The sequence below is a fragment of the Phyllopteryx taeniolatus genome, chromosome 10 (genome assembly GCF_024500385.1).
Source record: "Phyllopteryx taeniolatus isolate TA_2022b chromosome 10, UOR_Ptae_1.2, whole genome shotgun sequence".
Lineage (NCBI taxonomy): Eukaryota > Metazoa > Chordata > Actinopteri > Syngnathiformes > Syngnathidae > Phyllopteryx > Phyllopteryx taeniolatus.
Genome location: NC_084511.1, coordinates 12,420,002 through 12,538,982, shown reverse-complemented (window position 1 = coordinate 12,538,982; position 118,981 = coordinate 12,420,002). Strand labels below are relative to the sequence as shown.

General features: G+C 41.4%; 2 protein-coding genes and 1 long non-coding RNA gene across 11 annotated transcripts; 1 reads left to right on the top strand and 2 right to left on the bottom strand.

Annotated features, from left to right (window-relative positions):
• Positions 1 to 40,275: 40,275 nt before the first annotated feature.
• On the top strand, positions 40,276 to 43,168 carry LOC133484604 (uncharacterized). The gene is made up of 3 exons (XR_009790445.1): positions 40,276 to 40,429; positions 40,568 to 40,733; positions 43,038 to 43,168. It is a non-coding gene; the product is annotated as an uncharacterized LOC133484604 (long non-coding RNA).
• A 9,908-nt stretch (positions 43,169 to 53,076) lies between these two features.
• On the bottom strand, positions 53,077 to 83,391 carry LOC133484341 (CCR4-NOT transcription complex subunit 6). 5 transcript variants are annotated; one of them, XM_061786718.1, is made up of 12 exons: positions 83,373 to 83,391; positions 81,866 to 81,987; positions 73,548 to 73,734; positions 73,262 to 73,347; positions 73,077 to 73,181; positions 72,846 to 72,914; positions 67,942 to 68,099; positions 67,644 to 67,798; positions 66,362 to 66,516; positions 66,053 to 66,286; positions 63,210 to 63,412; positions 53,077 to 56,986 (listed from the first exon to the last, which is right to left on the bottom strand). In XM_061786718.1, the coding sequence occupies exons 2-12, from the start codon at positions 81,975 to 81,977 to the stop codon at positions 56,771 to 56,773; spliced, it is 1,680 nt and encodes a 559-aa protein (XP_061642702.1). In that variant the 5' UTR covers positions 81,978 to 81,987; positions 83,373 to 83,391; the 3' UTR covers positions 53,077 to 56,770. The 5 variants fall into 5 exon arrangements, with proteins under 5 accessions (XP_061642702.1, XP_061642703.1, XP_061642705.1 ...); XM_061786719.1 differs by lacking the exon at positions 83,373 to 83,391 and adding an exon at positions 83,178 to 83,311; XM_061786721.1 differs by lacking the exon at positions 83,373 to 83,391 and adding an exon at positions 83,192 to 83,256.
• Positions 83,392 to 85,632: 2,241 nt separating this feature from the next.
• simc1 (SUMO interacting motifs containing 1) lies at positions 85,633 to 103,618 on the bottom strand. 5 transcript variants are annotated; one of them, XM_061786716.1, is made up of 11 exons: positions 103,201 to 103,330; positions 100,331 to 100,453; positions 98,206 to 98,931; positions 97,117 to 97,364; positions 96,923 to 96,992; positions 95,788 to 95,948; positions 94,908 to 95,000; positions 92,322 to 92,453; positions 92,045 to 92,201; positions 91,509 to 91,593; positions 85,633 to 87,196 (listed from the first exon to the last, which is right to left on the bottom strand). In XM_061786716.1, exons 2-11 carry the CDS (start codon positions 100,379 to 100,381, stop codon positions 86,985 to 86,987), a joined length of 1,935 nt encoding a protein of 644 aa, XP_061642700.1. In that variant the 5' UTR covers positions 100,382 to 100,453; positions 103,201 to 103,330; the 3' UTR covers positions 85,633 to 86,984. The 5 variants fall into 5 exon arrangements, 3 of the variants coding, with proteins under 3 accessions (XP_061642700.1, XP_061642699.1, XP_061642701.1); XM_061786717.1 differs by lacking the exon at positions 100,331 to 100,453 and adding an exon at positions 90,872 to 90,977 and having other exon boundaries at positions 87,059 to 87,196; positions 103,201 to 103,617; XM_061786715.1 differs by lacking the exon at positions 100,331 to 100,453 and having other exon boundaries at positions 103,201 to 103,614.
• Between the last annotated feature and the right edge of the window lie 15,363 nt (positions 103,619 to 118,981).

Below are 118,981 nucleotides of genomic sequence, written 5' to 3'. Positions count from 1 at the left end.
TAAACTTCCTGTAATCTTTGCAGTCTTCTTACAGCTGGACAGGCTGAAGCCATCATGTAACTTCACAGCAACCCAGGTGGAAGGGATTTTCTATGCCGAGTATGTATGTACCTGCACCTAAACTACTACTAAACTAGGATAGTCCCTGGCCAAAATTCACAAGGGAGATTGCAGTTATGCAATTTATGCTACTTGAGTATCTTGGGATCGCTAAAGCTGTGTTCTCGCCCTCCGGACCAGAGTTTGAAAAAATATACCAACATGGGACCAAACAAATGCGCCGGCCATGAGTTTGACACATTTGGTTTAAATTATGAAACTTACATGATGACGTAAGATATCGAAGAGATGTACTCAGTTTTTCCCCCTCCTTTCTGCAGGCTGTCCAAGGAGAAATCTGGTTTTTGAGACATTATCGGTTGATTTTTGTTCATATTTCTCATCTGATGTACTGTAGGTCTTTAAGAGAAAAAAAAATCATTATCTACCACAGTTTATTAATCAAGTGGCACACACTTCGCTTACTTTTTAATATTGAATTGAATATTATTGATTTAATTATTAATTGAATTATTATTTTATGGAAAACTGGGACTAAAACTACACTAAAATCTTTTTGAATTTTCGTTGACTAAAATTGGACTAAACTACAGTATCTCATACTGAAATGACTCAAATGTGACTAAGACTAATAAGCATTTTCATCCAAAAAACTAAAATTAACACTAAAATTAACATGGCTGCCAAGAACAACACTGTTCAGAAGGTGACTAGCTGGTCTGTTTTGGATTGCAGTCCTGCTGCAGAACCCAAGTGCGCTTCAGCTTGAGGTCATGAACTGATGGCCAAACATTCTCCTTCAGGATATTCTGCTAAATAGCAGAATTCATGGTTCCATCAATTACAGCAAGTTGTCCGGGTCCTGATGGAGGAAGCAGTCCCACACCATCAAACTAACAACACATTTGACTGTTGATGTTATACAATCCCAATTCCAATGAAGTTGGAACGACGTGTTAAACATAAATAAAAACAGAATAAAATGATTTGCAAATCATGTTTGACCTATATTTAATTGAATACACTTCAAAGACAAGATATTTAATGTTCAAACTGATAAACGTTATTGTTTTTAGCAAATAATAATGAACTTAGAATTTTATGGCTGCAAAAAAAGCTGGGCCAGGGTCATGTTTACCACTGTGTTACATCACCTTTTCTTTTAACAACATTCAATAAACGTTTGGGAAGTGAGGACACTAATTGTTGAAGCTTTGTAGGTGGAATTCTTTCCCATTCTTGCTTGATGTACAGCTTCAGCTGTTCAACAGTCCGGGGTCTCCTTTGTCGTATTTTAGGCTTCATAATGCGCCACACATTTTCAATGGGAGACAGGTCTGGACTGCAGGCAGGCCAGTCTAGTACCTGCACTCTTTTACTACGAAGCCACGCTGTTGTAGCACGTGGAGAATGTGGTTTGGCATTGTCTTGCTGAAATAAGCAGAGGCGTCCGTTAAAAAGACGTCACTTGGATGGAAACATATGTTTCTCCAAAAACTGCATGTACCTTTCAGCATTAATGGTGCCTTCACAGATGTGTAAGTTACCCATGCCATTGGCACTACCACAGCCCCATACCATCACAGATGCTGGCTTTTGAACTTCGCGTCCATAACAGTCCGGATGGTTCTTTTCCTCTTTGGCCCGGAGGACACGACGTCCACAATTTCCAAAAACAATTTGAATGATTTTTTTTTAGCCCATGGATACATACGTTAAAAGTAAACATGTCAACTTGCACGCAATGGCCCCAAGCCGTGATGTGAGGCAGGTCCAAGCAAGAGTTTCAATGTTATTGGAATGTCATTTCACTGTTCTTGGAGAGAACACTTCCGCTTAACCTCACTTCACTGTTCCTCCCCTCAGGCTGCACCTAAAATGAGAAGGGTCGCCATGGTAAAACAGCCCGCACCAAATGGTTACGCGGCCCCAGGCGCCCTTGAGGCGAAGCCAATTTAATATACGTAAAGCCAGGTTTGTAATACATAGCACAAATCTCTGCCTAGTTTAGTTTGCCACCGGTAGATACGTGAAGATTTATAGCATTTCATCACAGGCAGGAACATTTAAGAATGTTTGCACTGTGCTGCATTTGAGGATTGGGGAAGCAGCAAGAGATGAGTTCATGGTATAGCTGTGAAGTCTCTCGCATTCGTGTTTTGTGTGAAATTGTCTCATTTTTTTCAGCACCTTCTCCCAGCACCTCCATTCACACATTGACCCCGTTTTCGAACTATCGTCGAAGACTACAAAACCTATAATAGATGATGTCAGGAGCAATCAGCAGACTTTGCTCTCTGGAACCCTCAGATACAAGTATGATACAGTATATTCTACAGCACAGCCATGTTTCCTTTCAATTTCACACTTTTTTTCTTTACAACAATGTATTCGGTGGACAATCAATTTTGCTAAGTTTAAGGGCAATCACTACTGTGTTTATCAACTTAGTCAAATATAAACAAGTTCTATCACAATCACCATCTGAGATCGTTTTAAAGTGCTTGTAATTGTCTTTCAGTGAGCCCTTTGGTAAAAAAAAAACTGTGGTACTCTGCATCATTAAACTTTCCGGCTCATTTTACAATAGATACATCCATGTCATGATTGACCCAAATGAGTGTAGGTGCTTTATATTCATTGTCATTTATTTCTACCTACAGTTCTAAATTTGTGTTACCTTACAAACACAACTGCACAATAGGGATTTCTACATACGGCAACCATAACAACACTTACATCTTATTTGCTATCCAATTGGTTGACCTACTATTTCAATTAAAATTCATATGAAATTGTTCAGGTAGTTTTTCTTTTTTTAAAAGTAGAATGTAACCATTTTGAGGTGTTTATTTCAGATATGAACAAAAATAGTGAGTAAATGGCATAGACCAATGATTCTTAGTGTGGTACAGTACCACTAGGGCTGTCGAAGTATCGTTCATTTATGTTTAACGTTTAAGTTCAATACATTGGCGTTCCATCTTTTAGAGCTGTTTGTTTTTAAACAGTTTTAGTTACAGTTTCTATTAAAATTTTATGGGAAATGCATTTAAATTGAATCCTTATTTTATATTTTAAGTAAAGGTTTGTTCCCCCCCCCACCCCCCAACCTAAGCCCAGTGTAAATGTTCAACGTGAACTATGTTACAGTGGCTTACAATAATATTAATTATACTTTTTAGAAATAGTCCTTTTCTTGTTTTTGACAAACACTTATATACCACTGTATTTTAATGCTGGTCACGATAGTGGTACTTACCGAGCCAAGTATGTTTGATGTGGTTTGAGAACAACTGCCATAGACTCAATGATCATTTGGATCATTTAGTATATTTTTTGGGGGGAATAAACCTCTTTCTCAAAGGGTTGCAGCTTCATAAAATGACAGAGGTCTTTATTTTTAAGTTAAAACAATTGTTGAAATTCTAATAAATAAAAATCAACATAAATGTATAAGAATGTATTATTTCTATGTAGCGTATTTGTGAGCAAACATTGGTAAATGACAACTGCTACAGTTGTACATCTGTTCTTGTATTGTACTTTACATTCTTCTTCCTTATTATTGCCATTGACTTATTGTTTATATTGGTTTAGCCATACTGGACTTAGCAGCCAGGACAGAGAGTTAAAAATGTGTTGTTGTTGTTGTTTTTTTTTTGTCATTGATTGTGACAATCAATTAAAATCAATGTTGGGCTTAAAGTCACCATGAAATATTAACCTTTAAACTTCCATATATGCATTGATTTTTAGAAACACCTTTTTCAATAAAGTTAAACATTTCTAACCATTTCTCACTCTCTCTGACCTTTTTATTGCATACTTTCCCCTCACTGCTCCCTATATCTGAAGTATTACATTTGTACTAGTTGCATTAGCTTGTCTTTTTAAATACAAGTTTTATGGTTTTGTATCCTATACTAGCCTTATTTTACTTCGCTTTTCTAATAAGTTTCTTAAGAATCTTCGAAGAAAAGTTAATGGCATTCTCATTGATGTACAGGGTGCCAGGAGTCTGCAGACGTTGAAGTTTTTTTGTTTGTTTGTTTTCATCAAAAGACTGTATCATGGTTTCCCCGAATGTAAAAGTCCAAATCAGTGGAAAGCTGTCCCATGCCAGCACATACATTTTCCTTTTCCATGTTTTTCATGTGGTATATTATGTAATGCTGAATTAAAGAGAGTCGCAGTAGGTCCGAGCCCCTCCTTTAATTAATAACGGTCTCTGTTTTTATCAAAGCCACACTTTAGTAGAGAGGAAGGAGCAAATCCGCCCTGCGTCATGCATAAAAAAATAAAAATAAAACACAGCGTGGCAAAACAGATGTTTGATGTCTGCATTAAAATTAAGTAAAATACAGGACAGAGGAGGAATAATAGCAAGTAAGTCTGGATTCCAGTCAATGCTATATCTCATGAGGAGGTGCATGCATGTGTTTCTTTGTGGTAGAAGAAGCAGATGATATGAATTTCAGTATTCTCCTCCATGGACTGACAGCACTGCACAACTAAACCACCAAGGAGAACATATACCTTATTGCACCATCCTTTGGCTGTTCTACTCTTGCATTTCTTTTAATCAAAAAAAGTGGTGATAACTTAATCAAAAAAAGTGGTGATAACAGATAACACAGGTAAATGCATTCTCCATTGAACAATTAATTACTATACATTATATACACTGTAAAATATAGAGGCAATGTGACATCAACTTTGTCTTAATCTTGTTATAACATGTTTGCAAACTTCCTCTCACGTATACGTACAGTATATTTTCATAAATTGTCCCACTCCAGTGAGAAATGCGCAAGCAAGTTGGTTTTTGCTTATTTTTTGACTATTTAAAACACATGATTGAACTGAATTACAAGTTTTTCAAGTAATATGGATTTTTTTAGGCCAATTCCGATATTTGACAGAAAAATAATTGTGGTAACCAATTAATCGGCCTATTGATGATTGATTTACAGTAAAACAGTAAATGGAGTGCACTTTATAGCACTTCATCAACAGCATTATGGCGCTCACATTAATCCATTCACTCACAGGCTGCAGAAAAAAGGTATGGGAACCCTGAGCAAGAGGACAATGCATTTCACAGTTTCTAGTGAAGGTATGCTCCATTTCCTTACACAGACGTCCATGTTTTTCATGGGGATGATATTAAACCTACAGATCAGCATTTTGTGCACATTTTATGCCTATTCTGTGGACACAAATTAGTATTTTGTGCCACAATGTAATTATTTTTCCCTTGTCACGTATGGGGCTCCTTTTACTCAGGTACCCTTAAATAAAATCCAGTACAACCAATTGGCTTCTGGAGTCACTACTGACCTAAGGCCATATTCTCCCATGTGTGGAAGAGGGAAAAGGCACGCTGTTCCATACTTTTTTTGGGGCTGCACAGATTCTCCAATCCACTTACAGTACATAAATCTGTCATCTAAGCAGCTTCATGCCAGATACACACTCTGGGTTAAATGTGGGCGTTCTATGTCAAATCTAGCCTTGCGCAGATTCTCCCGTCGTCTTAAGCACTTTTCCTTAAACGTGCTTCAAAGACTGTAGTAAGTCATGCGCCCCGGGAAGGTGCAACATCATTTTGCACTAGAGGTTTGGATGCGGATACAATGTACATCACAAAGAAGGAAAAAAAGAAGAAAAAAAAAGGTAAAACTTTTGTGACTGTGGCAGTTTAAATGCAGTTTAAATAAAATACAGTTTCATTTATTAATTTAATTAATTTAAATAAATCTTTTGAGAAGTATCCTTTATAATATGGTAAAGGAGACTTCCAGCTAACACTTTTTGTGCCACGGACCCGTTTCACTTAGACATATTTTGACAAGCCAATATTGTAAAAGAGACTTCCAGAAAATGTCAATGTATTTTTGATGTTTTCAGTTTTTATTTAGTTTCTGTCCTTCTTTACAACACTCTTAGGCAGTATACAGAATGCAAAGCTCGGCTCGCCAGCAAGGCCAATCATCCATTGACCAGTGCTTATGATTTCAAAAATCTACCGTAGAGCAAGGGTCCCCAACCACCATGTGTGGCCTGATAGAGAGACTGAACAAAAATTATTTCACTGAGTTGATCGAAGAGGCTCTGTGATGTTGCCGATTATAGCATTTGAATGTGGTACATTGACATGGCGGAGATGTGATAATGGTTACTGTATATCTATTGTCTTTTGTGCATAGAGTGCTGGCAGAGGGTGCAGCGCACAGAGAGAGAGCGGCATGACTGCTGTGTTAACTGAGGCATACAAAACAAGTCACTGGAGTCTGGAGCATGCTATTTTTGGTACAGTAACAGGTTTTTTTTTTTTTTTTTTTTTTGTCAAGTCATTCGCTTTTGGCAACGGATTTGGAAGTAAGAAGCAGACTAATTCCTCGCAGCTCATGAAAGCAATTCACCTACGATGAGCACTGTACGTCCACAATGTCACCATACCAAAGCACACTGGCGTGGTAAGTTTAGATAAAATGTGTGTGTGTGCGTGCATGTGTGCGTGTAGGCGTCCCTGAGTGTGTGTATGTGAGAGAGAGAAAAAGAGAAAGCGAGAACAGAATGTATCCCAGAAGATGAATGTTTTGCAGTTACTTGTGACCATAAAATAGGGCTAATATTGCCTTATGCACAGCCAAAACAGCAGCAAAAACATCTGCAACTTACTGCAAGGTCTTTTTTCAAGTTACAAGTGGGCTGAAATATCCAAGTCTGGGCAGTAACAAAACGACGCTGCATGTTAAAGCTGTTGTGTTTCGTAGTCTGTAATGTAAACACGAGTCGCGCGCAGCTGTCATGTCTCACTTTGATTGCCCCACAAAGCCCAATAGACGACTTTGTGTGCGGACATGTGACTTTCTTGTGTCGTGTGATTGGTGAACTTGAGTCAAACATCACTGTGGTAATCACGGTGGATTGGAGCAACGGCGCCAAAGTCTAAAAATAGATTCCGCACTAAATAATTGATACAGAATAAAAATACCATTTCTAAACATAAATACTCAAATAAAAGTAAAACGTATGCTGCATTAAAACTACTCTGACAAGTACAATTCACCCAAAATGTTATTTATGAAAATGTAATGGAGTAAATGTAACGCGTTCCTACCCACATCTGAAAACAACTATTTCTGTTCAACAAGGTGTGAAAGGAAACATTGAAATAATGATCTGTGGTAATCCAAAACAGGATATTTAAAGACAACTTAGAGCGTTGAATCATAGATTAAACAGTTTTCACAAGACAGAAAAAAATTAAATCTCAGGATTTTGGAGTCATGTTCTGCATTAGAAGTGTAGTGTGGCGTGTACGTTATGTACACTAAATAGTTCAAATAAAAGGCTTAATGTAACCTCTGTCTGGGATTCCGAGCCCTATATTTCTAAGCATGTTTTTGTGACTTTTGTTGATTCTGCATATAGACGTTAACTCTCGTGCCATTTCCGCTAGATGTGTGTCAGCATTATTGGGACTTTGGTCTAATAACAACTATGATACTGTTCTCACACAGGCCTCTGAAGTTGCCTCCACTCCATCAAGTCAGTGTGCGGTTGCCTGGCAACCAAGGGTCCGGTGTTCCAGAGCGGCACTGTTTGTTCCTGACGAATGATCTGCCAGAGACAGGGAAGATGGGCGGAGGTGAGGATGAGAGAGGGAAAGACACAAATTGGTAAATGGAAGACGCAGCCTCGAGAGGCCCTGAATCAATGCCCGAGCAAACAAGCTTTGTCTGTCTCTCTCAGATGCCATCTTTCTCTTTCTGTTGGATCGTGTCTTTTCTTCAGTCTTTTCCTGCTCTCGCTGACCTCCCTTCTCTCACAGTCTCACAGAGTCAGTCTGACTGTTTATCATGTACTTTGCCAGTTAATTATCACTTTTTTTTTCCCTTCCCAAATGTGCTTAATTTAATTTAAATAGGTCCGATTTCTAACTCACCGTGGAGGCTATTGTCTTTCGTATACAGAGGAGCTTCCAAAGTCAAAATTTTTTGGCATTGAAAGAAAAGATGGGCCTCTAAGTCAAACAAAACTTGGCTTTCAAACCATCATCGTCATGTGAGACGTCACCGAATCTCAATTGTGTGAAACAGCAACAGGGGTGTCAAACTCATTTTCGTAGGCTGCGGCGGTCCCAGCTTGAATGCTGCCCTATACGAGAAATCCCTTTGGTAACACCCCCCGCACACACACACACACACACACACATACACACACACACCTCCCTCAACAATCAATAATGAGACCTACGTTGCTGGTTAGCATGCCTGTTTAATTAATCACTCGGCAAAGCAAGAGCATATACATGGAACATTTACTTTGTACCAGCCAACAACAAGCTACCCTTAGCTCCTCCCCCAAATACAGAGATCTTTGAACTAAAGATGTCTTACGTCCTTGACATCAATAACCTTTCACTTAAACATTTACAATGAAAAGCCTTGAAGACCCCTTATAATTTCTCCACAAGTGGGAGAAAATTCCCCATACAAACAGCAAAGATTTACGTGTCATGATGCCAATAGAAAACCATTTCATGTTGGATTTTGGGGCAGACAAGTGTGTTGCTGCAACCATCCTAAAGCAACTAGCACTTTATAAAAGTGTACATTATAAAAACATTCAGTAATGAAAATTCAGTGTCAAGACTTATACAGTTCATTCCACATTTTTTTTTTGTTGGTAGAATTCAGTGGGTATTGTGCCGCTCCTTCTTGTGTGCAAACCTTGGCCACCTTGGCGCAGTATAATACAGACATGCGAATATACGGTCACAACTCCTGAGTAAGCTGCAGTAATATTAGTCGTTCTTCGCAAGATAAGATAAGAAATATATGCCTGTGAGTATTGGTATATTATGTCTACATGTATTATCACACCATTTATGTTCAAATATCTGTTGCTGAAAGGGTTATAACACTGCATCACTGATGCTTTCGATTAGCCCTTCTGTAGCCTTTTTTTTTTTTTGATAGCAAGCGTAAGGCAAAGCTATGTGTTTGTTTGAAATACAAAATGTGTAATTCTCTTTGTTTTATATTTAGTTTGACAGTAAACTTTAAGTGGGAGTGGCATTAAACAGGTTGAAGCCTTTTTCGCAATCGGCCATACCGCCGATTGTTGTGATAGTGAATTGAGTTTAATGCCACGATACAGCCCTCGTATGTCAAATTTGTGCTCACAAGTGATAGCAAAAAATCGTCTCAACGGCAGCTCGTGTATTGAAAAACTTGTAAGTCGGGTCACTTATATCACAAGGCACCACGGTATAAGATACAACAATCTTAAATAATGAATGTGTTCAATATTTACGACCAAAACTGTGTGGGGGAGTGTCAACTTCTCCTGAGTGATGACGCTGGGAATGGTGACATGGAACGGAATGTAGCCAATCAAAGAAGCACCCAAGACTGACAAATCTGACTGACTGATCCGACTGACTGAACCGACAAAGCGACCATAATGAAACCAAAAATGTCTTACCCGATGTTGTTTTTTGTGGAAGAGTGGGTTCCCCGGACATCAAGAAGTATTTTCCAAAGCAAGTAGTTTATTTGAGAATATCGTCATTTTACAAGGCGCTCCGCTTCAGCAACCTTCGGGAACACTCGGGAAACATACGTGCGTGTCTGGAAATGTTTCTTCTTCTTCGATTTTGCGAGATTATGTGTGATCACGCAAGACTTCAAGATCAGCGGCTGAACAGAATCTTTATGTGTGTGGTGTTGTATGTTGAGATTATCGGCGCACATCACACACATGACGGCCAAAACTATTGAATGCCCTATTTTTTAATCTTTATGTTTGGGTTCTGTAGCAGATAAAAAATCTTTAAAGAGTGGGAAACTCTTTGTGTGTGTACTAGGCCTAACTGACAATTCTGAAATCTTATGGTTGTGGAGAGGAAATGTGGATGTTGTTGTTTGAAAGTGTTCACTTTGCTCCTTTTGCCCATAGAATAAGTCCCTGAGCGTCACCATTACGCAAGCAGTGCAAACAGCGTGAATATGTCACACTTTGCTTGCCATCACAACTTAGAGCTCCACACCATCTTCTCCCCGTTCCCCCTTTTTTCCACCCTTTTCCCCTTCCTTAACCTTCTGTAATTTTATGCATCCTTATCCTTCTCTCTCCTCCCTCGCACTGCAGCGCTGGTGTTCATGCTGCCACTAATGACACTGTGCGATCTCCGCCGAGTGCAGAGCCAGTGTGCTCGGGTCACATATGTTATATATCATCTCCTGAACATTTCCATATGGAAGCGTGCCACTCTGCCAAGACCCGACACATGCCTCCACAGGAAAAAGCAGAGAGAAGCTACCATAGTAGGGGGAAAATTGGAGAAAATATGAGAAATATGGAGTGCAGACACAAGCAGAAAGCAAACATCTAATTAATTTTAAATCACGGAGAGAAGGGAACACATACCAGGACTTGTTTTTCTTTTCTGACTGTTGACTTAGGCAGACAAAAGTAGTCATAAACAGGAAAGCCCAAAGTGATGAAGCACCACACAGCTCCTGCATGTCTCCAGCTCCCCTACCTGCTGTTAGACGTGTTCCTCTCATTCTAGTTTGCTCTTCATTACTGTCTTGTAGACATCCAGTGCTCTTTGTGCTGCCAGCTTTTAACACATTTCAGTCACAAATATTTTGATTTCTTAGACCTGTCTTCTGGCAGGAGTTGTCATTCAGTAAGAATTTGTACCAAAGCTTATGTATTGTAATTAGCAGAAAACTAGCATGGTTTGGGGGTTATTCGAGTCTTTCTTTTTGTTAATTATGAATGTTAAGAAAATTACAGTACATGACTGACTCAAACTGCTTTGAAATGATGGCCAAAAAAGGTTTGGACTCCCCCTCCCCCCCCCCCCCCCCCCCAAAAAAAAAAAAGACATAACACAATGTCCACCTTTTTGTGGGAGGTGTTACAAGTGAAGTTGCAAGACTGTTTTTGGTTGTTGCTGTTGTATGTTGTTTTTGCAAACTGTCTTGCAGGAACATACATGCAAGATGCTGGAAAATCTTCAACAGTGTATTTTTGGAAGTCAAACGCAATTTATTCCACGAAGCTGCTTGACCTTGAACTTTCAATCTGAAAATGAAGAAAAAAAATAACTCAACCACTGTATAATACGCTGCATCTTGGGTTCTGACCAGAGCAAAGAGATCAGAGCATATCACTGGCTCCTAGTCAGCTATAGAACTTTAAAGTTGTGCTCCTGGTCTATAACTCACTGAATGGTTTAGGTCCTGAATACATTAAAGAATTGCTAATGTAATAAAAACCCAGCAAGGCTCTGAGATCTGCAGGTCAGACAGTGGAGCACAGAGTCAAAAATCCAAACCAAACATGGTGAAGCAGCATTTACCTGTTATGCTGCACACATATGGAAGAGTTGACAACAAGTGAAGTCAACCCCAAGTGTGAATGATTTTAAGTCCAGGTTTTTGATCATGCTTATGATTGAGCATTTTAGAGCATTTTCATCTTTTTATTAAAATATGTCTTTCTTGCACTGTATGTTCTTTTAGTAATTTTAGTGAGCTGTCTTTTATTTTTTTGTACTTTTGTTTTTAAATGTCTTTTGCTCTTTTTAAAAAAAAATGCTTTTCATCATGTAAAGCATATTGAGTTACCTTGTGTATGAAATGCGCTATACACTGTATATCCTAAAATGAAGTTCCCTTGCCTTGCCTAATAAAACTGAAATAAAGTAAAACGATGAAAATGGAGAAGGAACATGGTTTTAGATGCCACCCAAGCCATATGAAGGATAGTCTGGACAGTGGCAAGCTGCTACCAATATGGCGCCCACGCATGTGACTGTCCAGTCTTTTGAGTAGAACAAATACGGTTTGTGAATCACGCAGTGCAGAGTAACCACACACACACACACACACACACAGCACACACACACGCACACGCATACACCTACGCCACGGGAAGACTGACAAAATCAAAACCGGATAAGGCGGTTCCTTGAGATATGACTTTAATTCATCCCGTGAACATGCTCGTAACTCAAAACACTCGCATCTCAAATTGTCTTTCCCCATTGATATGGATGGAAATGTCATTACTGCGTTCCAGCCCCCCCTCCATCCCCCGCAGCCCCCCCCCCCCCCAAAAAAAATTAACAAACATTTCTGTAATGTTTTTTCAATAAGAAAAACATGACATATTTAAATATAAAGCTTGTAGGTCCTAAATTAAATTGAGATAGTAGCTGAAACAGATAAGACCAAACACTTTTCGGCATCAAGAGAGATTGCAATGGCAGGATGTGGAAGAGATGCAGCCTATGACATTAGATGTAAAAGTTTCAGCATATTATGAGCAGAATGACATCCTGTAATAAATCCCACTTGGTCTAAATGAATTAATGAAGAGATTACTTTCTTAAAACGTAGAGCAACAATTTGAGCAAAAATGTCATAATTATTATTTAGCAAACTGAAGGGACTGAAATGGTCCATTTGTATTTTCCCGCCTTGGTCAACAGGAAGCTGACGGCTATATTCATGCTATGAGGCATGGATTGTGCGGTAGTAATGTCAAAAATGGAGCAAAGATTTTCTGGAAACATTTATAGAAGTCTGCATTAAAAACCATCCTGACCAAGTTCCCTGTACAAGTTTAGTTTCTAACACCTCCCTGAACCATTCTCAAGCCATTCCTGGTACCACTTGTGTTCCTTATATGTCAGCTCCTGATTGCATGGACAGGATCCCTTTTTGAAAGCATGTACTGTCTTTGTTGACATATTGTTCATAGTAGACCCGTTCCTGATTGGTCGGGACGATGAGCCCCTATTGTTTTGACAGACCACTCATACATTATCTCAGCTAAATCCTGTTCCCGTCGTCGCAGACAGGCCCAATTTAAAGAACACGATCCAGTTTGGGGCACAGATGTACCCACCAATCACAAGGTTTAGAGAACAGGTACCAAGGTATTATAAACTCTCTTTCCTCAAATTGGGGTGGGCAAATTGATGTTACGATATGAAACTCTAACTTATCATTTTTCTAGTTTTGTTAACACTATCCTGACCATTCTTGAGGCTTCACATGTGGAAATTAATGCAATTCGTGAAGTAGCCCTCCAAAACCGCCTGCCACTTGATATGCAATTGGCTTCTCAGGGAGAGTGTTTGTACTCTCTTGAACGATACAGGCGTCATAGCCAGTGGCATTAAAAACCTCACTACACTCTACGATGTCATTGCCCGCGAGGAGGTGCTCGATTCGAGTTCGTTCACTGTTCACTGGACTTGGATGGCAGGCTTGCCTGTATCGCTTTGCACTTATGGTTTGTATTGCTTTGCTTGTTCTCTACTTCATGTCATGCTGCCTGTTCCCTTTGGTGAAATCTTTAGTCTCTCCCATGGTTGACACAACATTTGTCCACTATTAACAATTTCACTATTCAGTCTCTGATGAACGTTTTCCTAACCATTTTCCTCAATTCGACTGTTTGGATGACAACGACGACTTAAATGATGACCATGATTCATATTCCTCAGTCTAACTTTGTTGCATGTCTGACTTACAGCCCGCATATGAAGGATTTTCTTAAACCTGAGGTGTGAATTTGTGGATGACTGTAGGGTTGTTTTGTTAATACATATTATACTGCTATATCATTTTGATTGTTTAATGTTTTTTGATTAACCTTTCATTTTTTTATTAACTTTTAATGTTTTTGATCACTTAGTGTTTAGCAATATTTAGTTTGATTAACTTTTGTTTTGGTTACTTAGTGTTGACTTTTAGGTACTTAGGATGTAATAATGTTTAGTAATTTTCCTTTTGTATGTGATTAATAGTAGATTGTGTGATATAATCAAAAGGGGAGCTGAGTTGGAAAATGTTTCATATATACCAAATATTACTTCTATTAGTTTCTACAACCTTCACATGCTTTATTGTTCCATGTTGTGACTACTAGCTGTTTTCTGGCCATGCTGTGCGCACTAGTTGTTCCCAGCCATGTTGTGACTACTAGCTGTTTTTCGACAAAGATAAGTTGAGTGCAGCTGGACAAAGATAATTGTTTTGCTTTCCTTTTCTTCTATGTCTATGTCTCGCTCACTTCTGTATAACGGAGGTGATTGTTTGCTTGGACTTCAGTAAGGGGTGACAACTCGCGACGACTTGTACTTTTTCCTCTCTTTGCAAAGACTTTTCTTTCTTTTTTGTAATAAAAACTCACAAAGACAAGATTGCTTACTTACTTATTCTGTCAGAAAAAGATTTGCCAAAACAACCCACTTCGGAGTTTTTCAAGATACCAGTTGTCATTTTTGCCAGATTGTTTGCTTTGACCTCCAAGCATATATTGTAATTTAGATACAAGCACTGACTGAGCAGTGAAATCAACTCATTTCCCAACAAGCAGCAGTTTGCCTGTGGATAGTGAACAATTCTTCCAAAAAGAGACCTGAAGCTGTTTAATGTCTCATGTCTGATGTCTGATGTCAAACTAAACATAAAACAATGACAATTACAGGTTGTGTATTTAAAACAACCACATAACGTTGCCTTCCACTAATTTAATGCTAGCATACAATGCAAACAAATAGCATCCATACCCTTTGAAGCAATGAATAACTGAACACAAAAGGTGCATCAACACATGCAGACAGACAATATAACAAGACTCACAGTTATTTTCTTTATCCTTTGCAAAAAATGATAAATATCACTGAGGTTTGAGTCACTTATAGTAGTTGTAAAATTCTTCATGCCAATTATACTAACCCTCTGTGGTCTAGTTGAGCATACCAGAAATTGCAATTAACAAAGTGTAATTCTTTAACATTTAATTATGTTCTTACTGTGTTATGAAGGCTAAATATAGTGCTATTTTCATTCTTAGAAAACATTACAGAAATATGTAGGTTTTAGCGGGGAGACTGAACAGATTGGCAGTTCCATTCATTTCAAAGGGCAAAAATGATTTTAGATATGATTGTTTTGAGTTATGAGTGTTTTGAGTCATGAGCATGGTCACGGAAATAATTTAACTTGTATCTCAAGGCACCACTACATTTGTATGCAAAAGTCAGTTTTTCATGATTTGTTCCCCTTTAAGCCTCATACTTTCCTCTCAGCTCCTTCTGTTCTCTCTCACAAGTCACGAAAGTGCTTGGGAGTCACCCTGCAGATAGCACAAGTAGCTGCCATTAGGAGTGGCACTGACATACCGTTTCTCACAGCTACTCTAAAACTAATATAGATACACTTTGTACATTCTACCGTTTGTGAAACCAATAAAACATTTGAAGGTAAAACTAAAAAAGAGTAATACTATTCGCCTTCTGAAGAAGCCTGAGCCACCTGTAATGGAGCAGGATCAGAAAAGTCACGAGTATATCAGTACAGTGAATCCCCGCATCTTTGCAAAGCTATTTTCCTGTTATTCGCTGAAAAACATAGTCAAGGCAAAGCAGTAAATGTATCGCATCTTCTGGTATCTTGGTGCCAAGGAACTGTTAAAGTGAGTTGAGGAACTTCATTTAGACAAAACCAGTATTTTGCGGCCATCTAGTGGCATCTTCGTGCCAAGGAAATATGTTGAAGTGGGTTGTGGTGCTTTATTTAGACAGTAGTAGTTGTCAGTAGCTGCCATCTTGTCAAAGGCTTATTTTGTCTGTTGAGGCATAATTTTCCATAGCATTTTGGTTGACCACATTTGAATTGTGACGTACCACTATACATGGAAATATACACCAATCATATGTTTGCTGCATGATCTGGTGATTGCCTGCAGAGTGTAAATCAAAAGCAGAGCTAATTCTTTTTTTAGGGTTGACATATGGTATAGAGTGCTATAGGGGGCCGAACAGCCTGTTCAGCGTGTACGTGTGGAGTCATGTACTTAAGTACTCACAATCACACAAACTGTGCACACCCATTCAGAGATTAAGGATGAGACATATTGATGGACACGCCAGAGTGTACAAAGAGTACAAATGAGAGAGGAACAAAAAGAGCATGTAAAACGTGAGGGAACACAGTAAAAAAAAAAGTACACCAAAGGAGGATATCGACAGAACGTCGACTTGATACAAATAAATAAACAGGTAATGGACAGAGCAGCAACCACCCAGGAAACTGCAGAACATAACACAAACAAAAACAACAACAACAACAACAACCAAAACAAGAAGACGGGGAGTAGGGTGTGGTAGACGGGACGAGCTTGGGATTGACTAATGTTAAATATATTCTAGAAGTTATCATTTATTTGCTTAGCTTGCATTAGTATTATGGACGATTTTAGATGTCTCGCCTTCAAAAAGATGACTCAGCATCATCCGATGGAAGGGCGCCTGGACCAAGGACGTGATCAGATGTGGTCGGGGACGTGACGTGAGGTGTTGGTCCAATGTTTTGTGTCTTATTGTTTAGAACATTATGTCTGGGGAAAACCCTCCTATTTTCAAATAAATGGAGGAGCGACGGGAGAGATTGTTTAGAGCGTGTTGAGAGGCTGTGATCTGAACAATCTCCCATACGCCCTCCTCATGAGAAAAAGAAACCAGTGTCTTCATTCCTTTTGTGTCTATTTTTTATAATGTTGGGTAAGATAAATCCAACATTAAATTGGTCCTTCGAGCTAGATGTCAACACACCCGGGGATTCCAGTTGTGGAGCCGACTTCCAGTTAAGAGACCGTGGCCACGGCAAGTAAGACCCTTTACGGGACTGGTCTTCGTCCTCCTCAACTGGGATCTGAAGGTTGACGACAATCCACAGGATTGAAGATGACTGGTGAGTTAAATTTAAAAAAAAATTTTTAGGAAAAAGGACGGCGGAGTCCGACATATTCCGCGAGGACGGCGGAGTCCTGTGCGTACTTAAATTCCGTGTTTAATAAACCTTGTGTAATACTAGTCACTGGCAAGTAATGGAGGGACGGCGGAGTCCGGCAAATTCCGCGAGGACGACGGAGTCCTGTACGTACTTAAATTCCGTGTTTAATGAATAAAGAAACTAGGAAAGTTTCTTGGCGTCATAGTTAAATTCCGTATAGGATGGCGGAGTCCTCTAATGAGCTGTTGACAGACGTAGTTAAATTCCGTATAGGACGGCGGAGTCCTCTGACGAGCCAGTGTGAATGAAAACTGTTTGAATGAGAGTGTAAATGGGAAAGGGGAAACCACTAGGTTTTTCATTCCATACCAAAACAGTGGGAAAGTAAACAGTGGAGTTTTGTGGATGCAAAGGCAAGAATTCTCCACTCGAAAGAGTTGAAGTGAGAATTACCACAGAAAGTAAATTTGAATCACCGTCCTACTGAAAAGAAACAGTGTTCTAGACTACCCTAGGTAGTATTACACTGAACCAAATTCTTTCAAATGGGGAAAGGAAGTAGTAAAATAAAAAAACAGGAATACACTGCAGTGTAAAAGTTGGAGGTTCATTAAATTAAATTTAAAAGAAAAAAAAAAAAAAACAGGATCCTGATAAAATTTAATATTTAGAGACAGGGATAACCGAACACGGCTTTAATGGTTGGTTAAATACACAAAAAATAGCCGCGTTGCAGGAATCAAATTATATAAAAAATAAAAGACAAACCACCGTTAAACATGGGAAAGGCCCTGTTGTCTGCAGCCTTGCAGCTTATCACAAAAATAGAAGCTAAAAAAGAATGTGATGAGCTGCAGTAATACAGAGAGCAGCATGCGTACCAAACCCACGCACATTGTTAAATTCATTAAGACCAGACGCTACTGTGTTTACAGTAGTGGACATAAGTAATGCATTCTTTTCAGTACCAATAGAAAATAACAGTCAATTTTGGTTTGCATTCACATTTGAGAAAAAAAAAAAAACATTTACTAGATTACCGCAAGGTTACTGTGAAAGTCCAACTATTTATTCACAAGTTATGACAACACGCATGTCTTCTGGCATCTACAGATGGAGAGACATGCAAAGATTCATTGACCTTACTGCATCATCTAACAGAAGAGGGACATAAAGTTAACAAAAATAAATTGCAATGATGTAAAAGACAAGTCAAATATCTAGGCCATAATTTCAGTGTAGGAGGAAAGACAATATTAGAAGACAGGAAAGCTATAGTTTTAAAAAATCTTAAACCACAGACGAAGAAACATATAATAATCATTTTTAGGTCTGACAAATTATTGTAGAACATGGATTCCAAACTATGCAGAAATTGTTGCACCATTGTCAAAATTAATGTATGAAAACAACCTTAAAATTACATCACCTGTTTAATGGAGTACAGAGGCAGAAAAGGCCTTCTGTGACATTAAACAACATTTGGTGTCGAGTGCTGCGCTAGGCCTTCCAAATTTAATGATAAAACATTCATTCAAATGGTAGATTGTAAAAGCCATTGCATGACCTCCGTACTTACACAACAATACGGTGATAAGCTAAGACCAATAGCTTATTTTTCAACTAAATTGGACAACGTAACGTGTGCATTACCACATTGTGTCAGAGCATTTGTGGCAGCCTTGACGGCAGTAGAGAGCAGTTCACCCTTAAGGTCCCACATACAGTGTCTGCTCTCCTATTGCAAACCAATATGGCGTTTTTATCACCTGCAAGACATTTATCTTGCATTGCCATCTTGCTGTCACAACCACATTTGACTGTTGAGCGATGCACAACCTTAAATCCAGCCACACTAATACCCTTACTTAATGAAGGCACGCAGCATGATTATAGGGAATTGGCTGAACAAGCTGCTGAATTAGTAGCATTAACCGAGGCATGCAAACTAATGATAAATAAAGATGGTACAATCTATACTGATAGCCAATATGAGTATTCTACAACAAGAACGTAATTATTGGGAAAAACAAAGTGCAAAACTACAAAATGAAATTTACATTAGCACAGAAAAAAAAAAAAAAAAAAAAAAAAACTATTCAAATGGGCTGCTATATTGAGCCATGCTGTGTCACATGTCTCAACCGGAGGGATGGTGGCACAGATAGATTGACACTTTACAGCCCTAAAAAATAGCAGAAAGAAACACGTGGGTTCATTTAACACACTGTAAAAGAGTCATTTCAGCTGAGTACTCAAATAGGGAAGGTGAGCAAAAGTCTGATAACGGAGCAGGAGCAGATGTGTAGATTCTGAAAACGCTTGCTGGTCAGTGAAGAAAAAAGACACCAACCCTTTTAGTGAGAACTCAGCAGAAAGGCACACCCACGTTGGTTATGAGATTCGATAAGTTGTTACGTAGCAACTTTGGCTACTATGGTGTTGTTTTTTTTTTGTGGTACATGGGACGTCCCACCCTCAATGATAAAACCCATTTTTAGATAGAAAATCACCTACCAACTGGACCAATATGACGAACCCAATAATAAAATTTTTTGAATCATTAACTCGTATCAAAAAGAGTACAGCGGATAATCAAAATTGTGGGCATGGCCTCCAAATGCGGCAAAACGGTTTAATATTTTGTGCCCCCCAAAATCAAGCTGCTTTAATCCTAATTCCATATGCGGCTCTCACCAATGATGCTCAAGAGAATGGGCAGAATTGGGGATTTGGATATGACTGGTATGCAACTATAGGCTTTGGATGGGAACACCTTATTGGTGAAACAGGTTATGATTGGTCCAGTTGGTCAAAAAGAACAGCAAAAGAACATAGAAAGAAGTTTAACCTAAGCAAAACGGCCCATAGTTTAATATTGAAATACAAATCAAGTCACCCAATGTGTTTGATAGTGAGCTTGTGGGCCTATTCTGGTGGAAAAGATCCCCACTTCCAAGTAGTATTGTGTTATAGGAACCGTGTTAAACCAAAAATGCCATTGAAAACTTCAAAGAAAGGTGGACAAATTTTAATGGTTAACAACATAACTACTGATGATTGGTTCCTTGTTGTCACAGGAGTTTCAGGACAAAATAACAATTGGTTACCATTGATGGAACAAGCAGCAAATGTAGCGAGAAAAGATTGTGTTGTTTGCATGGGTCCCAGGCCTTTGTTGCGCATAGTTCCGGCATAATTATCACAACATTGTATTATTCCATTTGCCCACTGATTGAGGAGCATCTGCAACATTTGCACAACCATAGTCCCAGATTATCGCACTACTCGTCACTTTAAACCGCATACACTCCTTGAAGTCTCAGCGCCCTTTGCACAACGGTCATTGCACCGGACTATTGCGATATTAGTCATTCAAACTGCTGCTAGAGGACTGCATCTTTTTGCACAATTGTTTTTGTCAATGTCTTTATGTCGCCAAAGTGTTCTGTAAATTGACTGTCTGTTGTCATACTAGAGCGGCTCCAGCTACCGATGACAAATTCCTTGTGTGTTTTGGACATACTTGACAAAAAAGAGATTTATCCTGGCAGAGGCAAAATTATCCAACATAAAACATACATCGACGCCATAGGTGTTCCTCGTGGGGTTCCTAATCAATACAAATTAGCTGACCAAGTTGCAGGAGGATTTGAATACCTCATATGCTGTTGGTGTACGATTAATACAAATGTTGATGGGATCTCTTGTTGTTTTCCTTTCGGCTTGTCCCGTTAGGGGTCGCCACAGCGTGTCATCCTTTTCCATATAAGCTTATCTCCTGCATCCTTCTCTCAAACACCAACTGCCCTCATGTCTTCCCTCATGACATCCATCAACCTACTCTTTGGTCTTCCTCTAGCTCTCTTGCTTGGCAGCCCCATCCTCATCTCCCTTCTACTCACTATCTCTCCTCTGGACGTGTCCAAAACATCAAAGTCTGCTGTCTCCAAAACATCTAACATTGGCTGATGAGCTCATTTCTAATTCTATCCAACCTAGTCACTCCTAGAGCAAACCTCAACATATTCATTTCTGCGACCTCCAGCTCTGCTTCCTGTTGTCTCTTCAGTGGCACTGTCTCTAATCCATACATCATGGCTAGCCTCACCACTGTCTTGTAAACTTTGCCCTTCATCCAAGCAGAGACTTTTCTGTCACATAACACACCTGACAACTTCCTCCACGCATTCCAACCTGCTTGGACCCGTTTCTTCACTTCCTTACCACAATCACCGTTACTCTGGACTGTTGATCCCAAGTATTTGAAGTCCTCCACCCTTGCTATCTCTTCTCCCTGTAGCCTCACTCTTGACCCTCCACGGCTCTCATTCATGCACATATATTCTGTTTTACTTTGGCTAATCTTCATTCCTCTCCTTTCCAGTGCATTCCTCTATCTTTCTAATTGTTCCTCCACCTGCTCCCTGCTTTCACTGCAGATTACAATGTCAACTGCAAACATCTTGTTCCACTGGGATTCCAGTCTAACCTCATCTGTCAGCCTATCCATCACCACTGCAAACAGGAAAGGGCTCAGGGCTGATCCTTGATGCAGTCCCACCTCCACCTTAAACTCCTTTGTCACACCTACAGCACACCTCATCACTGTTCTGCTGCCCTCGTACGTCCTGTATTATTCTAACATACCTCTCTGTCACTCCAGACATCCGCATGCAGTACCACAGTTCCAGTCTGGGTACTCTGTCATACGCTTTCTCTTGATGCACAAAGACACAATGTAGCTCCTTCTGACCTCTGTAATTTTCCATCAACAACCTCAAGGCAAATAATGTATCTGTGGTACTTTCTAGGCATGAAACCATACTGTTGCTCGCAAATACTCACTTCTGTCCTGAGTCTAGCCACCACTAGTCTTTCCCATAACTTCATCGTGTGGCTCATAAATGTTATTCCTCTATAGTTACCACAGCTCTGCACAAAAGCCTAAATGGGCACCAGCACACTTTTACTCTATTCCTCAGGCATCTTCGCACCTGTTAGAATTTTGTTGAAAAAGCTGGTCAAAAACTCCACAGCCAGCTCTCCTAGATGCTTCCATACCTCCACAGGAATGTCATCAGGACCAACTGCCTTTCCATTTTTCATCCTCTTTAATGTCTTTCTAATTTCCCCGTTACTAATCATTGCCACTTCCTGGTCCACCACACTTGGCTCCTCTACTCTTCCTTCTCTCTCATTTTCCTCATTCATCAACTCCTCAAAGTATTCTTTCCATCTATCCAGCACACTGATGGCACCGGTAAACACATTTCCATCTCTATCCTTAATCGCCCTAACCTGCTGCACATCCTCTATCTTTCTGTCGGGCCAACCTAGAGAACTTTTTCTCCTTCTTTAGTGTCCAACCTGGCATACATGTCATCATATGCCTCTTGGTTGGCCTTTGCCAATTCTACCTTTGGCTTACGCCGTATCTCAATGTATTCCTTTCTCCTCTCCTCAGTCCTCTCAGTGTCGTGACGATAAGATACATCAAGTTTAAAGGTGATTTCGCCTTACAGCGTTCACTGCTTTATATATTTTATGGTTTCAAATGGGTGTAACCATAATAAAATCATATATTTTCAATCAAAATCAATCAATAGTCTTTATTGTCATGAACATGCATGCATGCACATGAAATTTGTTCTCTGCATTTTACCCATCACAGTGAACACATACACTTGTTAGTGGAACACACTGAAGCAGGGGGCAACTTTAGCACCTGGGGAGCAGTTCGAGGTATCAGTGTCTTGCTCAAGGACACCACAGCCGTGAGTCCGGGAGATGTTGGTGGATGGCCCATTCGGGGTCTTGAACCTGTTCCCCCATGTTGGCAGGCGATGAGCTTAACCATTGGGCCACGGCTAAAATATAATACATACAATATCAAGCGATATCTGGTAATTAGTTAAATGTGTTTCGGGCTCAACCCTTCTAAGGATAACTTTACCCAACTAAGTATTTAACACCAATGTCACATATTAAGCACACAAGGAGCCTTAATCAACGTCTGCAATACCAATGATGCAGAAGTGAGGTTACTGTGAATTTTTAATGGATGCTCTGTTTGAAAATTTTAACCGACCCAAATTGATTCATGATTTTTTAATCGGGCCTGCTGATGCTTCCACATTTCCTGAACAGCAGGCCAGTAGAAATCACAAGGTCCTGACTCATGACCAGTTTATTTATTTAGATTTTCATAACATGCACTTTTGGATGATGAATGCATTGCTTGTAATTGAAAGATGGTGAGTGAAGCTCTGCGAAGTCTTTCATTTGTACGTGCGAAGTAATCGAGCTCACTAAAATGAGCTAACTAAAACAAAAACACTTTTATCACCAACAATGATTATTCCTTGTGAGCTCTTGTTTTAATAATTAGTAGATGGGAGAAATGTTTCATAGTCTTCCATAAAAGAGAGCAGATGTTCCTGATCAGAGGTGGGTAGGCACATCTGCAACTTACCGCAAGCTGTTTTCTCAAGTTAGAAGTGGGCTGCAATATCCACATTTGGGCAGTCATAATTTGCATGACAAAGCTCTTTTTCAGAGTCTGTAAACAATCGCACGGCTGTTGTCCGCCCCCCCCCCCCCAAAAAAAAAAGAGTCCTTTTGATTGGCCCACAAAGGGTTTGTGTGCGGTCATGTGATTGCCTTGTGCCGTCCAATTGGTGAATTGGAGTCAAATGACACGAGTGATCACGTTGGATTGGTGCAACGTCGCCCTATGCGGAAGTTGACGATAAAGTCTAAAAATGGATCGCGCACGCAATAAAGGATAAATAAAAGTAGCGAGTGGCATGTCGATCATTGTAACGGCGTAAAAGTATCGATTCTTCTTCACATAAATACTCAAGTAAAAGTAAAAAGTATGTTGCATTCAAAAATGCAATGACAGTCTCCTTGGCGACATCTCTGTGCGGTATTTTTTTTATGTGGTAGTCGGTGTAAAAAGTTTGAGAACCACTGCTGTAACCAAACCCTAACTGAACCTGATCCCTTACCTAAAAACTAACAACCAAACCTTACATAAACCCTTAATCTGAATCTGAACACTATTTTAACCCTAATTGTATCCTAACACAAACAAGCTAACTTTACACTAATCCTACCCCCAATCTAAATCGCACAAAATCTGGCCCCAAATCCTAAACGTTACCATCAATCTACACTTCCCTGAAACCCAAGCATAAAACTTAACCTTACCCCAACACAAACTCGATCACCACACGTTAGTCCAGATCATAACCCCAACCTGAATCTAACCTTACTCCTTACCTAAACTCTGACACTATCTAAATATGAAGCTAAACCCAGATCTTATCCTGACCCACATCCCAACCTCACCCCAATTGTAACTCGAACCGAATCCCTAACCCAAACCCTAACTCCCAACCCTTACATTAACCGTTACTCAATACCCAAAGCCAAATCCTTACCCTACACCAAGACCTAACCCTGATTGAAATCCAAGTGTCCAAAAGTGACATTTGATGCCATTTTCCCCCAGCCTCCCTTACTAGAAAGGGGACCATCAACCCAATGACAAAAACAGCATACTGTCAACAAGACTGATGTATTCAGCTGTCAGGATTTACTGCTTTTCTTGTAAACAGAAAATTTGCTTGTTTAAAAGTAGTCAATGACAGGTCACCATGAGAGAACTTGAGGCTGCAGAACTTGCCTCTCTCCTTCCAGGTGAAATAAATCACGAGCCAGGAAAGTCAGTGTGCAGATATTGCCTCATGAAAGAGGTTCAGGTGTCCATCCTCTCTCCTTTCCTGCATGCCTGCTCTAAATTTATATTACGGGCATAAAGCCGTCGCCCCTCAGCTAAAGGTCATCTCAAAGACCTCGGGGGCCACGGCCCGCCCTGCACGTAATTATTAATGAACAACGTAAGCAGGCTTTGGAGTGTAGAGAAGAAGATTGCGTGTAACCATACAGGAAAATTATATATTAAATATTTTAGAGAGTATCTGAATATCCTTCATCGCAGCTCTGGAAAAAAAGCTTTTGAATACATGTTGATTTATAATGTGAAAACCATACTGAACCTACAAGAAGTTAGGCAGGGGGCAAAGGTTGTCTGGTGCCACACTTTTAACATCCTTCAACTGCAGTCATTTGCGACTGACTGACAGCTCCCCCGTGACATTAGACAACTTTGAGGAAAGTCTCTTTGTCTAATTGAACTTACATTAACAATAATTTTTGATGGATGAACTGATTAAAAAGAAATTGAACAAGATCATGAAAAGTGGAAAGTTTGTGCTTGGTATAGTATTAACAATAAAGCCATTGGACTTCCTTCACTAAATCTACTCGAAACCTAAATAACATCTAAATAATCAAAATAATATCTAATATAATCTAAATAACTGTGAAAATCCTTCCATCCGTTTTCTGTACCGCTTCTCCTCACTCGGGTCGCGGGCGTGCTGGACCCTGTCCCAGCAATCTTCGGGCGAGAGGCGGGATACACGCTCAACTGGTCGCCAGCCAATTGCAGGGCACATAGAAACAAACAACCATTCACACTCACATTCACATCTTCGGGCAATTTAGAGTCTTCAATTAACCTACCACGCATGTTATTGGGATGTGGGAGGAAACCGGAGTACCTGGAGAAAACCCACGCAGGCATGAGGAGAACATTCAAACTCCACACAGGCGAGGCCGGGATTTGAACCCCGGTCCTCAGAACTGTGAGGCAGATGTGCTAACCGTGCCGCCAACCAAATCATCAATCAGAATCATTTTTCCCCTCGTTCACTTCAAGTGCTTGTATAAGTGCTGGATGTATGTATGTGCTGTCTGTTTGTCAGCAGTTGTCAACCAGAAAATCCATCGAATCGCTCACATTAATCCAAAGCTTCAGAGTTTTTGTATCGATCAAGTACACATGCACGCTACAATTCTCATTAACAACATTTCCCGATATTCATGGTTGACAAACAACTGTCAAAAATATCAGAGGCACACATGTTGCCTCCAACCCCAATTTCATGAATTTTTATCAACTACCAATGCCTCTTTATATTATCCCTTACTATCTATTCTAATTATCTCTCTCTCTCTACCTATTCTAATTCTATTCTATTGGCTCTTCTCGTGCTCAAAACAAAGCCATGACTAATATTAAAATATTGCTTTGGGGCCTTCGTGTGGCATCTTCGTGACAAAGACATTATGTTGAAGTGAGAGCTTCATTTGTTCAAGCCGTAGCCTTGTCGAATAGAAAAAAAGTGTTTGGCCGCCATCTTGTTGCAATTGCAAACCTTTTCGGGGGCGCATCAATTACTCATGGATTTTTGCTCTTCACGGCATAGCTATCCTATCCCCTGGGAATAGCGGGGCTTCACTGGATTTGTGGTTTAAAATAGGGGTTCTCAATTTTTTTTCACCAAGTACTGCCTCAAGAAATATTTACCACCAAGTACCACCATAATGACCTACTTTAAAATACAGTACCACAGTAGTAAGTGATTTTTATTCCTAAAAAGTGCATTTAATACAACCCCGATTCCAATGAAGTTAGGACATTGTGTTAAACATAAATACAAAAAGAATACAATGATTTGCAAATCATGTTCAACCTATTTTTGATTGAATACACTACAAAGACAATATATTTAATGTTCAAACTGATCTACTTTATTGTTTTTCGCAAATAATCATTGACTTAGAATTTTATGGCTGCAACACGTTCCAAAAAAGCTGGGACAGGGTCATGTTTATCACTGTGTTTTCTTTTAACAACATTCAATAAACGTTTGGGAAGTGAGGACACTAATTGTTGAAGCTTTGTCGGTGGAATTCGTTCCCATTCTTGCTTGATGTACAGCTTCAGCTGTTCAACAGTCCGGGGTCTCCGTTGTTGTATTTTACGCTTCATAATGCGCCGCACATTTTCAATGGGAGACAGGTCTGGACTGCAGGCAGGCCAGTCTAGTACCCGCACTCTTTTACTACGAAGCCACGCTGTTGTAACACATGCAGAATGTGGTTTGGCATTGTCTTGCTGAAATAAGCAGGGGCGTCCATGAAAAAGACGTTGCTTGGATGGCAGCATATGTTTCTCCAAAACCTGTATGTACCTTTCAGCATTAATGGTGCCTTCACAGATGTGTAAGTGACCCATGCCATTGGCACTAACACAGCCCCATACCATCACAGATGCTAGCTTTTGAACTTTCCGTCCATAACAGTCCTGATGGGTCTTTTCCTCTTTGGCCCGGCGGACACGACGTACACAATTTCCAAAAACAATTTAAAATGTGAACTCGTCGTACCACAGAACACTTTTCCACTTTGCATCAGTCAATCTTAGATGAGCTCGGGCCCAGAGAAGCCGGCGGTGTTTCTGGGTGTTGTTGATAAATGGCTTTTGCTTTGCATAGTCGAGATTCAGGTTGCACTTACGGATGTAGCGCCGAACTGTATTTACTGACATTGGTTTTCTGAAGTGTCCCTGAGGCCATGTGGTGATATCCTTTACACATTGATATCAGTTTTTGATGTAGTGCCGCCTGAGGGATCGAAGGTCACGGGCATTCAATGTTGGTTTTCGGCGTTGCCGCTTACATGCAGTGATTTCTCCAGATTCTCTGAACCTTTTGATGATATTATGGACCGTAGATGATGAAATACCTAAATTCCTTGCAATTGTACGTTGAGGAACATTGTCCTTAAACTGTTCGACTATTTTCTCACGCACTTGTTCACTAAGAGGTGAACCTCGCCCCATCTTTGCTTGTGAATGACTGAGCAATTCAGGGAGGCTCCTTTTATTCCCAATTATGGCACCCACCTGTTCCCAATTAGTCTGTTCACCTGTGGGATGTTCCAAACAAGTGTTTGATGAGCACTTCTCATCTTTCTCAGTCTTATTTACCACCTGTCCCAGCTTTTTTGGAACATGTTGCAGCCATAAGATTATAAGTTAATCATTATTTTCTAAAAACAATAAAGTTTATCAGTTTGAACATTAAATATCTTGTCTTTGTAGTGTATTCAATTAAATGTAGGTTGAACATGATTTGCAAATCACATCGTCCTAATTTCAGTGGTATTGGGGTTACATCATTGTAAACGTCTGTAACATTATGCAGTTTTAACATTAACACTGATTAAATATATATATATATATATATATATATATATATATATATATATATATATATATATAAATGGTACTTAATGATTTAATTAAAATGTATTGAACAAAAGTGTACATAAAAAATAAAAAATACACCTAAATAAATGATTCAAACCAAACAATTATCCATCCATCCATTTTCTGAGCCGCTTCTCCTCACGAGGGTCGCGGGCGCGCTGGAGCCTATCCCAGCTATCATCGGGCAGGAGGCGGGGTACACCCTGAACTGGTTGCCAGCCAATCGCAGGGCACATGCAAACAAACAACCATTCACACTCACATTCACACCTACGCTCAATTTAGAGTCTCCAATTAATGCATGTTTTTGGGATGTGGGAGGAAACCGGAGTTCCCGGAGAAAATCCACGCAGGCATGGGGAGAACATGCAAACTCTACACAGGCGGGGCCGGGGATTGAACCCCGGACCTCAGAACTGTGAGGCAGACGCTCTAACCAATCACCCACCAAACAATTATTAAAGATTAAATTCAAATGTACTGCACTTAAAGTTGAAAACAACTAAACTCCTTAACAAATGTACCGTATTGGATTTAAAAAATGCAACATTTGAACATTTAATTAAGTGATTCTTTTGCATACCACTAGCGGGAGACAATCTATCACCAGTTTTACACATACTATACTACACTTTAACAATCACTGGTTCATACAATTAATTATAAGAAATTATAATGTTTTTTAGGGGACATGTCAATGACTCACCTTTTTTTCTCATAATTATATGTCCCTACCCCTGTGAAAAGCTGGTCTTTACTGTATTTGTGCATCTCGGTCTGTGGATTGTCACATGGAGGCTTGAAACAGTTCCGGGCGCAATTGCTGCCCCATGACATAACCTGCCCAGAGGACCAGTCAATGTGGGGGTTATGTAATTTCAACCATGGGTTCCATAAAATAAGGTCATGATTCATGGCGTCAAAAACATGAAGTGAGTGTTTGGGTGCGGTGAGTGATCTTGCCCATAAAACCGCCGTCTGCAGCATAGGTGTTGCGGTGGCTTTTTATTTGAAAGGTTCTAAGATGCATCCATCTAACGAGGAGGGAGTTGAGTAAGTTTGCGTCAGAACCAGAGTCAATTAATACAGTTGTATGAATTACTTGATCAGGAGAGCATAGTGTCACTTTAGTAAGAACCCGGGTAGGGTCTTCCTGAATGAAATTTAGACTCACCGCTCCCGTGCCCTTGCTACCGGCACCGGCAACCTTGACGTCACAGTTGCTCACGGAATGACCCAACTGCCCGCAGTAGAAGGACCGCCCTTCCCGGTGTTGACGTTCCTCAGGGGAGAGACGGAACCTGCCCAGTTGCATGGGTTCATCAGTGGCGACGCTAGCCAGTGGATTGAGACCGGAAACAGGGGATCTGCCTTGGTTTGGCTGGTCGCCGAGGCTCGTCCTCCAAGTGCGCGGTGACGCAGCCCTCTGCCAAACTCCATCCAGCTCGCGATCCAAAAGCCTCGTGGATTTTTACGGCGAGAGCGATGAGAGTGTCTAAGTCGGTCGGCAGGTCTAGTGGGACCAAATGATCTTTGACGGCGGGGGATAGTCCTTGAAAAAAATGCATCGAGCAGTGCCCTATTATTCCACTGACTCTCAGCTGCTAGAATGCGAAACACAATCGCGTAATCGGAAACCCTGCGCTTGCCTTGGTGTCAGGTGACAAGGGAGCGAGCTGCCTCACAATCTGGTGTGGAAAACTGAAAAATTTGCTCCATAGTCTTTACGAAAAAAGCCCACGAATGACACGCGGCGGAATTGTGGCTCCATTCAGCAGTAGCCCACGCCTCCGCACGACCAGTCAGGTGGGAAATGACAAAAGCGATTTTTGCCTGCTCAGTGGGGAAGGCAGCTTCCTGCCGCTCAAAGTGGAGTTCGCACTGAGCGATGAAAGGCTTAATATTCCCATAATCTCAAGAGAACCTCTCCGCCCGAGAGAGCTGTGGGCAGACAGGAGCGGAGGTGGCAGGTGGCTGCATGGTGACTGCTTCACATGAAAACATTGGTACCGTGGCGGTATCGGGTGTTGTGCCAACTGGTTCCTTCTTCTGAATCATTTTCATAAGAACTTCAAACTGTGAGGCCACTTGTCTAATCATTTTGTACTGATGCTCTGACAATCCCTCTAGTTGAAGCTGGAGGGCAGCAAGCTGCTCATCCTGGTTCGAGAGGCGTTGACCCTGCGCTTGAAGGGCTTTGCGCACCGGGTCTGAGTCTGCTGGGTCCATGTTATGGCCAGTTTGTTCTGTCATGAACGGAACGGAGGATAGGACCCAAAAATGCACGACTCCAAAACAAATGGACAGTTTCAAAAAATAGAGGTTTAATATACGGGCAGAGGTCGGTACACAGGCAGGCAATCCAAAAAAGGCAACAGTATCCCAAAACGTGAGACAAAAAGGCAAGGTCAATCATCGGAACAGGGTCTAGTCTTACTGTGAGTCTGTGACGTGGAAACAAGGAATGCTGGAACGCGACGACAAGGTACAACGAACTCGCGACTAGAAAAATGAGACACGAGGTTAAATGCAAGGGGTGAACGAGGCACAGGTGGTGAAGATGCTTTCAGGAGCAGGTGTGTACAGGACAGGCGGAAGACAACAACCGGAACACACACCCATGACAGAGTAGAAAGTAAAAGAACCACTGTGATTGTGTAACAAAAAAGTGCTGTTTATTGGCATTCACTGTTATTGATGCATGGAAATGTGTCGTTTTGTAAGACTACATACAACTTACTCTCCACTGGCCTTGTGAAATGGATGGTACATTCACCTGAGAGAAAATTGTATTGTATTGTATTTTAGCTGCTCAAGTCAATTTCACCATGAGTGCAACCAGCTAAAGCAACAACTGACACTGGGAACATTTGAGGTCCATTACAAAATTGGCATCACTTCCCAAGGAAGCCATTACGTGTCCGTCTGTGTGTCTGCTGCCTTCAAAGAAGTCCAAACATGTGCAAAATTTTGAACAGCTGCCATGAACGCAACTCGCACTTAAAAGATACTAGGAAAGTAGAGTTGAGTAAGTTGGGGCTTATAGTCTGTATGTCTGTCTATCTATCTCTCTCTATATATATATTTTTTTTAAGTAATGAAATGAGGAATCCAGTGAATTCTTGCACATTTGTGGTTCAGTATTCCCAAATTTGCCTATTCGTTGATTCCTCTGGAACATTTCCACTCATGTCCAATACAAAAATATTGCTTTGCCGCCATTCTTGAGGCCAAGCGAATATGTTGACTTGAGGGGAGTGGCTTCATCAAGTCAGACCATAGCCATTGTCTAATAGAAAAAGTGCTTGGCCGTCTTCTTTTGCCATCAACAAACCTTTTTAAGTGGGTACTTTTAAATTTTAAATTCGCAGCAAGGCTCGGTCCAAAGCAATTTCCCCTATCTCTTCATTATATATCACTTTAGCTAAGAAAAATTATCTGCCGATGCAACAGGCAAATTTGCCTTGGCAGGATTTCTTCAAACAAGGAAAACATAGCCCCAGTCGTGAGTCACGGCCGGTACAAAAGCCTGGGGGTAAAAAATGAGTGGGTTGTGTCAGGAAAGGCATCGGGTATAAACTGCTACTAATTCGATCGAGTCACTTGCTGTGGCAACCCCTAATGCGACAAGCTGAAAATCACAACATACTACCAATATCTTTAGAATTATAGTCCAGTGGTGCCCAGGGATATGAATGACTTGACATCCAAGTTTTTCGAGATACAAGTCATTAAGTCGGCCTATTTTTGCTTTGACATATTGAAATACGAGCACTGTATGATGGCAGTGAACTCAACTCACTTCAAAGTAAACGAATTATACATTGTGTATTTAAAACAACCACAGAGCCTTTTGTCCGCTAGCTTTATATTAACACGTAACAGGAAACAAATTGAACATAAATGTTACTGTATGTTTTCATAAAGTACAATTTTATGAGACTTATTTTTCACATTACAAACATATTACAAATTTGTTTTTCTGGGACAGAACAGATTATTGGCATTTCCATTCATTTCAATGGGAAAGATGATTTGGGATAGAGGTGATTTGAGTTCCGAGCTTGATAATGGAACGAATTAAACTTCTATCTCGAGGCACCACTGTATTTTTTACTTGAAGCTAAGCCTACTCCTAGCCACTAATAACATTTCAATAGATTTTTTAGGCAAAAGATGCTTTGAGCAAATGTAATGCTCTCAAAAACTGTCTGTTAAGAAATATCTTAGCAGACAAAGAACAAGAATAGTTTGCCTTGATTTGAGATTTTTAATGTTGGTTATTTTTTCCATGCATCCATCCATTTTCTGAGCCGCTTCTCCTCACTAGGGTCGCAGGGGTGCTGGAGCCTATCCCAGCTATCATCGGGCGGGAGGCGGGGTACACCCTGAACTGGTTGCCAGCCAATCGTAGGGCACATACAAACAAACAACCATTCACACTCACAGTCACACCTACGGGCAATTTAGAGTTGTCAATGAACCTACCATGCATGTTTTTGGGATGTGGGAGGAAACCGGAGTGCCCGGAGAAAACCCACGCAGGCACGGGGATAACATGCAAACTCCCCACAGGCGGGGCTGGGGATTGAACCCCGGTCCTCAGAACTGTGAGGCAGACGCTCTAACCAGTCGTTCACCGTGCCGCCTGGTTATTTTTTATTTTTTTGCATTGTTCTTTAACCCTCAAATGAACAGCACTGTTGGTTTATTTGCACTCCCGTGGTCCATGAGGACCGCAGGTTCTAAAAATACCCTCCAAGTGGCTCAATAAAATGCTGCCAGTCTGCATTGGTTGCTTAAGGACTAAATAATAATCAAGAAGTCTAATATTTGCAGCTGAAATCTATTCGGCAAAATGACGAAATGAAGGTAATCTGGAAGTTCTTTCCAAAATCAGTTTAATGTTTCTTGGAGAAGTGAACCAACATTCTTGGTCGAAGCTCCCTTCCTGATGGTTCGAGCGTGACTGAGCTGCTTTAGCAACATAAAAATAGCATTGAAAAGTTCATGTTTTTGTCGGCATTACAATTTACTCCATACTGAAATATCTAATGCACATCAGGCTTTCTCTCTGAATGATTAATTGATAGATCAGGAAATTGCATGGATCTAGGGGTGAAACGACTACTCGAGTTTTTTGAGTACTTTAGTACAAAAAAAATGTTCTCTGCCTCGGAGAACCTCCTGCTTAATTGTGAAGCTCAAGGGACGGACGGGCACAATGCGGTCACGTCACCTACATGAGGGAAGGAGGTCGAAGCAAAACGCACCTACTGTATTTGATTCAAGGAGCGGGAAGATGGCGCTCATGTTAGCCCTGTGGAGGGCTAGGTCTCTGTTAATTATGACTACTGTCGTATTTATGGCCAGTTTATTACGATGGTGACAAGTACAGTATGCCCGCAACTATAACGTGACTTCATTCAGGATGCTTGTCATATTAGTTAAGAGGGACAGTTTTGCTAAGTGTAGGTCAATAGTTAGGGACTGTGGCACATATGGCCAGTGTACTACCATCTGATCTGCAAGCGGCTACTTTGAGTCATGTATTGTAGGTGAAAAAAATGATTGCGAGTGATGTGTTTGGCACCCGCATGGCTTAAGAGAAGGTTGTAAAATGTGGCAAAGGTAGTCAGAGAGGACTTTAAAGTAAAATGGGTCATGTTCCCAAAGTAGATGAAGGTAATATTTGTGTTTCCTCTCGAGGTGTCTTCATTTTAGCTCAGTTACAGGGTGTACCCCGCCTCTCGCCCAGAGTCAGCTGGGATAGGCTCCAGCACGCATGCGACCCTAGTGTGCTTAAACAGTACGGAAAGTCGGATGGATGGATGGATGGATGGATGGATGAATGGATGGATGGAATAGTCTATGCTCATAAACACACAGCCATGAACCTACTATATCATGCCACATGCTAAAATGCTAGCTACTCAAGTGAAGTTCCATAACATAAAGGCTGTTTATGCCTTTTTAATAAATGCTTTATCGTTTTTATTTTGTATACTTACAAGAAATGTTGTATTTGTGTTTTATTTATTTTTATTTGTTTGAAATTGCCTCTCTGAAAATGTTTCTACACAAGAAAATAGTTTGCTGCCATGTACAAAGTGAAATTAAGAAATAAAAACCGTTCAATATCTAAACAAGGAAACCAATGGGCCATGTCTTATATTCTCTTGTGTATTGTATACTTGTGTGTGGACTCATAATTGTTCTTTAACCAAGCAAAAATATAGTTTATCCAAATATGTGATAGAATTTTTAGTAGGGAACTCGAATACTAAAATATTTGATAGCTGCAGCCCTATGTGGATCAACTACAAGAAGAGGGAAGTGGCCACAATCAAGCCGGCATCACCCGAGAGCCTTTGAATGGACAGAAGCGGCTCAACTGACCTCTTCAGTGATTCAAGCACAGAACACAGTCTGTTTGTTGTTTCTCAGACAATTTACTGTAGATTGTGAAGTTTCAATCTCATCAATACTGACGGAGCCTCCATCGCGGGGATCTCATGACAACAAAGTCATGATGTGATCTGCGCCACAGGACTTTCCCAGAATCCTCGGGGGCACACACGCCAGCTGCATCATTATCTATTCTCACCTCTCAGCTCTTTTCTTGTCTGCCATAATAGCTGCCCTTCGAAGCAAATTATTTTTGATTCCCCCCTCGACAAAGTTGGCTTAACATATTGATGTGGGGAAAAACAGCACAACAGTATGCAACTAACTATCTAAGACCTGCACTCTTAAACTCAACTGTGCATACTGCTGGACTCAAGACCACACAAACTGAGATCAAGTAAAGACTGAGGTCAGGTTAAGGCTTGCATGATAGAAATCTACTAACTGGAGGGAAAATGGAATAAATAAACAAGGTATTTGTATATGTAAATATGTAAATCCAAACTCGATTGGGGAGTTGCCAAACAACAAAATTTGGTTCAAGACAAGGCAAATGATCTTGAAGGAGTGTTTGGTTGTATTACAGAAACTGCAACATTCAGCAACCCAGGGGTGCCGCCAGAGATTTGAGGCCAGTCAAAAGATTTCACTTTGAACCCGACCACTTCAATGCGCCAAGAATGAGGGGGGTATCTTGATCACTTGCTGTGGCATAAACACAATGAGGTCTCACTATCATATTATAAAATAACAGCTGATCATATCACCATTTTGCATATCATCTCCCTTTCACTGGTGCTGAGCTCTCAGTGTCACACATGGAGAGCATCAAACTATTTGCTGATCCTCATTTTCCCAATCTGTGTAATTGTATCCACAAACAAATAATACAGTTCATAGGTGAAGTTTTGGTCCACTGTAGCAGGGGTTCTCAGACTGGGGTCTGGAAAACCCCAGGGGTCCGCACACTGTAACACCTATGGGGACCGGCAGCCAGTAAAACAAAAACATCCATCCATCCATCCATTTTCTGTACCGCTTATCCTCACTAGCGTCGCGGGTGTGCTGGAGTCCATCCCGGCTATCCTCAGGTGAGAGGCGGGGCACACCCTGAAATGGTCGCTAGCCAATCGCAGGGCACATATAAATAAACAACCATTCGCACTTATGGGCAATTTATACACATTACACAATTTATATACAAATAAGTTATGTGCAATTTTTTATTTTCAGATGATATATTGTTTAAAAAATGTGATGTGACATACGACATATTTTTACATGACATGAATAAATGTATTAAATACATTTTAAAAAAATACTCTTAATTATTTGTGTATTTTTACTTCTTATTCAATTGATATTGGAACATTTATATCAATATCGAATCAAATCGAATTGCAACCGTAAAGAATTGAAATTGAATCGCAACCTTAAGATTCAAAATGGAATCGAATGCTGAGGTTCTTAACAATGCCCAGCCCTAGTAAAAGTTAATTTGACAGGGTTTTTCAGCGCGCCACCTGCTGGATTTCGCAGGGCCCTAATAAAAAGTCACCACTCCACAAGGTGAGGCAGGCACGCACACATCCACTTAGTTGCATTGAGGACTGCTGCAGGACATAATGAGCCAAGTGGGATGAGAATAAAGCACCGCAGACTGCATAATGAAATGTAAGAAATGGAAGCAGCGACCAGCAGCTGTCATTAGCGCGCTTCTCAGATGGCTCTGCTCAATCGAGATCGATATTCCAATACACTCCCCGAGTCTCTGAGGCCCTGTTCAGCATTAAAATTATTCCTGGCTGATCTGAGGGCACACGGACAAGGGCTTCACACCTGGCATGAGAATGAATCTTTGCCTGTGTATCCTCTGACCGCTGATTGGCTCTCATTAGCCTGCTCATATACTATTTGTGTCTGCAATGTACAAATTTATTATTACAGAAGCCACACTATAGACTAGGCCAACATTCCACATGGACAAAATTGCTACTGATACACTTCAAATACATCTTTCAGAGTTTTTTCTGGGTTTTTTTTAACATTTGTGCATTCATCCATCCATCTATTTTCTATATTGCTTACCCTATTCAGGGTCACAGAAAGCTGGAGCCAGTTTACTTTAGGTGAAAGGCAGACTGCACTCTGGGCCGGACTGGTCTCCAGCCAATCACAGGGCACATTAGGAGACACACAACCTTTCACACTCACATTCACACCACCACTAAGAGGAAATTGAACCCACACTGTCTGCACGTAAGTCATGTGGCTGAACCGTTATACCATCGGTGACTTATAACAGTTGTCAAAGGTGTAATAAAATGAAATAGTAAGAAATAGTGTTTTACTAGTTGGAGGCTGGAGGGGGGTGCAGCCTCCTCCGAGTGGCCGGTTGTCGTGGCGCCTCGGTGGGGCCGGTGGAGCGCCCTGGGTCCCTCTGTGTAGGACGTGTCCCGTCCGCTGGGCTGCTCTCAATATCAGGAATTTAAGATTGTTAATGTAGGCAAGTGGTAATGATAGTGTTTAGGTAAGCAGTGAAGACCTTGCTGGCTCACCACACCACATTCACATTGACACTTGAATGACAATTGAACACACGCTGCCTGTATTGAACTCAGGTGAGCACGTTTGCCTTCCAGTTCTGAGAATCGGGGTTTAAATCTCAGCTTCAGCCTCTCTGTGTGGAGTTGGCATCTTCTCCCCTGGGCTTGAGTGTTATTGTTTTTTCTGGTTACTCTGGCTTGCTCCTACATTCCAAAAACATGCATGTTAGCTTGATGGATGACTCAAAATTGTCCATAGGTGTGATTATGAGTGTGAACAGTTGTTTGTGGAGATGTGCCCTGCGATTGACTAGCAATCAGTTCAGGGTATACAAAGTCAGTTGGGATTGGCTCCCGCTCACCCGTGACTGAAAACAGGGTAAGTGGTTAAGATTAGATGGATGTATGGATGAATGTTCTATAATTTGAAACACTTTCACATACTGTATAAACCATTTGCATTCACACAGGAATGCTATCCATAAAATTTGTGTCAGTAATTCACAGTTATTTAGGGAGAAATTGGAAATGAGCTATTACTTGGCTACCATGTTATATTAAATTTGCCAGATATTCCGCAACAACGCACTTCAGTTCCCATTTTCCCCCCAAATCCAAATGTGTATATAAACATGGAGGCCTCGTGCGGTGGGAGTCAGACACGATAAGTTGTGCGCAGCTGACAACAGATTGTTTTTCTCCTGTCAAACTCCAGTGACCCATCCAGCACACTTTCAAGCAGTGCACAGTTTTTCGAAAACGTGTCACCAACCGTTCCAAACTATGCACACAACATCCGCAGTCCACATGTGCCTTGTGTTTATCCTGATGTGGCGTGAATTATATTTCAGGCCTCGCTCAATGAGTTCTCCATATTCTTTTGTGCTGGCGGCACTCCAGAAATCTTTGTTGCTTACACGCAAAAGCAAGGTGACACAACATAGACATCAGTTTCTTTTAGAGACGCGTCAATTCAGCATAGTCAACTGCAGCTGTCTTGTCCCTGTTCACCTCATGCAGCTGCAAGCCCAAAACATGAAAAACATTCATGAGAATGTGAAGAATTTTATTGGAAAACTGTGACGGACATGCACTTGCAATTTTAGGATCCTCAATCTCAAATATTGTAAATTTAGCACTTTCCTCCGGCGCTGTACCTGCAGCTTTCAAGACAGCCATTTTTCGACCCTGACTCAAAATAACCAACCTCGACCCTTACAGTCTTTTCAATTATAGACCAGTGTCAAATCTCCAATTTATTTTAAAAATTCTTAAAAAAAATTGTAGCACAACAGCTTAATGATAACATGGCCTCTAGCAATTTACAGTATTTGAACTTCAGTCTGGATTCAGGCCAGACCGCTCTACTGAAACGGCCCTTGCAAAAGTGACCAATGATCTTTTACTAGCTATGGATTGCAAAACCTCATTAATACTATTATTACTTGACCTCAACGCTCCCTTTGATACCATTGCTCACCTATATATTACTAGATCGCCTTGAAACGCGTATTGGTATTACAGGTCCAGCACTTTCTTGGTTTAGATCGGACACACTGTGTAATTCATGGCAATGTGACCTCTGAGTTTCATAATGTCACTTGTGGAGTCCTGCAGGGATCGGTACTCAGTCCTCTTTTTTCAGTATTTATATGCTGTCGCTTGGCCATATCATACGCAAATATAAGATTAGTTTTCACACCTACACTGACGATACTCAGCTATACAGGCCATTAGAACTAACTAGCCCATGCAATTTACTCTAATAATGAGTCATGTCTTGCTGAGATGAAACAGTGGATGTCCTGTAAACCTTTGCTCTTTAACCCTGAGAAAACTGAGCTGTTGCTTATTGGCACCCACGCAACTCGAGCAGCTCCGGGTGAAAAGACCCCGGAGGTCCACAGCCATAGTCTTTTCTCGTGGAGCTGTGACATCATGGACACATCCTAGCGTCACGTCAGGGTGTGTGTGGCTATATTTGTGCGAGTGTTGTTTCTGCGCAACTAAGTGTAATATCTGTACAAGTGTATTACAGTATATGTTTGTGAGAAGAGCTGGGTGTGTATCTGCAATGGAATGTGGCAAACAAAACGTGTATGCAGTGTTGTGTAAGCGTACAGTCAGTACTTTCTATCAAGATCATAGACCACACATTTTTTATGTCTCGCCTCGACTATTGCAACGTGCTGCTTTCTGGTCTATGGTCTGGTATTAAAAGCCTGCAGTTAGTACAAAATGCTGCAGAAAGACTTTTGACGAGGACGAGAAAGTTCGACCATATTATTCCCATTCTGGCTAACTTGCATTGGCTCCCGGTCTACTTCAGATGCGATTTTAAGGACCTGTTACTTACTCATAACATATTACACGGGTTAGCACCCTCTTATCTCGCTGATTTAGTTGTACCGTATGTTCCGTCCCGAAAACCTACGCTCACTACTAAAGTGAGGCTACATTCACATTTTACTAGCAGTTTTAACACTGCAAACTACCCCTTTAAGTAGAATAGTAAAACATCCTCAAAAAAATAAATATATGTAAAGTAAAGATATGTACCTGAAAATCTACTTCAGTACAGTAACAAAGTGTTTGTACTTAGTTACTTCCCACCAAGGGTTCAGTGCAACATAAAAGGCATCCTGCTGGCAGGACATTGACATGTGGGAGTACAGACAAGAAGCTCGTAATGAATGTTGCATCACCGACGTTTAAGTTAGTATTGTGCAGGAGGCTCACACCCTCCGCAACCCTCACTGTCTGAATAAACCTCAGTGAAGCTTTCAATCAGTAGGCTGGATTAACAAGAACCTGTGAGCAGCCGCTTCAGGGAAGCTATAATGAAGTTTGATTAAAGAACATTCCTGGGGTCTCCCTCTGCATGTTAAATAGGCTACGGAGGAGAGCTCGGCCCCTGTCAGGTGAACTATTAAATGGCAAGGAATGAAATATGAAACACCGTCACGAGGTGACATCCCAAAGGGATCACTGCACTGTAAATAAACTGGGGGGTCCATGCACTTGGGATACACATGCATGCATAAAAAAGTGGACTCTTCCAAAGTGACTGGGAAAGAAAGCAGGTCAAACTCTTTGGAAATCCAGCCAATGATTGCATCAATCATCTTTATGGTGGCCACAAGATGTTTAGCAAAACTAGGCAGGACTCCACCTATAAATACAAGAGACTAAACAAGAGTTAAGGAAGTGAAAACAACACCCACCAGCCGGCTCGCAGATGAAGCTGTTCACTCCTTCTCATCGGCTGACAGCACAGGCATCAACTCCAAGTGTGACAGCAGCAACAACTCTGCAATCACAACCACAACAGTCTTTCTTCACTATAGTCTACATTACCACCCAAATAGGACACACTATGCTACAATGTACGTACACTACTATAACATAGTACTTACTGAACTATACAGTTCTGTATCAGAAGTAGGCCACTATAAAGTATTACTATTCTATACTATACTATACTATATAATCTAACCATTTTCTATACCACTTGTCCTTTTCAGGGTCTCGATGAGCTGGTGCCTATTCCAGCTGACTTTGGACAAAAGGCAGACGACATCCTGGAATGGTCGCCAGTCGGTCACAGGGCACAATTCATGACAGGCGACGATTCACACTCAAATTCACACCATCACTGAGTAGAACCCATGCTTCCCGCACCCAAGTCAGGTGAGTGTACCACTACATCGTTAGTGACTCTATACTCTACTATACTATACTATACCAGGGGTGTCATACTCCATCGCACAGGGGGCCAAAACTTGAAGCACACTATGTTGCAGCTCAAACAGGCTAAACATTTATTGAACTTGGCCTAATCTGATCAAGTGAGCAGGAAGCGGTTCAGGCGAACTGAGATTTAAGTGTCATCATTATCATCTGACTCAACTGATAGCTGTCCTTCGGTGTCATTACAGTGTAACATTAGATTTTAACAGGCACAGTTGGCTCCGCAGCATTAAGCACCAAAGCAGGTGGATGACGGAGGCCATTGTTTACTGAGGTTGGGAGAGGAACGAATAGCTTGACGGACAAGTGATCTAGCACTGTTCAGAGTCCTCATGCTTTCTTGATGTTGAGGAACGTGATCAGCGATGTTACCTTCAGTTTCTGAATACGTGTCTGTATCAGTTGATGTCAATGAAATATGTTCCATGAGGGCTGAGGCTTCCAGATTTTCACAAAACACCATCTGGCATTTGTTGCAACAGCAGTGGAAAGGTGTGTTGAACCACAACTGAGAATAATCGCATTTCAATCTCCTCTTCAGTTGATCTGGGCTGTGGAGAAGTAAAAAGTATTTGAGTTGGCACAGAATGTGGTGGAGAATGCTGAAACTGAAAGCATACCATTGTCATGAACGGAACAGAGGATAGGACCCAAAAATGCACGACTCCAAAACAAATGGACAGTTTCCAAAAAGAGAGGTTTAATAGACGGGCATAGGTCGGTACACAGGCAGGCAATCCAAAAGAGGCAACAGTATCCAAAAACATGAGGCAAAGAGACAAGGTCGATAATCGGAACAGGGTCAGGTCTTACTGTGAATCTATGACGTGGAAACAAGGAATGCTGGAACGCGACGACAAGGTACAACGAACTGGCAACGAGAGGAAATGAGACACGAGGTTATATACAAGGGGTAATTAGGGTGAACGAGGCACAGGTGATGAAGATGCTCACATGAGCAGGTGTGTGAAACAGGGGGGGAAGACAAAACCCGGAACACACACACATATGACAACCATGGTGTTATATTAGCAAGTTATCTAAAGTCCATGTTTACACATGTAGTTTACATATGTAAGTACTGTATAGCTATCAATCAATCAAACTTCATTTGTAAGTGCTTTTCATACAAAAAAAATGCAACTCAAAAGGCTTTACAAGAAATAAAAATATAAAAATAAATCAATCCCACCCACTGCTTGTCCACACAGACACACTGGATGTCCTTGATATTGACCTTTTAAGAAACCTGCATTAAAATACATTTGAAGCTCCAAAAATTACTTACCGTGGTTCATTTCTTTTAATTAGAAAACAAATGAAGTTCAGTCGCTGCACAATCCTGACCTTGAATGTGTAATAAGATATTCTTCCCAACAGCATCATTCTTCATCTTAGCAGCTTGAATCAGATGACCTGAAAATGTTTTAATAGCAAATAATATAATAAAAATAATCTAAGAAAACGTTCCTGTTTACTTCCTGGTATGCTGTTACATCAGCACTTCCAAATTTGGGCATGCTGGACCAGGGTGTCTTGCAGTCCTTTCACATTGAGCAAGTGCGGTGTGAAAAAGCCTTTAGTGTAATTTCCTATTCAATAAGAATTATTTTACTGTACTGTATACTGTACTATACTGTACAATATTATATGATCAAGTTACAACTTTCCCGTGATAACACCAAAAGGTGTAGTGCGATCCAAAGAAACTCACACAACTTGTTTGGAGTGCAGGTATACGTGCACGAGTCAAATAAATTATTTGGAAAGCAAAATAGTAATTACAACAACCAATCTTATTTTAGGCGGCACGGTGGACAACTGATTAGTGTGAGTCTGCCTCACAGTACGGAGGACCTGGGTTCAAATCGGGCCCCGTCTCTGTGGAGCTTGCATGTTCTCCCTGGCGCCTGTGTGGGTTTCCTCCAGGTACTCTAGTTTCCTCCCAAATTCCAAAAACATGCATGGTAGGTTAATTGAAAATTCTAAATTGCCCATATGTGTGAATGTGAGTGCAGATGGTTGTTTGTTTATGTGTGCACTGCGATTGGCTGGCGACCAGTTCGGGGTGTACCCCGCCTCTCGCCCAGAGTCAGCTGGGATGGGCTCCAGCGTGCCCGCGACCATAGTGAGGATAAGCGGTTTGGAAAATGAATGGATGGATGGATGGATGGATGGAAGCTTATTTCATGGTCATTTGTGTTTTGAAGCCTTTTGTTTATGTGTGTCTTTGCTGGACACTAGGGTCAAATGGCTGAACACTCTCCTGCTCTGAGAACAATTAGCCGAGCTGAATACAGAGACAGACAGCAAAAGAGAAAAAAATTCCCACAACGAGATGATGGGTCGTGACCCTGCTCAGGCCTTACATGATGAGCCACGCTCCCAGACTTTATGGCCAGGAAGGAGACAACCAGAAAGGAAGAGAGAGACTCAGAGAAACATTTCTAACATGTTATTTCACTGTATGGTTCAGCAGCTTTGGGTCTTGACGAACAACCTGTCACCTTGTTTCACTGAGGCTCCATTAGATCAGCTTGTTTTTATATGCTAACTTTGATCGCCACGTGTATGTGGAAAACCACTCTCCAAGTAGTGCATGTAATAATTTTCCATGACTAAGTGCAGCTTTGATGTAGTCCAACATAGCACGCACCCAGGCGAGTTACTGTGACTGCTCACACCTCCACTCCAAATAAATGCAGGAAACACGGAACATTGCTTTGTTTTGAGAAAAATCAGTGAACACTTTTTTTTGGTCTCACTCCTTTACACAAAATGCCGCAAATTCTTGGCTCGACTTTACAGGCAAGTTGCCCTGTTTCCTTTCTGACTATTGGTGCATAATAAACACTCTCTGGTCACACCATTAGGTGCATGTGCACAATCGAATGGGTATTCAAAGTTAGAATAGGAATTAATGGGAACAAACTGAAAATGCAACTCAATTAAAAATGAATACATTAAATGAAAGAAAAGGGTGTATTTGTGTCTACCCTGCCCGAAAGGCAGCTGGGACAGGTTCCATCTCAGCAGTGACCCTAAAGAGGACAAGCGCTATATAAAATAGATGGATGTGTAAATAAAGTTTATTTGTCTTGTTGAGTCTTGAAAAGATGAAAGGTCAAATTCAGCTTATCTCCTAACCTGTGTTCTGCAACCTGTAATTTGTTCATTTTTCTCTAAAGTGGGGCTATTTTCTTTCTTGACGTTATTTTTACCAGAAAGGCTTTGGGCATGACTCTTCATTATTGTTCTGGTTTATCTCATACCTGTGGTCACATTGCCTCTGTGATTTGTCAGTACACAGTAGCTGTGTGCTATGTTCAATACACAGCACAGACAGTGTGGATCAAAGCAGGACACATCCTTACATTGAAAGTCCTTCCATTTGCACACATTTGATTGTTTTTCAAGTTTTTCAACATGTGGCATCCTAAAATATGCTCGATGAGGCTCATACCAGATCATCACAATAAAAAGGAGAGTAATGGGAAACATGCTTTCAGTGGCTTTGGGGGGTGGGGGGGACAAGAGATGAACTACAGCCTTGTCATTGCAAGTGGCCCTGTGCACATGTTAAATGTGTCTAACGTTGCTGCACCCTGACATGCATGGGGTGACATTGGTTATTTATTTTTACATCTGGCCATGAAAACAGCTGACCACCCTGCTCTCACATGCTAAGAAGCACATGCGCAAATCATTAAATCAGAGTCTGGCCTGCCTTAAATGTCTTCCTCCTCCCACAATCACTGAGTAAAATCTGTTTGAAAAGTTTTAATGTAAAGACAACTGTGTTGTTAAGATGATCCGTGTTCACAACGAACAGCAAAACAGGTATTGGCTATTTTGAATTTGTGGACATTTTGAACATTTACACAGTTAATCTAGCACTTCCTGTAATATGCTCTTATATTGAAAGACAACTTGGACCACTTCCAGTAGCGGAAGTAGCTGAAGTAGCTGATAGGTGTTAATTAACATCACATAAAACACTCTAATAACGCATTCTGGTGCAACAAGTAAATGCAGCCCTATGGGGGGCACAAGCCAGTGCAAACTGTAGGCCGGTCCCAAGCCCGGATAAATGCAGAGGGTTGCGTCAGGAAGGTCATCCGGTTTAAAACTTTGCCAAACAACTATGAGCCTTCATCTAAAGAATTCCATACCGGATCGGTCGTGGCCCGTGTTAACAACGTCCGCCACCGGCGCCGTCAACCTGCAGGGCGCCGTTGGAAATTCAGCTACTGTGGGTCAAAGTCGAAGAAGAAGAGGTGGAAACCGGGTTCTTCGGCAGAAAGAGAAGAGGAAAGCACAGAGCCTAGAACTGAATGTGGGGGCTTTGAATGTTGGGACTATGACAGGAAAAACTCGGGAGTCGGTTGACATGATCATTAGGAGAAAGGTTGATATATTGTGTGTCCAGGAGACCAGGTGGAAAGGCAGTAAGGCTAGAAGTTTAGGGGCAGGGTTTAAATTATTTTACCATGGTCTGGATGGGAAGAGAAATGGAGTAGGGGTTATTTTAAAGGAGGAGTTAGCGAAGAATATCTTGGAGTTGAAAAGAGTATCAGATCAAGTGATGAGGCTGAAACTTGAAATTGACGGTGTTATGTATAATGTGATTAGTGGCTATGCCCCACAGGTAGGATGTGCCCTAGAGGTGAAAGACAAATTCTGGAAGGAGCTAGACGAAGTAGTTCTGAGCATCCCAGACAGAGAGAGAGTCGTGATTGGTGCAGATTGTAATGGACATGTTGGTAAAGGAAATAGGGGTGATGGGTAAGTATGACATCCAGGAAAGGAACTTGGAGGGACAGATGGTGGAAGACTTTGGAAAAAGGATGGAAATGGCTGTAGTTAACACTTGCTTCCAGAAGAGGCAGGAACATATGGTGACCTGCAGGAACGAAGGTAGAAGCACGCAGGTGGATTACATCTTGTGCAGACGATGTAATCTGAAGAACGGTACTGACTGTAAGGTAGTGGTAGGGGAGAGTGTGGCTAGACAGCATAGGATGGTGGTGTGTAAGATGACTCTGGTGGTGGGGAGGAAGATTAGGAAGACAAAGGCTGAGCAGAGAACCATGTGGTGGAAGCTGAGACAGGACGAGTGTTGTGTGGCTTTTCAGGAAGAGGTGAAACAGGCTCTCGGTGGACAGGAGGAGCTTCCAGAAGATTGGACCACTGCAGCCAAGGTGATCAGAGAGGCAGGCAGGAGAGTACTTGGTGTCTTCTGGCAGGAAAGGAGAGAAGGAGACTTGGTGGGGGAACCTCACAGTACAGGAAATCATACAAGGAAAGAGGTTAGCTAAAAAGAAGTGGGACATTGAGAGGACCAAGGAGAGGAGAAAGGAATACATTGAGATGCGACATAGGGCAAAGGTAGAGGTGGCAACGGCCAAACAAGAGGCATATGATGACATGTATGCCAGGTTGTCCACTAAAGAAGGAGAAAAGGATCTATAGAGGTTGGCCAGACAGAGAGATAGAGATGGAAAGGATGTGCAGCAGGTTAGGGTGATTAAGGCGAGAGATGGAAATGTGTTGACTGGTGCCAGTAGTGGGCTGGACACATGGAAAGAATACTTTGAGGAGTTGATACATGAGGAAAATGAGAGAGAAAGAAGAGTAGAGGAGCCAAGTGTGGTAGACCAGGAAGTGGCAATGATTAGTAAGGGGGAAGTTAGAAAGGCATTAAAGAGGATGAAAAATGGAAAGGCAGTTGGTCCTGATGACATTCCTGTGGAGGTATGGAAGCATCGAGGAGAGGTGGTTGTGGAGTTTTTGACCAGCTTGTTCAACAGATTTCTAGCAGGTGAGAAGATGCCCGAGGAATGGAGGAAAAGTGTGCTGGTGACCATTTTTAAGAACAAGGGTGATGTGCAGAGCTGTGGGAACTATAGAGGAATAAAGTTGATGAGCCACACAATGAAGTTATGGGAAAGAGTAGTGGAGGCTAGACTCAGGACAGAAGTGAGTATTTGCGAGCAACAGTATGGTTTCATCCCTAGAAAGAGTACCACACATGCATTATTTGCCTTGAGGATGTTGATGGAAAAGTACAGAGAAGGTCAGAAGGAGCTACATTGTGTCTTTGTAGATCTAGAGAAAGCCTATGACAGAGTACCCAGAGAGGAATTGTGGTACTGAATGCGGAAGTTTGGACTGGCCGAGAAGTAGGTTAGAATAATACAGGACATGTACGAGGGGGCGGCATGGTGGGCGACTGGTTAGAGTGTCTGCCTCACAGTTCTGAGGAACGGGGTTCAATCCCCGGCCGCGCCTGTGTGGAGTTTGCATGTTCTCCCCGTGCCTGCGTGGGTTTTCTCCGGGCACTCCGGTTTCCTCCCACATCCCAAAAACATGCGTGGTAGGTTAATTGACAACTCTAAATGGCCCGTAGGTGTGAATGTGAGTGTGAATGGTTGTTTGTTTGTATGTGCCCTCCAAATGGCTGGCAACCAGTTTAGGGTGTACCCCGCCTCCTGCACGATGATAGCTGTGATAGGCTCCAGCACGCCCGCGACCCTATTGTGAGGAGAAGCGGCTCAGAAAATGGATGGATGGATGGATGTACGAGGGCAGTGGAACAGTGGTGAGGTGTGCTGTAGGTGTGACAGAGGAATTTAAGGTGGAGGTGGGAATGCATCAGGGATCAGCCCTGAGCCCCTTCCTATTTGCAGTGGTGATGGATAGGCTGACAGATGAGGTTAGACTGGAATTCCCGTGGACCGTGATGTTTGCGAATGACATTGTGAGCTGCAGTGAAAGCAGGGAGCAGGTGGAAGAACATTCAGAAATATGGACGCATACACTGGAAAGCAGAGGCATGAAGATTAGCCGAAGTAAGACAGAATATATGTGCATGAATGAGATGGGTGGAGGGGGAAGAGTGAGGCTACAGGGAGAAGAGATAGCAAGAGTGGAGGACTTCAAATACTTGGGGTCACCAGTCCAGAGCAATGGTGAGTGTGGTCAGGAAGTGAAGAAACAGGTCCAAGCAGGTTGGAACGGGTGGAGGAAGGTGTCAGGTGTGTTATGTGACAGAAGAGTCTCTGCTAGGATGAAGGGCAAAGTTTTTAAAACAGTGGCGATGCCAGCCATGACGTACGGATTAGAGACAGTGGCACTGAAGAGACAACAGGAAGCAGAGGTGAAGTTGGCAGAAATGAAGATGTTGAGGTTCTCTCTAGGAGTGACCAGGTTGGATAGGATTAGAAATGAGCTCATCAGAGGGAGAGCCCAGGTTAGATATTTTGGACACAAAGTTAGAGAGAGCAGACTCGGATGGTTCGGACACATCCAGAGGAGAGAAGAATGTATATTGGTTCGAAGGATGATGAGGATGAAGCTGCCAGGCAAGAGAGCTAGAGGAAGACCAAAGAGAAGGTTGATAGATGTCGTGAGGGAAGACATGAGGGCAGTTGGTGTTAGAGAAGAGGATGCAGGAGATAAGCTTACATGGAAAAGGATGACACGCTGTGGCGACCCCTCACGGGACAAGCGGAAGGGAAAAGAAGAAGAGGTGCAAAAAGTAATGGCTATTGCAAACAAGGCACTTACAGTATACTTATGTGTAGCTACCAGGGATGAAGGTAACACGTTCCTCCAAAAATCCACCATTTTGAGTAACGAGCGAAGTGACGCGTTAGTTTTCCCGGGAAAGTATTTAGACTACAGTTACTTCTTCAATCCAACAATAGTTACTTATCAATGTCTCTGACCAAAACATTAATCTGTAGCAGGTGATTCAAATAAAGAGCAGTCCAAATATGCAGAAGCATTTGACCAAGACTGCCCTTTTTTCCAACGAATGGAAGAAAGCGATTGGGAAGTGATTGTTTATTACACAATGCACAGTGACGGTGCAGTACCATAAAAGTGCAAAGAAATGCACGATTTCACTGTCGCCACACTATTTTTGGCATGCACACGCACTCACACGCAGCTGCCTTCATGTACCACAATCGGCAGTGTATTGAGAATGGTGTGCTTGTTCACGTTGAGGTACTTACTGTACTGTGTTGGTATGTCAAGTCTGCACTAAGTTGCTGATTTAATGTGGCTTCAACTACACTAATATTTAAGTTATTGCTTCATGTTGATGACATGATTCTGTAACTTGTGTGGCGTACATTACCAAAAAATGGACACGATTAAGCTAATGCTTTTTTTGTACTGTACTGTGTAAATGATATTCATGCCACTTTTCAGCTGCTGAAAGTAACTAAAACATTACTTTTTTCTAACTTAGTCACTTTTGAAATCAAGTAATCAGTAAAGTAACTAAGTTACTTTCAAGCTCAAGTAATCAGTGAAGTAACTAAGTTACTTTTTCAAGGTAACTGTGGCAACACTGGTCGCTACTCACTTAGTCATTGACGCACATAGCCGAAAGAATGAATAATCCGGCACACACGCTACTGACTGAGTTGCAACCATTTGCTTCCAGCCAGTCACCATGATGTCACTGCGCATGCACGGGCCACGTGAATTGGTCCGCTTGAATAATAAAAATACAAATGAACCTGAAAGTAGTTATTTAGGTGCCATTTACTCCTCATGACCGAGACTTGCGTGTTTTGGTTTTTGTCTCTTTTGATTGAGTGGCATTCTGACTTGTTGACTTCCCCTCAACAGGACTCAACAGGAACATTTGATGGCCCGCTCTTTCTGTTCTAGCTGTGTCTAGTCTGATAGCTTCAATTAGAAAGACACACATGCCGGAGTTATATTTCAAATGGCTCATTTCTGGATCCCCTCAACTTTAATTCACAAGCAAGAATGCCAAAGAAGCATGTTAGCGGGAGTTGGCAGAGCATCACTCAGTGAAATGGCCCCATGCATGCACACATAGACACAAGTGGGAATTTCAGGGGGATAGTTTTTTTTTTTTTAAGGTGGTTTAGTGGGGAGTCGACGAGGATGAAAACAAGTTTGAGGCGATTGGAAGTGTGCATGTGCGAGAGGACTTCACAGGCTTTCCAATGTCTCTGCCACGTCAACACAACAGATGTCGTCTGCCAACTTTGAAGAAGAGGAAAAAGGAGGAGTGTGTCTGTCTCACAACAACATTCAACATTCAAGGTTCACACACAAACACGGACATGTTCATAGGGCTCAGGATTTCAAATATGTCCTTTAAAAACATCGGTGATCATCATTTTTTGGCGCTGTCCACGTCTAAGCTCCCAGTTGCAGCATCACCCGACAGTTCAGCCAATACAAATGAAAGACGACAGTTCACGGAACACTGGCCAAAGCGATGAAAAGTGACGTCAGGCCCAAATGCAACCCTCTTCCAGTCAGATACTAGAATGACTTTTCCTCAGTCAAATTATGTAACTCTCATTTAGGCGGCTGAAAGCTATTAAATAAACAAGGTGGTAAATGGATTTCAGAATAACATCATTAGAAAAGAACTAGGATAACCTTGCGCGTAACAATGAGAAAACCCAATTTTGGTGGACCACCGCTAAATCCAAGTGCCAGCAATCCAGCACAGCCATATGGAAAGAAAATGGCGGCTGCATTTCTGGATTTTGAAACATACCTACTCAATGGACCAAAGGGAAAGTTTTTGTTGGCCAACAAACATCACACAGGCAACTAAGTTTATGTGTTGCCTTCCCAAACACGGCCAGTTTAGAAGCTACTCGGAGGAAAAGGACCGTGACCATTTAGATCTGGTGGACTTCATTTGGATAACATTTACAAACAAAGTCATTCGCACTGCTGGTGACTTTGTCTATGGCGGAGCTAGCAAGCTAGCACAGGAGCCCTACGCCCGCACCTACTAGTATGTAAATATTTAACCATGTCATCTCAAATCACCCACCGCTTTACTATTTAAACACCGTATTACCAATACCAGCTGCTAACTTATCACCCAGAACAAAGTTTTTTCACGGTTGACGTCACGTATCGTCATCATTTCAAAATTACGTGTGTGTGTGCGCTTACTAGCTAGTTAGCTATCTCTGTAGCAAGGTGTCCAAGCGGTTAGCACGTCTGCCTCACAGTTCTGAGGTTTTTGATTTGAATTCCAGGTGCTCCACCTTCCTCCCGCATTCCAAAACCATGCATATTCATCGGGCAGGAGGCGGGGTACAACCTGAACTGGTTGCCAGCCAATCGCAGGGCACATATAAACAAACAACCATTCGCACTCACATTCACACCTACGGGCAATTTAGAGTCTTCAATTAACCTACCATGCATGTTTTTGGGATGTGGGAGGAAACCGGAGTGCCCGGAGAAAAGCCACGCAGGCACGGGGAGAACATGCAAACTCCACACAGGCGGGGTCGGGAATTGAACCCCAGACCTCAGAACTGTGAGGCAGACGCTCTAACCAGTCGTTCACCGTGCCACCACCATGCATATTAATATTCAAATAACCAAAAAGTGTGGGGGGGATTCCCAGGGTCGGTGCTGCGGGGCTGGGTGGGCTGTCTGTCTGTGGCTGTCCTTCCTGATGGCTGTTAGGCAAAAGCAATACTGAGCAAAGGGTCTGAATACTTATGACTTTGTGACGTTTCAGTTTTCCTTTTTTAATAAATCAGCAAAACTTTTAACAATGACGTTAGTTTTCTGTCAATGTGGGGTGCTGGGTGTACATTAATGAGGGAAAAAATGAACTTAAATGATTTTAACAAATGGCTGCAATATAACAAAGAGTGAAAAATTTAAGGGGGTCTGAAAACTTTCCGTGCCCACTGTATGTGAAGAAGGATCGATACTTTTACTCCGTTGCAATGATCGACATGCCGCTTGCTAGTTTTATTTATCCATTAGTGCTTGCGTGATCTATTTTTAGACTTCATCATCGACTTCCGCATTGGGCGCCGTTGCAGCCAATCCAATGTGATCACTTGTGTCATTTGACTCCAATTTACCAGTCAGGTGGCACAAAGCAGTCACATGACCACACAAAAACCCTTCCTGGTCCAATCAAAGTGACTCATTTTAGGGAAAAAAACAGCCACATGAGTATTTACTTTACAGACTCTAAAAAAACAACAGTTTTGTCATGCGGCATAGTCTTAAATTATGACTGCCCAAACGTGGATATTTCAGCCCACTTCTAACTTGAGAACCTCAAGTACATCCCATGCTCTCACCTAAACATAGTTAGGATAGGCTCCAGCACTCCCGCGACCCTTGTCAGGATAAGCAGTACGGAAAATGGATAGATGGACGGATGGATGACGTTACTAACCACATTTTTTAAACCGGTAACTCATATCTGTATCGGAATACATTTTTAAAGTAACCCTCCCAACCCTGACAATGCTTATACATGGACTTTTTTAAGAAAAAAATGTTTATGTTGTCAGCGCCAAGAATGATTCATGGCGAATCTACTGTATCTTGTGCCTGCTTAAAAACCACTAGCTGCTGGGTTTCAATTGTATTCATCTGTCTTATCTGAATTAAAATGCAGGTAAATGGTATTTTTTCAGTTGTTATCATTAGCTAATTCATCCTTTTGTTAACGCTAAGGGAACATGTTGTTTTGATAGCATAAATGCCTGAGCCAACAGCCAGCTACAGCTTATTTTTCTTTTTCTCAGTTCGAGCACTTTTCAAGTTATTAAAAGAGGGCTTTTGTAATTTTTTCTTTTACTAAAAGCAATTGAATCAGTACTTTTACCACTCTTTTTCCCCCCACACAAGTATGTGTACTTCTACCCAAGTACAGTATGTGCATACTTTTGCCACGTCTGCTAAAAGTCAAGAGTAACACAAACACTTGTATACTGTGCCATCATCCGTTTTTATAGCTTAACATAGCTGTCAAAATTAAAACTGGGTGTTAGTTCCACTCCCTTGTTCCAACTATGTGTACCAAAAAATAAACAGTATTCTCTTGTTGCCTCTCCAGCTTCTTCCAGACTTGACCTCACTTTTCAACTTTGGAATCTTATCCCCATGAATGAAGATCACATGCGAATCTTTGGCACCACCTAGTGTCTGGAAGTGCTTCTACATGGTATTCTCATATACATACGTGCTGGGGGTCTTCGGTTTACGACGGATTTTGAAGTTAGTATTCTTATCAGATTCTGTATTTTATCAGTGAAATATGGGGTTAAAACACGTGTCCATGACTTGGGGACAAATTGACCTTACAGACAACTGATAAATTTAGTAGATAAAAACTGGAACAAGAATGGAAGCTTCTGTGGTGTTTACAATGACATCAAAACAAGTACAGTCAGACATTTGTCGGAGAATGAAATGTTGGAGCACATAGGAAAACAAGGACGCCAGATGAGAACAGATATAGAATTTATTTCCAATATTCATTGCAAAGAATAAAAGGTGACACAGCTTGAAACAGATAATATAGAATTTATTCTGAACAAGAAGTAGGAAAATACATAGGTAGGTGAAAAGGAAACAAGCAGAACCTGTAGTCAAGGGGGGAGTACAAAACTAGTCCAAAGAGAATTGAGAGGACGGCTAAGTGTACAACAGAAAACATTGTTTACCATTCAGTTCCTTTTTCAAACAATATGCTGATTTGAAAAGAGCTGCCTTGATTTCTTGTCTGGGTTAATGGACATTCTACAACATTGTGCAAGTGTTTTGTCATCAGTTACTTTTTTTTCTTTGCTGGTATTTAATGAATGGTAAACAATAGTTGGTCCAGTGCATAAACACAGTGACAGATCAATAAAATGTACTCAGCTGACTAGAGAGAGACAATCCTGATCATTGAACAACTAGCACGAGGTCAGCAGGGGAAGGAGATGAGCAAATATACAGGTGAAATCAATGCATCAGCTAACTACAGTGAGCGCAGTGTTAAAGGACGAGAGAAGCTACATTAATCTCCGCATAAAACGCCTACAAAATGTGTGAGAATGTTGAGAGTATTATTGCCATTTTTCTGAAAGGGATGCAATTATGTGAAAGCCTAATTGAGTCAGTTCAAGGAAAACATTCCTTGCAGCCCGACATCTCACGTAATTTGGATGGAAAATATGATCTGTAACTACGAGAAGCTTTGGTGTGCACCGTAACAAGAAAAGATGCAGCTTGGGGAAACTAAATCACTCTAGGCATAAAGGAGCACAACGCAAAAATCACAAAGCACAACATGATCACACTGTTTTGCTCTGTGATTAGGCCCTCAGAGGGAGCAGTCTGCGTTTCACGAGGGAAGCGTATTAAATCAAATGAAATCAAGCGATGGGATATTAAAAGAAAAACAAAAAGTAAATAAAGAAATTATCACAAGAGCAGTCAGTCTGGCGACCAGCGGTACATCATAAGCTCAGCAGCCACAAGGAGGTCAGCTCTGCTGCCCTCACCTTCAGGCACTAGCACTCTCCAGCTAGTGCCAGGCAAAATATACGCAATAAAGCTGAAAAGCTACAATTCCACGAATTAAAAAAAATAGGGGCAGGGGTTGAGTCCGTAACACCAAACGATATGGCCTTCCTGATTCCAAAAACACCCCATCCTTCATTCCGGAACATTCAACTCCTCTCCACATCTACAAATGATTTGGTTTGTGGCAGGGTAAGCGCATACAATGGGAAAGTACTAAAAAGTAGCAAACAATATCGTTGTAGAATTCAATTTATACATCAACACAATATCATCTTAGAAAGGAAACATGAGATACATCTTTTATTCACACTTTACAAAAAAAGCTAGCCTTTTAATCTACTACAATACTAATGCCATTCAAGGAAAAGGAAAGGGAAAGAAGTGGACACTGTTGGTTTTCAGTTAAAAACATATAGGAGGTAAACAAACAGGACAGGAAAGACCTCTGAAGACTAACTTCATACTTCCTATTTCTTTGCTTCCCTGGCTTTAAAACAAGTGGTGAGACGTTAATGATGTGGAGGAGTCAGGCGGGGGTTAAGGTCTACTAAGTGCTCGTCTTCCTGTGGGATTAAAAGCCAGGTCGGGTGTCGTTGCTGACATTTTACGGAAGGGAGGAACCAAAGGAGAACTGGGCTGTGGGAGGGGGGGTGTCCACGGATGGCACAGTAGCTGCAGCGACGCGTGTGTGACAATGATACAAAGTGGTTGCTCAAATGGGATTTAAAATGACACACCTCGACTAAAGGTTGGAGGGCAGGGTGGGGGTGGTCATCTGGGTGAGGGGCAAATTTGGGTGGAATTCTTTAAAACTTGGAGATGATCTGGCCATGAAAGAAAAGTAGCACAGCTATGCTAATGTACAAAGATGACTAAATAAAAGACAACTCTGATCCTAAGGAGGGGGAGTCACACACATACGTGATTACTGGGGGGAGTCAAAAGAAAAGGAATACACACAACATCATTAACATTGTCACAGCTCGTAAAAAAAGGAGAACCAACTTTTCACAAGAAAACAAAAGGACAAAATCATCACAAACGTCTCAGTATTTAAAAATAAAAGCAGAAAAGGTTGTTCAGGCGTTTGTCGAATGTTTAGTAGTGCAAGACAACGACTGCTACGATGAGGCACGATGTTTGCTTGGACATGGGATTCTTACTGGGTGTCAGTCACACGCCACATTTAGGTGCGTGTATGTTGATGGGAGCTGAGCTGGTGGGGATGATGAATGGCAACGTCGACTCAGTGTCTTATGTACAATTGCCGCAAACAAACCAAATAGTGCAGAAAGCTGTAATGGCGGGGCTTAAAAAAAAACAACAAATACACTATGTGATGTTAATCTCGAAAAGGAGTGCAAAGTTGTGACAAAAACACCATGAACAACCTCTTCTTCTGCTTACGTCATTTGTACAAGCTGGTCATCAATTTCATCGCAACATGAATGGGATAAAAATTTTGCCATAGTTTACATACAATCTTCTCTCAAATGGGATCATAATTCACTCTTGGTACAAAAAACACCAGAAAACAAGTCTTCTGTGGTTCATATACAATCATGTAAAGACTGAGTCTACGTTTTTTGATTCTGTACAAACACTTGTGGGGAAAAAAAACTAACAAAAACACTGATGTCATGTGAGCATGTGTGGGACTGAAGAAGCAGGAAGATCACTACTGGCCGTCGAGACAGTGCTACAGGTTTGTGTGTGTGTGTGTGTTTGTGTGTGTGAGAGAGGGAGAGAGTATGCGTTGAGCTGGACAGTGGAAGGAATGCTGGTCGTACCACCCGTGACTTGCTTTCTTGCTTGCTGACTAGAAGCAATAAGACCAAAATCCCCAAATGCCCTTAACCTAAAATGAAGTGCAGGCTGAGAGTGCTGTATAGCGCAAGACTTAACTAACAACACCACCAAAAAAAGTCTAAAATTAGGTTGGTAGCGGTTTCTCAAAGCATCCCCCCAGGCTGTGTGAAGTGTGGGAGCTATTGCACCAGGGCAGGGGTCAGGTGTAGCACCACAGGAGGCCGTCAGCACTCCACAGGGCCCCGAGCACCACAAAACGACAGCGGGGAAAAGCTTCCGTCTCGACTCCTGACAACCAGACCTCTTTGCCGAGCGATGGAGGTGTAAAGAGTGACACGTCTGCCGTCTTTGCTGGTTTCAGGTTTATACAGGACAGACAGACAAACAGAGACCGACCGACAGACAGACAAGACACACACACATCGGCTCGGAAGCTTCTCCACTAAACGTGGCCCTCCCTCTCGCGTCGAAAAACGCGGGATGAGCTAGCATCCTGTGTAGCGTGAGAAGAAAGTAATGTGTACAAATGGGTGGGGAAAGGGAGTCCAGAAGACAAAATATGATACACAAATTGGACTGAATTGAGCAGTTAAAAAAAAAAAAAAGAAAAAAAAAAAAGAAAAAGGAAAAATATAGAATATCTATAACATCATACGAAATCCCTGTTGGCCAGACCTCACTGTATGAGTATTTTACAGGTTGTGTTTTTTTTTTTTTGTTTTTTTTTTTGCCGCTCTCCTCTGGGGGTGGCAGAGGGAAGAGCTGGTCGTGGGAGGGCAGAGAGGCCCCCTCCCCCCCAGTGGAGTGGCAGGGACTCACTACCTGCGTGCAGGCAAATGGAGACCATTGACCTGGGGGAGCACGTTGGGCAAGAGCAGCTCCAACTGGGTGAAAAGACTGAAGTGGTCAGAGGGGATGTGAGGGTGCGGACAGCCGCTGACATTGTTCTCTACCAGCCAGTGAGGATCCAGAGGGCCCAGGATGCCCAGGACGTTCAGGTGAGGCTTGGAATAGAAAATGTAGTCGATGACACCCTAAAAGGATACAAAGAAAGTGAAGAGGTGCCAACTTAGAAAAATTCGCTTCCAGAACAATCTGTCTGAATTTCCATTTTTTTTTTCCATTTATGTCAAGAACATTAGTGCAGGACAGTTTTTACAGTATAATATGTAACATAATTAAGAATTCTGCATACTGTCAATTGCATTTTATACATAGTCATTACTTATGGCTTCAATATTCGTTATTTTAATGTATTTATTGCATCAACCTTGGCGCAGTTGCAGCCTGAATCATAGTACTGTAATTTCTGGTGTATTATGCACATTTCCCCCCAAAACAAATGTGTCAATAGAGTGTATTTTACACAGTATATGGAAAAATTAAAAAAAATCTCTCCCATACTGGTACCTAGGGGTTGTGAAAAAGGTATACTCTAACTCCAATATGATTTGTAATATACAATGTTAAAAAAATAATCAGTTGAAATATAAGCAGGAGCTAGATATGAACAAATCAGAATACTGTCCAAATATCTTTTTGAACTGTGATATTTCCATGGAGGAAGTAAAAAGGGCAATCGAGAAGGCAAAATTAATTGAAGCATTAGGAAATGAAGGTATTCCGAATGAGGCCCCTAAATTTGTCAAAACTGTCCTCTTCAGTCTCTTCAAGACTTTTTGATCATAAGGTATGGTTAAAATCCATCATTAAAATAATAGTCATCAACAAATGACCCTAGAATAGTCCTCTTATTCATAGAGGACTTTGCTTCCTCAGTACAGTGTACAAACTCTATGCTTATATATTGAATAATAGGCTTATAAATGTTCTTGAAAGGGGACTTGTATTGATCATATACACTGTGCAGGGTCCCAAAGACTCAAAATGTTTGTATAGCATTTTTTGCTATGGAAAATTATTTTTGTATAAAATAGCCTGCATCAAGCATTCACGGGCGGTAGTACCCAGAAAGCAGGGAGGGTGGGCAACTGTTCAATATGGACACGCCATTTGTTTGTTTTTACAATCTAGTGTGTATTTCATCTCACAAATTCATACTCAGTTTTTCACGGAGTTAGAATATATGCCAGACAGTCTTGTTATATTGCCTTTTTATGTACATTTATCCAGTGTTTGCGTACCAGTATTCATTATTAGAGATATAAGTGCCTTAAGTTATATGCTAATTTTCGTTAGATTGTCGATGGTGTTTTTTATTCACTATGTGTTAGCTTTGAGCTGGCGATTTGGGGGACGCGGGGGGGAACTGAGAAACTAAGTCCGATGTATTTGAACATTAAATATGGGTAATTCTTTTGTTATGCGAGTTAGTGTTACAGTGAACTTAAACTGGACTGTCTTAACGACTTGTGCAACCAAACATTGTGTTTTGTTTCTAAAGACATTAAATGTTTGAAGTGCTGAAAACATGCAAAGACTGAAAACAATAGAATACAGAAAAAAAATGTGAATATCGAGGGAAAGTCCATTGATTTCAATACGTTGTTTCAAAAACTGAAACTTGTTATATTAGTTCACCAGACACAAAGTGAAATATTTCAAGCCTTTATTTGTTTCAATTTTGATGATTATGGCAGAAAGACAAAACAAACAAATCCAGTATTTCACAAATTCATAATTATTTCATGTTACCAACAAAAAGGATATTAAACAGAAATGTTGGTCTTCTGAAAAGTGTATCTAAGTAATATGGCCTCAGTACTTTGTTGGGCCTCCTTTTGCATTACAGCATCAAGGCGGCGTAGCATGGAGGTGATCAGCCTTTGACACAGTGCAGGTGTTATTGTAGCCCAAGTTGCTTTGATATTGGCCTTCAGATCGTCTGCATTTTGGCGTTTCTGTTCCCTCATCTTCCGCCTGACAATACAATAGATTTTCCAATGGGGTTCAAGTCAGGCCTTAGCCCCCAGCACAGATGCTTGTTTTTGGTTCAGGAGTGCCTTGACATGGAATTCTACAGCTGTAGCCCATGTCATGCAGATGCCTGTTTTTGGTGGTTCTTGATGCACTGACACCAGCCTCAGTCCACTCTTTATGTAGCCCCCCTGGATCTCTGAATTGCCATTGCTTGACAATCCTCTCAAGGCTTCGGTCATCCCTGTACTTGCACACCTTTTCCGGCCACATTTCCCCCTTCCTCTTAACACTCTGTTAATGTACTTTGATACAGTGAGTGCTATGTGAGCATCCAGCTTTTGCAATTTATTTTTGAGACTTTTTTTCTCCTTTATGGAGGGTGTTAATAATGGTTTTCTGCACAACCGTCAAATCAGCAGTCTCCCCTATGATTCTGAAGCCGACAAAGCCCATTTAAAGGCTGAGGAAAACCTCTGCAGGTGTTTTGCGTTAATTTGCTGACAAGATTGAGACAAAGGGAGCCTACAATGTTAAACTTTGTCATGATATTCTTATTTTGTGAAATGCTGGATTTTTTTGTCTTTCTGACATAATCATCACAATTGAAACAAAGGCTTGAAATATTTCACTTTGTGTGTAGTAAACGAATATACAAGTTTCACTTTTTGAAAACTATTATTGAAATGAATAGGACTTTCCCTCAATATTAACATTTTTTGGCACATACCTGTACCGAATTGTTGAGATATGGCTTAAAAATCTTTCACCTAAATTTTCCTATTTTTGTGGGTGGGGGTAAGAAACTACCACCATGGGGCTGGGGCGTATACCCTACTTTAAACCAAGCGCCTTATTCCATGCAGTGGCCATTTGGCAAAATTGCACTTGTTCATAAATAACTTTCCACAGTTCTAGAAGTATAGCAAGCAATTGGCAATGAAACTATGCCCATAACTCGAAAAAGATTGCTGCTTATGGTGCACCCTCCGACGGCTATAGAAGTGCATTGTCCCACTGAATGTCAAAGGCAGCGGCTACAGAAGCACGTTGTGCCGTTGAATTTCAAAGGACGGAAAATTGTCCCGACGGCGTGGCTTATGCCATATTGCCCACTCAGAGGCTGCTTCTCTGCTGCCGGTGAAAGGGTGCGTTATCTCCGTCGCTGGAAAAGAGTTGAGCGATAAGGAAGTACGTGTATTTGATTGACAGCTGAAAGGTCTGGGGAGGCAGGTTTTTTTTAGAGCTCTCAGCGACAGACCCACAGTGTCTCAATTGACCATTTTGAAGCCTGATTTCACATACTTTCTATCCATTCATTGTCCAGCTTGTTAACAAGACTTTTTTTCTGTCATGTGTCAAATTTACAAGACATCTTTTTGGTCGGTTTGGTAGGAGTTTAAGCAAGCAACATTAACTCTTACTCCTTGCTACTACATTAGCACTTTAGCAACCTGTTGATGTGATCACGTAGGCTCTGCATGCCTGGAGCGGAGCATGGAATGGACCAGAGCCAGTCCGATCTAATTTGATACTCTTTTTCTTTGTCGACATCGGACCGATTTTCAATTTCAAAGATCGTATCGCGACACCCCTAATAATAATTCAGTGGCTTAATTAATTAACGATCAGTAAATAAATAAACAATAATAATAGTAAAAATAATTTTAAAAATCAGTACGTATACTGATTGTTTTGATGCACCATCTGGAGTTTAAGCAAGGTGATGTAATTTCCCGAGCCCTGTTTGGTTTATTTTCTAATGAATTAACTCGTGCGACAAAGGAAGCTAATATAGGGATATGTTTGGATCATATTAATGTGGGTATATTATTGTATGCAGATGATATTTTAATGGCTGAATCTGAGTTTGATTAGGACACCCCGCGGAGGAAATTCATTTCGGCCGCTTGTTCTTGTTCTTTTGGTCATGACCCACAGGTCGTGACCATAGGTGAGGGTAGGAACGTAGATCGACCGGTAAATAGAGAGCTTCGACTTTCGGCTTAGCTCCTTCTTCACTACAACGGACCGATACAAAGTCTGGATCACTCCAGACGCTGCACCAATCCGTCTGTCGATCTCCCGTTCCATTCTTCCCTCACTTGTGAACAAGACCCCAAGATACCGTATTTCACGACCATAAGGCGCACATAAAAGTAAATTTTCTCCAAAAAGGACGGGGCACCTTATAATGCGGCGCGCCTTATGTGTGCACAGAGTTCCTAAATCTATAAATGTTGTTGTGTGATGAGCGCTCCGCTTGACTGACTGGGAGCATTTCCTGCTGACACACTGCTTATACAGAGGAAAAGCGGACGTGGCTGAGGACAGCATGCGGACGTAAAGGGGGAAGGGTTGCGCGTGAAGGAGGTACGCCCCCAGTAGGTATATAGGTATTGTGCAAAACAACATCAGTGTGGCTAAGGACCCTTGAAAATGGCACCTACGAAGAGACACGCTTACGAAGCACAGTTTAAACTGCAAGCTGTCAGTTATGCGGAGGATCATGGAAATCGAGCAGCCACGAGAGAATTCAAGATCAACGAATCCATGGTTCGCAAGGGGAGGAAGCAGGAAAACGAGCTTCGCCAAGTCAAGAAGACGAAGCTGAGTTTCCGCGGAAACAAGGCGAGGCGGCCCGAGTTGGAAGACCAACTCGAGCAATGGATTAATGAGCAAAGAACAGCCGGGAGAAGCGTCTCTACAGTCACCATTCGACTAAGGACAATAACGCTCGCAGAAGAAATGAAAATCGAACATTTTCAAGGAGGTCCGTCTTGGTGCTTTCGTTTTGTGAAACGGCGCCATCTAGCCATCCGGGCAAGGACTACCGTGGCGCAGCAACTTCCGGCGGATTACAAGGAAAAGCTGGCCATCTTCCACTCCTACTGCAGTAAAAAGATTGCCGACATGGACGAGGTGCCGCTCACTTTCGACATCCCGGTGAACCACACTGTAGAGAAGAAGGGGACCATCACGGTAGCGATACGCACAACGGGGCACGAGAAGTCGGCTTTTACTGTTGTGCTTGGTTGCCTTGGTAATGGACAGAAACTGCAACCTATGGTGATTTTTAAGAGGAAGATGCTGCCTAAAGAAAGGTTTCTGTTAAGGCGAATCAAAAGGGCTGGATGGATGAGGAGAAAATGAGAGTGTGGCTGAGTGAGGTGTACGTAAAGAGACCGGATGTTTTTTTTTCCACGCGTCCATAAAAGTTATGAACAGAATCGGTGACAAAGGGCAGCTTTTGCGGAGTCCAACCCTCACCGGAAACGAGTCCGACTTGCGGACCAAACTGACACTGGTCGTACAGGGACGAACACCCCGTATCAGGGGGTTTGGTACCCCATATTCCCAAAGCACTCATACAGGACTCCCGAGGGACATGGTTGAATGCCTTCTCCAAGTCCACAAAACACATGTAGACTGGTTGGGCGAACTCCCATGCACCCTCGAGGACCCTGCGGATGGTGTAGAGCTGGTCCACTGTGCATGAAAAAGCGAAGATTGTGACCAGAATGTAGGTTCAAATGAATGGAGCCAGGAGCTTCCTTTCAAATATCCACACTTTCCCTTTAATTCTCGCCAGCATCCTCTCTCTTTAACAACCTGCTTCTTCATTAGCTCTTAATCTATCTTTTTATGATCAAGTACAATATATTGTGTATACAGCATCAAACACCTATACAGGCTTGCTGTTCAGGGCATCCATGTGAACAATAGCGCAATGTGCGGGGGTGTGCAGGCAACTCTTATTTTTATGCGATGGTTTGGTCCAATTGGGTTCGACCATGTTGCACAGTGTTCGACAGGCTTTAGGGTTAATAGCATTTATATTAACACCGCCACACTTAAGTCGCATACTTCTTTTATCACCTGGAAGCAGTGGAGCGTGTTCTACCGAGATACAGCAGCTAATCATAGTACAGTGGCACGTGGCCTGGAGCCAGTCATATTGGAGCGGGGCGTGTCCTTCCAGGAAAATGCGCTGGATTCCTAATGTTGGACGTTCCCTTTCCGGGTTGTCTCAATTGTAATTTGTTTCATCTTTTGTAAAAGTGTTTCTGCTTTTGTTAATGTTTACTTAAATGTAAAGGCTTCTTTATACTTGCGCGGGCTGCGACCGCGCTAACGTCACTGCGGCTATCCCGCGCGCAGTTTGCCTTTACACTCGAGCGCAACCCACGCGTGCAGTTTTGAAGAAGTGTTTCGGTTTTTGTTAATTTCTTTTCTAAAATGTAAGAGTGTTTCGGCTTTTGTTAATTTGTTTTCTGAAACGTAAGTGTTTCACAATTTGTTATATTGTTTTGCACTTCCAGGCCACCGTAAATAAAGGATGGGGACCACTGACTTAGACACTGCAGTCAATCAAGTTACCTTGAAGTCAAATGTGTAGTTGGTGTAAGGCATCAGGCCGTTCTCGTAAGCGCTTTTCAGCTTGAAGCCGTGGGTGATCCTGCCGTTGGACGTGCTGTTCTTGCCGTTGCAGTTGAATTTGGTCAGACTGTCACTGTAGCGAAGCTCCTTGAAGTCCTTGTGGGTGCAGTCAACTCCACCCGTACTTAAGTACTCCACCACGCCTGCGTTGGGAGGCAGAAATTCTCTTAAGAACCCAGCAAAGTCAAAAGGTGTCAACATCCTTGTGAAGAGTGACGTGGGTATGATTAAGTTACATCTGATCTGATTTAACATTGGAATTATATGAGGGGTTTTGAAAGGCCCCTGGTCAAACGTCCCGTTAGATAAGTTTTGTTAATTCTGAGTGCTATTTTTAATTAAAATATATCTTCATGTGAAAACTGTCAGTAGCAAACAAGTTCTTTTTTCATTCTTTTGTTTTATATTGTGCACTGTTGCAATGTAAATATTTTTAATAATTAATACCATATTTGGAAGAGGTGACGCAACAGCCTAGAAGGAAGTCTGAAGGCTTACCCCATTGAGTGGACCACAACTCAGCAATATGTATTTGTCATTGTTGGAAAAGAAAGCCCTATCTTTGCTTATTTTAAGGAGGAGGAGGTGACGCAGCAGCAAAAAGAAAGGGAATGGGAATATCCCACACTAATTTCACGGCAGCATTTCAGAGTTTAAATTTGTTCGCGAGCTTTTCAGTTTCAGAGAGAGCGCTTCAAGGTGTATTTCAAGCAAGAGCAGGGAACTTTGAAAGGGAGTTTGAAAGCCTCCCATCACAGACGTCTCGATGTTATTTTTGCATTGGCCCAAAGCTCGGGATAATGAGACACCGAAATTATTTTGCATTCCTCCATTTCACCCTTGCCGTTTACAGTACAAGTCTACCAAATTAGCACGCAGAAATCACTCCGCCATTCCCGCTCCCATTGGAGGACCTTTTTGGAGTCACTGTGTCAACACTTCAGAACAGAAAATGTTTCCATCCGATGACCCGACGCTGAGCCTCAGACACCCTTCTACATTGACGCAATGATCGGCGTCATATCAAAACGCGCTGACATACCCTCAGCACAAACACAATGAATGGGAAAGTCGAGGGCATCAGACGCTTTGCCAAGTGCCTTAATGCTTCGTATGAACAATTGTTATGACGCCTGTCTTGACTTGTTCTACTGCACGCAGGCCTGACCACAGTCACTGTTCATACAGCGTATTTAATGCCACTTTGGAGAAATAATTGCATGAGGGGATCACATGTTTATTGTCCAGTATTTTGACGTTCAGCAGCCGTTTTTTTCAGCTGACTGAACAGATTAGTTGTGTTACCTTGCTGGGCAAACAACTGTGCTGCACTCTAACAAATGGCTTCTGTTTTTTCTTGTTGATCTTTCGGCAGCTTAATGAAGCCTTAACCAGGCCCGCCATGCTTTTCCCTCACGGATTTTTAATATACCACATACATTCGCACATCCTTTGGGAGCTGGTTGGCTTGGGTGGGGGTGACGGTTATGGGTCATTATTGCCCTGTGACCGTCTCGCCTCACCCCCACCAGTTTCCCCAATTTTAATGCACGACACCCCACCACACACGATCACAGTACAGAGATAATGGTTGCCAGTCGGGGACCTGGTAACCATAGTAATAGGGTGGGTGGTGGGTTTTCACACTTCTCTTGGCTTGACTCCTGCCCCCCTCCCCCCTTCGGTAGTCCGGCCGCGGAGAGATGGGGGTCCGCTCCCCTCACCCCGCTTTGGGCCCCACCTTCCTGTCCCGTCTCCCGTGCCCCTCCCTTTGGGACTGGTCGGGGCGCTTCGGTTGGACTGGGACCTCCCAGGGTCCTGGGGGGGGTGTCGGTGGCGTCCCCCTGGTTGGGTCCCCTGCTGGACAGGCTTATTGGTGGGTGCGGGTGGAGGGAGCCAGGCTCACCCTTCTTCAATGTGCCAGCTCAGCAACTCCGTACACCAGTAGACTAACATGCATGTGTGATATGGTGTTCATTTACTAATAAGTTCGATAGACACTAATAACAACACAGGTTATACTAACATAACACAGGTTCTTACAGGTGTTTACACACCAAAAAAAGAATCCCACCGCACCACTCGTCAGTAGCACAACCTTGCTCATTTCCCACATCCCGTCCTGCCCTTTTCGGTCCTCTCTCATCTTCTTCTCTTGGATAGTTTTTGCATGCCCCCCCCAATCATCCACAAATAAGAACACGATTTGACTGTTGTAATGTTAGTTGTGCTCAAATGTCTAGACAGTCTCACTATTGTTCTCCTGTGGTTCGCACCCCTATTCCTTTTGTCCACTCTGTCCGTCCCCTAAAGACCTTTTCTGTGCGGCTGAATTTTTAATAAATAATAATTAAAAATTAAAATAAGCAAAGGGAGTATTTCAAACTCCCCTGTTGCACAGAAAAACTGTTCCAGCACAAAGGCATACAGATCCACCATTCTGCAAGGTCATGCAGCTGAACAGGACCCCTTAAGCATGCTTTCGCCCCCTGGTGGCTGGCTGCCTAGATTGAGAAAGAGCTTCATCTGAAGCAGTGCCCCCATTTTAAATGTAAAAATCGACAACGATCAGGGTAATTTAATTGTGGCAGCCAAAATCGCGATCAAGATTAAAATTTTATTAATTGTGCAGCCCCAGTGGGTAACAATATTAATTTAGACAACTATGTCACAACAAAGCTGACCGCGTCACATCATTTTACCGTCCCTGATTTAGTTTAGATTTGCACACTGAGTCGCCCAAACCATTCATAGCACAAAAGGTGGACCTCTGTTCTACATACCAGAGTCAGGCAAAGAGTTGAGGTCAGCGCAGAGCACCAGTGGAATGCCATTGGTTTCACCAGAGACAGAGGACAACTTGAGGCTGCGCGTCGCCTTGTCCACAATGTTCTTCACTTCTGACAGGAACATCATGGTCTGAACCAGCTTAACATCAGAGTATTCCGGGTCCCAGTGCATGTGGGCGTTGGCTACCAGCAGCAGTTGCTTCTCCATGCCGTGCAGTGACTTTCCAGCTGAAAAGACAGCGAGCAGAAGTGACATACAAGTTCCAAAAACTACAGAAGTATATGGTGGTAGGATCTACTCACATGAGACTTCCATCATCTCTTTGCGGACTTCGAGCAGTACGGCAACCCCGATGTTGTCCTTCGTCATCACGCGGTTCAACATGGCCTCTGAGCCCTCTGAGTTTGCCATTGCCAGCTGGTTAAACTCCACTGTGTGTTTCTGCACTGCACTAAACCTGTAGATGAACAGATGTGTGGGACAGGGTAGGGATTAATCCAGAGTGTGTGTCATGCATCTCATTAATTTACAAGCATGCTAACACATAAAAGAAGGCTTGTGACATTCAATTAAAGTGAAAACATTCTGAAAACACCAAAGCATTAATGCAGACATACTGATGTCTAAACCTGTACGGTGGAATACGCCTTGTCTTTTTTTATTAGCTTGTATTTTTAATTGTTGCTATTATAAGCCACGTGGCGCAACGAGTACACTCTGCAACCGGAGGGTCGCCAGTTTGTATCCCCGCATGCATGTCATCGTTGTGTCCCTGGGCAAGACACTTAACCTGCATTGCCTACGAATGAATGTGGTTGGATGATAGGCACAGAATGGTAGCCACGCTTCCGCCTGTCTGTTGCTACACAAGTATCTTACCACCACCAGTGCATGGCTGAATAATGCGTGAAATTGTAACGCGTCTTTTGAGTGCCTAGAAAAGCGCCATATAAGAGTAATGCATTATTGTTATTAATGGTAACTTGACCTAAAAGTTCAATGCATTCCGTGACAAAGCTCATAACACAATTGTATATCAAAATAAATTTCCCCCCATAAAAATGAAGTACCATTAATGCATTCAAGCAGCCCAAAAAACAATTGTTTTGTAACACATTCTTGACAAAAATGGTTGTGTTTAACAAAAACAAAATGTAAAGAAATAAATTGGTTCCATATGTGTTACTACTGTATGTAATGTAGTATTTGTGACGGGTGCCTTTAAGTGATGTGCCCTAGTGAGTGACATCAAGAGGTGGAGTCAGGCTGGCCGGTCAGGGTTCAATGAGAGCGTCTGGGCGTGAGACAGCAGCTCTTGGCGGGTGTCCTCATTTTGTATTTGTGAATTTGACTGTATGTCCCAACAAACAGCTGAAAGTGCACTGGCGACTGTGGCTCTCATTGCTTACTCTTGAGTCGGGAAATTCCTATGTCTCGTTACCCGTAAGTACAGTTACTACTGTATTATCAATAGGTGAAGTTTGGAAAAAATAACCGTATTAAGACATGTACACCGCTTAACTGAAATACTTGTTTAAAAAAAATAAAAAATAAATACAAAAATAAAAACTATTGACAACATACTTTTCTGTCTTGTAGAAAATTGCACACCCATCCACATGTTTGCGGTCCGACTCTGACATGGTCCTAGCTCGTGACTTTGGACTGAAGAACCCATCATAACCCTGCTCCTTCAGCTCAGGCAAGAAATAATTGTAGTATTGCTCTGTCTCCACTTCCTATGTTTCACAAGGAGCCATGGGTCAGGGTGGACAACAGGAAGAGCAGGAGGTGAGACAAATACATTGTCAAACAAACAAACAAAAACAAAAAACGATTACAGGAAGCAGAATGACAGGAGGGACAATAATGCATGACTCACCTGCAAACTGATGATGTCCGCATTGCAGCCCATAATCTCTTGCATGATGGACTTCTTCCTGTATTCCCAGTTTAGAGCCCAAGAGGGGCAGTAGCCGTACAGCTGCCTTGTGGCGTACTTATCACACAACACGTTGTAGCACATGACAGAGAATAGTGCTGCAAAGGGGAAAGCACAGAAAACATCTTAGTCCCTCTCCGTTTTAAAACCATAATTTCTCATGTGTAATAGAATAGACCCTTGAATAAAATGCACACCCCCAAAATTGACTCCAAAAATCAGAAAAACCCTTCTTCCTATGTATAATGCGCACCCATGACTTTCTATCCATTGATATAATTGTAAGTAATAAATGTTAGTGGTGATCCTCTCCTAATTAGTTTTTCTAATTAAGTCTGATCAGTATTATGTTTAATACTAAGGTTTGCTTGTTCTTTGGTAATGTACATATTACTGTGGGCCGCCATGGTTTTTCATATTAACACTGCGGCTTTACGAAGGTATTTTCGACCGCCCGTGACCATTGGGACGTCAGCCGGCTTGCACAACGTACTGAAAGCTAGAAAGGTCATGTGCCCAGCTAACACGTTCACACTTCACAACAGTATTTTACAACGGCGCTAGGCATGCTGGGAAATCTTCTGATAGCGAGGCACCATGTTTTTACGACGACGACGACATTAATGACGTACCTAGCACCGTTGTATAGTTGTTAAAATCCTGTTTTAAATCAGTTAGTCCCCTAATCTCATAAATAGTTGTAATAGCTTGATTGTTAATTGATCTTTATGTGTGTTTGTTCGCCCTCTGCAGCTTTTGTTGTGTCTTAACTATTTTTTATTATTTTGCACCAGGAGTGGGCACAACCTCTCTCATTGTGCAAGATGGCTAACGTGCAATGGTCACGTTAGGGGAGATGGAAAATACCTCCGTAAAGCTTCAGTGGTAAAACTAAACAGTAGGATGCGCCACGGTAATAAATACTTAACTAAAAAACTAGTAAACCTTAGTATTAATACTGCAGTGGCAAAACTATACACTTGGGTGCATCACAGCCTCGATACTTGCACAATTAAGGAGTATATGAATTATAAAATTTTAAATCTGAACCTAAATATGATGTAAACTTATAAATCACAAGATTTGGCTTCTCTAAAACATCTACTCATATACCTCATTTCACGGCGAAGGAATCTTTACATATGTATCATGCGCACTATTGACTTTTGAAAATCTTTTTGGGGAAAAAAATGCACATTATACACAGGAAATTATAGTAAGTAGGAACCATGTTAATTTACCACATTCACCACCATTTCAGGAAAAATGAAAGCACTAGTGAGAATGAGTCAGTGCTGCAACTTTGTTTGAGAATGCTATCATTCAGATGAACGACCAGCCTGTTGAGTAAAATACAATTTTCGTAGTCCAAGGTTTGATCTCTTTGCTTGGTCCATTGTAAATCGACCTTCAACTTTTTCCACACAGGGCCATGTAAGTTTGCATTTTTTCCCCTCCTTTAATAATAAACATTTAAAATGTGCATTTTGCGTTTACTTGTGTTGTCTTTGACTAATATTTAAATTAGTTTGATGATGGGAACCATTTAAGTGTGACAAATGTAAAGAAAATAATAATTAAAAAAATTTTTAAAAATTCAAAACAAAAAAAATCAAAGGGGCCAAACACTTTTTGACACCACTGTATATAAGCTATTGTGTGCAACTATGACTCTGACACAGTTAATTCTACTTGATGCTACAGATGCCTAAATTTGAAAGACGCTCCACAAAGCTAATCTTTAGTAACCTTGACAACTAGTGACACACCGAAATGAAAACTCGACCGAAACCCAAAACTGAGGAACCCAAGGCCGAAAACTGAAAGAAATTACCTATCAAATTTATAAGCGATTTTCATACATAAAAATGCAACACAAAGCACTTTAATTAAAATATAAAAATAAATCAAAGCCAATTTTCTATTAAAAAACTGTGAGAGTTATTAGTAAAATTGCTTTTATGGCGATGACTGCCGAGCTGCTAATTCACTTTCAGAACAATTTGTCTGAATTTTCCTATTTTTTAAAATTATGTCAAGAACATTAATGCGGGACAGTTATTGCACTATTATTTCTTTTGATTTATTTGGATCTCCATTGGCGGCACGGTGAAAGACTGGTTAGCACATCTGCCTCATAACTCCTGTGTGGAGTTTGCATGTTGTCCCCGTGCTTGCGTGAGTCATCTCCGGGTACTCCGGTTCCTCCCACATCCTAAAAACATGCGCAGCAGGTTGATTGAAGACTCAAAATTGCCCGTAGGTGCGAATGGTTGTTTATTTATATGTGCCCTGGGACTGGCTGGCGACCAGTTCAGGGTGTACCCCGCCTCTCGCCCAGAGTCAACTGGGATAGGCTCTACCACCCCCGAGACCCTAGTGAGGATAAGCGCTACGGAAAATGGATGGCTGGATCTCCAGTAGCTTGGGCTAACGCCATCGCTATTTTTCCTGGAGTCCACATCCACCATTGCCATCTTTAAACTGGAAAACACCATGACAAAAGAACAGACAAAGTCAAGAGTCATAAACACCTCACAACACTATGTAATTGGATTTTAAAAATGCATAATGTTCTATTTCACAACATATTACTCTATAATTGTTAATAAATTATGGCTTCAATATTTGTTATTTTAATGCATTGTATCAACCTTGTATTTCCTGTATCCACGAGTGCTGCTGAAATTATGCAAATTTACCCATTGTGGGACTAATAACGGTTATATTCATTCATTCATTCATTCATCTTCCGTTCCACTTATCCTCACTAGGGTCGCGGGCGTGCTGGAGCCTATCCCAGTTGACACCCTGAACTGGTCGCCAGCCAATCGCAGGGCACATATAAACAAACAACCATTCGCACACACATTCACACCTAAGGGCAATTTAGAGTCCTCAATCAACCTACCATGCATGTTTTTGGGATGTAGGAGGAAACCGGAGTGCCCAGAGAAAACCCACGCAGGCACGGGAGAACATGCAAACTCACACAGGCGGGGCCGGGATTTGACCCCGGACCTTAGAACTGTGAGGCAGATGTGCCGTCTAAGGTTATATTATAAAGATGTATTGTATTAATGTACTTTTAAATGATAGTTTAATTTTCTCAAGTGGCATAGCAGAGGTGACTTATTAATTTGTTTCTGGTCCCTCTATAGCTGTCTAGCATTGAATATACACTGTAAAAGTACTTTCCTCTATAAACACTTACTAATTTGCCTGCTATTTTGCTCTTCAAAAATGGCTCATCTCCACTATAACGTGGTTCCAGCCAGACCGATGTGAAGTGTTTTTGACGTCATGTGATAGCTTAGCGATTAGCATGGTGTTCCTGACCTCTCGCGTCTTATCCTGCGCCCGTCGTTCATTAGTACGATAGTAGTAGTACTTGTCTAAAAGTGTAGTTTATTCGCTGTCATGGAGGCAACGATTATGACTTATGCTGCGCTGACAACCGATGTGAGGTGCACGTTTGCCTCTGAAGCTCAGCATCATATTTAGCCGTGTAACCTATAGCTCGTAGGTAGCTGGGGCGCTGCCTTAAAATAGCATGCAGCAAGCTTTCCACCCACGAACAAACAGATGGCATCGAGGTTGGGCGACAATAGGCACGCTCCGTTTGGGCTAGTAGCCGCTAGCATGATGATGGAAAAGCCACACGGTTTGCATAATTCATCGTGACATGCGAATTTGAATTATTACAGTAAAAAAAGATGTTCATCTTTGTTAGTAATGTGTTTTATGTTACCAGTAGTTTGTTTAATGCATGCGTTAATTAAAATGTATGCTTATTTCACATGTCATTATCAAACTGTTAGTGTAGGCTGAGTGAAATAAAGTGACCTCCCAGTAAATTCATCTGGATATTCAGCAATGCTCTATAGGGCATTGCTTGTTAATAGAAAATTATTCTTCACTCTGAAGTGTACACACTTTGGCACGCTGGCCATCAGTGTGTTCAACATGACATGTTATGTATTTGACATGTTATTTCGGTAGTTTTAGTTCAGTAAAAAATAAGTCATCTGAAAACTTTTGGGCTATTAAAATGTTTGGGCCGAAAATTCGGTGCATCACTATTGAGAACAAGATCTTGGGAATTCGGTATTATACATGGTTAAAAACTCTTGCATTAACCAAAGCATCATGCAAAAGATGTGAATAAAGATGTTATCTTGAATAGATTGCACAGTATATAGATTGTAAAAACATTAGTTATGATGTGACAGAGGAGGTTAGATTGGAATACCTACCAGAAAAGGTTGGTTTGGCAAAATATGTCCCCTTCAAAAGAGGGTTTCATAAAGCAGTAGAGGAAGAGACGAACAAACACATTTTGCCTAGATTAGACTACAGGATTTCAGCCCCGATATTGGCCAGATTAGCCATCGCGGGCAATTTCCCAGATCGGGCTCGACATTTTGACGTTAACAACAAAACTTCTTGTAGTGTGACATAATTCACGATCAAGGTTTTTTCCCTACGATAAGCCCTACGATGCCAAAAAGAAAAGTCTAGCATGTTTGATTTTTTGGGGATATCTTCCATGTAGTGTGACATATCAAAAGACAACACTCCCACAGCGCACCTTGACGTCGAGCAACGTCAACGTCACGTCACTTGCCCTAAATAATTTAAATGCCGCAAAGTGAACACTATTCGTGCAAATAGCAGTGTGGGCAAATAGAATAGGTCATGTCCTTTAATCAATTGTTTTCTCGTGAATTTATTCTGGAGCATTTTAGAGGTGTTTCAAGTGCTCATTCCATGTTTTTTAGAACATTTAACCAAGATGGCAGCCACTTGTCACGTTGCTAATAACATCACTAGTGTTGCCATACCTGATGCCCGTGCTCGGTCTGGTTCCTGGAGAGAAATCCACGATCGGGCTGGGGGCTGCTCTGTTGGAACTGGGGGGAGGGGGGGAAGTAAAATAATGTTACTCTTCCTGTATGATAACTGCTACATTTATGTACAATTTATCCTCACACTACAAATTGGCAATTCTGCAAGACAATTGCTGAAATATGAATGGGGTAGATGGGCTGGGGTATCCAGAAAAGGCCACTCACTGCGCTTGATAGCCCCAGCCAGATTGTCTAACAAGTAGTTGAGCAGTCTTCTCGTGCCATCGGGTTCCTGGTAGAGGCTCATAATTTCTTGTGCAAGTGGGTTTCCTGTAGTGGGAAAAGTAAACAAGAGAAAAATGACATTTCAAGGAAAGGGCAGCTGCGCCTGATTTTAATTAGCTCCTCACCTTTTAACCCCAGTGTTTGTAACTGAAACAGTTTTCCCAATTCAAACGGCAGAACCCGCAACTGGTTGTTATTTAAAAGCAGTTCCCTGTGGGAGGAGAAAGAGTAGCTGTAACGTTTTCTCCTTTTCAACAAGTATCAGATTATTTCACATGGAGGGTAAAAAGAGACTGGACTTTTAACAATTAAAAAAGAGCTAATTACTAAAAGGAGCATTGTGGCATATGTATTTCTACACAATCTGTTTAAAGGACGGACGGGACAATACAAAGACGGGAGATGACGCACCTGAGAGCCACCATGTTGCCGAGCTCTGCCGGCAGGCTCCTGATCTTGTTGGATGAAAGATCCAAGTACACCAAATTGTGAAGTTTGGCAATGTCTGGCGGGATGCGTGACAACGAGTTGTCACTGAGGTGCAGGGCAGTGAGGTGGGTGAGAGACCACAGGGCAGTGCTGAGACTTCTTACTCGACCTACAATAATATGGAAGGGAGGTTGTGTTCCCATTAGGTTTTCACAGTAGAAGAGTTAACTTTCGTGACACTTGTGCCACTTCACAGGGGCCGCTGCAGTGAAGTGTAGTCTGTGTACACGTACACTATATTGTTTAAAAAAAAAAAGGGGGGGGAATAATTTTTTAAAAACGGAACATCCACATTCAACAGTCGCCCAACCTCGCTGGTTTCCGTTGTTTGGGTACTACGGGGGAAATGCTTGGAGGCCGCTCTTATGCGCTGCTACAGTTACCGCAGCTAAATATGATGCACAGCTGCGGAGGCGAACGTTCGCTTCGCGTCATGTGGCAACGTAGAATAAGTCACTAATCTAATTGCCTCCAAGATACACTGCTGACAAGTGTCATCACGAAGGAGTAATTAACAGGAGAAAGATGTGGATGCCATGCTAACTGCTAAGGTATTGTGACATGAAGTCATGAACGTAATAAATTTTAATTGTCGTGGTAACACCAAGTCAGCGGCTCACGACGAAGCGAGCCACTGGCGGAAGGGCGTTGGCACTGTAGATACACACAGCAGGAACCCTTAAGGGAAAGTTAAGTGTTTATTACATTTGCTAGCCCGCGAGCTAAGAAGCTAAGGAGCTAAACAGCGTGCGAGGGCTCGCTCGACCGTGGCGATGTTTAAAATGTCAGAGCCTTGTTCGGAGTTGTGCGTGTTCCCAAAAATAATGGGAAACTTAACTGTGTACTAACCATAAACACAGCAGTACACGTCAATATTCAGCTAGTAGTTAACAACAGCAAACTTATTTTATTGACAGGTGAATGTCTTAACAGTCCTGCAGCTCGAGGGCGGGCCATAGTTTACATATATGGTAACTTTTGCATTCATTCAAATTTGGCAAATGCTTAAATACACCTCTGTGGTGCGTCACATTTACAAGCCATTTTTTGGGCCTCTTTAGTAGGTTAATGACTCTATACCTTTCTCCAGGTACTCCGGTTTCCTCTCACATCCTAAAAACATGCAGGGTAGGTTAATTGAAGACTCTAAATTGCCCATTGGTGTGAATGTGAGTGCGAATGGTTGTTTGTTTATGTGTGCCCTGCGATTGGCTGGTGACCAGTTCAGGGTGTGCCCCGCCTCTCGCCTGAAGATAGCTGAGATAGGCTCCAGCACGCCCGCTACCCTAGTGAGGATAAGCGGAATGGAAGATGAATGAATGTTCTTAAAAATGATGTACTTGAATTACTATACTCTAATATCAGTGGTTTAAAAAAAAAACATGGTAGTTTTGGGAAAATACATCGTCCTAAAAAAATTGCTATTGTTGCAGCCCTAAACAGAATATATTGAGAGCGAGCAAGAGCAATGCACAACACAAAAATATTGTGCAAACACCAAAAAAATAAACAAAATAAATATGTAGTTAGTACCCAAATCCAGTGGTCCCAAAACCACCGGGCCGTGAGGCATTTGTTACGGGGCAGCAGAGAAAGAATGACCAATTTATATAATTTCTGTTATATTGCAATTCACGTGTCAATGTGTTTTATTTTGAAAATTGACTGGATCTTCTCCGCTGCAACTGCTGTGCATCTCAATTGACACGTCGAGACTGTAAAGAACGATTCAGTTTCCGGTCTCAGCCGGCTCGAACGCTTGTTTCCGGTCCGAGCTGGCTGGCTAACGGCGGCAGAGCTCAAAGAACGAAATCATTTCATAAACTAATTTAGCTCATTACGTTAACTGAAAACTATTAACCTATTGCAGCTAACTGCGGGCAAGAGGCGAGGGTACACCCTGAACTGGTCACCAGCAAATTACAGGGCACAAAAAAAAACAAAAGAAACATTCACATTCACTTCACGTGCAATTGACAGTCTTCAATTAACCCACCATACCCATTTTTGGAATGCGGGAGGAAACCGCAGTACCCTGAGAAAACCCACAGGCATGGGGGAGAACATACAAACTCCACACAGGAAGGCCAGATTTGAACCCTGGACATGTGAGACAGATGTGCTATCCCAGTGGTGGGCAAACTACGCCCCGCGGGCCACATCCGGCCCATTGATCATTTCAATTCGGACCGCCAAGGATTGGTACAGAATCGGCCAAATCATACCAAAATCATGACTACATTCATTTGACCTTGTCCTGTAAAGCCAAGTGGTTCAGCAAGGTTATGCTGTAATGCCCAGTGGTTCCACCAGGTTGCCCTGTAATGCCCAGTGGTTCCACCAGGTAGCGCAGTAGGTATTGATACATTGACTTGACTTTAGCTGTTGTTTTTACTCTGCTACTGCTCTGAACCCTTCTTCAACCATGAGTGGGCCAAAGACAAGAAAAGTCGACAGTGAGTGCTGAGTGTTAAATATAGAATGGACTACGAAATATTTTTCCACTGAAGTCCGGTCAAAGGCTGTATGTCTAATTTGTTAAGAAATCATTGCGGTTTTAGAGGAATATAACATCAGCCGTCACTTTTTTAACAAGCATGCTGATTATGCTATCAGCCAATCAACGCAGGAACTGATGGCTACGGCTCAGCGGTTAAAATCAAGGTTGCAGGCTCAGAAAAACACCTTTATCTGACAAACTCCCATCCAAGATTCAGTCACACAAGACCCTGAAACAGCACCACAGGAGCTGCAGATGGAACGGATTGATCTCCAATGTGACACTGTCTTAAAAGAGAAGTTCGACTCTCAAACTGGATGAGTTTTATGCTTCATAAAGCGCTGACAAAATTTCCAAAAATCCAGAAGATGGCACAGAGGATGCTTGCTGGTGGTGTTTGGCACTACATGTTTGTGTGAACAAACTTTTAGTGTGATGAACACCAACAAAACACCCTACAGATCACAGTTGAGTGATGAACACCTCAGATGTGTTCTGAGAATTGCCACAGCAAAACTAACACCAGACTTGATAAACTGGCAAAAAGGTGATCAACAAAACAATACTGTTACCATTAAAAGTATATCGAAGTATTAACACTACAATGCCTTTTTTGTTTGTTCATTTTTGATATGTAAGCATCTGGTCCTTGCTTGGCCTGCCTGTCAAATTTTAAAAGTCAATGTGCCCCTTGAACCAAAAGGTTTGCCCACCCCTGCGCTAACCAGTCACGCAACTGGGGGGGCTCTGCACTATAGTGGCTCTGTGAAGCAAGAACCGTGATATAGCGGAGGATTACTGTATCTGTATTCCGTGCCAAGATCTTGAAAAAGTTCCAAAATAATTGCTACCAAATAATTTTATATTCAAATTACTTTTTTTCCCCCTTAATCCAACCCCCCCATGTATGCTAACATTAAGCGAACATTATACTGCTGTTACATTAATTTAAGTACAGAATTCATGATGTCAAAAAAACAATACATAACATTAAAACACAAGCCTGCCTTTTTTACACTTTGCTTTTGTCTGAACATGAATGTTCCCATTATGCCTTTTAAAATTATATAAAAGAAATGATCTGTTTCGTCAGCCACTGCCTGTTGCAGACAAACTTCACATTCACAGTAAAATATTTTGCCGATATAATGAGTCAGTCAATCTGTATTACATACAAAGCTGCGGTCTGCCAATTACACAAGACTACACCCATCATACGTAGTCCACTGCTACGAATGGAAAGGTTCATGTAGAGCTCGAAAAGTGTTGCATTTTACAATTTCTTCATATTCATTTATTTATGTATTTATTCAATTTTATTTTTGAAAATTCTAACCACCATAAATAGATTCCAGTCTTCAGGGTTGGCACCGGCTCATGAAACGTGGCCAATGTGGCTAAACAGTATAAAAATCTCCTGCCCAAACTTGTGTGTAGTTAGCCACAACATCACGTGTGTTTATGTGGCTAAACCTTTAGTCACATTTACCCAGTCCCAGGGAACCAAGCTAATAAGCTTACGATGTGGGCCCACTTAAAACTACCTTGTCATCAATCAGGAGTAGGGCTGAACGATTTGGGGAAATAAACAAATATTGCAATTGTAATTTTTCGGGAGGAAGTTTCTCTTCAGCATTAGTCACTAAACAAGAAATAAATGATTCTATAGTATGACCAAGAGAATAGTGGACACAGCCAACAAATTACTCTTTCCTGTAGGCGAGGCCTAAATGTTATGATGAATTGATGAGAAAAAAACCTTCCATCACAGTAGAATATTGACTTATTGATTTAACTTAATGTCTTGTAAAAATGTAATACTGTATAATGATGCTCTTGTCAGTGGTAGTAGCAGCGTCAGCTGAGTAAAGAGAAAGTGGAGTGACACGAGTGACGCTTTTCATCACCCAGATGTGCGTATAAAAGCAGTTCAAATGGTAAACTGTATTAAACGTTAATGTTCTCATGAAATAAAGTGTTGAGGTGATTCACTTATTTGATAATCCTCAAGAAGGATCTTGAGAACTTTATATAGATTTTTCTCAAATTAAAACTTTTTAGTGTAAGACAAGCAAAATCTTGACTCTTTGGTGGTAAATATTAGGTTAGTTTTAGCTGTTAGAGAATTTTAACAGATTTCAAAAGCAGGACAAAGTCGTCTAAATTACATAAGGGGGGCGTGACTATGGTTTGGGCCCCCAAATGACTAGCTAGCTACGCCCTGGTTCGAGCCAGTGTCGCCGCCGCTCGGCATGACAACCACAGTGGGATTAGCGAATCCTGTATTGATGAAGAAGGCAGCTAGCTAGCTGTGATAACTAATGTGAATTACAGGACACCTTGGCCATCGACACTTAAAACGTAGGACACTGTAATAAAAATGCATGCTTTAATTCGGCATCAAGCGGCATCGGGTCTCGTCTTCCTCAATGCGCCGCTCCCCTTCAGCTGGGAAAGCCCGTGAGCCTGACTGCTTCTACCCAGCAGCGGCTGGACAGCAGCTTCAAGCATTTTACAAAGCGAGGGGGAAATTAAACCATTAACACCGTTCACACACAGCAGAATGAGCGTATTCACTTTAAATTTTATTAGGAAAGGTTTTGAGTTTTGACGCAGGCAATTTTGATGCGCCAGCGTGGCGAACGTGGGCAATATTCAGTTCACCACATCCTGTTTCAATTAGCCATTGACGAGGTGGCAAACGGGCAGTGTGAACTCCAAGTCCTGTGGGAAACACTACATCCACCCATCCATTTTCCGTACCATTTCTCAAATATTTATAATAAGAAAAAGTCTCGTTTCAGCAGCAACAGGATAGGGAAATACAAAAATAAAATTGCTATTGTTCTCAACATTTTAAAAATGTGGAAATTTAGAAAAATTGTTCTGGAAGTGAATTTCTACAGGTTGGCAGCTGCAGTCATAGTCATAAATGCGATTTTATTAATAATTGGCATAATAATTCCTGTGTGTTTCGGCTTGGGGTTCCTTATTTTTGGTCAAGTGTTACGATTATGAGTGTGATGTTACTTATGGAGTTGTGTTTAAAGGCAGAAATTTTTAAAATTGTATTTCATCCATCTTTATTAGAAAAAAAAGTGTATCCAGTGTTTCGGCATTCAGGTCATTTGTTTTCTTGTTTTTTAAGCAATTTCTCCAGCTTTGGAGAATTCTCTCTCACACAAGCTGATGGGGCTTGTGTGCTTAAAAACTAGGGATGTCCCGATCCGATCACCTGTTTGAAAATCGGGGTCGATAACGTGATTTTCAGCTGATCAAGATTGGGTGAAAAAGATTGGTTTTACTCATTTCCTAACATTTTAAATGTCACAAAGTGAAAAAATAATCCAAAGGTACAAAGATCCTGCCAAAAGGAACTGTAATAGCTTTGGTTTATATTAACCAATGTAACTTTTCGGGGTATTTTTAGTCCCAGTATAACATAAGTAACTGAAAGTGACATGCAGATTCTGCGTGTTTGCGTATGCATGCGTGCGTGACACACAAACAAACACCATCTCTGGGATTTAACGAATATTCATACACAAACTCGGTAGTGACACATACAGACAGGAATATAACAATACTCACAGGCATATAATCTTCCTAATCTGTGAAAACGAGTTCATGTTTCATCATATTCTATTCTTTTTTTACTGCAAACGTCAAGCTACATGCACCACACTGCCCCAAACACGCCAAGACGCGCACAGCAGGTACAGCAGATTATTCTTCTTCCCTGACTGTCTGACATGAAATCAGACTGAAACTTTCCTGTTTTAAGTCAATTAGGATTACCTAAATTATTTGTATTTGCTAAATATATACATTTTTGTATTTCTATTTTTTAAATATTTTTTTGTTACCAATTTATTTTTGGGGCGTTCTTTTAAATATTAAAAGTTGAGTTTTGGTAGTTCCATGTATCAATCGAGACTTGGTATCAGCAGATACTTAAAATCAAAGACTTTGACTTGGTCGCAAAAAATGTGATAGGGACATCCCTACAAAAACTGCTAAGAGGTTCATATATATTTACATGTAATATTAAATCAATTTGCCCTGCAATTGGCTGGCGACCAGTTCAGAGTGTACCCCGCCTCTCGCCCAAAGATAGCTGGGATAGGCTCCAGCACGCCCGCGACCCTGGTGAGGAGAAGCGGTATGGAAAATGCATGGATTAAATCAGTAACATTTATCAACTATATCTAAACATTTTCTACACAAACCTTTCAAAACATGGCTTGTAAAGCAATTCAGTACCACCTGGTCCAACAGATGCTTCCTGAAAGCTTGATGTTAAAAAAATTAAATAGCCTAATTAATAAAGCGACCACGACGAAGTTTTAAAATGTCTGTACACCTTTGTTTATTCCAAGTGTATTTGTGAATTATTTTCCATGCCTCGACGGCTTTGTGCGAGGAGGTGCTTTTTTTTTGGATGGTTCAAACAAATGTGACATTTAACCTTTAGAAAAGAAAATTAATCATTTAAATTATACTTACTTTGAAATAGATTTTTATTTTGATGGCTCAAGTGGAAACTTAAGAGGACCAGAATGAAACAAGAAAATGAAAACAAATACCTTATTTGCCGATACTATTAGAGGGATATGAGACCAAAATGGTCCAACATGGTGTAAAACCGTTTTCCTTTTGGGGTCTGTATGACAGTGGCTTGAAGGGAAAAAATGTACTTCAAAAGATCCATGATTCTTTTGGCAGGGATGCATCTCAGAGACAGATGCACTTCATAAACAAAGAGTTTGGCACACGTCATGCAGTGACGGGTACATACAAGCAATACGGCGGCTACATCGGTCACGTGACTTTTTCAGAAGGGATGCGCGCACCAGCACGGAATTTTGGCCTATGAGGTTGGCACATGCGTCAACGCATTGGTGTTGCCGGACCAGTCACGAGCAACGAGAACTTTTCCGATCGTGTAAACATTATGCCAACGAAAAATATTGCAACACATGGCCTATTCTATGTCACAAAGAGTCGAGCTACGCTATGAAGACACACAACTATGACACAGCTCCTTTCAACTCGGCATCTCCGTGCTGTCCCAAGTTTTAACACAATGTTACTCAGGGTGGGCAAACACAACTGTTGTGCTCTCAGGGGGAGTTAAATAAAACAATGATGTGCAGTTGCTGGCTTCCCAAAAATGATCAGTTTGTTTTACATTCTTCAGTATTATATTTGTTAGCCTTCCACCAACAAAGCATAAAACCCTCTTAAATACAGGATATGAGTTCAGAATGTTTAGTACGGAAAAGCACAGCGACAACAAGCCTGCCCGGCTGCCATCTCGTTTGTTGTTCCTAATCAAGTGGCTGGCCTCACAGATAAAAAAAAAAAGTTGCTACTTGATATCACCACGAAAGGAGGAAAAAAAAAATCCTATGTTGTGTTGATGTAGTTTGCTTTGCTCAAACACATTAGTAACATGTCAACGATTATATCTTCTCTTGTAGTTTTGACCAAAGAATGAGTGGGCTCGAGTAAGCCAACACTAATAGCTATGCTAGCTACACATTAGACGATTGGTCCGTATTGTTTTAAAACAAATATGTTTTAATGATACGACTCAACCTGTTCAGCCAAATTTTCAGTGTGCCTTGAGTGAATTGTAAATAATACATTCATTTGGCATAGAGATCAACGGACCAGAAGAGGCGGGGTGGGACCAGTCATTAAAACCTGAAGTGTGTGGCATTACACCCATACCCACCACTAATTTCCAGCTCAGCCCAATATGACTTCTTCCCATTGGCTGCCTCCTCGCTGGGCATTATTGTGTACATCCGCCTGGGATCCGGCGGGTCATATTTTTCCTTGGGCATTCCTGTAACACTATATATATATAGAGTGAGAGAGAGAGAGAGAGCAAGAGAAAGAGAGAGAGAAAGCAAGAGAGATCGAGAGAGAAAGCAAGAGAGATCGAGAGAGAGAGAGAGAGAGAGAGAGAGAGAGAGAGAGAGATCAATGCCATTAGGAGTAGCTGGAAAGTGATAAAAGTTGTTTTATCTATTGGAAGACTCAATTACAACCAAAGTCAGTTTATACTAAAAGAAAAAAATTGTGTGCATAATGATCAAAATGGCTTACAGAAACTTTACTCAAAAACATGACCCACAACCCATTTGGGATACTAAGTTGGGGAAACCCTGCCCTGAAGGATAGCAGAGAGGAACGCTATTTAAAGTTGTGTGCAAATATTAAACAGAGACTCGAAAATCACATGTGCCTGGAAAATAAAATAGCGTAATGAAAATGTCATCTAACAAGCAATAGTGCATGAATGTTATATTTGATCTCACCAAGTACCACAGATCAAACTCATAGTAATAAATAACGCCAGCAATAGCATAGTTAGGAAAAGCACCTTATAACCTATGTAGTCCTAGCTAGTGTGTAGAGGATATTTTTCCTCATTGACGATAGCTGATTAGCCAAGCTTAACCTAAATAGGTATTTGTTGGCCACGAAACTATACATTTCACACAGCCAACGTTAACACGATCACGCTTCCTCGCAAACCGATGGGGAAACGGAGTCCCTAAGTGGGTTCGATAACGCCTTTATAATGTAAGCTTTGTCCCACGGAGCTTATCAAAGCCACGCAGTGTAATTTATAAAAAGATGCAACACAATTGTTTACATAACAGCCTTGCCACTGCCTAGCGAACAACACTAGGCCAAGAAACACCGCAGCAGCGAGCTACTACTAGCTAGCCAATGTAACAGAAGGCACCAAAATAATGTAATTCCTAATAAAGTCCACGGACTTATAAAAGCACCACAATACCACATCTACGATTCATTCCGAGCTATTTTAGCTATAGCGCGCGTTAGCTAGCTAGCTAGCTAGCTACAAGCTAACAGATCCAATTATTCGAAACTGACCGACTTGCCATTTTAATAAGTCTTGCTTTGGGGGGAAAAAAGACACTCATAGATTTTCTGGAATCCGACTCGACCTAAAAAGGCGACGGGACGAGTGGAAATGGAGTCGGCTGGAAGCAAAAGAGTCGCGTTTATACCTGCAAGAGCATACCAAATGGCGAGGACGACTGCGTGCTCTCTTTTGTTTTCTAGCCACTTCTCAGCCGTTTCCGCTGCTGCTGTATTATGGCGACCGTGGGGATTTTTTTCCCTCTGCTGATAACGGCGAGCGCTCCTATTGGTCCGCGTGTAACGGGGCCCAAACAGCTGTTGAATCAAAATAAAACCCTTACTGTGAGTGAACAGGAGAAAGGTGGCGACTGGTTCTTCTATCTTTAGTCATGCTTAGTATCTTTGATACACTGATATAATGTTGTATTACTGGATTAACAGGACCAGCACAGACGAATATGTGAAAGATGACTTTGATGAAACTAATAGATTTTAGAAAGCGGAGACTAGTATCTTGGGAAGCACGGTAGACTAGTGGTCGGCACAATTCTGAAATTCTGGGTTCTAATATCCGAGCTTCTTGTGTGGCGTTTACGTTCTTGTGTGGGTTTTCCGTCCTGCATACCAATCAGCCGTTCACTCGTGTTGTGGCAAAACTGTTGGTTAGGGCCACTCTTCCCATTGAATGAGGCAATCTTTGGGGGGAGAGATGTCAGGACATTGTTATATAGGCAGACGATAGGTGATGCCTAATGTTGACCAGACGCAGAGAACACACCCACCGAGGCATAAATAGAGGGACTGAACACCGAAAGTTTTGAACTGAAGAAGCATTTTGGATTCAAGGTGAAATATCTTCAACAAACAAAAACAGTCGATCTTGCCTTGATTCAACCTTTGCGGACTACCATGACCTTTAGACTGAGAATCTACACAGACATGTTAGCCCCCTTTCTACCAACAAATGAGAAACTCGTTAATTACTGACACTTGCTGGATCTAAAAAAAAATCATTGCAGGCAACTCAGCCTTTTAAGTTAGTCTTATTTTATACTGCATCTTAATCGAAGTTTAAAATATCATTACTACCTTTAAAACCTAACCCTTTATTCATCCAGGTAAGGCAATTGAGAACTAATTCTCATTTGCAATGCCAACCTGGCTGCAGCCTTTGAAGCAGAAGGAAGTTTATAATATCCATCCATCCATCCATTTTCTGAGCTGCTTATCCTCACGAGGGTCGCGGGAGTGCTGGAGCCTATCCCAGCTATCTTCGGGCAGGAGGCGGGGTACACCCTAACTGGTTGCCAGCCAATCGCAGGGCACACATAAACAAACAACCATTCACACCTACGGGCAATTTTAGAGTCTTCAATCAACCTACCACGCATGTTCTTGGGATGTGTGAGCAAACCGCAGTGCCCAGAGAAAACCCACGCAGGCACGGGGAGAACATGCAAACTCCACACAGGCAGGGCCGGGATTGAACCCCGGTCCTCAGAACTGTGAGGCAGACGTTCTAACCAGTGCCGCCTAGTATGTATGTATGTGTATATATATATAGTTTTTCACACCTGGATTTGGGGATCCTCTGCCATTCTTCCTTGCAGATCCTCTCCAGTTCAGTCAGGTTGGATGGTGAACATGGGTGGACAGCCATTTTCAGGTCTCTCCAGAGATGCTCAATTGGGTTTAAGTAAGGGCTCTGGCTGGGCCATTCAAGAACAGTCACTGAGTTGTTCTGAAGCCACTCTTTTGTTATTTTAACTATGTGCTTTGAGTCATTGTCTTGTTGGAAGGTGACCCTTCGGCCGAGTCTGAGGTCCTGAGAACTCTGGAGAAGGTTTCGTCCCTGTACTTGGTCACATTCATCTTTCCTTCGATCGCAACCAGCCGTCCTGTCCCTGCAGCTGCCCCACTGCATGATGCTGCCACCACCACGCTTCACTGTTGGGACTGTATTGGACAGGTGATGAGCAGTGCCTGGTTTTCTCCACACATACCACTTGGAATTAAGGGCAAAAAGTTATATCTTGGTCTCATCAGACCAGAGAATCTTATTTCTCACCATCTTGGAGTCCTTCAGGTGTTTTTTTTTTTTTTTTTTTAGCAAACTCCATGTAGGCTTTCATGCACTGAGCAGAGGCTTCCGTCGGGCCAATCTGCCATAAAGCCCCGACTGCTGGAGGGCTGCAGTGATGGTTGACTTTCTAGAACTTTCTCCCATCTCCCGACGGTATCTCTGGAGCTCAGCCACAGTGATCTTTGGGTTCTTCTCTCACCAAGGCTCTTCTCCCCCGATTGCTCAGTTTGGCCGGACGGGCAGCTCTAGGAAGGGTTCTGGTCGTCCCAAATGTCTACCATTTCAGGATTATGGAGGCCACTGTGCTCTTAGGAACCTTAAGTGCAGCAGATTTTTTTTGTAACCTTGGCCAGATCTGTGCCTTGCCACAATTCTGTCTCTGAGCTCTTCAGGCAGTTCCTATGACCTCATGATTCTCATTTTCTCTAACATGCACTGTGAGTTGTAAGGTCTTATATAAACAGGTGTGTTCCCCTCATCGAGCCCAATCAGTATAATCAAACACAGCTGGACTCCAATGACGGTGTAGAATCATTTTAAGGATGTTCAGAAGAAATGGACAGCTCCCGAGTTAAACATGAGTGTCACAGCAAAGGGTCTGAATACTGTGATATTCCAGTTTTTCTTTTTTAATAAATCTGCAAAACTTTCAACAATTCCGTTTTTTTTTGGTCAATATGGGGAGCTGTGTGTACATTAATGACGAAAAAAAAAAAACTTAAATGATTTTAGCAAATGGCTGCAATATAACAAAGAGTGACAATTTTAAGGGGGTTTGAATACTTTCCGTACCCACTATCTATCTATCTATCTATTTATTTATTACACACACACACACATACATATATAGCCGCAAAAAAACTCTTCCTTTCTCAGCTTCCACCACATGGTTCTCTGCTCCGCCTTTGTTTTCTTAATCTTCCTCCCCACCACCAGGGTCATTTTACACACCACCATCCGATGCTTTTTAGCCACATTCTTCCCTACCACTACCTTAAACTAGTAACCTCCTTCAGATTATATCGTCTGCACAAAATGTAATCCACTCTTGTAGGTTACCCTATGTTACTGCTTCTTCTGGAAAAAAAGTGTACACTACATATATACACTACACTCTATTGCCAAAAGTAGTTCAACAAAGTTTAGGAGTGAGTTATTGGGGATTTTTGGCCATTCTTCAAGGAGCATATTTGTGAGGTCACACACTGATGTTGGACGAGAAAGCCTGGCTCACTGTCCACTCAAAATCAACCCTAAGGTGTTCTATTGGGTTAACGGCAGGACTCTGTGCAGGCCAGTCAATTTTATCAATACCAAATTCTCTTAACCATGTCTTTATGGACCTTGCTTTGTGCACTCGTGCACAGACATGTTGGAACAGGAAAAGGTATTAAAGGTTGACTGTCCAAAATCTTTTGGTATACTGAAGCATTCGAGTTCCTTTCACTGGAGCTCAGAGGTTAATATTTTGCACATTTCCAACTTGGTGGGAATAAGTTTGGAGATGGCCCCTCCCTGTTCCAACATGACTGTGCATCAGTGCACAATTCAAGGTTCATAAATACATGGATGAGAGAGTTTGATGTGGATAAATTTAACTGGCCTGCACAATCCTGACCTCACCCCTATAGAAAATGTCATATTAAACCCCATAGTGTAAGAATGGGATGTATAATAGCACAAAAATTTCACTTGTCTAGAAAGGGTTCCAAAGAAGTACATCTTATGAATACTTCTAAAAATATTAAATATTAGATAAAAGTAATACTAAATGAATATTTTTACATTTACACAAAAGCAAAACAGTTTAGTTATAAACATTTCTTACAGACACTATAATGACATTTAATAAAATCAACTGTTTCCTCATTTAACATTCACAGACATCTAGCAGGAAGTCCTGTAAGTAAGTGAGGGACTCCTCTACGTGGGGAGGCAACGCTTGGCCAACGTCTGCCTGGGATCTTGCGAGGAAGGCCTCCACGGCTTTACAAATGGCCGCCTTTGTTAGCGTATCATCGAGCTTGTAGACCAAGGAGCTAGCTCGGCTTGTTTGCTTGCTGACTGAGGTGTACAGATATCCTAGAGATAACAGTATGGAGGTTAGAAGGATAACTTCACAGTGCACAGGATATCAAAAAGTTATTTGAATACTCTCCTGCAGAGATATAGAGTGGGCTATGGGCTGAAATATGTGCCAGCAAGAACTGAATTTGAATCATGTGTATTTGAATTTCTAAACTTGAATAATTGCATTAAAAAACTGAATTTGAAAAACATAATTTGAATTTGTATTGTTTAATTTGAAACATTGCATTTAAAAACTCAATCCGCATAGTATAATTTGAAATTGAATTTATTTGTTTGAAACTGCAGTCCAATAAACTTGAAAGTGAATGTAAGAATTTTTGATCTGCAAAGAAAATTAAAATTACATATTTTCACATTTAGTTTGATAATTTCAGATTCAGTTCGACAAATTCAATTTAAAATTAGCTGTGACAGACATCCGGGAATTGTAAGGAATAGCAATCGATCGGCGATACACAGATCTCGTGTTCGGCCAATCAGCACCTTCATTATTTATCACGTGACATAGGGACAAAGAAAAGTAATGTTTTTTTTTACCTTTGCAAAACACGTCATCAATAAAAAGTATTCTCTAGTAATGGTATGTATTTTTCATTTAATCCCAGACATTTCTCAAAAGAGAACCCCCCTCAGTAGTAGCCATTTTAGAGGATTTTGACCGATTTTTCAAGGCACACAGAATATTATGTTCTATGGCTATATAAAAATGGCACCCTGACTTCCATCTTTCAAGCAAAAAAAAAGTTTGTTTCTACCTTTTTCCGTTCTTTAGTAATTTAGAAAATAACGTAAAAGACGTAAAACTACGTCTTTGGGATTAGGTGATCAAGTTTTAAAAGATGTAAAACTACGTTTTTGGTATTAAATGGGCATGGTTATGCATCCAGCAGATGTTCTACCCCCATTCCAGTAAGCAGTGCAGAGAAAAAAGGTAATTGAAAGCTTTTTTTTCTCCATGTCCCACGACAGCAATTTCAAAATTCAAATTCAAAATATTTTTTTTAGTAATAGTTATGTTTTTAAACTGCACAGGTGGTGCTTCGAGCAGAAGCAGGGACTGGTTTCAAGGACAATGACAACTACACAAGACCGTCACCAAAGAATAACAAAACTTTGCTAGATTTTATCCATCCATCCATCCATTATCTGAGCCGCTTATCCTCACAAGAGTCGCGGGTGCGCTGCAGCCTATCCCAGCTATCATCGGGCAGGAGGCGGGGTACACCCTGAACTGGTTGCCAGCCAATCGCAGGACACATACAAACAAACAACCATCCACACTCACATTCACACCTTTGGTCAATTTAGAGTCTTCAATTAACCTACCATGCATGTTTTTGGGATGTGGGAGGAAACCGGAGAACATGCAAACTCCACACAGGCGGGGCCGGGATTGAACCCCGGTCCTCAGAACTGTGAGACAGACGCACTAACCAGATGTTCACCGTGCCGCCTGCTAGATTTTATGCGCAAGGTAATAAAAACCTGGACTATTGACCAAACGGTAGAGGAGGAGAATTTGGAGGAAGAAAGTGCTAGTGTGGGAGCCCCATTTGGTCATGATTTTTTTTTCTAATGTAAATTCTGTACAGTTATACTCCATCCATCCATTTTCTGAGCCGCTTCTCCTCACTAGGGTCGCGGGCGTGCTGGAGCCTTTCCCAGCTGTCATCGGGCAGGAGGCGGGGTACACCCTGAACTGGTTGCCAGCCAATCGCAGGGCACATAGGAACAAACAACCATTCGCACTCACAGTCATCCCTACGGGCAATTTAGAGTCTCCAATTCATGCATGTTTTTGGGATGTAGGAGGAAACCGGAGTGCCCGGAGAAAACCCACGCAGGCACGGGGAGAACATGCAAACTCCACACAGGCGGGGCCAGGGATTGAACCCGGGTCCTCAGAACTGTGAGGCTGACGCTCTAACCAGTCGGCCACCGTGCCGCCTACAGTTATACTTGTAAATAAATTCTTTTTCTGTCAAAAGTACTTCTCCAGTGTTGTTTTATGTTCAGATGTTTGAGATTTTCACTAAAAAATATATATACAACAAAGTAATTGTTCTGCTTGATCTGTCTGCTTTCACAAAAAGGCTGTTTTCTATTTTTTTTCCCCTGCAGAAACCGATTTGGCTGATGGTGGTTTTGGTCTTTACATGGTCATAGTACACAATATTCTGTTCCCTGCTCAGGAAACTAAAATAACGTAGGAGTGGCTTCAGAACAACTCTGTGACTGTTCTTGAATGGCCCAGCCAGAGCCCTGACTTAAACCCAATTGATCATCTCTGGAGAGACCTGAAAATGTCTGTCCACCAACGTTCACTATCCAACCTGACAGAACTGGAGAGGATCTGCAAGGAGGAATGGCAGAGGATCCCCAAATCCAGGTGTGAAAAACTTGTTGCATCAATCCCAAAAAGACTCATGGCTGTATTAGCTCAAAAGGGTGCTTCTACTAAATACTAAGCAAAGGGTCTGAATACTAATGGCTGTGTCTGCAAATATGCAAAAAATTAAACAAGAATTTTTTTTTTCCTGTCAATATGGGGTGCTGTGTGTACAACGAGCTGTGGGTCGTGACCGAAAGAACAAGATCCCGGATACAAGCCGCCGAAATGAGTTTCCTCCGCAGGGTGTCCGGGCTCTCCCTTAGAGATAGGGTGAGAAGCTCGGTCATCCGGGAGGATCTCAGAGTAGAGCTGCTGCTCCTCCGCATCGAGAGGAGCCAGATGAGGTGGCTGGGGCATATGATTCGGATACCTCCCAGACACCTCCCTGGTGAGGTGTTCCGGGCACATCCCACCGGGAGGAGACCTCGGGGACGACCCAGGACACGCTGGAGAGACTACATCCTTCGGCTGGCCTGGGAAAGATCTCGGGATCCCCCCGGAAGAGCTGAATGAAGTAGCTGGGGAGAGGTTAGTCTGGGAGTCCCTGCTAAAGCTACTGCCCCCGCGACCCGACCCCAGATAAGCGGTAGAAAATGGATGGATGGAGGGTTATGTCACCAAATATTAAAAGTTAATTTAATCTTGTCTGTTCCAATACTTTTGCTTACCTGAAAAGTGGGTTGCTTCAAACAAAAGGTGCTCTGTCCTGAGTTGTTTAACACATCTAGATGTAAATACCATGAAATAAAGGCTGGAATTCTGAACTTTTGTCTCATATTCATCTTTTGATCTGAAACCCACATCTTCAGTACAGAACAAAAACAAAGAAATTGACCTTGTTGCTCCAATACTTTAGGAGGGGACTTTATCGTCAACTCCCACGGCCTGGACTTCCTCTATGTGACTGAGACTTGGATTGGGGCTGAGGAGTACGGTATAGCGCCTTGTTGAACTATTGCCAAGTGCCTACTGACTGTTAGTCTTTAACCTTGGTTATCAGAAATATGTATCCCTTCAACATGCGCACAGTGGTGCAAGAAAATTGGCCGGTACGCACGTCATGAATCTGATGGTGATTTTGTGCAACCGCTCAACTTGTGCGCAGAGGAAGAACATTTCGACACATTTATTAGTGAATGAGGCCCAATAAAGGCTTCTTTATACTCGCGCGGGCGGCGACTGCACTGACGTCACTGCGGCTATACCGCACGCAGTTTGCCTTTATACTCGAGCGCAACCCACGCGCGCAGTTTTGAAGATGTACTGCAGTTCACCTCCAAGTCGGGAGTGTCGCTACGGCTGGTATTGGCTAGGACACCACAGGATGGAGTTTCCTCTGCATTTTTTTGACATTTCCGGTAGCCGTTTTTACTTTCCTTTCTGTAACAAGGAACAAAGCAACAATAATGGCGACTGTGGAACTGTCTGCGAGAACAAATGGACCTAGATCACCAGATGATACGTTTAATTATGCTGAAAAATCGATCAATAAGGCGGCGGCGTAGATGGTATGTAGAACCAAGGGGCACGCTGAGTACGTCATCACAGCACGTGACTAAAACGGACCAATCAAAAGATATGGTCTCCGCAGCATTCTACGCGCAGTAACAACTTTTGCCGTGTGGGCGTCAAGTGACGCAGAGGGGGGCCGCGCGGGCCAATTCATCGGTCACGTGATGCAATGCAGGCATTGTCGGCCTGTCGGAGACTAAAGAGGCCTTAAGTGTTTCTCTACCTAAAGAATACTTATTAACCCTTGTATGAAAATGCAATAAACCAAATTAAAGTATTAAATTACATCCACTTTACAGATACACTGTATATTCAAGGAATTCATAGGAAATAGAACTCAAAAACATCAAGCGGAAAAGTCCTTTATCGTGATAGTTCCATTTCTTCCAAACAGCTCACCTTTCATAGTTGTGTTGTAGCTGACTAGCAACATCCAGAGGTGTTGAACCAACTCCTCCCATTTCTTCCAACGTTCACCATTATCCTGGAGATCAAAATCGGTCATCGAAAATGTGTCTTCGCTGGATGTCTCAATTTACAGAACAGCTCAGTGATGTTATTTAAGCTCCCAAAAAATGAGGAAATAAAAAAAGCAATGGATTGACTTTTGACGTTTTCACGTGACGTTCCGCATATAGCTGATAGCAGTACTTTTCACTGCTTCGCCACTTTAATAAATGTGAGAAAAAGAAGTTGCGCATGCCTACGAACCAAACAGGACACATGCGGAGCGAACCGAAACAGTTGAACCGAAACGTTTGGATGGTTTTCAAAAAACGTGCTACCCCTAAACCATAGCATTATAAGTTCTAATATAATGTAAAATGTACAGACAAGGAGGTTGTCTCAGCCGATCCATGCATACTAGAAAATCTTAACCATACGTAACATTTAATGAATTTAGGATAATCCTTAGTGGCAAGTGTCGTATTCACCGTTGGGTCTGCAGCCAGTGTGCAGTTCTCCAAAAAGTGCAGCAAGCGACTGAGTGACATGGGCACAGGTGTTTTCAGTGGACACGCATAGTCCAGCAGATGTTCCAGCAGCTTCCATCTCAGCAGGTTGCTCTGCAGGCTGTTCAGCAGCAGTAGCCTGGGAGTCATTAGCGCAGAGACAGAACCGCAGTAGAAGAGGACTATTGTGTGGCAGGAGAACAGTAATGTTTTCTTATGTACTGGTTCATTGCTTTGTTTACTCCTCTCCCATACTCACCTCTGTGCTCGTAGGGGCTCGGTGCTGATGAGTGTGAAGAAGAGCTCCTGGGACAACTTTGGTGCGCTTAGCGCAGGAGTGCGATCTGCTTCTAAAGCAAGACACAATATCCGCTGGAGAATGGACACAATTCTGAAAGATTACAAAGATTAGTCTCGAGGGGTGGGTAAAAATATAAAATCACCAATACATTGCAATACTCCACCGCCCCCCCCCCCCCCCCCCCCCCCCACCACACACACACTTCAATATCGATACAACAGACTCTCTGAATCAATTCACTTTCTGGCCAGTGGGCCAGTGGGGGCGCTATACGTATGATTCGCATTGTATGGCCAGAAGCCTTACTCTACCAAACAATAACAAAATGGCGACTAAAGCAAGCAGCTGCACGGCAGCAACAGTGTGAGGTGAGCGACTTCTACTTTTAAATCTGACATTTGGGGTCATTTTGGATTCCCTGTAAATCCAGAACACGGGAAGTGGACAAGACACTCGAACCACGATATGGAATACCAAATCGATAACACGTCAGAAGTCACTGTCCCGAAGCTGTACACAGAGTTAAGACAGCTGTTTTGGAGTCAGAAGTAATCAGAAAGAGTGGCTCTTACATGTTGTGGTTGGACTTGCAGAGCAACTGACCCGTACGTACATATCTTTCACATCTCATTTCATTTCTAATGAGTGGGAATTAGTGTCAAATGTTCTTTTAATTATCTGAATATTTCTACTTCTTAATGAATCACTATTGGAGCATTTAAATCAATATAGAATCGAATTGCAACCTAAAGTACCAAAATCAAGTCAAATCGTAAGGTTCTTAACAATGCCCAGCCCTATTAGTCTTTCACATGAAAAGGGCAAAAACAATTACAGGGACTGAAATAACTATTGAATACGTCACCATTTTTCACACTAACTATATTTCCAAAGGTGCCATTGACATTAAATTTTCACCAGATGTTGGGAACAACCAAAGTAAGCCATACCTACAAATAAAGTAGAACAAATAAGATCAGAGATTTTGTGTGTAATAATGTGAAATGACACAGGGAAAAAGTATTGCACACATGACAAAAGGGAGGTGCAAAACGGCATGGAAAGCCAAGACAACACCTAAAATCTATCAATAATCAAACAGCAATCCAGCCCCTTGTCAGTGCAAATGAATATCAGCTGGTTCAGTCCTAATTGATGGCCTACAAAAAGGTCTCATTGCCAAGGTGTGAGTCAAGACAAATCTCATGATGGGTAAGAGCAGAGAGCTGACTCAAAACCATCGCAAACTAATTGTTGCAAAACATAACGATGGCATTGGTTACAGGCACATATCTAAGCTTCTGAACGTTCCAGTGAGCATAGTTGGGGCCATAATATGTAAGTGGAAAACCAATCATACCACCATAAATTTGCCTCGATCAGATGCTTCTCACAAGATTTCTGACAAAGGAGTGCAAAGAATAATCAGAAGAGTTGTCCAAGAGCCAAGGACCACCTGCAGAGAGCTTCAAAAAGACCTGGAATTAGTAGGGACTGTTGTCACAAGGAAAACAGTGAGTAATGCACTCTGCCGCCTTGGCCTGTATGCACGCTCATCCCCAAGACCCCAAGAAAAGCATGTCAAAGGTCATTTAAAGTTTGCTGAACAACATTTGGACAAGCCTGTTAAATACTGGGAAAATATAGTCTAGTCTGATGAGCGCAAAATTGAACTCTTTGAATGCCGTAATGCACACGTTTGGAGGAGAAATGGTACTGCACGTCATCCTAAAAACACCATACCAACAGTGAAGTTCGGAGGTGGAAACATGATGGTGTGGGGCTGCTTTACAGCAAATGGTACTGGTAAACTTCAACCTGGTAAACTTGGGAAAATCTTCTAAGACATTCTTGACAAAAATCTTCTGCCATCTACGACGATGATGAAAATGAAACAAGGGTGGACATATCATCAGGATAATGATTCAAAACATACTGCCAGGGAAACTCTCAATTGGTTTCAAAGGAAAAAAAATAAAGCTACTAGAATGGCCCAGCCAATCACCTGACTTGAATCCAATCGAAAATCTATGGAAAGAACTGAAACGCAACGTCCATAAAAGAAGCCCATGGAACCTTAAAGATTTGAAGACTGCTTGTGTGGAGGAATGGGCCAAAATCACACCAGAGCAATGCATGCGACTAGTTTCTCCATACAGGAGGCATCTTGAATCTGTCATTGCAAACAAAGGCTTTTGTGTTAAAAGTATTAAATAAATACCAGTTGGCATGTTCAATACGTTTTCCCTGTGTCATTTCACATTATTACATATAACTTAATTTCTGAGTTTATTTGTTCGACTTTCTTTGTATATATAGATTACTTGGTTCCCAACATCTGGTGAAATTTTCATGTCCATAGCACCTTTGGATATATATTTAGTGAGAAAAATGGTGACGTGTTAAATACTTATTTCAGCCGCTGTATTTAGGACACAAACCTTAACTAACGAGTAAAGATACACAGATTAGTATAGGTTTTATGACCTTAATACTTGTGTTTGTCCTTTTTACATGAGTGGTAACAAAATGTGTGGAGTTTACCTGATATGTTCATCTCTTTCCCTGGCAGCTGCACTACTCTCTCCACTTTCAGTCGATTTGATGATGGCAGAAAATAGCCACTTGATAACATCTCTGGAAGACCAACATTATTACTTGTCAAAATTAAGCAGAGGTGGGTAGCAGTGTTAATTTAGGTCTACATTTTGGTCTTTTCCCTAAAAAGTTATTTAGTTTTAATCATAATTTTGTCATCTAAGTTCTTTTAGTTTTAGTCAAGTTTTAGTTGCCGAAATACCATAAGATTACAGTTGACAAAAACTCCAGTAGATTTAGTCCACTAAAATAAAAACTGTGTAAAGGGTAATGTGTAAATTTTTTTCTTTTTTGCCACCTGTCCCAGCTTTTTTGGAACGTGTTGCAGCCATAAAATTCTAAGTTAATGATTATTTGCTAAAAACAATAGTTTATCAGTTTGAACATTAAATATCTTGTCTTTGTAGTGTATTTGATTCAATATAGGTCGAACATGATTTGCAAATCTTTGTATTCTGTTTTAATTTATGTTTAACACAATGTCCCAACTTCATTGGAACTGGGGCTTGTCATATCTACCTATTGATCATAGCTATGCTTGTACCACACTCTGAGAACCGCTAATCTAGTTAAACAATGACTTTCAGAAAGTTAAGTTCAAGTTTACTTATTACCCTTTACACACTTTTTATTTTAGTCGAGTAAATCTACTTCAGTTTCCGTCGACTATAATCTGATGGTATTTCGTCAACTAAAACTATACTAAAACTAGAACAATTCAGTCAAAATTATGACTAAAGCTAAATTCAAATTTTAGTCATAAGACTGATTAAAACTAAATCAAAATTTGCTGACAACATGAACACTGCCTAGGTGCCAAACTCACTGTACTTGTGGGAAGAGCTGATTGCATGACAACGTAGCTTTTGCTATGGAGTGATGGAGTTCAGACGTGGACTTTCTGTAAGAGAAGTCATCCTCCAAAGTCTGCACAATATACTCCAGGAGCATGCGCACCACCTCAGGTTGATGGTTGCTTTTCTTGTCCTGATAAAGAGAGGCCAGCGAAAGAACAAGTAAATAGAGCTTTTTGGACATCAGACTGTCAGAGCACTTTCACCTGACCTTATGTCAGCCAGCATCAAACATCAACTCTCTGTGTATGGTTTGCTTGTTGCAAGACTTTGGGAAAGGATGATGGTGGTAGGGGAAGAATATGCACTGGCAGTTACAGTGAAGCAAGACTCACATCCTAAGCAGAAAAGATTCCGGCCAAGTGTTTCAGTGCCATGATAGTTGCATAATGATCATGAATCGCTATGTAGGCCCACGGCACACCGAGCGAATGAGCGCTACCCAACTACAGACCCTCTCCTATGTCAAGGAAGAAGCGGATTGCCCCAAAGACAGGTAAGGGACTATGGAAGAATAAAGAAAAGCGTGAGGATATTTTGAGAGGCTGTTAGCAATAAACGGCGATCAATCATAACAACCATCACCTTTTTTAAATAACGCCAATCCAAAACGCACTGAACTGCAATGCTGATACCGTAAATTTTCAAAATAAAAATTTATTATAGGACTGTGTTTACATACGTGTTCTGATTAAAAGGGTATTTTTTTCTAAGAGGAAAAACCTATTTTCACATTAGATGTAAAAAATAAAACGCATTTCTATTATTTATGTGGAAGTTAGTGCAAGTTTATGGTCGTTAAAAGAAGAAAAAAAAAGTTTCAAAGCTTGTTTGGCATCAGGAGACAATGCAAATCCCAGGTTAAAAATGTCATTTTCATTTGCTTTTTCTTTAAGCAAAGCGGGAGAGATACAAATTTTATTTTAGTCAGAAAGAGAAGAACATTTTTTAAATTTTAAAATAAGGCCATATCGTCCAGTCATGATGAATGGGAAAACTTGTTTCACAAGTCGGTCGACCAGTGTCACAAAATGGACTGAGCTCAACTTCAGTATAAATTGTTCACTAGCTCGCTAGCTGTGATAAATTCCCCTGCTTGTTCAGTACCTGACTGGACATGACTGAAGTCACCATCTCCCAGCTCCATGGAACTGTGTTTTTATCAGCCAGGTGGTGTCTGCAATCAAAACATGATTTCAATCTCTGAATACGAAGATGGGAACTTCACGACATGCGGTAATTTTTGGTCATTTTCTTTGGACAACCATTAACTCGAGGTTTTTTTTTTTTAGTGCTCTCACCTTTGTGCCATCATCAGCAGATTCCAGGCCTGTACACAAAGGTGATGTTGACACAGAGGGTCCAGCAGGATGCCACTTAGCAGGTGGGACATGACATCCTTGGGAGGACAGTAGCCAGGATGGAGGAGGTCCGACAAAACATGCAAAGTGCCTTCATGGTAGTTTTCGTCCATGGTGATATAAACTAGGCTGAGCCTTTGCTGGCATTCCACCTTAGAAGTGTCACAGTTCACATTTTTCTCAGGCATCTAGAAAGAAGGCATAAAAGATAAGCCTATGTGTATTGGGTGCAGATCAAGTGAATTAAAATAGAAAAATGCAGGGTCCGACGTTAAACCTTTTTGAGTGGTGGCCGTGTCAGAACTTGTACTGTTCCCATATATTCATATAATACGTTAGGTTTTAGTGATTATTTCATATTTAGCGTCTTTCTACTGTATTATTTAAGCCCCTTTAAGAAATTATTAGTACAATTGCTTTTAGGGCAATGACAATCATCGTAAAACGAAAATGAAAAAAATAAACTAAAATTGAAAAAACATTTTCATGAATGAAATAAAGTAAAAACAAGAATATTAAAAAAAATGCAGAATCTCAAAATGTCGCTGTTTCTTGCTATGAAAGGCAGATGTGAAAGCAGACAAGGAGTTTAGTTTTACAGTAGACTCCAATAAGTTGGGGGCGTAAATAAACATCTTAAAGAACACTCATGGAAGGCAGGTTAACATTCTACACGCTGCGAAGTACGAGCTACTGTATGTGGCTAGTGGCGTTAGCTTCGGCTATCGTCTTGAGGCTAACCCGAATGCGTGCCTGTTTATCCAGTTGGGTGTGCTGGTTGCAGTTTCTCTTTACTTCATCACAACATCCTGTCTTGGACGAGATGTTTCGGTGATAAAAGAATTTCAGACCGACACTGAAAATCCAGTTTTGGGCTATTTTTGGCAGGAGAAATTTTTCAGTGACTTAAAAATTTGTACTGGCCTGAGCGGGCCAGTGTCTATACATAGTGGTGGCCTGACACGACGACGTTGTGGCCCCGGGCCACCGTTAATGTCGGACCCTGAAAATGTAACAAATGGTTCCAACCAGGGTATGTGCTAATCCATCCATTAATCTCTGGAACGTATCTGGGCACACAAAATTCCTTTCATTCTGACTGGCCCCCCTGAATTCAACTTCAGGATTCCCTTCTCCATCACTTTCCCCTTGCCACATGAAATATGTTGGACTGTCTCTATCTGCTTCATCTCCACCGGACCAAAAGTCTTCCAAGTCCTCACTTTTAGACCATAGAGAGTCAACAGGAATGCTCTGGGTCAGATGATCAGACCTGTGTGACTTTGCATCAGTCACATCTTCTGTCCCTTGCCATAAAGAGAGGACGGGCCTCGATGAAGACGCGTCATCCATTTTGTCTACATGAGTTCCCTGTAGTTGTCCAGGATACGGTAACGTCCGAGTGGCATCGTCATTTAAACCAAGAGAAGCTTTCTGTCCTGAATGTGTGCCTTCTGTTACTCCCATTTCCAGAAAGTGCAGTTTATTTGGTACATGTACTCTGTAACTAAGTTCCGGTTTGAACTGAATAGATAGCACTTCCAAAGTTGGCTTCAACTCCCCACAGTCCTCCTTTGATGATTTGTGTCTATGTAAATGACGTTCATTTGAAGTGTTGTCTTTCAATGTTCTTTTAGGTACATTTTCCTCCTCTTGTTTGGCCTTCTTCAAAGTGTTCACATTGAAGTCTGTTTGTTTTTCATGCAACTTAACTTCTGGACAGGTCTGGGTTGATTCTTTCTCCCCAAATGAAACCTAGAACAAGAGAAGTAAAAATTTTACTTGTAATTGCTGTACATGCAGAGAGAAAAAATGCCCAGCTAGAAATTATGCATGAAGAGCAGACAAAAATGTGTACTAATTGACATCAGACCACAGCTCCACTGTCCCATCTTGCATCGTGCTATTAACCCAAATTGATAGGATTCTGACACTTTAAAACTTGTGTTTTAAAACTGAAATGTACCTAAACCTTAAGTCCAGGGTAATTAATAGTGAATATTAGAGATGGACGTTGTTGATTAATTGTGTCTTGACGCAACTGAAGCAAAATGGATTTCACTCCACGTGGTTACAACTAGCAGAGCAATTGTTGATCCAGTCTCAACTACACTGAACAAAAATATAAATGCAACACTTTTGTTTTTGCTCCCATTTTTCATGAGCTGAATTCAAAACTCTGACTTTTTCTATGTACACATCAGGCCTATTTCTCTCATATATTGTTTACAAATCTAATTTGTGGGAGCACTTTTTTGCTCCATCCAACTCACACCCATCCATCCATTTTCCGCACCGCTTATCCTCACCAGTGTGCTGCTGCCTATCCCAGCTGACTCTGGGCGAGAGGCGGGGTACACCAACCATTCGCACTCACATTGACACCTACTGACAATTTAGAGTCTTCAATCAACCTACCATGGATGTTTTTGGGATATGGGAGGAAACCGGAGTACCTGGAGAAAACCCATGTAGGCACGGGGAGAAAAATGAAAACTGCACACAGGCGAGGCCAGATTTGAACCCCAGTCCTCAGAACTGTGAGGGAGATGTGCTAACCAGTCATCCACCGTGCTGCCCCATCAAACTCACAGGTGTGGCAAATCAGGATGCATTATTGATTATTGCATAGGTGTGTTAGGCAGCCCACAATAAAAGGCCACTAAAAAAAACAAAAATAATAATAATAATAATGCAACATCCCAATACAGACACCGGAAGCAGTGTGTCCAAGAGAAACACTATGAAGGAAGAAAATAAGACTGTTGGGAATAATTTAATACAGTTTCATGGAACACATATGAAAATTTAGGTGGTAAAGTCAGTATTAGGTCAGTGCTTATGATATCGTGTTGAGGCTAGCACACAGAAGCTAATTTTGAAAATGACATATTTACCTTACCAGACATGCAAACACCTAAGGCATGAAAAAGGTGACAACAACAGCAACAAAAATAATTGTAGGGGGGAACCGGGGGGGATCCCTGGGCCCACGCAGAGAATTTATTTTTATTTTACATAAATTAAGCAATCTGGAAGACTCTGAAGAGTACACTAAAGCAAAATAAACTCATTTTCTTCATGCAGAAAAACATTTATTTACACCGCTCAAGTACATTTTGATGTACAAATTTAAGGTTAAAATTGAATTTGCCTCATTTCTTTGCTTTTTTTGTTTTGGCCTCCAACCTCCAGCCAGGCCCATCTCCACCTGCACTTGATGCCAGCTTCAAGATGTGCCACATGAATAGGATCCTCCTCTTTAAGCACTCTCATTCTGGAAAAGAATGGACTAAAATCATTGTTTCACTTAATTTTTCACTATTACCAACTTCAAAGGCTAATCCCAAATGCATCCTCCAGCAAAATATTAAGAACAATATTTTTCAGTTTTTATTGTCCATTTCTGAATTTGAAGTTCATTCTGTGTTGTGACATAATCCCTAACATCGCTCCGTCGCTTAGTAAATGTAACATTAACATCCGTATACGAATTAGATAATTGTAGGCGCATTTCCTAATGAATACAAGCTGTACTAGCGGATCAGCTCTTGTCGCCGATGTTACATGTGTTTCGCGGTTCCGCTGGGACCGCAACCTGGACCATGACCCGCAGCACCTCAATGCAAAAATACTAGTGTAACAAATACGACACTGGCTGATCTGATGAGCAAAAATGTTGCTTAAACGTAAGAGTAGCAGTGGAGGATGTTCGCTCCAGTGGGTAGAGTAGCCAAACATTGTACCTAAGTGTACTGTTACTTGACAATAATGTGACTCAAGTAAAAGTAAAAAGTTGTCCTCCAAAAAATTTCTTAAGAGTAAAAAGTACACAGTGAAATAATTACTCAAGTACTGAGTAAATAGTGAGTCAATTCTGATTTTTTAACCACAGCGTGAACATCAATTAAAAAAATCTAAAATAAATTACAGAATAAAATATGAATGTGCAAATTCTGATATTGCTGTGTGTGTGCGTGTTTATGCACAGTCAAAACTACAACAAAACATCTCAAATTTACTGCATGGTGTTTTCTCAAGTTATAAGTGAGCTGTAATATCTACATTTGGGCAGACAGTGCCAGACAAATACTATAATACATGAAAGCTGTTGTTTTTGTTCGTCTGAATGTAAACGCGAGTAGCTCGCCGTTGCCTTCATGGTCATGATGACCTTCCCAAAATGGCCGCAATTTAGGCACGACGATCAGCCGGGCTGGCTTATCTAGTGTTAATACCTATGGCCCAATAGAAGACGTTGTGTGAGGTCATGTGATTTTTTTTGTGTCGTTTGATTTGTGAACTACACTTAATCGTCACCAGCGCTTAAATTGTATTGGCACAAACAGCGCCCGATCCGGAAGTCCGAAGTCTTAGTCTCGCGCACGAAATAGTTGATTAATAAGCAATAATTGATCAATAAAAGCAGCGACCGACATTTAGATCATTGTAACGGAGAAAAAGTACCGTTACTGCTAGCTGTCAGCGTTCAAGGAGTACGAAACAGCCTATGACAACAGCGACAGCAACCCCCCCACCCAGAAAAAACTCATCGGATCTATACGATTCACGTAAATAGCCTATTTTGACTTCAAAACGGTGAATTTCGCCAAAAGGCGACTGATTTGCATGTATGCCTTACAGATAGGCTCCATCTCACCTGTGGAGTACGGATAAGGGGTATATATTTTGTCTTTGCCTAAAAATGTCCACATTTCAGCCAACATGAACTCCGCTCGAAACTTTACAAACATACAAAAAGGCTATCTTGATCTGCGATTGCAAAATGTATAAAACCAGCACGTCAACCACAGCACGTGAATGCAAATTGCAGTTTGTCCGACCCAATCAGACTCACCCAATGCTTGAGAAGAAGCAGGCAGAAAAGAAATCTGCAATGTTTGCACAGCACTGAAGGTAAAAACGTGTAAATTGGAAGAACACACGTTTTAATGGAATGGAATGGAATGAATAATGGAACAGATGTCAGCATTGCTGATAAAGGTTGGTGTTAAATATAGTTAAATATAAGTTAAATATAGTAGTTAACAATCAATAAGTAAATAATCTCTGGTGAGTCTATTCTGCAGGTGTGTAAACAAAGTTATTACTGTGACGGAGTCTGTCTTAGTTTATATTATTCATTCATCTTCCGTTCCGCTTATCCTCACTAGGGTCGCAGGCGTGCTGGAGCCTATCCCAGCTATCTTCGGGCGAGAGGCGGGGTACGCCCTGAACTGGTTGCCAGCCAACAGCAGGGCACATAGAAGAAAACAACCATTCGCACTCACATTCGCACTCACATTCACACCTCCGGGCAATTTAGAGTCTTCAATTAACCTACCCTGCATGTTTTTTGGGGATGTGGGAGGAAACCTGAGTGCCCGGAGAAAACCCATGCAGGCAACATGCAAACTCCACAACGGCGGGGCCGGGATTTGAACACCGGTCCTCAGAACTGTGAGGCTGATCTGCTTACCAGTCATACACCGTGTCGCCTAGTTTATATTAGGTATTCAAAAAAAGTTTCAAATTGATATTTTAGGGCAATATATGAGTGTAAAATTTCCAGTTTTTTATTTTTGTCTATTTGACGTGCATGCGCTATTTAATAATAAATCAGAAGTTACCAGTTACTCAGTACTTGAGTAATTTATTCACTGCATACTTACGCTTACTCAGTTAATTATTTGGAGGACTAAATTCTACTTCAGTTATATTATTCTAAAGTAACATTATTATTACTTCAGTACAATTTTTGGAAACTAACAACCATCGGTATTTGTATACCATTAAAAAGTCGACGGGCCTTAATATGCCCTCTATAAGACTTTACTGCCACCTGCTGGCTTAAACCATGTAACTAGGGTAAAACAAATTAAGAAAGTGAAAGTAAAAAAAAAAGAAAAAAAAAGAAGTTTTAAATGTAGACGTCCCGTGCTGGCCAACCCTTCGCTAGCGCTCGCTGCCGGCTCCCCAAATATCTTTACTTTTCATCCTTTTGTGCTATTGTCGCCTACTCACAACAGGGTTGATAGAGGCGTCATGGACGTCAGCTCGCACCGCCGTTTTGGACTCTGTTTTGGTGACGCTGTAGGAGCGGACAAATTCCACACCCGAGTCGTCTTCATCACTGTCAGAGTCAGAGCTGATGACGATGACAGTCTTCATCCCGCTTCTTTGCGCACCCTCCAGATTTTCGGTGGGCAGTAAAAGCTACGACCTATCGACATTTACTTACCATAAAACAAAGACCGGGGCCTCTAAAAGCGTAAATAGCCATTTTAAATAAAGCATGCTACCTTACACGAGACCTACTGAGTAGTTTTTCAAATATTCATATATTTGTAGTCAAATATTGGCGTTGCACGCTTCTGCTTCTTGTTTTTGTTGTTTTTTTTTCTTTCTTCTTCTGCGGTGAAGGTAGTCAGGCAGTGGACACAGATATGAATAGGAAGATTCGACGCGCCCCTTTTGTGCCTATGGTGACGCTAAGGTAGAAGTGGCAATGTTGTCAGCGCATTTCGTATGGACGGCAAGAAAACAGGACTACATACGGCTGGGTACAATGCCGTACAATTACGACAAGGAAACTGTGAAAAAACTTTCTCTGGTCAAAATATATATATATTTTTTTTTATTCAAATGTTCGGTATAAATAGGACATGCTTCAGCGTTGACCAGAAAAAAAATTAACGTTATAAACATCAGTTAAGAAATGAAAAAGTTACGATTTATTTTCAATGTGCATATATTACCTTTCATCGGAACGACGACCCTCCCAACAGGGCGCTACGTAGGCACGTTGGTTAGCTGCTACAGCGCGCTGGGCTAATCTAGTTTTCTCTTTATATCTGTGACACGGAACAGCGATCGGCTTAAATGTACACACTGACACCTACCGTAATGGAGTGGTACAGCAGGGGTGGGCAACGGTCAATAGAACCACTTTTGATTTTTTTTCTTTTAAACCGGTAGATGGGCCAGGTCATAGATGAGGTAGGTAAATAAATAAATAATCCTTCACATTTTTAATATTATTCATTAATTTAGTTATAATGTATTAATTACTAACATAATCAAGTATACACAATTACATGTATATGTACATATATTTCACGAAATGTTTTGTATATTTGATTTCATTTCATTTTCTGTACCACTTAATATTTACAATAAATCCGTTTTCAAATGATTTCATGAGAAACAGTAGGAAAAGAGCTTAATTAATGCAACAATTACAATTCTTACAAGATAGAGGGATAATGACTCTGAGGAATTGTGACGACACTCGAATCAGCAGAGCCGTATATAAAACTATATATAAGGCTCTGGTCATCCCCGCTCTCCCCCCTGCAGGCTGTGTCGTTGGAAGACGCGACAACTGTTTACGTTTCATCAATGCCATCTTGTGTCAAATGAATCTCACCACGGTAAGCTGCATACATTTCTATATTTCATTTTTGTCGACTCAAGGAACACATTTTTACATTGAACACGTTTTCACAAACTACTTTATGGCCTAACATCGGCCAATAAAAAAACACCAAAAACCTGCGCAAAACATGTATAACCAAACATTCGTAATAATAATAATAATAATAATAATAATAATAATACAGAAAATAAAAATAAATAAAAGAAAATATCTTCAACAGAATAGAATAGGAAAGAACTCTTCTCAGGGATCTCACAATTTGCAGCGATTAGGCTACCCTGGGGATAGGGGGTGCTATAGCCCCGTCAGAAATCCTTGTAGCCCCTCTTAAACTCGTCCTGCATTTTATTTTATACTATAATAATTCTTATTAATTTATTTGAATAAAAAAAAACGTTTACAAGTAGCCATTCTGTTCCAATCCAATCCCCGCTGCGCCTGTACCACGTGTGTGTGAGGGGAGGGGCAGAAGGAGTCATCAGAATCAGAATCATCTTTATTTGCCAAGTATGTAAAAAACACATAAGGAATTTGTCTCCGGTAGAGAGAAAAATTTAAATTGACAGAGAATACTTTTGAGAGATAAAGATATAAAAAAAAAACAGTCACTGAGCAATAAAAGGTTACCAGTAATTGGTAATGCCAGTACAATTGTATTTATTTTTATTTTTTTGACAATTGTGTGAAAGGATGCAAAGTCCTTTAGCAATTAGAGCAGTTTGAATGACTAATAGAGCAATAGTCCGATGCAATGAGTATTGTGCAAAGGGTGCAGAGACTTTAAGAAATGTATGTAGTTTAAAGTGACTAGTAGTGCAATAATCGGGGACAATGTTGATTGTGAAAATGTTGCAGATACTACTTAGTCGATTGTGCAAATGGTGCAGATGCTACTCAGGCACACGAGTGGCCAGTATTGGTCAACAACAGATATGCAAATAGTGCAGCGTGGCGAGACTCCCCCAGTCCGTGGCAGCAATAGATTATTTTGTGATCAAGCAAAACACAGTTGTTCAAAAAAGAGTGCAGGTAGAAAATAAAAATGAAAACCCAGTCTCCCTGGTGGACAAAAAAGCTGGAGATCCTAAAAATGGGCCACACGCTGTTAGCTGCTCTACAGCCCCGTCAGCTGTACTGCTGACATAGACAGTTGATGAACCAAGGCGGCCTCTTCTTCGGCGTTATCCAGCCATGAAAGTTGGACATCAGAATTGCTACTTCAATCGTAAATAGTATAAGGATTACAAATGACTGGAATATTCTACAGGGTGATTGAAAATGAACTCCCTATTTTTAAGTACTTGTAATTTATTTCTGAACTATAATTCTTACATGAAATGAACATGAGAAAAAAGTGTATTGCGTGGAGTTTCATTTAAAATTCGATATGGGCGCCAGCATTAGCCAGCAGTTTCTCAAGCCGCCTGGGAACTGATTTCACAAGCAACTCTTGTGGGATGGAAGACATAACTTCTCGTATTCGCCCTTCAAGTTCTTCCAAGGTTGTTGCTTTGGTAGAATAGACTTGCTCCTTTAATCATGGAACATACACACACAAAAATGGAGAAAAATATTACAACATTAGAATAAATTCTAAGTATTTTAATATCGGGAGTTACTTTTCAATCACCCTGTTTTTTAAAGTAACTGAAGTCATAAAAATCTATTATTTTCTCAGCCCCTCAGCACTGGGAGAAAAAATCCAGGCACCATGCCTGCTTGTGGTAAAACATAAGCACAAATTATTCTTATTTACGAAACATACAGTTATTATTATTTGCATTACGTGCTAACATTTGGGACAATTTCTATATTATGATATGGTAGTAGTGTCATTATTTACATTCAGGTATAGCAGATGTTTTAATTTGAAAAATGTAAAATATGTATTAACAAATAGGAAAGGGATCAGACGTACATATGGAATAGAAACAACAATAAAGTTCAGAACATAAACAACACATTTAAATAATCTACATCTGGTTTTGTTTCCATTTCCAGAGCATATTCGCAGCTGACGGCGTCACAACGATGAAATACTACATCGCGAGTGATTATCGGTGCAGCTAAACTACTGTATATGGAAAGAGAATGTCACAGAACTCAGAAGCGACATTACTAGCGTCACGTTCAGAAGCTCCTGAATGTGACTTAGCTGTTTAATAATTCTGTGTCATCGTTCGCAAAATGCAATACATTGCAGTGTAATATAAGTCAGTTTGCTGTGAATTTGTCAGTGTAGACAAGTGCTGCACGAGCTCGTTCTAATGAGCCGTTTACCAACAATTCAAAACATGGTTAATATTTACGTTGATTAACTGATACATAGATAGATGCCGATTGTGGTCCATGTAGGCAACTGTGTGTGTACGTAAATGTGAAAGTGAATGACACGCACACACACACACACACACACACACACACACACACACACACACACACACACACAAACACCATTTCTCCCACCACAGTAATTTTGATGCGTAGAGCGAGAAAACTTGTTTTCTCACTACGTGACGTCAGCCGTGCAGTGCGTTAAAGCAGCTCACAGTCCGGACTCCAGACTTCAGTCTTCATTGTAAATATTATTTAAGATTAGTATTGTAAGTCCTTCATATCGAAGTGCACGGTCATAAATCAGTCACGGAGGGTAAGGAGTGACTCACTGAAGGATTTACTAGTCTGTACTGAGTGCACTGAGAACGGTGTGCTTGTTTACGTTTTGGTACTTACTGCACTGCGTTTGGCATGTCAAGTCTGCGCTAAGTTGCGGATTTAATGTGGCTTCAACTACACTAATATTTAAGTTACAAAATATTATTAAATTAAGTTATCTGACAACTCAACGCAACGCTGAGGAGCAAAGGATTATGGAGTTTGTCCATAATTAATACACATCTTTGGTGAGTACAATGTATTTAAACGTTTTTTTTAAAATGCTTTTGTCATGTTGTTAGAAGTTAGAACTGATGTATTGCGGTGTAGAGGTTTGTAATTTTTGGGGAGGTGATGTTGGAAGATAAAAGTTTATTTATGTTTCTTTCTTTAATAATAATGGAATACATCAGGGTTCACCAACCTGAATGAAACTGAGAGCTACTTCTTGGGTACTGATTAATGCAAATGGCTACCAGTTTGATACACGCTTCTGAAATGAAAAAAAGAAAATGCTAAAATTGCCTTTGATATACGAGGATCTTGTTTGATGTGCATCCGTGTCTGAGACGCACAAAAATGAGCAGCGACGCAACAAGTGTTATTAGCATTCCCATATAGTTTGTAGGCAGGACATGCCCTACTTCAATATTACTGGCTCGAGGACACAGGCCGCTGCACTACAATTGGCTGTTGCATCTGTAGAACACACCCTGCTGCTTCCAGATGGGAAAAGAAGTATGGGACTTAAGTGTGGCAACGTTAATATGTTTTCCACTAAGCCGAACCCACCGTAATCCTAACCTTAACCCATCCTAAACCGCTTTAAACCCCAAGCCTTGCTCTAAACCTAACCATAACAAACTTCTTTGTTTTTGTTCCGTGCAAATGTGATACATGTTTGGGATGGTCATTTCGTTACATCTGCGTAGCCTGCACTTTTATTTATCATTTACAGTATTTCATCCATCCATTTTCTGAGCCGCTTCTCCTCACTAGGGTCGCGGGCGTGCTGGAGCCTATCCCAGCTGTCATCGGGCAGGAGGCGGGGTACACCCTGAACTGGTTGCCAGCCAATCGCAGGGCACATAGAAACAAACAACCATTCGCACTCACAGTCATACCTACGGGCAGTTTAGAGTCTCCAATTAATGCATGTTTTTGGGATGTGGGAGGAAACCGGAGTGCCCGGAGAAAACCCACGCAGGCACGGGGAGAACATGCAAACTCCACACAGGCGGGGCCGGGGATTGAACCCGGGTCCTCAGAACTGTGAGGCTGACGCTCTAACCAGTCGGCCACCGTGCCGCCTTTACAGTATTTAACCAGGAAATTTTTTATTGAGATATCAAATCTCAGGAAGCAAAAAGTGTACAGTACATAACACAAGACCATTTGTTCATTCATTCATTTTCCGTACCGCTTCTCCTCACAAGGGTCGCGGGCGCGCTGGAGCCTATTTCAGCTGACTCTGGGCGAGAGTAAGGGGAACACCCTGAACTGGATACCAGCCAATCGCAGGGCACATAGAAACAAACAACCCTTCGCACTCACAGTCACACCTATTGGCAATTTAGAGTCTCCAATTAATGCATGTTTTTGGGATGTAGGAGGAAACCGGAGTGCCCGGAGAAAACTCCACACAGGCGGGGCCGGGATTTGAACCCGGGTCCTCAGAACCGGGAGGAAGATGTGCTAACCAGTCTTTCACCGTGCCGGTACAACATTTTCACAATAAATAAAAATAAAGAATAAATTATAACATCTGATTTAAAAACAGTGACAAAGCCCTAATGCTTTTGAGTACATACATTGTTTTTTGTTTTTTTAAGTCATTCAGATTTGACAAGCTTTAAGACATTTTTGGGCCTCTTTTGTGGGGTAATGACTCTATAATTTAATATAACAATAATATTTAAGTACAATTTCTGCGAACAGAGCCTGAGTCCGCGTAGTTATATTTTTTATTTATCTAAGATATTTAATTTATTGGTCTACATTACAATGGCAATTTTCAATGTTCTTTAGAATTGAAAGTTAATTGTTCTTATAAAGGATGTACTGTATGTATTATGCTCTATAATATCATTATATCAGTGGCATGAAAAGAATCATCAACGATACTATCTTTTATTGTGATAGTTTTTGGGAAAATATATCGTCCTAAAAAAATTGCTGTTGTGGCAGGCTGAAACATAATAATAATAATATATTGAGAGAGAGCAGGAGCAATGGATAACTTAAAAATATTGTACAAATTGTACAAATAAAATCTGCAATAAAGCGGGACCAAGAAGCAGCAACCTTCATATCGCGGAGGATTACTGTATCTGTACTCCGTGATGATAAGTTGCAGGGACTCATTGTTCCAGGGCTGGGACTCATTGTTTCCAGACATGTGCCTCCTGGAACTCACATAGTCTCAAGTGTAAAATGATCTATCATATGTTATTATTATATGTTATTATGAATAATTAATGATCTTCATTTATGCAATATCAATATGCAACACTTTATTTCTGTAAATCTCTGCTAGTGTTTACATTTTCTAATGATCACTTCTTCAAGATCTATAGAAAGTTACAACATCCCGTCACTGGGGAGCACTGGGGATACATTTAAACACCTGTTTCCATGCCACGCATATTTTGTGTTTTTGTAAAAAAAAATTTTATGTGATAGTGGTGATATTAGGATGTGGATATGGACATTTAAGCCCCCACTGAAGGCCCAGGTCCAAAATGCATTGCACGCCACTGATGTTCAGAGTAATAAAGCGCAAACATATTAGGCTGTAAATGACTGGCCCTCTCGAACGTGTGAATAAACAAAGGCATTCTTATATGTTGCTTTCCTTCAAATAGCCATAAGTCCTGGATACCGATGCTCCTACCTGAGTAGTCACACTCCCATACCACCGTAAATACATAAATGCATATTTAATGCAAAGTTGCCAGTGAACAGGAAACAGATGGAACGTCCTAAATAAAAATATGTGTGCAAGAGGCTACTGTGCAATCTTTTAGTGGAATATCTGCATATATGAGATCCTTTTTCAAACGGATTTGGCACTGTCAACAACAGTTCTTGGAAAGTAAAGTGTGTTTTTCCTCTTAAAGTAGAGGTTGTTTTTCTTAGAAAAATAGATGCTTCACCACAATCAGATAATTGGATGAGGAGTGCAACTGACCTCAGATGTCTGCATCCAGCTGACACTGGATGAATCATGGTCAGATCAAAGCTTGACACTCTGCAGCAATGGGAGACTGTTGTCGGCCGCTTTTGCAAAGAGGGACATAATGCTTGCGTGTATATATGGTGTATATAAGGTGGTAATGGCTGTGTGGGTGCAGCTATACATTCCAGTGAAGGATGTGCTTTGAAAATCGTCATCGCTCTCATTTTGTTTTGTTGACAGTAGCATCAGTTCTCAGAGGTGGAACCTAGGCATTGCTTAGCAAGTCACAAGTAAGTCTGAAGTTTTTACCCTCAAGTCCTGAGTCAAGTCCCGAGTCAAGTCACAATCGCGGGTGTGTTGGAGCCTATCACAGCTATCTTTGGGCGCCAGCCAATCGCAGTATATACAGTGGGTACGGAAAGTATTCAGACCTACTTAAATTTTTCACTCTTTGTTGTAGCCATTTTCTAAAATCATCTAATTTGTTTTTTAATAAATCTGCAAAAATTTGAACAATTCTGTTTTTTTCTGTCAATATGGGGTGCTGTGTCTACATTAATGAGGAAAAAAAGAACTTAAATTATTTTAGCAAATAGCTGCAATATAACAGAGTGAAAAATTATTTAAGGGGGTCTGAATACTTTCCGTACCCACTGTGTGTGTATCTGTGTGTGTAAATATATATATACATCTTTGAAAATCCATATTCATTTATCAAAACAAATCAAAACAAATTTGATAAACAAGTACAGTGAAGCTTTATAAGAAAGCTAGAGGTCTGATCAAAATATTTGCACCTTCAAAGCCGTTAAGGGGGGAGGGCATGGTTGCTTAGTTTTTGCCCCTTCAAAACCAAGGTGTTTTTTGAAATGATATTGACACTTATACTAATTCCATGTTAGAAAGTCACTCTAGAGAGCTCTAAATAGCCAAAATATGGGACCTTAAATTGTTGTTGTTGTTTTTGTGTATATTACCAGTATTTCATAATACCAGTATTTAATGTGTAACTTGTGTAACTGCGACATTTATTGTTGATTTATGTTGCACTGTGTTTTTTTTTTTTTTTTACATAAATCCATTACTTTAGGTAGTGTCTGAAAGAGTGACCTCCTGGTCCATGCCTCTCCTTGACTGTGCCCAACAGGGCGTTAACTGTTAAAAGAAATAGGCTCTAATTAAGCTTTAGTATGGTGGGGTACTTCCATCTGAATGATATCTGTTGAGGACATCAAGTTTATGGTTACATCCTTCTGCAGTTCCTGTTGTAAAATAAACATTGGCATGTTGAGCTATTGAAAGAACTGCAGAGAGTATGTTTCTCAATACTTTGATAAAAAGTGGCAAGTCTTCAAGTTAATGGACTTGAGTCTGAGTGAAGTCACGAGTCATTGGTGTTCAAGTCCAAATCAGGTTGCAGTCTTGTGACATTTTGTCAAGTCCAGTCTAAAGTCATCAAATTCATGACTCGAGTCCAAGTCATGTGACTCGAGTCCACACCTCTGCCAGTTCTAGTTCACTGGTTCTAAGAAGAGAAAAGAAAATCCCATCGTCCTGCAGGACAATGTGATCCAAGTTAAATTAGACTTGTGTGAGTGCTTTAAGACCATTTAGTAGTCCAGATGTACTGTTGCTCTAAAAGTCCTGCAACCATATATGGACACAAATTAAGGAATGAGATACCTGATGAGCAGCAGACCATGAGGGTTGCGATTCCAAACGGGAGAAGAAATAAAGTAGTTATGTCTACACGCAAAGCAAAATCATTGGTACCCTATCATTACAGAAAGGAAAACCTGTAACTGTCACTGAAATAACTTCATACTAATAAGACCGGAATTTTCCAAAATGCGTGTTGACAAACCACAAAGATTCTATGAGGATAGATGAAATAAAACTGGAAATTTGTGACAAGTCGCATCAGTTCTAAGGTGGCGGACACAAAAATGTCCAGCTATCATCGTCACGTGGCTGTAACTGTTGCTGATATGCTGTGTGTTGCTGTGTTGTAAAGTAATCATAATTTCTCAAAAAACTCAGCACGCCTGGATTTATTTGTGTCCGTGTGTGTGTGTGTTTGTGTATATATATATATAAATATTGTGTGTGTGTGAAGAAAGAGAGAAGCTAAGAAATGTTACTCAAGGAATCCACCCTCTGATTCTTCTAAAAATAAAGTCCAGAGGGAAAACTCACAAATAGATTTTCTTAGTACTGTACTTAGTGCTTAGTATTGATTTCTTTATCAGGCCTATGGTTTCCATAGAAAGAATAAAAAGACTGTGCAACAGATTGTTTGGATATTGATTTGATTGTTTACACAAACAAAGAATAAACAATATTGTTTCGACAATATAAATGTGTGAACATTATTGTTAATTCATTATAGCATGCTTCTGTCAGAAATGTTCTTTCATCCATCCATTTTCTGAACCGCTTATCCTCAAGCGGTTCGTGGTAGTGCTGGAGCCTATCCCAGCTAACTTCGGGCAGGAGGCGGGGTACACCCTGAACTGGTTGCCAGCCAATCGCCGGAGAAATGTTCATCTACTGTATATTTTGTCCTGATGGGGACTTCACAACCTGTTAGCACATAGTTTCACATGGTATTCATCACATCAAAGGGTCTAAAATCACCCACCACACCTCTGCTGATTTTAGTTTCAAAAACAACAACAAAGCAACAACAATATAGATTTTGAATCACGTACTGGATGTGGCAAACAAGGTCCAAACCTATTTCCTTCTACCCACCAGTACCAATCATTAACAAGTCCTCTTGTAGCTTTGTGTCCCAACCCCAAATTGGGGAAAACTTACCGTAGAGCAATAAGCACACAAGGTAACAGTAAAGATAAAAAAATATTTTGTTAAAGTTGGCAGTACTTAAGCTGTTTGCAACTGTACACAAAACTTTTCACTCATTACACCCATTTTTATTGACAGATAACAACAAACGAATGCAACAGGCCTAATCTCTACGGTCTACACTCCTCCACCCAATATGTTTCCACTCTATTATTTTAGAGATTAAAATAGCTGGAGAGGTCAAATCCCATGACAAAAGAACTTCAATTAATGTCCTGGATCATTTTCAACAGCAAAGGTCCACGGTCAATCCCCTCTTTAGAGGTTATTTGTGGTCACATGCAGGCGCAAATGGCAAGGCACAGCAAATTTATTTATGTAACGTATTTCATACAAAAGGTAACTCAATGTGCTTTACATGATTAAAAGCATTTTAAAACAAAGAGCAAAAGAAACAGACAAAGTACAGAAAAGTAAAAGACAGCTTGAAAGCATTTAAAAATGAGAAAACATTTACTAAAAACATATAATGCAAGAAAGATCATTTTAAAAATGGAAAATGCTCAATCACAAGCATTAGAAAAAAGAATGTTTTTTTAAACTGGACTTAAAAACCTTCACACTTGGGGCTGACCTGACTTCTGGTGGTGACTAATTCCTTTTGTGTGCAGCACAACAGCTCAATGTTGCTTCACCATGTTTGCTTTAGACTCTGTGCTCCACTATTTGACTTGAATCTGTACATCTCAGAGCCCAACTGGGTTTATATTCTTTCAGGTAAGAAAGGGCACTCCGGTTTCCTCCCACATCCCAAAAACATGCATGGTAGGTTAATTGACAATTCTAAATTGCCCCGTAGATGTGAATGTGAGTGCGAATGGTTGTTTGTTTGTATGTATGTGCCCTGCGATTGGCTGGCAACCAGTTCAGAGTGGGTCGCTGATGGTGTAGTGGTACACACGCCTGACTTTGGTGCAGGCAGTGTGGGTTCAGTTCCCACTCAGTGATGGTGTCAATGTGAGTGCGAATCGTTGTCCGTGTCTATATGTACCCTGCGACTGACTGTCGACCAGTTCAGGGTGTAGTCCGCCTTTTGCCCTGTCAGCTGGGATAGGCTCCAGCGTCCCGCGACCCTAACCAGGATAAGCGCTGTTGAAAATGGATGGATGGATGGACTGTTCAGAGTGTACCCCGCCTCCTGCCTGATGATAGCTGGGATAGGCTCCAGCACACCTGCGACCCTAGTGAGGAGAAGTGGCTCAGAAAATGGATGGATGGATAGACCAGTTGGAGAAATTTAAATTAAATTCTATAGCTGACTGGGAGCCAGTGTAAGAGTCTTTAGAATTTGAGTTATATGCTCTTATGTCTTTGTTCTGGTCAGAACCCAAGCTGGAGCATTCTGAATGAGTTGTAGCTGTTTAATCCTCTTTTGGGGAGTCCTATCAGAAGACCATTACACTAGTCAAGTCTACTTGAGATGAAAGCATGGATTAGCTTCTCTTGGTCTGCTTGGAACATGCAACCCTTCACTCTGAATATGTTCTTCAGCTGGTAAAAGGCTGTTTCAGTGATTGATTTGACATGACTGCTGAAAATTATATCAGAATCTATCAGCAAACCAAGGTTTTGGACTTGGTCTTTCATCCATCCATCCATCCAGCCATCCATCCATCCATTTTCTACCGCTTATCTGAGGTTGGGTCGCGGCGGCAGTAGCTTTAGCAGGGACGCCCTGACTTCCCTCTCTCCAGCCACTTCATCCAGCTCTTCCAGGAGGATCCCGAGGCGTTCCCAGGCCAGCCGAAGGACGTAGTCTCTCCAGCGTGTCCTGGGTCGTCCACGGGATCTCCTCCCGGTGGGACGTGCCCGGAACACCTCACCAGGGAGGCGTCCGGGAGGCATCCGAATCAGATGCCGCAGCCACCTCATCTGGCTCCTCTCAATGTGGAGGAGCAGCGGCTCTACTCTGAGATCCTCTCGGATGACCGAGCTTCTCACCCTATCTCTAAGGGAGAGCCCGGACATCCTGCGGAGGAAACTCATTTCGCCCGCTTGTATCCGGGATCTTGTTCTTTCAGTCATGACCCACAGCTCGTGACCATTGGTGAGGGTAGAAACGTAGATCGACCGGTAAATCGAGAGCTTCGCCTTCCGGCTTAGCTCCTTCTTTACCCAAACAGATCATTACAAAGTCCGCATCACTGCAGACGCTGCACCGATCCGCCTGTCGATCTCCTGTTCCATTCTTCCCTCACTCGTGAACAAGACCCCAAGATACTTGAACTCCTCCACTTGGGGCAAGACTTGGTCTTTGTTTTTTAAATAGAATGATTCCAGGTATTTATTATTGCATTTCAGTCTCTCTAACTGAAAAGCAGTGCAGAAACATTTAATATTCTACTATATATATTTTATTTTAGCATTTTTTTAAAAATAAATCAGATTGTATCTTTAACTTTTTGGACATAGTAGTGGGTGGAAAGGAGCTTAGTTGAATTGTTTTTAGTGTCCATGGGAGGTGTGCACAATGTCAATGTCTACAACTATCCATCCATCCATTTTCTGAGCCGCTTCTCCTCACTAGGGTCGCGGGCGTGCTGGAGCCTATCCCAGCTGTCATCGGGCAGGAGGCGGGGTACACCCTGAACTGGTTGCCAGCCAATCGCAGGGCACATAGGAACAAACAACCATTCGCACTCACAGTCATGCCTACGGGCAATTTAGAGTCTCCAATTCATGCATGTTTTTGGGATGTGGGAGGAAACCGGAGTACCCGGAGAAAACCCACGCAGGCACGGGGAGAACATGCAAACTCCACACAGGCGGGGACGGGGATTGAACCCCGCACCTCAGAACTGTGAGGCTGACGCTCTAACCAGTCGCCCACCGTGCCGCCGTCTACAACTATCAAGGGCAAAATCTGAAACCAACTACAGCAAATCAGACCTAGAACAGTGCTTTCCACATCTTGAACCATTTCTTATCCTTGAAAATATCAACAATTTCCCCCTCATATAAGGTTGCATATGTCATATACTGGCCATAATAACTAGTACCACAATAGCAAACAATTCAGTTAAATTCAGCAATTCTCAAAATGTGGAATGTGTGATTCTTAAGCCTACCAAGAATCACTGAATTAAATGTTCAAACTGCATAATGTAGTACAGTGGAAACTTTATTTTTTTTATCCAGTACAGTGCAATTGTTCGGTTCAGATCAGTTGTAGTTAACTTTTAAGAACAATACATTCGCATCAAAGCATTGAGAGCTTTTTCTTTGAAACATTTATTGAGAAACAATTTGTATTTGACTTTAATGTGCAATACCTTATATTTTAATTAATATTTTAGTACAGTTTTCCAATATTTAAGCGCAGTGGTAAACTGTAGATAATGTGGCCTTCTGTATTTAATTATTTAATAATTTTTAGGAATAAAACCTCTGGCTCAATTTTGATAAACACGTGGGCCTAGTATGCTCCTGTATTTGAATGTTGGCCATAATGGTGATACTTGGAGTATTAGTTGAGGTGGTACTAAACCCCAATTCCCATGAAGTTGGGACGTTGTGTTCAACATAAATAAAAACAGAATACAATGATTTGCAAATCATGTTCAACCTATATTTAATTGAATACACTAGAAAGACAAGATATTTAATGTTCAAACTGATAAACTTTATTGTTTTTAGGAAATAATCATTAACTTAGAATTTTATGGCTGCAACACGTTCCAAAGAAGCTGGGACAGGTGGCAAAAAAGTCTGAGAAAGTTGAGGAATGCTCATCAAACACCTGCTTGGAACATCCCACAGGTGAACAGGCTAATTGGGAACAGGTGGGTGCCATGGTTGGGTACAAAAGGAGCTTTCCTGAATTGCTCAGTCATTCACAAGCAAAGACGGGCAAGCAAAGACGGGGCGAGGTTCTTCGATCCCTCAGGCGGCACTGCATCAATTGTGGACGTCGTGTCCTCCGGGCCAAAGAGGAAAAGAACCATCTGGACTGTTATGGACGCAAAGTTCAAAAGCCAGAATCTGTGATGGTATGGGGCTGTGTTAGTGCCAATGGCATGGGTAACTTACACATCTGTGAAGGCACCATTAATGCTGAAAGGTACATACAGGTTTTGGAGAAACATGCTGCCATGCAAGCAATGTCTTTTTCATGGACGTCCCTGCTTATTTCAGCAAGACAATGCCAAACCACATTCTGCACGTGTTACAACAGCGTGACTTCGTAGTAAAAGAGTGCGGGTAATAGACTGGCCTACCTGCAGTCCAGACCTGTCTCCCATTGAAAATGTGTGGCGCATTATGAAGCGTAAAATACGACAACGGAAACCCCGGACTGTTGAACAGCTGAAGCTGTACATCAAGCAAGAATGAGGAAGAATTCCACCTACAAAGCTTCAACAATTCGTGTCCTCAGTTCCCAAACGTTTATTGAATGTTGTTAAAAGAAAAGGTGATTGATGTAAGACAGTGGTAAACATGACCCTGTCCCAGCTTTTTGGGAACGTGTTGCAGCCATATAATTCTAAGTTCATGATTATTTGCTAAAAACAATAAAGTTTATCAGTTTGAACATTAAATATCTTGCCTTTCTAGTGTATTCAATTAAATATAGGTTGAACATGATTTGCAAATCATTTTATTCTGTTTTTATTTATGTTTAACACAACGTCCCAACTCCATTGGAATTGGGTTGTACATCCAATTCATGGTCTCAAACCTTTAAACCACGCCTGCCAAACTGCTTCAGTTTCCAAATAGTTTCATCACCCAGACTGACCGTGACAATGGAGCAGGCTGGTTATCACCTACATCTGACTGACAGAGCGTGGCAGGTCCAGAGCCTCACAAGATTAGATGTGGAACGTGGCCCGATGACTCATTCCACGATCTGTGAGGAAGATGGCGGATGACACAACATTATCCTCGCCGTCCATGACTGTCAGATCTCTGCAAAGGTAATTAACCGTGTTTTAGTGTCTGTCAGGGTACACTAACTCTGTATGAAAATCAAAAGTGTCCTGCCAAGTTGGATTTTCGAGTGTGCTCACATTCCCCACATGCCTTCATGAATCAGAGTCATACACCGTATATTCTTAAACACTGGCCTCAGCTCGTGTAGACTGCATTGGTGTCTGGCTGGTGGCAGATCAGCAAAGCACAGATCAGCATGAGGCCTGTAAATACTGACATAAAAGATATCATCATCTAAATGACAGCTCGTATATTGAAAAACTCGAAAGTCAGGTCTGTCGTGTTTCACATGGTTTGCAGCAGCTGCGAAATTGAATAGGAACATCAGCACATGAGCCATCCATTTTCTATCGCACTTGTCCTTATTAGGGTTATGGGTAACCAGAGCCTATCCCAGCTGACTTTGGCCAAGAGTTGGGCTAAACCCTGGACTGGTTGCCAGCCAATCATAGGGCACTATAAACAAACAACCATTGTCAACTACAATTTAGAGTGTTCAATGAACTTAATGTTCATGTTTTTGGAAAGTGGGAGCACACCCATGCAATGTGTGAAAACTCTTTTCCTCTGAGCATCTGCGCAGTATGCTGCCCATACGCATGGCCCATGTGATTCAGCTTGCTTTTAAAAAAGGACCTCACTCACTCACTCACACACAAATTTCAATCTGAGTGGAAGGATGCAATGATGAGGAGGTTGAGTGCGGAGAGACAACGCTTCCTGATATCTTGACA

What these genes read in the sequence shown, in the direction of transcription:
- LOC133484341 (XM_061786718.1), bottom strand. Translation starts at nt 81,977, where the DNA reads ATGCCCAAGGAAAAATATGACCCGCCGGATCCCAGGCGGATGTACACA. An exon ending in ACAAACACTGGGGTTAAAAG is followed by an intron (nt 73,182 to 73,261) that starts GTGAGGAGCTAA and finishes TTCCCACTACAG; the next exon opens with GAAACCCACTTGCACAAGAA. An exon ending in ATTTTCTACAAGACAGAAAA is followed by an intron (nt 66,517 to 67,643) that starts GTATGTTGTCAA and finishes GTTCATCTACAG; the next exon opens with GTTTAGTGCAGTGCAGAAAC.
- simc1 (XM_061786715.1), bottom strand. Translation starts at nt 103,347, where the DNA reads ATGAAGACTGTCATCGTCATCAGCTCTGACTCTGACAGTGATGAAGAC. An exon ending in CTGCTGATGATGGCACAAAG is followed by an intron (nt 96,993 to 97,116) that starts GTGAGAGCACTA and finishes TTTTGATTGCAG; the next exon opens with ACACCACCTGGCTGATAAAA. An exon ending in CTTCAGTCATGTCCAGTCAG is followed by an intron (nt 95,949 to 96,922) that starts GTACTGAACAAG and finishes TCTCTTTATCAG; the next exon opens with GACAAGAAAAGCAACCATCA.